Below are 144,179 nucleotides of genomic sequence, written 5' to 3'. Positions count from 1 at the left end.
TCAGTGGTAAATAACTCCAGTGGTAAATGACTCTAGTGGTAAATGACTCCAGCAGTAAATGACGCCAGTGTAAATAACTCCAGTGTAAATAACTCCAGTGAAAAAGAACTCCAGTGGCAGTTGACTGACTCCAGTGTAAAATGACTCTAGTGGTAAATGACTCCAGTGTAAATAACTCCAGAGATAAATGACTCAAGTGGTAAATGACAGTGGTGGTAAATGACTCCATGGGTGAATTACACTAGTGGTAAATGACTCCAGTGGTAAATGACATCGGTGGTAAATGACTCCAGTGGTAAATTACACCAGTGGTAAATGACTCCAGTGTAGATAGCTCCAGTGGTAAATGACTCCAGTGGTAAATGGCACCCAGTGTAAATAAATCCAGTGGTAACTGACTCCAGTGGTAAATAACTCCTGTGGTAACTGACTCCAGTGGTAAATAACCCCAGTGGTAAATGACTGACTCCAGTAGTAAATAACTCCAGTGGTAAATGACACCAGTAGTTAATGACACAAGTGGTAAATAATGACAGCGGTAAATGACACCAGTGGTAAATGATGCTAGAGATAAATGACACCAGTGGTAAATGACACCAGTGGGAAATGACTCCAGTGGTAAAGGACACCAGTTGTAAATGACACTAGTGGTAAATGACTCCAGTGGTAAATGACTCTAGTGTAGATAGCTCTAGTGGTAACTGACTCCGGTAGTAGATGACTCCAGTGGTAAATGACACTAATGGTAAATAACTCCAGTGGTAAATTACTCCAGTGGTAAATGACAGCAGTGTAAATAACTCCAGTGGTAACTGACTCCAGTGGTAAATGACACCAGTGGTAAATGACACCAGTGTGAATAACTCCAGTGGTAAATGACTCCAGTGGTAAATGACTCCAGAGGTAAATGATGTTAGAAGTAAATGACTCCAGTGGTAAATGGTGCCAGTGGTAAATGACTCTAGTGGTAAATGACTCCAGAGGTAAATGACACCGGTGGTAAATGACACCAATGGTAAATGTCTGCAGTGTAGACAGCTCCAGTGGTAACTGACTCCAGTGGTAAATGAATCCAGTGGTAAATGACGACAGCAGTAAATAACTCCAGTGGTAAATTACTCCAGTGGTAAATGACAGCAGAGGTAACTGACACCAGTGTAAATAACTCCAGTAGTAACTGACTCCAGTTGCAACTGACTCCAGTGGTAAATGAAGGCAGAGGTAAATAACTCCAGTGGTAAATGACACCATTGGTAACTGACTCCAGTGGTAAATGCATCCAGTGGTAAATTATGCCAGTGTTAAATGACACCAGTGATGAATGACTCCAGTTGTAAATGACTCCAGTGGCAAATAACTTCAGTGGTAAACGAGTCTAGTCATAAATGACTCCAGTGGTAGATGACACTAGTGGTAAAGGACTCCAGTTGTAAATCACTCCATTGGTAAATTACCCCAGTGGTAAATGACTCTAATGGTAAATGACCCCAGTGGTAAATGACCCCAGTGGTAAATAACTTTAGAGGTAAATGACACCAGTGATAAATGACTCCACTGGTAAATAACTTCAGTGGTAAATGACACTAGTGGTAAATTACTCCAGTGGTAGATGACTCTAGTGGTAAATGACACCAGTGGTAAATTACTTCAGTGGTAAATTACCCCAGTGGTAATTGAATCCAGTGGCAAATAACTCCAGTGGTAAATGACAGCAGAGGTAACTGACACCAGTGTAAATAACTCCAGTAGTAACTGACTCCAGTTGCAACTGACTCCAGTGGTAAATGAAGGCAGAGGTAAATAACTCCAGTGGTAAATGACACCATTGGTAACTGACTCCAGTGGTAAATGCATCCAGTGGTAAATTATGCCAGTGTTAAATGACACCAGTGATGAATGACTCCAGTTGTAAATGACTCCAGTGGCAAATAACTTCAGTGGTAAACGAGTCTAGTCATAAATGACTCCAGTGGTAAAATATTCCAGTGATAAATTACCACAGTGGTAAATAACTTCAGTGGTAAATGACACTAGTGGTAAATGACTCCAGTGGTAGATGACACTAGTGGTAAAGGACTCCAGTTGTAAATCACTCCAGTGGTAAATTACCCCAGTGGTAAATGACTCTAATGGTAAATGACCCCAGTGGTAAATGACCCCAGTGGTAAATAACTTTAGAGGTAAATGACACCAGTGATAAATGACTCCACTGGTAAATAACTTCAGTGGTAAATGACACTAGTGGTAAATTACTCCAGTGGTAGATGACTCTAGTGGTAAATGACACCAGTGGTAAATTACTTCAGTGGTAAATTACCCCAGTGGTAATTGAATCCAGTGGCAAATAACTTCAGTGGTAAATGACACTAGTGGTAAATGACTCTAGTGGTAAATTACTTCAGTGGTAAATTACCCCAGTGGTAATTGAATCCAGTGGCAAATAACTTCAGTGGTAAATGACACTAGTTGTAAATGACTTCAGTGGTAAATTACTTCAGTGGTAAATGACCCCAGTGGTAAATGAATCCAGTGGCAAATATCTTCAGTGGTAAATTACACTAGTGGTAAATGACCCCAGTGGTATATGACACCTGTGATAAATGACTCTAGTGGTAAAGGGCACCAGTGCTAAATGACTCCAGTAGTAAATGACTCCAGTAGGAGGTAACTCCAGTGGTAAATGACTCCAGTGTAAATAACTCCAGTGGTAAATCACTCCAGAGATAAAAGACTCCAGTGTAAATAACTCTAGTGGTAAATAACACAAGCAGTAAATGACTCCAGTGGTCAATAACAACTGTGGTAAATTACTTTAGTGGTAAATGACTGCAGTGGCAAATGACTCCAGTGGTAAATGACTGCAGTGGTAAATGACTCCAGTGGTAAATGACAACAGTGGTAAATGACTCCAGTGGTAAATGACAGCAGTGGTAAATGACTGCAGTGGTAAATGACACAAGTTGTAAATGACAAAAGTGGTAAATGACACCAGTGGTAAATGACACCAGAGTTAAATGACAACAGTGGTAAATGACTCCAGTGGTAAATGACACCAGTGGTAAATGACTGCAGGGGTAAATGACACCAATGGTAAATGATTCTACTCGTAAATGACAGCAGTTGTAAATGACACACATGGTAAATGACACACATGGTAAATGACTCCACTTCTCACAGTTGGGACCCCTGGAACTCGGTTTGACAAAAACTAGGGGGGATATGTAGAATTGAGCAATAGAGGTATTTATTGAAAATCTACATGCAGTCGGACAATGCTTTTGTAAACAATATTTAGGATACAAAATGTATGTCAGGCCTCATTATAGAGTATTCTGACAGGGGGTCCTACCTAGTAAGTGGCAGATATTTATTTGCAATGACTCCCCAATGGGTGGGTGCAATTGCAGACTACAATTGAACGACACCCTTCTGTGGATGTAGAAGAAAAATATTTATACTAATTTCTCTGGAGCTAAAAAACCTTTTTTTTCCTCAACGTTCCCACAGAGAGACTCCTCAATTCGGGTAGACACTTTTCTATGTCAAAGTATACGTAAAATTTAAAAAGTGTACTAAAATTTATAATAGGTTAGTAAAAATATTCTTATGTTAAATATTAAATGTGAATTAATGTTATATATTTATTTTCAATATAGAACAAAATAAAAAAAATACTTCAGTGCTATTACTTAATTTTGAATTACATCTTTCATCAATTTTAATAAATTAAAATAAATAAAAAGTTGACCTTAAAAAATACAATTCCACCTTAAGCAAAAAATATTTCTATTATGCATTAATAATAATTAGAAGTGATGTGAAGAATTAATTAAAAGTAATTTAATTATAGGAATAAATAAGGTTAGAATAATCTTTTAAAACAAAAATGTTATTAAAACATTTTATAACCAAATAATAAATATGTACTATTTTTAAATATTTGTTTAACATTAAATGATATTGATTTATATTTTTCACAAGTGTACACACTGTAATGTATTACCTATGGGGTCTTGTTTCAAGCCTCTGCTTTCATGAGTTTCTGTGGGAGATTGTTGCAGTATCAGTGATTGACCATGTGTGGGTCATGTCATGTATTACCTACGGGGTCTTGTTTCAAGCCTCTGCTTTCATGAGTTTCTGTGGGAGATTGTTGCAGTATCAGTGATTGACCATGTGTGGGTCATGTCATGTATTACCTACGGGGTCGTGTTTCAAGCCTCTGCTTTCATGAGTTTCTGTGGGAGATTGTTGCAGTATCAGTGATTGACCATGTGTGGGTCATGTCATGTATTACCTACGGGGTCTTGTTTCAAGCCTCTGCTTTCATGAGTTTCTGTGGGAGATTGTTGCAGTATCAGTGATTGACCATGTGTGGGTCATGTCATGTATTACCTACGGGGTCTTGTTTCAAGCCTCTGCTTTCTAGAGTTTCTGTGGGAGATTGTTGCAGTATCAGTGATTGACCATGTGTGGGTCATCTAATGTATTACCTACGGGGTCTTGTTTCAAGCCTCTGCTTTCATGAGTTTCTGTGGGAGATTGTTGCAGTATCAGTGATTGACCATGTGTGGGTCATGTCATGTATTACCTACGGGGTCTTGTTTCAAGCCTCTGCTTTCATGAGTTTCTGTGGGAGATTGTTGCAGTATCAGTGATTGACCATGTGTTGGGTCATGTCATGTATTACCTACGGGGTCTTGTTTCAAGCCTCTGCTTTCATGAGTTTCTGTGGGAGATTGTTGCAGTATCAGTGATTGACCATGTGTGGGTCATGTCATGTATTACCTACGGGGTCTTGTTTCAAGCCTCTGCTTTCATGAGTTTCTGTGGGAGATTGTTGCAGTATCAGTGATTGACCATGTGTGGGTCATCTAATGTATTACCTACGGGGTCTTGTTTCAAGCCTCTGCTTTCATGAGTTTCTGTGGGAGATTGTTGCAGTATCAGTGATTGACCATGTGTGGGTCATCTAATGTATTACCTACGGGGTCTTGTTTCAAGCCTCTGCTTTCATGAGTTTCTGTGGGAGATTGTTGCAGTATCAGTGATTGACCATGTGTGGGTCATGTCATGTATTACCTACGGGGTCTTGTTTCAAGCCTCTGCTTTCATGAGTTTCTGTGGGAGATTGTTGCAGTATCAGTGATTGACCATGTGTGGGTCATGTCATGTATTACCTACGGGGTCTTGTTTCAAGCCTCTGCTTTCATGAGTTTCTGTGGGAGATTGTTGCAGTATCAGTGATTGACCATGTGTGGTTCATGTCATGTATTACCTACGGGGTTTTGTTTCAAGCCTCTGCTTTCATGAGTTTCTGTGGGAGATTGTTGCAGTATCAGTGATTGACCATGTGTGGTTCATGTCATGTATTACCTACGGGGTCTTGTTTCAAGCCTCTGCTTTCATGAGTTTCTGTGGGAGATTGTTGCAGTATCAGTGATTGACCATGTGTGGGTCATCTAATGTATTACCTACGGGGTCTTGTTTCAAGCCTCTGCTTTCATGAGTTTCTGTGGGAGATTGTTGCAGTATCAGTGATTGACCATGTGTGGGTCATCTAATGTATTACCTACGGGGTCTTGTTTCAAGCCTCTGCTTTCATGAGTTTCTGTGGGAGATTGTTGCAGTATCAGTGATTGACCATGTGTGGGTCATGTCATGTATTACCTACGGGGTCTTGTTTCAAGCCTCTGCTTTCATGAGTTTCTGTGGGAGATTGTTGCAGTATCAGTGATTGACCATGTGTGGGTCATCTAATGTATTACCTACGGGGTCTTGTTTCAAGCCTCTGCTTTCATGAGTTTCTGTGGGAGATTGTTGCAGTATCAGTGATTGACCATGTGTGGGTCATCTAATGTATTACCTACGGGGTCTTGTTTCAAGCCTCTGCTTTCATGAGTTTCTGTGGGAGATTGTTGCAGTATCAGTGATTGACCATGTGTGGGTCATCTAATGTATTACCTACGGGGTCTTGTTTCAAGCCTCTGCTTTCATGAGTTTCTGTGGGAGATTGTTGCAGTATCAGTGATTGACCATGTGTGGGTCATCTAATGTATTACCTACGGGGTCTTGTTTCAAGCCTCTGCTTTCATGAGTTTCTGTGGGAGATTGTTGCAGTATCAGTGATTGACCATGTGTGGGTCATGTCATGTATTACCTACGGGGTCTTGTTTCAAGCCTCTGCTTTCATGAGTTTCTGTGGGAGATTGTTGCAGTATCAGTGATTGACCATGTGTGGGTCATCTAATGAATTTTATAGATCATTTTTAAAAACTCTCTCCATTGTTTACAGTAGGTGGAAATTTATTTTTCAATTTTAATTTAGTTTATTATATTTACATTGATTAAAGATGTAATTGAAAATTAAGTTCAACTTTTAACATTTTATTATTTTTTTCTGCTTCTTAAATATACGCCATACTTTCCCCATGCTTTACCATGCATGACTGTGGAGTCTCCCTATGGTAAAGTATAGGGAAAGTACTTAAGGGTTATTTGAATTCAAAAACATATTTAAAATAATTTATCATGCATATTAATGTAAGTTAATTTTGTTTATTTATGTTAAATGTAGAACTAAATATAAAATGCCAACTTAAGGCAATTCAACATTTAATTATTGCAAATATAATAAGCTAAATTAAAATGATTCTTCTGAAGTTTAAATACAAATTTAATTCCCACCTACTGTAAAAAGAAATGCATTTTGTATAATGCATTAGTAATTGTTAAAAACATTTGTTACAATAATCTTTAAATGGAAAGCATATTAAAATACTCTACAATTAAACTAAAATATTCACTATGTTAATCAATTATGTTTTAATATTTGTTTTCTATAGTTTAAGGAATTTCATATGGGGTTTTATTTTAAGTCCATTATTTTCAAGAGGGCGGGGTTTCAGTACCAGTAGTTCTGCCATATATGGTGCTACACTGCTTCAGCTTTGAGCTGGAGTGATCTACTACGGTTGTTGGCCCCGTTTGGTTTTAGTAACTTTAGAAGTGCAGTTTGTGAATAGCTTTGAACTTGGGGGCTTATTTGCAAGCCCTGTGGCGCAGGGCAGTGCTCCAGGTGGCCTTTCTGTGCTGCCGTGCACTACAGGAAAAGGCCAGGAATACCTACAAGGTATGGTGCATTTCTGTCCTCTCTCCTTGCGCTGGTGCCCAATGGGCAGCCGAGCACCGACGCAGGCTCCCTTGCACTGAGCTGCAAGGGTGCCTGCATCGCAGACAGGATTGTCTCTGTGCTGGAAGGTGTCCCTTCATCCATGGAGGCCTTTTCCTCTTTTCTGTGTGCTGCAGAATGAGGAAAAATGAGGAGGAAGAAGGATATTTCTCTTTGTTGTGCCTCCCCTGGGGAAGCGTAAGATTTTGTTTACAGATTCTTGCAAATCTGGGAATGCTTGAAAACCCATGGGTGTTGAGTGGGAAACCCCACCACAACGCCCATGGAACGTCTCCCTGATGCAGTCTAAGGCAACGTAAGAAAGCGCTTTACTCTTTTGTGAGTGGGTGTATGTTGGTACCTAAACTCCTCCCTAACTCCTCCTAAACCCCTCCTTATTTCTTCCTAAACCCTCTCATTTAATAGTAAGTTTGTCCCTTTTTCAAGCTACTCCCCCAATACCACCCACATTTACGACATAGTAATAAACGTTTGAGAATCACCCCATAGAAAAGACAGGGGAGGTGGAGGTGGAGATTTACACTTGTACATTTGTGAATCGAACTTTAGAAGTACAATTGTAGTACCACAGGTCCCAGCCCAGCTCTCCAAGTGCTGCTGCTACATCACTCTTGCTCCTGTCTTCTCCTTGCTTTTTCCCCATTTTTTGGGTGACTTCTCTTTGCTTTTCCCTCATTTTCACTGCTTTCTCCTTGCTTTTCCCCCTGTTTTTGTAGGCCTTTTCCTTGCTTTTTCCTTGTTTCACTGCTTTCTCCTTGCTTTTTTCCCCATTTTTTGTGTGCCTTCTCTATGCTTTGCGCTTACTTTCACTGCTTTCTCCTTGCTTTTCCCTCGTTTTTGTATGCCTTCTATTTCATTTTCCCTCATTTTCACTGCTTTCTCCTTGCTTTTTTCCATTTTTGTGTGCCTCTTCCTTGCATTTGCTTTATTTTCACTGCTTCCTCCTTGCTTTTTCCCCCGTTTTTTGCATGCCTTCTCCTTGCTTTTCCCTCGTTTTCACTGCTTTGTCCTTACTTTTTCCAATTTTTTTGTGTGCCGTCTCTTTGCATTTCCCTCGTTTTCACTGCTTTCTCCTTGCTTTCCCCTGTTCTTTTGTGTGCATTCTTTGTACTTTTCCCATTTTTCCATTTTCTCCTTGCTTTTCCCTTGTTTGCACTGTTTTCTCCTTGCTTTTTACCCGTTATTTGTGTGCCTCCTCCTTGCTTTTTTTTGTCATTTTCACTGCTTTCTCCTTGCTTTTTCACCAGTTTTTTATGTCTTCTCCTTGCTTTTCCCATGTTTTCACTGATTTCTCCTCGCTTTTCCCCCGTTATTTGTGTGCCTCTCCTTGCTTTTCCATCATTTTCACTGCTTTCTCCTTGCTCTTTCCCCAGTTTGTTTGTGTCTTCTCCTTACTTTTCCCTTGTTTTCACTGTTTTCTCCTCGCTTCCCCCACATTTTCTGAGTGCCTTCTATTTGCTTTTCCATGCTTTTCACTGCTTTCTCCTTGCTTTTTCTCTCATTGCTGCTCCCACCTTCTGCCTGTTGCATCCTGCCTCTTGCCTAGCTCCACCCACTGCCTCCCAGCGCCCCTCCCTCCTCGCAGCAGTGCAATGCGCCATTAGTGCACCCAAAACAAGCCCATTTGCATCTGTCCACTGCTGGAACACGCCCAGCACCAGAACCTCTGGTCCCTGGCCAACCCACAGTTATGATGACGCCAGCCTCCATGCCCTAAACTCCTGATGACCCGGCGAATGCTGCTGCCATACCGCACTGCACTCAACGGTATGTCCATTCTTTTGTGCCAGATACACCTTCTCCTGCACGACTACCGTCCCATCACACAGCACCATGCTGAACTCTTCTCAACACATGCTCGATAAGCAAGCACTCTATTGAACTATGGAACCTCATCAGTACCCTCACACCTGACATCCTCTTCCTTATTGCAACCTGGCTCAAACCCAAGAGTGTTCCAGATGTTGCCGCAGCAGTCCCTGATGGTTATAAAATCATTCACGTAGATTGCACCAGCAAGCCGGGAGAAGGAACAGCCATAGTTCACAAAGAAACCATACAGTGCAGCACCTCCACCGCCAACACCACCACCCACACGGAGCACCTCAACTTCAGCCTCTGCATGGACAACAAAATTACCATCAGAGTACCCTAGCATACCGATCCCCAGGCCTGAGCGCCAGCTTCCACAACACCATCGCAGATTTTATCATGCCATAGAATCCAAGGACTACATCTTCCTCTGTGACCTTAACTTCCACATCGACGACTCTAACAACAACAACGTTGCACACCTTCTTGATAGCATGAGTTGTCAGATCATCCACAACCCTACGCACACCGCAGGACACATGCTGGACCCTATCTTTACCTCCAGCAGCCGCATCACATACAGCCACGTCACCGAACTCACATGGACTGATCTGTCCGTCGTCCACTTAAATATCTCCAGCCCTGCACCGACACCCCCAAGACATTCAGCGCTCCCAGTGGCCATGGAGCAACGTTTTAGAGGCCAACTGGCAGAAAGGAAGGCAGCCCTAGCCACACATATTGAAACCAGCAGTAACAACACCAAGGACCTCTTTAACATCGTTAAGGAAAATCCCCAACCTGGCAGCTAGTGGAAACAACATCACACTCTCATAGGAGCTTTGCGACACCATTGTATATTTTTTTCACAACAAGATTACAACCATATATAGCAACTTCGAACCCCAACCTACACCTATGCCTGTGGACTTATCAACAGAGTTGCCACCACCACAACCAACACTAACCACATACTAACCACCTGGAACGTTCTCTCTTATGTGGACACCATCTCCATCATGAAATCTATCCACACGGGAGCCCCCCAGTCCCATACCTGCACCACATCTTCAATATCGGAAACCAAAAGGATGATCCAGTAACTCACCACTCTTCTCAATAGCTCCATCACCACCGCAACCTTCCCCAATGCTTGGAAACCACTACTCAAAAAACCACAGCAGAACCCAGCGTACTTAAAAACTACCGGCCAGTCTCCCTACCGGCTTTCCCAGCTAAGGTACTGGAAAAAAATCATCAACAAGCAACTCATGACCTATCTTGAGTAAAACCAGCTACTCAATGCCTCCCAATCTAGCTTCCACAGCAATCACAGCGCAGAGAGCGCCCTGATTGCAGCCACTGATGACATCCATACCCTCTTTGACAGGAGAAATCGCGGTCATGATCCTCCTTGACCTCTTGGCAGCCTTCGATACCATATCCCACCACACACTGATCAAAAGACCCTGCCACATCGGCATCTATGGGGATGCACTCAGATGGATCACCTCCTTCCTCACCGGAAGAACCCAGAGGATTAATCTACCTCCTTTCACCTCGGAACCTAAAGACTTCATCTGTGGAGTCCCCCAAGGATCATTCCTCAGCCCCAGGCTTTTTAGCACATATATGACTGTGTTAGCCCCCATCCTCAGATTTTAGGGCCGCAACATAATTTCCTATGCAGATGACCCCCAACTCATCCTCTCGCTCCCCGATGACCACCACCAAATCCAGCTTCCACAGATGCATGACAAGTGTCGCTGACTGGATGAAAGGGAAATGCTTGAAGCGTAACACAGACAAAACTGAAGTTCTGATCTTTGGCAGGAGCAGCAACACATGGAACGACTCCTGGTGGCCTTCAGAACTAAGACCCACACTCACTGCCTCCAAATATTTCAGAAACCTCGGAATCATCATTGACAACAGACTCATCATGGAATCACAGATGAACATCATCTCCTCTGACTGCTTCTTCTCTCTGCGCATGCTACATAAGATCTTCAAGTGGCTACCCCTGCACATGAGACGCACTCTGACACAGGCCCTCATCACCAGTTGATTAAACTAAAGCAATGCCCTCTATGTAGGATTTGCATTGCAACTCCTACAATGACTCGAGACTATACAGAACGCTGTAGCCAGAATCATCTTCGGCCTTTCCCCATGATCACACCACACCGCAGGCACCTGTGCTGGATCCATATACAGAAGAGGTAGGTGCGTATTCAAGCTGCTGACCCACGCGCACACGGATCTACACAACAAAGAACCCACCTACATTACACCGTCTGAATTTCCAGCAACTTTCAAGAAGACTACGCTGTACCTCCTTATCGCTTGTCCACACTCCGCACATCCACCGAAGCAGAAATGGAGGACATGCCTTCCACATAGCAGCAAAAGCCTGGTACAGCCTCTCCACACATCTCCGAACCATCACCTCTCATCCTGCATTCCATAGAGCCCTCAAGACTTCGTGCTTTACAAATCCTGTTTGATTGATTGATTGATTGATTGACTACTAGCCACCCTACAAAATGCAGTTTGTGAATAGATTCTTCAACGTTTGTGAACACTTTGCACCGGGACATATATTTAAATAATTAAACTGGTGCGAAGCCACAGTGTGCATGCGTCGTACATACTGGTTGAAAGGTCGGACTGTCCTACAGGGCAGCCAGACAGTGCCTGATGGGCTTGTCTGACAGGTCAGTGTGTTGGCTGTTATTTTGCCTGTTTGTGGGCATGTTTTATGGTCTGCTGGGTGAGTTTTACTGTTGATTTCCCTGATATTGAAACAAACATTGCCTGCAGCAAGCTCAAATCCACTCAGTCTTCCATAGCTTGCAAAACATGAGTACAGCATGTTCTTACAAGTTCAAAACTGCTCCCATTTACAAATGGGACACTTTTTTAGCTCTAATTGACCAGCGGGGTCACTTTTATTTTGATGCATGGACCTATTTTTCCTCTCAGTCTGTCCCTGAGTGGTTGTGCACATTGGACTCTTGCAGCACTTCTGCTAATGTGACACAGAAAGTGCAGATTTGAAACAAGTATATGGCCACATTCTGTCACGCCATATTAACCAGGCTAACTCGCATCGAGTGCATCATGTTAATTAACTTTGTGACTTCTCTCACACACAGGATCACTGCCTTGGAGGAACAGATGAGAGCCATCCGTTCAAAGATAGGAGCAGACACCTCCATCCAGAGACCGAGGAGCCCCCCCTCAGACAAAGGCTCACCAGGTGTGCAGAATGGGTGGAATGGACTCCCAGGAGAGGTGTGTACCAGGGGATATCAGACGCATCACATCTGGGGCTGTCGGGGGGTCCGTCTGGGCAGAGCCTGGGTGCATGTTGTCTCATCAAACCCCACAGAGATTGTGAAACAGAAGGAAGCTATACAGAGCAGAGCCAAAGCTGGGCCAAGGGCTATGTGCTGACTTAAAAGGCTATGGGGCATATTTATGAGAGCTTTGCTTCATGCTTGCACCACGCAATGTAGTACATGCATGATGCAAACTTCTAAGTTAGATTTTTAAGCCACTCAAAGCCACTTTGCTTGGCATTGAATGGCCTCAAAAACTCTACAGTAATGCAAAGCACTGCAAATCACTGCATTGCATTTACTCTGCACAAGGGAGGCATTCCATTGAGGTTGCATGGGAGTTCCGATGGTTTTTGATGCCATCCCAGATTTACCAATCCTGGTAAACCTGAGAATGTGCCAAAAAGATATGCCTACCCATTAGGGGCATAACGAGGAGAAATACCTTTAATTCTTCTCCTTACTCCCTCTTTCTAAGTGGGCTGCGTTCTACAGCACACATAGAGGACTACGCCGCTCAGGAATGCATGCAATGCAATCACCGCAGCACCAGGGTGCAAGGGAGCCCGCATTGGCACCAGGCAGTCCATTGTGCGCCAGCACAGGGGAAAGGACAGGAATGCAATGTGTGCCTCAAGTACTGAGCATTCCCCTCAGTGATGCAAGGCAGCCCAGCAAGGCGACTGGCACCGTGCCACTTTACCATAAATATGGGCCTCTGTTCTTTACAAAGGTTCCTGATTATAAATTTTATTTAGGATACATGTTCCAGTTAATCTATTTCAACTCCGTAGCTCAAGACACTGAACAAAAAGATATCACAACATTAAAAAATGTCAAGAAATTGATAGGTTTTGACCTCAATCAGTACAACAAACCTTGTATCATGGGGCACTGTACATAAAGAGCCCCTCACCCCATGGTAAGCCCCATCGCTCACTTTGATGTTACACTCTATGGAGACCTCACCCCATGGTAAGCCCCATCGCTCACTTTGATGTGACACTCAATGGCGAGCCCCCCCCCAAGGTAAGCCCCATCGCTCACTTTGATGTGACACTCCATGGCGAGCCCCCCCCAAGGTAAGTCCCATCGCTCACTTTGATGTGACACTCCATGGCGAGCCCCCCCGCCCCATAGTAAACCCCATCACTCACTTTGATGTCACACTCCACGGAGATCCCCCACACCATGGTAAACCCCATCATTCACTTTGATGTGACACTTCATGGAGAGCCCCACCACCACATGGTAAGCCCCATCACTCACTTTGATGTTACACTCTATGGAGATCCCACCCCATGGTAAGCCCCATCGCTCACTTTGATGTAACACTCAATGGCGAGCCCCCCCGCCCCATAGTAAACCCCATCACTCACTTTGATGTAACACTTCATGGAGAGCCCCCGACCACCCCATGGTAAGCCCCATCGCTCACTTTGATGTAACACTTCATGGAGACCCCACCCCATGGTAAGCCCCATCACTCACTTTGATGTAACACTCCATGGCGAGCCCCTGACCACCACATGGTAAACCCCATAGCTCATTTTGATGTCACACTCCATGGAGAGCCCCCCAGAACCAAGGTAAGCCCCATCATTTACCTAGATGTTAATCCATGGAGAACCCCCCCACCATATGGTAAGCCCCATCACTCACTTTGTATTGTATTGTAATAGTATTTATATAGCTCTTACTACCCCTGAGGAGGCGTTGAAGCACTTTTCATCGAGTAGCACGCTACTCCAGAACCTAAAAGGAATTAGTGATGGATTAGTATAGGGAAATATCAGTACAGTATTAGTATTGGTATAGGGAGATATGAGTACAGTATTAGTATAGGGAGGTATGAGTACAGTATTAGTATTGGTATAGGGAGATGTAAGTAAGTATTAGTATAGGGAGGTATGAGTACAGTATTTGTGTAGGGAGGTATGAGTACAGTATTAGTATAGGGAGGTATGAGTACAGTATTAGTATTAGTATAGGAAGTTATGAGTACAGTATTAGTATTAGTATAGGGATGTATGAGTACAGTATTAGTGTAGGGAGGTATGAGTACAGTATTAGTATAGGGAGGTATGGCTACAGTATTAGTATTAGTATGGGGAGGTATGAGTACAGTATTAGTATAGGGAGGTATGAGTACAGTATTAGTATAGGGAGATATGAGTACAGTATTAGTGTAGGGAGGTATGAGTACAGTATTAGTATAGGGAGATATGAGTACAGTATTAGTGTAGGGAGGTATGAGTACAGTATTAGTATAGGGAGATATGAGTACAGTATTAGTGTAGGGAGGTATGAGTACAGTATTAGTGTAGGGAGGTATGAGTACAGTATTAGTATAGGGAGGTATGGCTATAGTGTTAGTATTAGTATAGGGAGGTATGAGTACAGTATTAGTATAGGGAGGTATGAGTACAGTATTAGTTTAGGGAGGTATGAGTACAGTATTAGTGTAGGGAGGTATGAGTACAGTATTAGTATTAGTATTGGGAGGTATGAGTACAGTATTAGTATAGAGAAGTAAGAGTACAGTATTAGTATAGAGAGGTATGAGTACAGTATTATTATTAGTATAGGGAGGTATGAGTACAGTATTAGTACCATGGAGAGACCCCCGCCCCACCCCCCGGGAACCCCATCACTCACTTTGAGTTCACACTCCATGGAGAACCCCCCACCACATGGTAAGCCCCATCACATGGCTAGCCCCATCATTCACTTTGATGTCACACCCCATGTAGAGCTCCCCCACCACATCATAAGCAACTTTTGCTAACTGTGATGTCACACTCCATGGAGAGCCCCCCTCATGGTAAGTCCCATCATTCACTTTGATGTCACATTCCATGAAGAGCCCCCCACTCCATGGTTAGCCCCATCCCTCACTTTCAATCAAATCAATCAGTGATTTCAAAAGCGCAGCTAATCACCCCTAGGGTCTCAAGGTGTTTGACGGATGAAGGTTTTACTAACCGTGGGTGACCTGGAAACGGAGGGCTTCTGTCGTGTGATGCAGGCGTGAGTGCAGAGGTGGTCCTTCACTGTGGAAGCACATAACTCCACGTCAGATACAAAGAGAGGCTGTGGAGTTGTTTTAATGTCTTATCTGATGATGCTTGTGTTTGTTTGAATTGTGAGGTGTTGATATTCTGGTCTGAAATTATTCAGTGGTCGCGAGTTGGGGGTTGACATTGAGGAATAGATGTACAGCTCCTCAAGGACATCTGTGGAGTTGTCATATCCTGGTAGAGAAGCATCCAGAGGTCATCGAGGCCTGATTGTGATGGGCTAACCTGGATGTTTATTCAGGATGTGCATGTCTTGAATACACTGGTCTTGAGACATTTTGGCTCACATTTAAGAAGCATTAGCACCATATTAGTGGCGTTTCTTTCCACTAATGTGGCGTTAGACTTCACAAATCGCTGCTCCATATTTACAAAGTGGTACAATGCATGCATATGGCCACTTTATAACCCCTTGCGTCACGTTATCCCTGCGTCAGGCATAATGTATGCAAGGGGGGGAGTTCCCCCATTAGGGGGAATGCACAAATGGTGCAAAGAAATCGAAAAGACATTGTTTCGGCATTTTTGATGCCTCCTCAGAGCAGGCGTTAAGAGGGGGCACACTATTGGTTACAATGGGCCCACAAGTACTGTTCGGGTTTAGCGCCAAAACAGTACATCAATAGCATCAAAAATGTTGACGCCATTGCCCTCTACCCTGTGCCATGGTGCGCTGTATTTTAAATACGGCGCACTTATGGTGGGGGCAGGGGGGCACTAAGGGGCGCAGGGAAAGCAGCGTTGCACAGGGTGCTCCGGGCGCCGCACCACTTTTCTTAAATCTGCCCCTTTGTTTTGCACTAAATTCTGACGACTTCAGAACATCTTTGAATCATAGGAATGAAATATCACGAAAACGCTGACTTTGGCAATTCAACATTTTATTGGCATGTTGACATAAAGAGGTAGTTAAGCAGGTCTTGGGCAGCGCAGACGGGTAAGAGTATCTTGGCAGCATATACCTGGTTGATAGGATTCTGCATCACCCTTTGGGTCCAGACCAACTTCAAGAGGCTACTGGGTCGCTTTGGAGATCTCGATGGAGAGCTGTGCCTAAGAGAGCCGTCTGCAGGTTCATCCTGGATGTTTGCTTGTGTTTTCAGTGGTTATTGACTGTGACTCCAGGAGCCCGCTGGTGATCCAAGTGGATTGATTGGTCTTCGGAATCTGCATAAGATCCAGGAGGGAGAGGGTCTCTGAAGGACACTGGAGCATTCTCTCAGGCAGCTTCATGCAAGGTGAAGAACATCCTCACAATTCATTTCAGATGAGACCCAAGGTAGGAGTTGTCACATGATGACGTTTGTCATAAGTATGGCGTTGAAGCTCTGGTTTGAGTCCTGGGCATGTTTGTGATTTCTGGTACACATTGAAAGCAGTTCTTGAGTGTTGGAGGCCCTTTCCACCTCAGCGCTGGCATCCGACTGGAGTAGAGCGATGGTCGTCGCAGGGATGGCGACCAAGTGTCATTGCCCTCAGGAGAGCACTGATGTGTAAGGTACAAGGTAGAGCGCTCGTTTAGTGAGTTCAGGGCTGCCTCAGAGCTTCTGAAGTCAAGTGAGTGTAGCTGTCGCTCATATCATGTCGCTGGTCCACAACAACTTCTTCTAGTTATGGAGCTTTAAAGAGTCTCTAAGGGTTCCTTTGTCCAGAAAATGTGTCAGGGGACCATAAATATTGACTGACCCTCCGTCAGGGGTGCGCCGAGAGTCAACCATTGATATTTGAAGCTGAAGAAGGTGCTGGTGTCTAAACTGAGCCCTGAGTGGCTGGAATGTGAACAGCATCAGAGGGAAGAGGAATCCTTGATGTGGTCCACAGGTGTTAATTTTAGCTAGACATGTGTTAATTTTAGCTAGACGTGTGTTAATTTTAGCTAGATATGTGTTGATTTTAGCTAGACGTGTGTTAGTTTTAGCTAGACATGAGTTAATTTAAGCTAGACGTGTGTTAGTTTTAGCTAGACATGTGTTAATTTTAGCTAGACGTATGTTACTTTTAATGGCAGATGTTGTATTTATTGCTGTGCTTGTGGTTCTTAGAAGTCTCTCTGCATACAAGGTCTGAGCCCTGGATTTCCATCAGTGGTGGTTGGTGACTGAAAGCCGTGGTGGGGCACAAATACAAGACGGAATTGCACATTGTGAGAGAGCCTCACTACCCACGTATTTCCATTCACCTACTCACCCACTGCCTTTGGTCACCTAGCCATTTACTCATCCACATTGTCATCCACTGCCATTCACACAACTCTTATACACAGACACCCACATTTTCTCAGCCACTCAGTCAAGCCCTGCAAACACATTCAAACAAACACACATTGCCTCACCCATCCAGTATCCAGCAGTTTCAGTGATAAAAGGTACACGTTTATTTGAGCTGCAGATTACATGTTTAATATGACATATCACGTCATTAGTCTGCAGAACAAATAAAAAAATAACTAGCCATGATACATTACTGGAACCATTACTGCCCTTGAGAGAGGAAATCACCTACAGAGGCAGTGAAGGGAGAGGAGAGGAGAGAGAACAGATTCTTTCTTATTGTCTGTAAAAAAGATAGAGCTCCAACTTACTTGTGTGCAGGGTTGTCTTTGGCATATTTATGACTTGAGGTCTTCAGGTCACACTCCTGTCTCCCAGAGAGCCCTGGATGGAGTTATTTATTGTATTTATTCCATTTCTCTGCCACAGACTGGGGATTTTCTTTGCGCAATGCCACATTATTTTAATAAAATGTGACCTCTGGTAGTAGACCCTTCTGATCACACCCCACCATTTGAGTAAATAGGAAAGGGTGGAGAATAATATCAGAGTGACATGAAGATTCAGAAAACCGGGCTGAAAAAAAAACGCTCCAGGCTGTTTACAATCAGGGCTTCTGGTGGAGGAGGAGATAAGCCAGGGACGTCACTGCGTTGTGAGAAAACGTAAGGGCTTTGAGCCCTGTCAGCCCTACTGTGCAGCTTTCAGCCACATATTGACGCAGGCGCAGTGGGGCTTTTCAAAGTGCACAACTTTCACTCCGAAAATGTTGTGCAGAAAATGTTTTACTTTCATCATGTAATTACATTTATGCTTCCCTAGATAGGACAGAAAAGGCTAGGGGTGCATCCCTTGAACACCAGCCGCCACTGATTTCCATCCATGTCACTCTGGCAGCAGTCTATGGTGATCCACTGAGGGCTGGGCTGCGGGTTGGATCCAGCAGGAACAGGAGGTGCTGGGGCTGAGAGAAGACCTCTCTATCTTCCCTAATCATGATTGTGTCCCCCAGAAGGTCTGAAGCACGACTGTCGCTCAGGAATATTGACTTCAGGCACACACTGATTTGCATTAGATATGGTGACAGGTGTTGTAAGTTTGTGTGATGGTCCAAAGGACAGAACAGAGAATGGAGGATGCTGGGGGCCAGGTTTACAAAATGAAGAGGTAAAGAAGGTCATAGTTCACAGCAGTAGATGACAATACTAGAGGGTGAGCGCTCCGTGTGCATGTTCCTGTTACTCCTGTTAGTCCCATTAAGTGTTCCTATTAAGCAGAGCTCACCCAGTGATGTGCAGGGCCTGGGCTTGGATCAGCGGCCGGTGTACATCGGATATGCCAGCCTGCATGCTCAGTGTGAGAGTCGGATTGTCACCTTTAAAATGCATCTTTTACTGTGCAGCACCCTTACCACGCATCTTTTACCATTCATCACCCTTATCACGCATCTTTTACTACGCAGCACTCTTACCATGCATCTTTTACCATGTGCCACCCTTACCATGCATCTTTTACCACGCAGCACTCTTACCACGCATCTTTTACTATGCAGCATCCTTATCACACATTTTTTACCATGCATCACACTTACCACGCATCTTTTACCATGCCGCACCCTTACCATGCATCACCCTTACCACGCATCTTTTACCTTGCAGCACCCTTACCATGCATCTTTTACCATGCATCACCCTTATCACGCATCTTTTACCATGCGCCACCCTTACCATGCATCTTTTACCACACAGCACTCTTACCACGCATCTATTACCATGGCGCACCCTTACCACGCATCTTTTACCGTGGCGCACCCTTACCATGCATCTATTACTATGCATCACCCTTACTACGCATCTTTTACCATGCAGCACCCTTACTACGCATCTTTTACCATGCATCACCCTTATCACGCATCTTTTACCATGCGTCACCCTTACCACGCATCTTTTACCATGCAGCCCCCTTACCACGCATCTTTTACCATGCATCATCCTCACCACACATCTATTAGAATACGGCAGCCTCACCATGCATCTTTTTCTATGCATCATCCTTACTACACATCATTTACCATGCAGCACCCTGACTAGGCATCTTTTACAATGCACCACACTTACCATGCATCTTTTACCATGCAGCACCCTTATCACGCATCTTTTACCATGCATCACCCTTATCACGCATCTTTTACCATGCGCCACCCTTACCATGCATCTTTTACCACGCAGCACTCTTACCACACATCTTTTACCATGGCGCACCCTTACCATGTATCTTTTACCATGCATCACCCTTACCATGCATCTTTTACAACGCAGCACTCTTACCACACATCTTTTACCATGGCGCACCCTTACCATGCATCTTTTACCATGCAGCACCCTTACCACACATCTTTTACTATGCAGCATCCTTATCACACATCTTTTACCATGCATCACACTTACCACACATCTTTAACCATGCCGCACCCTTACCATGCATCTTTTACATTCAGCACCCTTACTGCGCATCTTTGACCATGCACCACCCTTACTACACTTCTTTTACCATGCACCACCCTTACCACACATCTTTTACCATGTATCACCCTTACAATGCATCTTTGACATTCAGCACCATTACCACGCATCTTTTACCATGCCGCACCATTACCACGCATCTTTTACCATGCATCACCATTACCATGCATCTTTTAGCATGCAAAACTCTTACCATGCTTCTTTTACCATGCAGCACCCTTACCACATATATTTTACAATGCAGCACGCTTACCACGCATCTTTTACCATGCAGCACCCTTATCACGCATCTTTTACCATGCATCACCCTTATCACGCATCTTTTACCATGCGCCACCCTTACCATGCATCTTTTACCACGCAGCACTCTTACCACACATCTTTTACCATGGCGCACCCTTACCATGTATCTTTTACCATGCATCACCCTTACCATGCATCTTTTACAACGCAGCACTCTTACCACACATCTGTTACCATGGCGCACCCTTACCATGCATCTTTTACCATGCAGCACTCTTACCACACATCTTTTACTATGCAGCATCCTTATCACACATCTTTTACCATGCATCACACTTACCACACATCTTTTACCATGCTGCACCCTTACCATGCATCTTTTACATTCAGCACCCTTACTGCGCATCTTTGACCATGCACCACCCTTACTACACTTCTTTTACCATGCACCACCCTTACCACACATCTTTTACCATGTATCACCCTTACAATGCATCTTTGACATTCAGCACCATTACCACGCATCTTTTACCATGCCGCACCATTACCACGCATCTTTTACCATGCATCACCATTACCATGCATCTTTTAGCATGCAAAACTCTTACCACGCTTCTTTTACCATGCAGCACCCTTACCACATATCTTTTACCATGCAGCACGCTTACCACGCATCTTTTACCATGCAGCACCCTTACCACGCATTTTTTACCATGCATCATCCTTACCACACATCTATTAGAATACGGCACCCTCACCATGCGTCTTTTTCTATGCATCATCTTTACTACGCATCTTTTACCATGCAGCACCCTGACCACGCATCTTTTACCATGCACCACCCGTACTATGCATCTTTTACCATGCAGCACCCTTATCACGCATCTTTTACCATGCACCACCCTTACCATGTATCTTTTACCATGCATCATCCTTACTACACTTCTTTTACCATGCAGCACCCTTACTACACATCTTTTACTATGCAGCACCCTTATCACACATCTTTTACCATGCATCACACTTACCTCGCATCTTTTACCATGCCCACCCTTACCATGCATCTTTTAGATTCAGCACCCTTACCATGCATCTTTTACCATGCAGCACCATTATCATCCATCTTTTACCATGCACCACCCTTACCATGTATCTTTTACCATGCATATTCCTTCCTACACTTCTTTTTCCATGCAGTACCCTTACTACACATCTTTTACTATGCAGCATCCTTATCACACATCTTTTACCATGCATCACACTTACCACTCATCTTTTACCATGCCACACCCATACCGTGCATCTTTTACATTCAGCACCCTTACTGCGCATCTTTTACCATGCACCCCCCTTACCATGCATCTTTTACCATGTTGCACCCTTACCATGCATCTTCCACATTCAGCACCGTTACTGCGCATCTTTTACCATGCACCACCCTTACCATGTATCTTTTACCATGCATCATCCTTACTACACTTCTTTTACCATGCAGCACCCTTACTACACATCTTTTACTATGCAGCACCCTTATCACACATCTTTTACCATGCATCACACTTACCTCGCATCTTTTACCATGCCCACCCTTACCATGCATCTTTTAGATTCAGCACCCTTAACATGCATATTTTACTATGCAGCACCCTTACCACGCATCTTTTACCATGCATCACCCTTACCATGCATTTTTTACATAAAGCACCATTACCACACATCTTTTACCATGCAGCACCCTTACCATGCATCTTTTACCATGCAGCACCCTTACCACACATCTTTTACCATGCAGTGCCCTTACTACACTTGTTTTACCATGCAGCACCCTTACCACGCATCTTTTACAATGCAACACCCTTATCACGCATCTTTTACCATTCAGCACCCTTACCACACATCTTTTACCATACATCACCCTTACCATGCATCTTTTACATTAAGCACCATTACCACACATCTTTTACCATGCAGCACTCTTACCATGCATCTTTTACCATGCAGCACCCTTACCACGCATGATTTACCATGCAGCACCCTTACCATGCATCTTTTACCATGCACCACCCTTACCACGCATCTTTTACAATGCACCACACTTACCATGCATCTTTTACCATGCAGCACCCTTATCACGCATCTTTTACCATGCGCCACCCTTACCATGCATCTTTTACCACGCAGCACTCTTACCACACATCTTTTACCATGGCGCACCCTTACCATGTATCTTTTACCATGCATCACCCTTACTATGCATCTTTTACAACGCAGCACTCTTACCACACATCTTTTACCATGGCGCACCCTTACCACGCATCTTTTACCGTGGCGCACCCTTACCATGCATCTTTTACATTCAGCACCCTTACTGCGCATCTTTGACCATGCACCACCCTTACTACACTTCTTTTACCATGCACCACCCTTACCACACATCTTTTACCATGTATCACCCTTACAATGCATCTTTGACATTCAGCACCATTACCACGCATCTTTTACCATGCATCACCATTACCATGCATCTTTTAGCATGCAAAACTCTTACCACGCTTCTTTTACCATGCAGCACCCTTACCACATATCTTTTACCATGCAGCACGCTTACCACGCATCTTTTACCATGCAGCACCCTTACCACGCATTTTTTACCATGCATCATCCTTACCACACATCTATTAGAATACGGCACCCTCACCATGCGTCTTTTTCTATGCATCATCTTTACTACGCATCTTTTACCATGCAGCACCCTGACCACGCATCTTTTACCATGCACCACCCTTAGCACGCATCTTTTACCATGCATCACCCTTACCATGCATTTTTTACATAAAGCACCATTACCACACATCTTTTACCATGCAGCACCCTTACCATGCATCTTTTACCATGCAGCACCCTTATCACACATCTTTTACCATGCAGCGCCCTTACTACACTTGTTTTACCATGCAGCACCCTTACCACGCATCTTTTACAATGCAACACCCTTATCACGCATCTTTTACCATTCAGCACCCTTACCACACATCTTTTACCATACATCACCCTTACCATGCATCTTTTACATTAAGCACCATTACCACACATCGTTTACCATGCAGCACTCTTACCATGCATCTTTTACCATGCAGCACCCTTACCACGCATCTTTTACCATGCAGCAACCTTACCACGCATCTTTTACCATGCACCACCCTTACCATGCTTCTTTTACCATGCAGCATCCTTATCATGTATCTTTTACCATGCAGCACTCTTACCACGCATCTTTAATCATGCCGCAGCCTTACCATGCATCATCCTTACCACGCATCTTTTACCATGCAGTACACTTACCATGCATCTTTTACATTCAGCACCCTTACCACGCACCTTTCACCATGCCACTCCCTTACCATGCATCTTTTACCATGCATCACCTTTACCATGCATCTTTTACCATGCCGCACCCTTACCACGCATCTTTTACCATGCAGCACTCTTACCATGCATCTTTGACCATGCAGCACCGTTACCACACATGTTTACGATGCAGCACCCTTACCACGCATCTTTTACTATGCATCACCCTTACCATGCATCTTTTACCATGCAGCACCCTTACCACACATCTTTTACCATGCAGCACCCTTACCATGCATCTTTTACCATGCAGCACCCTTATCATGTATCTTTTAACATGCAGCACTCTTACCACGCATCTTTTACCATGCCGCACCCTTACCATGCATCATCCTTTCCACGCATCTTTTACCATGCAGTACCCTTACCATGCATCTTTTACATTCAGCACCCTTACCATGCATCTTTTACCATGCAGCACCCTTATCACGTATCTTGTACCATGCAGCACTCTTACCACGCATCTTTTACCATGCCGCACCCTTACCTTGCATCATCCTTTCCACGCATATTTTACCATGCAGTACCCTTACCATGCATCTTTTACATTCAGCACCCTTACCACGCATCTTTTACCATGCCGCACCCTTACCATGCATCTTTTACCATGCATCACCCTTACCACGAATTTTTTACCATGCCGCAGCCTTCCCATGCATCTTTTACTATGCATCACCCTTACCATGCATCTTTTACCATGCAGCACCCTTACCACGCATCTTTTACCATGAAGCACCCTTACCAGACATCTTTTACCATGAAGCACCCTTACCACGCATTTTCTACCATGCAGCACTCTTACCATGCATCTTTGACCATGCAGCACCCTTACAACGCATCTTTACCATGAAGCATCCTTACCACTCATTTTTTACCATGCAGCACTCTTACCATGCATCTTTGACCATGCAGCACCCTTACCACGCATCTTTTACCATGCAGCACCCTTACCACGCATCTTTTACTATGTACCACCCTTTTCATGCATCTTTTACCATGCAGCACACTTACCACGCATCTTTTACCATGCAGCACACTTACCACACATCTTTTACCATGCAGCACCCTTATCACGCATCTTTTACTATACAGCACCCTTACTACACTTCTTTTACCATGCAGCATCCTTACCACTCATCTTTACCATGAAGCATCCTTACCACGCATCTTTTACCATGCAGTACACTTACCATGCATCTTTTACATTCAGCACCCTTACCACGCACCTTTCACCATGCCACACCCTTACCATGCATCTTTTACCATGCATCACCTTTACCATGCATCTTTTACCATGCCGCACCCTTACCACGCATCTTTTACCATGCAGCACTCTTACCATGCATCTTTGACCATGCAGCACCGTTACCACACATCTTTTACGATGCAGCACCCTTACCACGCATCTTTTACTATGCATCACCCTTACCATGCATCTTTTACCATGCAGCACCCTTACCACACATCTTTTACCATGCAGCACCCTTACCATGCATCTTTTACCATGCAGCACCCTTATCATGTATCTTTTACCATGCAGCACTCTTACCACGCATCTTTTACCATGCCGCACCCTTACCATGCATCATCCTTTCCACGCATCTTTTACCATGCAGTACCCTTACCATGCATCTTTTACATTCAGCACCCTTACCACGCATCTTTTACCATGCAGCAGCCTTATCACGTATCTTTTACCATGCAGCACTCTTACCACGCATCTTTTACCATGCCGCACCCTTACCTTGCATCATCCTTTCCACGCATATTTTACCATGCAGTACCCTTACCATGCATCTTTTACATTCAGCACCCTTACCACGCATCTTTTACCATGCCGCACCCTTACCATGCATCTTTTACCATGCATCACCCTTACCACGCATTTTTTACCATGCCGCAGCCTTCCCATGCATCTTTTACTATGCATCACCCTTACCATGCATCTTTTACCATGCAGCACCCTTACCACGCATCTTTTACCATGAAGCACCCTTACCAGACATCTTTTACCATGAAGAACCCTTACCACGCATTTTCTACCATGCAGCACTCTTACCATGCATCTTTGACCATGCAGCACCCTTACAACGCATCTTTACCATGAAGCATCCTTACCACTCATTTTTTACCATGCAGCACTCTTACCATGCATCTTTGACCATGCAGCACCCTTACCACGCATCTTTTACCATGCAGCACCCTTACCACGCATCTTTTACTATGTACCACCCTTTTCATGCATCTTTTACCATGCAGCACACTTACCACGCATCTTTTACCATGCAGCACACTTACCACACATCTTTTACCATGCAGCACCCTTATCACGCATCTTTTACTATACAGCACCCTTACTACACTTCTTTTACCATGCAGCATCCTTACCACTCATCTTTACCATGAAGCATCCTTACCACTCATTTTTTACCATGCAGCACTCTTACCATGCATCTTTGACCATGCAGCACCCTTACCACGCATCTTTTACCATGCAGCACCCTTACCACGCATCTTTTAACATGCAGCATCCTTACCAGGCATCTTTTAGCATGCTGTTCCCTTATCACACATCTTTTACCTTTCAGCACCCTTCCCATGCATCTATTACCATGCAGCACCCTTACTACACTTCTTTTACCATGCAGCATCCTTATCATGGATCTTTTAACATACACCACCCTTACCACGCATCTTTTACAATGCAGCACCCTTACCACGCTTTTTTTACCATGCCGCAACCTTATCACGCATCTTTTACCATGCAGCATCCTTACCACGCATCTTTTACCATGCCACACCCTTTTCACGTATCTTTTACCATGCAGCACTCTTACCACGCATCTTTTACCATGCCGCACTCTTACCATGCATCATCCTTTCCACGCATCTTTTACCATGCAGTACCCTTACCATGCATCTTTTACATTCAGCACCCTTACCACGCATCTTTTACCATGCCGCACCCTTACCATGCATCTTTTACCATGCATCACCCTTACCACACATTTTTTACCATGCCGCAGCCTTCCCATGCATCTTTTACTATACATCACCCTTACCATGCATCTTTTACCATGCAGCACCCTTACCACGCATCTTTTACCATGAAGCACCCTTACCACGCATCTTTTACCATGAAACACCCTTACCACGCATTTTTTACCATGCAGCACTCTTACCATGCATCTGTGACCATGCAGCACCCTTACAACGCATCTTTACCATGAAGCACCCTTACCACGCATTTTTTACCATGCAGCACTCTTACCATGCATCTTTGACCATGCAGCACCCTTACCACGCATCTTTTACCAAGCAGCACCCTTACCACGCATCTTTTACTATGTACCACCCTTTTCATGCATATTTTACCATGCAGCACCCTTACCACGCATCTTTTACCATGCAGCACACTTACCACACATCTTTTACCATACAGCACCCTTACCACTCATCTTTTACTATACAGCACCCTTACTTCACTTCTTTTACCATGCAACATCCTTACCACTCATCTTTTACCATGCTGCATCCTTATCACGCATCTTTTACCATGCCGCACCCATATCACGCATCTTTTACCGTGCAGCACCCTTACCATGCATCTTTTACCAAGCAGCACCCTTACCCCGCATCTTTTACCAAGCAGCACCCTTACCCCGCATCTTTTACTATGCAGCACCATTACCACACATCTTTTACTATGCAGCACCCTTACCACACTTCTTTTAACATGCAGCATCCTTACCAGGCATCTTTTACCATGCCGCACCCTTACCACGCATCTTTTACCTTTCAGCACCCTTCCCATGCATCTTTTACCATGCAGCACCCTTACTACACTTCTTTTACCATGCAGCATCCTTATCATGGATCTTTTACCATACACCACCCTTACCATGCATCTTTTACAATGCAGCACCCTTATCACGCATCTTTTACCATGCCGCAACCTGATCACGCATCTTTTACCATGCAGGATCCTTACCACGCATCTTTTACCATGCCACACAGTTATCACGCATCTTTTACCATGCAGCACCCTTACCACGCATCTTTTACCGTGCAGCACCTTTACCATGCATCTTTTACCATGCAGCAGCCATACCACGCATCTTTTACTATGGAGCACCCTTACTACACTTCTTTTACCATGCAGCATCCTTATCATGGATCTTTTACCATACACCACCCTTACCACACATCTTTTACTATGTCGCACCCTTACCATGCATCTTTTACCATGCAGCACCTTTAACACACATCTTTTACCATGCAGCACCCTTACCACGCATCTTTTACCATGCCACACCCTTATCACGCATCTTTTACCATGCAGCACCCTTACCACGCATCTTTTACCATGCAGCACCCTTACCACATATTTTTTACCATGTAGCACCCCTACCATGCATCTTTTACCATGCAGCACACTTACCACACATCTTTTACCATGCAGCACCCTTACCACGCATCTTTTACTATACAGCACCCTTACTACACTTCTTTTACCATGCAGCATCCTTACCACTCATCTTTTAACATGCCGCATCCTTATCACGCATCTTTTACCATGCCGCACCCATATCACGCATCTTTTACCGTGCAGCACCCTTACCATGCATCTTTTACCAAGCAGCACCCTTACGCCGCATCTTTTACCAAGCAGCACCCTTACCCTGCATCTTTTACTATGCAGCACCATTACCACACATCTTTTACTATGCAGCACCCTTACCACACTTCTTTTAACATGCAGCATCCTTACCAGGCATCTTTTACCATGCCGCACCCTTATCACGCATCTTTTACCTTTCAGCACCCTTCCAATGCATCTTTTACCATGCAGCACCCTTACTACACTTCTTTTACCATGCAGCATCCTTATCATGGATCTTTTACCATACACCACCCTTACCACGCATCTTTTACAATGCAGCAGCCTTACCACGCATCTTTTACCATGCCGCAACCTTATCACGCATCTTTTACCATGCCACACCGTTATCACGCATCTTTTACCATGCAGCACCCTTACCACGCATCTTTTACCGTGCAGCACCTTTACCATGCATCTTTTACCGTGCAGCAGCCATACCACACATCTTTTATTATGGAGCACCCTTACTACACTTCTTTTACCATGCAGCATCCTTATCATGGATCTTTTACCATACACCACCCTTACCACACATCTTTTACTATGTCGCACCCTTACCATGCATCTTTTACCATGCAGCACCTTTACAACACATCTTTTACCATGCAGCACCTTTACCACACATCTTTTACCATGCAGCACCCTTACCACGCATCTTTTACCATGTAGCACCCCTACCATGCATCTTTTACCATGCAGCACCCTTACCACACATCTTTTAACATGCAGCACCCTTACCACACATCTTTTACTATGCAGCACCCATACTACACTTCTTTTACCATGCAGCACCCTTACCATGCATCTTGTACCATGCAACACCTTTACCACACACCTTTTACCATGCAGCATCCTTACCACACATCTTTTACCATGCATCACGCTTACTAAATGTCTTTTATTATGCAGCACCCTTACCAAGCATCTTTTACTATGCAACACCCTTCCCACGCATCTTTTGCTATGCAGCACCCTTTACCACGCATCTTTTACCATGCAGCACCCTTATCACGCATATTTTACCATGCAACACCCTTAACACCCATCTTTTACCATGCAGCACCCCTTACCACGCATCTTTTACCATGCAGCACCCTTATCACACATATTTTATCATGCAGCACCCTTACCATGCATCTTTTACTAAGTATCACCCTTACCATGCATCTTTTACCATGCAGCACCCTTACCATGCATTCCGTACCATACCGCACCCTTTACCATGTATCTTTTACCATGCATCATCCTTCCTACACTTCTTTTACCATGCAGCACCCATACCACAAATCTTTTACCATGCAGCACCCGTACCACGCATCTTTTACCATGCAACACCCCTTACCACGCATCTTTTACCACGCAGCACCCTTACCATGCATCTTTTACTATGCATCACACTTACTATGCATCTTTTACCATGCAGTACCCTTACCATGCATCGTTTACCATGCAGCACCCTGTACCACGTATCTTTTACCATGCATCATCCTTACTACGCTTATTTTACCATGAAACACCCTAACTACACTTCTTTTACCATGCAGCACCCTTACCATGCATCGTTTTCCATGCGCCACCCTTATCACGCATCTTTTAACATTTATCACCCTTACCGCACTTATTGTACCATGCATCACCCTTACCACACATCTTTTACCATACATCACCCTTACCATGCATCTTGTACCATGCAGCACGCTTACCATGCATCTTTAACTATGCATCACCCTTACCACACATCTTTTACCATGCAGCACCCTTATCACGCATATTTTACAATGCAGCACCCTTACCATGCATCTTTTACTATGCAGCATCCTTACCATGCACCCCTTACCATGCATCACCCTTACTACACTTTTTTAGCATGCAGTACCCTTACCATGCATCTTTTACCATGCAGCACCCTTACCACACATATTTTACCATGAAGCACCCTTACCACACATCTATTACCATGCAGAACTCTAACCATGCATCTTTTACCATGCACTACACTTATCACACATCTTTTACCATGCAGCACCCTTACCACGCATCTTTTACTATACAGCACCCTTGCTACACTTCTTTTACCATGCAGCATCCTTTCCACGCATCTTTTACCATGCCGCACCCTTATCACGCATCTTTTACCATGCCACACCCTTACCACACATCTTTTACCATGCAGCACCCTTACCATCCATCTTTTACCATGCAGCACCCTTACTACACTTCTTTAACCATGCAGCATCCTTATCATGGAACTTTTACCATGCTGCACCCTTATCACGCATCTTTTACCATGCAGCATCCTTACCACGCATCTTTTACCATGCCACACCCTTATCACGCACCTTTTACCATGCAGCATCCTTACCACGCACCATTTACCGTGCAGCAGCCTTACCACGCATCTTTTACCATGCAGCAGCCTTACCACGCATCTTTTACTATGCAGCACCCTTACTACACTTCTTTTACCATGCAGCATCCTTATCATGGATCTTTTACCATACACCACCCTTACCACACATCTTTTACTATGCCGCACCCTTACCATGCATCTTTTTCCATGCAGCACCCTTACCACGCATCTTTTACAATGCCGCACCTTATCACGCATCTTTTACCGTGCAGCACCCTTACCACGCATCTTTTACCATGCAGCACCCTTACCACGCATCTTTTACCATGTAGCACCCTTACCATGCATCTTTTACCATGCAGCACCCTTACCACACATCTTTTACCATGCAGCACCCTTACCACACATCTTTTACTATACAGAACCCTTACAACACTTCTTTTACCATGCAGCATCCTTATCATGGATCTTTTACCATACACCACCCTTACCACACATTTTTTACTTTGCATCAACCATACCACACTTCTTTTACCATGCAACACCCTTACCATGCATCTTTTACCATGCAACACCTTTACCACGCATCTTTTACCATGCAGCATCCTTACCACACATCTTTTACCTTGCATCACACTTACTAAACTTCTTTTATTATGCAGTACCCTTACCAAGCATCTTTTACCATGTAGCACCCGTACCATGCACCTTTTACTATGCAGCACCCTTTACCACGCATCTTTTATCATGCAGCACCCTTACTATGCATCTTTTACTATGCATCACACTTACCATGCATCTTTTACCATGCAGCACCTTTACCATGCATCCTTTACCATGCAGACGCCCTTTATCACGTATCTTTTACCATGCAGCACCTTTACCATGCATCGTTTACCATGCAGACACCCTTATTCACGTATATTTTACCATGCATCATCCTTACTACGCTTCTTTTACCATGAAACACCCTAATTACACTTCTTTCACCATGCAGTGCCCTTATCACACATCTTTTACCATGCACCACACTTATCACGCATCTTTTACCATTCAGCACCCTTACCACACTTATTGTACCATGCATCACCCTTACCACACATCTTTTACCATGAATCACCCTTACCACACATCTTTTACCATGCAGCACCCTTACTACACTTCTTTTACCATGCAGCATCCTTATCATGGAACTTTTACCATACACCACCCTTACCACACATCTTTTACCATGCAGCACCCTTACCACGCATCTTTTACCATGCCACACCCTTATCACGCATCTTTTACCATGCAGCATCCTTACCACACACCTTTTACCATGCCACTCCCTTATCATGCATCTTTTACCATGCAGCACCCTTACCACGCATCTTTTACCGTGCAGCACCCTTACCACGCATCTTTTACCATGCAGCAGCCTTACCACGCATCTTTTACTATGCAGCACCCTTACTACACTTCTTTTACCATGCAACATCCTTATCATGGATCTTTTACCATACACCACCCTTACCACACATCTTTTACTATGCTGCACCCTTACCATGCATCTTTTACCATGCAGCACCCTTACCACGCATCTTTTACCCTGCCATACCCTTATCACACATCTTTTACCATGCAGCACCCTTACCGTGCATTTTTTACCATGCAGCAGCCTTACCACACATATTTTACCATGTAGCACCCTTACCATGCATCTTTTTCCATGCAGCACCCTTTACCACACATCTTTCACCATGCACAACCCTTTTCACGCATCTTTTACCAAGCATCACCCTTATCACGCATCTTTTACCATGCACCACCCTTACCGCGCATCTTTTACCATGCAGCACCCTTACCATGCATCTTTTACTATGCATCACTCTTATCATGCATCTTTTACCATGCAGCACCCTTACCAAGCATCCTTTACCATGCATCATGGTTACTAAACATATTTTATTATGCAGCACCCTGACCAAGCATCTTTTACCATGCAGCACCCTTACCACGCATCTTTTACAATGCCACCCCCTTACCATGCATCTTTTATAATGCGCCACCTTTCCCATGCATCTTCTACTATGCAGCACCTTTTACCACTCATCTTTTACCATGCATCACCCTTATCACGCATCTGTTAAGATTGCACCACCCTTATCATGCATCTTTTACCATGCAGCACCCTTACTACGCATCTTTTACCACACTACACCCTTACCATGCATCTTTTACTATGCATCACCCTTGCCATGCATCTTTTACCATGCAGTACCCTTACCATGCATCTTTTACCATGCAGCAGCCTTACCACGCATCTTTTACTATGCAGCACCCTTACTACACTTCTTTTACCATGCAGCATCCTTATCATGGATCTTTCACCATACACCACCCTTACCACACATCTTTTACTATGCCGCACCCTTACCATGCATCTTTTACCATGCAGCACCCTTACCACGCATCTTTTACCATGCCGTACCCTTATCACACATCTTTTACCATGCAGCACCCTTATCACACATATTTTACCATGTAGCACCCTTACCACACATCTTTTACCACGCAGCACCCTTTACCAAGCATCTTTTACCATGCACCACCCTTATCACGCATCTTTTACCAAGCATCACCCTTATCACGCATCTTTTACCATGCACCACCCTTACCACGCATCATTTACCATGCAGCACCCTTACCACGCATCTTTTACTATGCAGAACCCTTACAACACTTCTTTTACCATGCAGCATCCTTATCATGGATCTTTTACCATACACCACCCTTACCACACATTTTTTACTTTGCATCACCCATACTACACTTCTTTTACCATGCAACACCCTTACCATGCATCTTTTACCATGCAACACCTTTACCATGCATCTTTTACTATGCAGCATCCTTACCACACATCTTTTACCTTGCATCACACTTACTAAACTTCTTTTATTACGCAGCACCCTTACCAAGCATCTTTCACCATGTAGCACCAGTACCATGCACCTTTTACTATGCAGCACCCTTTACCACGCATCTTTTATCATGCAGCACCCTTACTATGCATCTTTTACTATGCATCACACTTACCATGCATCTTTTACCATGCAGCACCTTTACCATGCATCCTTTACCATGCAGACGCCCTTTATCACGTATCTTTTACCATGCAGCACCCTTACTATGCATCATTTACTATGCATCGCACTTACCATGCATCTTTTACCATGCAGCACCTTTACCATGCATCGTTTACCATGCAGACACCCTTATTCACGTATATTTTACCATGCAGCACCCTTACCACACATATTTTACCATGTAGCACCCTTACCATGCATCTTTTACCATGCAGCACCCTTTACCACGCATCTTTTACCATGCACCACCCTTATCACGCATCTTTTACCAAGCATCACCCTTATCACGCATCTTTTACCATGCACCACCCTTACCACGCATCTTTTACCATGCCGCACCCTTACCATGCATCTTTTACTATGCATCACTCTTACCATGCATCTTTTACCATGCAGCACCCTTACCATGCATCCTTTACCATGCATCATGGTTACTAAACATATTTTATTATGCAGCACCCTGACCAAGCATCTTTTACCATGCAGCACCCTTACCACGCATCTTTTACAATGCCACACCCTTACCATGCATCTTTTATCATGCGCCACCTTTACCATGCATCTTCTACTATGCAGCACCTTTTACCACTCATCTTTTACCATGCACCACCATTATCACGCATCTGTTAAGATTGCACCAACCTTATCATGCATCTTTTACCATGCAGCACCCTTACTACGCATCTTTTACCACGCTACACCCTTACCATGCATCTTTTACTATGCAGCACCCTTACCATGCATCTTTTACCACGCTGCACCCTTACCATGCATCTTTTACTATGCATCACCCTTACCATGCATCTTTTACCATGCAGCACCCTTACCATGCATCCTTTACCATGCATCACGCTTACTAAACGTCTTTTATTATGCAGCACTGTAGGAGGCTGGCCTGGCTTGTAGTGGGTACCAGAGGTACTTACACCTTGTGCCAGGTCCAGTTATCCCTTATTAGTTTAGAAGAGGTGTTTCTAGCAGCTAAGGCTGATAGAAGGTAGCTATGGCAAAGCAGCTCAGGCTGAACTAGGAGACATGTGAAGCTCCTACTATACCACTGGTGTCATATGTACAATATCATAAGAAAACACAATATACAGATATACTAAAAATAAAGGTACTTTACTTTTATGACAATATGCCAAAAGTATCTCAGTGCGTACCCTCAGTATGAGGATGAGAAATCTACACAAGATATATGTACACAAACTAAAATTATGCAAGTAATAGCAAAAGGAAGTAATGCAAGCAATGTAAGGTTACAGTAGATTGCAATAGGAGCACATAGGTATAGGGACAACACAAACCATATACTCCAAAAGTGGAAAGCGAATCACGAATGGGCCCCAAACCTATGTGAGCTTGTACAGGGTCGCTGGGACTGTAAGAAAACAGTGAGGGTTAGAAAAATAGCCCACCCCAAGACCCTGTAAGGTAGGTGTAAAGTGCACCTACAACCCCCAGAGAGCACAGAAGTCGTGATAGGGGGATTCTGCAAGGAAAACCAACGCCAGCAATGCAACAACAGTGGATTTCCAGACCTGAGTACCTGTAAGACAAGGGGACCAAGTCCAAGAGTCACGACAGTGTTGAGAGTGGGCAGGAGCCCAGGAAATGCCAGCTGAGGGTGCAAGGAAGCTGCCACTGGATGGAAGAAGCTTGGTGTTTTTCAAGAACAAAGAGGACTAGGAACTTCCCCTTTGGAGGACGGATGTCCCACGTCGTGAAGAAGCTTGTAGAGGTGTTTCCACGCAGAAAGACCACAAACAAGCCTTGCTAGCTGCAAGGGTCGCAGTTAGAGTTTTTGGATGCTGCTGTGGCCCAGGAGGGACCAGGATGTCACCACTTGGATGAGGAGACAGAGGGGGCGCCCAGCAAGTCAGGGAGCCCTCACAGAAGCATGCAGCATCTGCAGAAGTACCAGAACAGGCACTTGGAAGAAGAGTGAACAGGAGTCCACATGAAGTCACAAAAGGGAGTCCCACGACGCCGGAGGACAACTCAGAAGGTTGTGCACTGCAGGTTAGAGTGTGGGGGGCCCAGGCTTGGCTGTGCATGAAGGAAATCCTGGAAGAGTGCACAGGAGCCGGAGCAGCTGCAAATCACGCGGTACCCAGCAATGCAGTCTAGCGTGGGGAGGCAAGGACTTACCTCCACCAAACTTGGACTGAAGAGTCACTGAACTGTGGGAGTCACTTGGACAGAGTTGCTGAGTTCCAGGGACCACGCTCGTCGTTCTGAGAGGGGACCCAGAGGACCGGTGATGCAGTCTTTTGTTGCCTGCGGTTGCAAGGGGAAGATTCCGTCGACCCACAGGAGATTTCTTCAGAGCTCCTGGTGCAAGAAGGTGGCAGGCTACCCCAGAGCATGCACCACCTGGAAACAGTCGAGAAAGCCGGCAGGATGAAGCGATACAAGGTTGCTAGTAGTCGTCTGGCTTCTTTGTTGCGGTTTTGCAGGCATCCTGAGGAGTCAGCGGTCGATCCTTTGGCAGAAGGTGAAGAGGGAGATGGAGAGGAACTCTGGTGAGCTCTTGCATTCGTTATCTGAAGAATTCCCCAAAGCAGAGACCCTAAATAGACAGAAAAGGAGGTTTGGCTACCTAGGAAGGAGGATTGGCTACTAAGAGAGGTAAGAGCCTATCAGAAGGAGTCTCTGACGTCACCTGCTGGCACTGGCCGCTCAGAGCAGTCCAGTGTGCCAGCAACACCTCTGTTTCCAAGATGGCAGAGGTCTGGAGCAGACTGGAGGAGGTCTGGGCACCTCCCCTGGGAGTTGCAGGTCAGGGGAGTGGTCACTCCCCTTTCCTTTCTCCAGTTTCGCGCCAGAGCAGGGCTGAGGGATCCCTGAACCGGTGTAGACTGGCTTATGCAGAGAGGGCACCATCTGTGCCCATCAAACATTTCCAGAGGCTGGGGAGGCTACTCCTCCCCAGCCTTCACACCTATTTCCAAAGGTGAGAGGGTGTTACACCCTCTCTCAGAGGAAATCCTTTGTTCTGCCTTCCTGGTCCAGGGCTGCCTGGACCCCAGGGGGCAGAAACCTGTCTGAGGGGTTGGCAGCAGCAGCAGCTGCAGTGGAAACCCCGGAAAGGCAGTTTGGCAGTACCCGGGTTCTGTGCTAGATACCTGGGGGATCATGGAATTGTCTCCCCAATGCCAGAATGGCATTGGGGTGATAATTCCATGATCTTAGACATGGTACATGGCCATGTTCGGAGTTACCATTGTGACGCTATACATAGGTAGTGACCTATGTATAGTGCACACGTGAAATGGTGTCCCCGCACTCACAAAGTCCGGAGAATTTGCCCTGAACAATGTGGGGGCACCTTGGCTAGTGCCAGGGTGCCCACACACTAAGTAACTTTGCACCCAACCTTCACCAGGTGAAGGTTAGACATCTAGGTGACCTATAAGTTACTTAAGTGCAGTGGTAAATGGCTGTGAAATAACGTGGACGTTATTTCACTCAGGCTGCACTGGCAGGCCTGTGTAAGAATAGTCAGATCTCCCTATGGGTGGCAAAAGAAATGCTGCAGCCCATAGGGATCTCCTGGAACCCCAATACCCTGGGAACCTCAGTACCATATACTAGGGAATTATATGGGTGTACCAGTATGCCAATGTGAATTGGTGAAATTTGGTCACTAGCCTGTTAGTGACAATTTGGAAAGCAGAGAGAGCATAACCACTGAGGTTCTGGTTAGCAGAGCCTCAGTGAGACAGTTAGTCATCACACAGGGAACACATACAGGACACATACTTATGAGCACTGGGGCCCTGCCTGGCAGGGTCCCAGTGACACATAGACTAAAACAACATATATACAGTGAAATATGGGGGTAACATGACAGGCAAGATGGTACTTTCCTACACAACCCCCCCACCCCCCCAAACGAAGGACAATAAGAATAGCCATGACCTGATGAGTCTTCATTATCTAAGTGGAAACATCTGGAGAGTCCATCTGCATTGGAGTGGTTACTCCCAGGTCTATGTTCCACTGTATATTCCATCCCCTGTAGAGATATGGACCACCTCAACAATTTAGGATTTTCACCTTTCATTTGTTTTAGCCAAAGTTGAGGTTTGTGGTCTGTCTGAACGATGAAGTGAGTGCCAAACAGGTATGGCCTCAACTTCTTCAGTGCCCAGACCACAGCAAAGGCCTCCCTCTCAATGGCAGACCAACGCTTTTCTCTAGGGGTCAACCTTCTGCTGATAAACGCAACTGGTTGATCCTGGCCCTCAGAATTAAGTTGTGATAAGACTGCCCCTACCCCTAATTCAGATGGATCAGTTTGAACAATGGATTTCTTGGAGTAACATGGGCTTTTTAGGACAGGTGCAGATGAGAAATCTACACAAGATATATGTACACAAACTAAAATTATGCAAGTAATAGCAAAAGGAAGTAATGCAAGCAATGTAAGGTTACAGTAGATTGCAATAGGAGCACATAGGTATAGGGGCAACACAAACCATATACTCCAAAAGTGGAAAGCGAATCACGAATGGGCCCCAAACCTATGTGAGCTTGTACAGGGTCGCTGGGACTGTAAGAAAACAGTGAGGGTTAGAAAAATAGCCCACCCCAAGACCCTGTAAGGTAGGTGTAAAGTGCACCTACAACCCCCAGAGAGCACAGAAGTCGTGATAGGGGGATTCTGCAAGGAAAACCAACGCCAGCAATGCAACAACAGTGGATTTCCAGACCTGAGTACCTGTAAGACAAGGGGACCAAGTCCAAGAGTCACGACAGTGTTGAGAGTGGGCAGGAGCCCAGGAAATGCCAGCTGAGGGTGCAAGGAAGCTGCCACTGGATGGAAGAAGCTTGGTGTTTTTCAAGAACAAAGAGGACTAGGAACTTCCCCTTTGGAGGACGGATGTCCCACGTCGTGAAGAAGCTTGTAGAGGTGTTTCCACGCAGAAAGACTACAAACAAGCCTTGCTAGCTGCAAGGGTCGCAGTTAGAGTTTTTGGTTGCTGCTGTGGCCCAGGAGGGACCAGGATGTCGCCACTTGGATGAGGAGACAGAGGGGGTGCCCAACACATCAGGGAGCACTCACAGAGGCAGGCAGCACCCGCAGAAGTACCAGAACAGGCACTTGGAAGAAGAGTAAACCGGGGTCCATGCAAAGTCACAAAAGGGAGTCCCACGAAGCCGGAGGACAACTCAGAAGGTTGTGCACTGCAGGTTAGAGTGTCAGGGACCCAGGCTTGGCTGTGCATGAAGGAAATCCTGGAAGAGTGCACAGGAGCCGGAGCAGCAGCAAATCATGCGGTACCCAGCAATGCAGTCTAGCGTGGGAAGGCAAGGACTTACCTCGACCCACAGGAGATTTCTTCAGAGCTCCTGGTGCAAGAAGGAGGCAGGCTACCCCCAGAGAATGCACCACCTGGAAACAGTTGAGAAAGCCAGCAGGATGAAGCGATACAAGGTTGCTAGTAGTCGTCTGGCTACTTTGTTGCGGTTTTGCAGGCGTCCTGAGCAGTCAGCGGTCGATCCTTTGGCAGAAGGTGAAGAGGGAGATGCAGAGGAACTCTGGTGAGCTCTTGCATTCGTTATCTGAAGAATTCCCCAAAGCAGAGACCCTAAATAGCCAGAAAAGGAGGTTTGGCTACCTAGGAAGGAGGATTGGCTACTAAGAGAGGTAAGAGCCTATCAGAAGGAGTCTCTGACGTCACCTGCTGGCACTGGCCGCTCAGAGCAGTCCAGTGTGCCAGCAACACCTCTGTTTCCAAGATGGCAGAGGTCTGGGGCACACTGGAGGAGCTCTGGGCACCTCCCCTGGGAGGTGCAGGTCAGGGGAGTGGTCACTCCCCTTTCCTTTGTCCAGTTTCACGCCAGAGCAGGGCTGGGGGATCCCTGAACTGGTGTAGACTGGCTTATGCAGAGATGGGCACCATCTGTGCCCATCAAAGCATTTCCAGAGGCTGGGGAGGCTACTCCTCCCCAGCCTTCACACCTATTTCCAAAGGGAGAGAGTGTTACACCCTCTCTCAGAGGAAATCCTTTGTTCTGCCTTCTTGGGCCAGGGCTGCCTGGACCCCAGGGGGGCAGAAACCTGTCTGAGGGGTTGGCAGCAGCAGCAGCTGCAGTGGAAACCCCGGAAAGGCAGTTTGGCAGTACCCGGGTTCTGTGCTAGAGACCCGGGGATCATGGAATTGTCTCCCCAATGCCAGAATGGCATTGGGGTGATAATTCCATGATCCTAGACATGTTACATGGCCATGTTCGGAGTTACCATTGTGACGCTAGACATAGGTAGTGACCTATGTATAGTGCACGTGTGAAATGGTGTCCCCGCACTCACAAAGTCCGGGGAATTTGCCCTGAACAATGTGGGGGCACCTTTGCTAGTGCCAGGGTGCCCACACACTAAGTAACTTTGCACCCAACCTTCACCAGGTGAAAGTTGTCAATGAGATGCAAGGTAGGAGTTCCTGTCCAAAAAATTACTCAAAGCCCCTAGCGCCTTATTTATCATTGTGTGCAAAAATAGTGCACGGGAGGAAGGTGCGTCTAAATAATGGCGCTAAGCCTGCTTAGCGCCATTATTTAACTCCTGCGTCAGGATCAAACACCATGTAAAGAGACCACAGGTGCCCTCCCCAAGCCCCGGGAACACCCTCACCCACACCAGAGGGACACCACAGGATGGGGGACCCCATCCCAGGTAAGTAGAGGTAAGTATTTTAGAAAACATTTTAAAGTGCCACTGTGGGCCCTGAAATGGGACCCCCTACTTGGCACAGACCCTTGTCCCCTGTGCTGGCCATTAAGGTGGTGGGCATGATTCCTGTCTTTGATAAGACAGGCGTCATGTGGTATGGATGGTTTTACATCAAGAAATGATGCTCGACTGGTAAGAGTCATTTTTTTTTACTCTAACCAGCTTAACATCATTTTTTGGTGCAAAACCCCCTTCTCCCATATCGCCACCGCCACACGGCTAGCGTAATTTTGTTTTACGCTAGCCCACCCTTTGCACCGGATTGCGCTATTCCATGAACTTGGTGCCCAGCTGGCACCCTGGAATGGGGCAAGCCGGTGCTATACTTTTTGATGCAAAACTGAATATGCGCTTTTTAAAGTTTCTTGCAGGGCACAAGCTGGAGTTTAATCGTGCCTTGAAGAGACTATAGCGCCAAGAAAGGCTCTAAGTACATCTCATGCCGCGTTTCCATGGAAGCGCCACGACCCCACCTCCAGTCTCCACTATCCAAAGCGAGCTGACAAGAGGTGACACAAGTCAGGGTCCTTCGAATGCCCATCTGTGATGTCAGGGCGGCCTGGGGGAATCTGATGGCTCAGGGAATGTGCCCGGCACATACCTGCCTGTGTCCTGTTCTTGGTGAACAGGAACTGGGTTTTACCTGGGCACCGGGCACATTCAGCTGCTGGTTTTCTTCCAGGTGACAAATATTTTAAGAACTGCCTCAAGAAGAGTGATAACAATATCTGATGTTCTTTGCTCATAAACCTGTTGGGATCCTATCAGATGGTGGAGGATTTTTTTTATTTACTTTTTTAATTCGTGATCAGACTGAAAACAAAGGTGTCATTAAAATTCACCCTTTATAATTTTTGTCTGTTCTTCTTTTGTAATGATTTTAATTAATCAAGATGTGTAAACCTAAAATCGTCTTTTCTTACAATGTACATGTTTGATTCCACCAAGCTGGCGTGGGAAGAGCTGCAGCGCCGCCACCAGGCGGAGCAGGAGAAGGACTCTCTGCAGCTGCAGATGACGTCAGTGAGCTCACAGCTGCTCCAGGCCCAGCTCTGTGCCAAGCAGCTGGCCAAGGACAAGCTGACCCTGAGGGCAGAGCTCTCAGCAAGCAGAAGCGTAAGTGTCTGCAGGGCAGGTAAGACCTTATTTAGTTGTTTATTTTGGAATTGTTGTTATAGTGCTGCGAGACCTAATGCCTGAAAGGGCTCTTTACAACATAGGTTAATAGAGAACAACATCTACAAGTGGAAACAATGAGATAATATATGCAGTACTAAGGGTTGAATATATTTGTGGTTGGCTTCAGTTTACCCAGATGGCATTTAAAAGAGATATGTATGTGTAGTCCGCAGTGAATTAACACACATAAGGGAATATTTCTTAAGGTATCGCACAGTGAGTTGCCTTGCTATGCTGCGTGATGGGGAAAGGGCCAGAATGCGACGCACTTCCCGTTGCACTGCTCTTTCCAGTCTTTCCCCTGCACTGGTGCACAATTTGCTGCCTGGCACCATCGCAGGCACCCTCGCACCTTCCTGCACAAAGACAATCCCGAGAGGCAGTTTCCTCTTTCTATGTGTGCTGCACAATGCAGCACTGTTAGAAATGAGGTCTTTGGTTGGCAGTCAGGTTACCCCTTGTCCAAGGAAGGACCCTCTCTCTAGTCGGGGTAAAGGAGAATCACCCTCAGTTAACCCCACTCACCGCCTTGGTAGCTTGGCACGAGCAGGCAGGCTTTACCTCAGAAGCAATGTATAAAGTATTTGCACCAACACACACAGTAACTCAATGAAGACACTACAAAATGACACAACACAGGTTTAGAAAAATTGGCAATATTTATCTAAACAAAACAAGACCAAAATGGCCAAAATCAAACACACACAAGTCAAGTTATGAATTTAAAAAGCAAAAGAGTCTTAAATCCTTTAGAAAACAGTGAGAACATTGTCAGTGTACAAAAGTACCTGGGTAGCGTCAAAATAAAGCCGCACGGGCAAGTGTGCGTAAAAAAAACCCAGCTATGCATCAATTTCTCACTCGTAAGTGAGACCACGCATCATTCCTCCTCCGGTCGGGTTGGCGCGCGTCATTTCTTCTCTCCCGCAAGAGAGCGATGGGTCGATCCAGATGGGCACTTTGGGTCCGGGCAAGCTTTGCGTTTATTTTCTGTGCCCAGATATGTTGCGTCGAAATATGGTTGCACGGTGTCAAGAAACCGCGCTGTGTGGGGTCTTGCATCATTAACAGCAGCCGCAGCAGGTGTTGTGCACCGTTTCTCCAGCCATGTTGCATCGATCTCCCAGCTGCAATTCAGGTGGAGCGTCGATTTTAGCCGTGAGGCTAGCAGTGCGTTGTTGATTAGCTGCGAGACGGTCTTTTCGTGGATTTCTGTCCTTTTCCACCAGCTTCACCTTTCTAGGGCCCAGAGACAGGTTAGGGCACCACTTGGCAGGCAGGACTCTCAGCAGAAAACCCAGGTGCTGGCAGAGAGAAGTCTTTTATGTGCCTGAGACTTCAACAACAAGAGGCAAGCTCGGTTCAAGATCTTGGAGATTCTTTACCAGTGGGAAGGCACACAAAAGTCAGTCTTTGTCCTCTCCCAGGCAGAAGCAGCTACTGTAGGCCAACCCAGCAAAGCACAGTCACAGGCAGAGGGGCAGTACTCCTCCTCCAGCTTCTCCAGCTCTTCTCCTTGGCAGAGGTTCCTCTTGGTTCCAAAGTAATCTGATTCTCAGGGCTTTGGTTGCTCTTCTTATACCTCTTTCTGCCTTTGAAGGAGGCCTACTGCAAAGAGAATTGTCTGTTGTTTTCAAGATCCTGCCTTGCCCAGGCCAGGCCCCAGACACACACCAGGGGGTTGGAGACTGCATTGTGTGAGGGCAGGAACAGCCCTTTCAGGTGTAAGCGACCACTCCTCCCCTCCTCTCAGCCCAGGTGGCCCATCAGGATATTACACCTCAATTCCCTTTGTGTCACTGTCTAGAGGAGAGGTGCAAACAGCCCAGCTGTCAAACTGACCCAAACAGGGAATCCACAAACAAGGAGAGTCAGAGAATGGTTTAAGCAAGCAAATGCTTACCTTCTAAAAGTGGTATTTTCAAATGCATAATCTAAAAACAAGTTTTACTAAAAGACGTATTTTTAAATTGTGAGTTCAGAGACCCTAAACTCGATATTTCTATCTGCTCCCAAAGGGAATCTGCACTTTAATAATATTTCAAGGCCGCCCCCATGTAAACCTATGAGAGAGGTAGGCCTTGCAACAGTGAAAACAGAATTTTGCAGTATTTCACTGTCAGGACATGTAATACACATTAGTACATGTCCGACCTTTAGCACACACTGCAGCCTGCCCATGGGGATACCTAGGGCCTACCTTAGGGGTGCCTTATATGTATAAAAAAGGAAGGTTTAGGCCTGGCAAGTGGGTACACTTGCCAAGTCGAATTGGCAGTTTAAAACTGCAAGCACAGACACTGCAATGGCAGTCTGAACCATGTTTACAGGGCTACTAATGTGGGTGGCACAACCAGTGCTGCAGGCCCACCAGTAGCATTTGATTTACAGGCCCAGGGCACCTCTGGTGCACTTTACTAGGGGCTTACTTGTAAATCAAATATGCCAATCATGGAATAACCAATCAATAGTACACTTTACACAGAGAGCATATGCACTTTAGCACTGGTTGGCAGTGGTAACGTGCCCATAGTCCTAAAGCCAAAAAAAACAGGTTAGAAGAAATAGGAGGAAGGAGGTAAAAAGATTGGGGAGGACCCTGCAAAAGGGCCAAGTCCAACGAGCGCACATAGAAGAAGTAATGAGGAGAAATTAGATGTTTCTCCTCGCTACACCTCACCTGGGGAGGCGTACCCCACTTCGGGAGGCATGGCATTTTGTTGCATTCCTAGGTCTACCAGTAATAGTAAATCTCTGAACGTGCTAAAACCCAGGTGTGGATGCGTGGGAACGCCTACGCTCCACCCATGGAATGCCTTCCCAGGGCAGGATAACACTACCCGGTGATTTGCACTGCGTTGTGTTACTCTAGGTTTATCAAGCCTGGCAAGGCCACGCAAAAGTCAAAAGTGGCCTTGCCTGGCTTGATAAATCTAACTTAAGACATGTGTCACTCTTGCGCCCCATTTTGTGGTGCAAGATTGACGTAACTCTCTGACAATTGTGACGCATAGAGAGCAGCACTGCAATAACAAGCCATGTGAGGTGTACACATCTGTAATAAGCGTGGAACGGCCCCCGAGTCCACCTCAGACCCTTCTCCGCTCTTCTTGAATTCCCGAAGAAGATGAACATCTGGCTTTTCAATTAATCCAGTTTTATATGGATTTTTCAGCTTCTAGATGCATTCATTGAGAAGGAATGCGTGCTGCATGGTGGACACTTGCTTGAAACAAGGCTTCCGAGAGGTAGTTTAGATTTGCTTCGTAGGGTCTTGTTTTTACCAGACAGTTCCAGTTTTTGTTGTGAAGTACCGGAAGCTTTGTATGTGAGATGAGCTGTTTTATAAAGTGTGCTCCATTCCACACTACAATGTACATGAGTGCACCATGTTCCCCAAAGCAGCGAGCGGAGTAGAAAACCTCCAACTAGATGGAGAGCCCTCCGCACAAGAGAACATTCAGGAAAGCATTTGCAATAATGTGAGAAGGTAGCCTCTTTCTAGCCTTGTTACCCCCACTTTTGGCCTGTTTGTGAGTGTATGTCAGGGTGTTTGTCACTGTTTTCACTGTCTCACTGGGATCCTGATAGCCAGGCCTCAGTGCTCATAGTGAAAACACTATGTTTTCAGTATGGTTGTTATGTGTCACTGGGATCCTGCTGGTCAGGACCCCAGTGCTCATAGGTTTGTGGCCTATATGTATGTGTCACTGGGACCCTGTCACACAGGGCCCCAGTGCTCATAGGTGTGCATGTATATGTTCCCTGTGTGGTGCCTAACTGTCTCACTGAGGCTCTGCTAACCAGAACCTCAGTGGTTATGCTCTCTCATTACTTTCAAATTGTCACTAACAGGCTAGTGACCATTTTTACCAATTTACATTGGCTTACTGGAACACCCTTATAATTCCCTAGTATATGGTACTGAGGTACCCAGGGTATTGGGGTTCCAGGAGATCCCTATGGGCTGCAGCATTTCTTTTGCCACCCATAGGGAGCTCTGACAATTCTTACACAGGCCTGCCACTGCAGCCTGAGTGAAATAACGTCCACGTTATTTCACAGCCATTTTACACTGCACTTAAGTAACTTATAAGTCACCTATATGTCTAACCTTTACCTGGTAAAGGTTAGGTGCAAAGTTACTTAGTGTGAGGGCACCCTGGCACTAGCCAAGGTGCCCCCACATTGTTCAGAGCCAATTCACTGAACTTTGTGAGTGCGGGGACACCATTACACGCGTGCACTACATATAGGTCACTACCTATATGTAGCTTCACCATGGTAACTCCGAATATGGCCATGTAACATGTCTATGATCATGGAATTGCCCCCTCTATGCCATCCTGGCATTGTTGGTACAATTCCATGATCCCAGTGGTCTGTAGCACAGACCCTGGTACTGCCAGACTGCCCTTCCTGGGGTTTCTCTGCAGCTGCTGCTGCTGCCAACCCCTCAGACAGGCAGCTGCCCTCCTGGGGTCCAGCCAGGCCTGGCCCAGGATGGCAGAACAAAGAACTTCCTCTGAGAGAGGGTGTGACACCTTCTCCCTTTGGAAAATGGTGTGAAGGCAGGGGAGGAGTAGCCTCCCCCAGCCTCTGGAAATGCTTTGTTGGGCACAGATGTGCCCAATTCTGCATAAGCCAGTCTACACCGGTTCAGGGACCCCTTAGCCCCTGCTCTGGCGCGAAACTGGACAAAGGAAAGGGGAGTGACCACTCCCCTGACCTGCACCTCCCCTGGGAGGTGTCCAGAGCTCCTCCAGTGTGCTCCAGACCTCTGCCATCTTGGAAACGGAGGTGCTGCTGGCACACTGGACTGCTCTGAGTGGCCAGTGCCACCAGGTGACGTCAGAGACTCCTTGTGATAGGCTCCTTCAGGTGTTAGTAGCCTTTCCTCTCTCCTAGGTAGCCAAACCCTCTTTTCTGGCTATTTAGGGTCTCTGTCTCTGGGGAAACTTTAGATAACGAATGCATGAGCTCAGCCGAGTTCCTCTGCATCTCCCTCTTCACCTTCTGATAAGGAATCGACCGCTGACCGCGCTGGAAGCCTGCAAACCTGCAACATAGTAGCAAAGACGACTACTGCAACTCTGTAACGCTGATCCTGCCGCCTTCTCGACTGTTTTCCTGCTTGTGCATGCTGTGGGGGTAGTCTGCCTCCTCTCTGCACCAGAAGCTCCGAAGAAATCTCCTGTGGGTCGACGGAATCTTCCCCCTGCAACCGCAGGCACCAAAAAGCTGCATTACCGGTCCCTTGGGTCTCCTCTCAGCCCGACGAGCGAGGTTCCTCGAATCCAGCTACACCGTCCAAGTGACCCCCACAGTCCAGTGACTCTTCAGCCCAAGTTTGGTGGAGGTAAGTCCTTGCCTCACCTCGCTGGGCTGCATTGCTGGGAACCGCGACTTTGCAAGCTACTCCGGCCCCCGTGCCCTTCCGGCGGAAATCCTTCATGCACAGCCAAGCCTGGGTCCACGGCACTCTAACCTGCAATGCACGACTTTCTAAGTTGGTCTCCGGCGACGTGGGACTCCTTTGTGCAACTTCGGCGAGCACCGTTTCACACATCCTCGTAGTGCCTGTTTCTGGCACTTCTTTGGGTGCTACCTGCTTCAGTGAGGGCTCTTTGTCTTGCGCGACGTCCCCTCTCTCTGCAGGTCCAATTTGCGACCTTCTGGTCCCTCCTGGGCCCCAGCAGCGTCCAAAAACGCCAAACGCACGATTTGCGTGTAGCAAGGCTTGTTGGCGTCCATCCGGCGGGAAAACACTTCTGCACGACTCTCCAAGGCGTGGGGGATCCATCCTCCAAAGGGGAAGTCTCTAGCCCTTGTCGTTCCTGCAGTATTCACAGTTCTTCAGCCTAGTAAGAGCTTCTTTGCACCAACCGCTGGCATTTCTTGGGCATCTGCCCATCTCCGAGCTGCTTCTGACTTTTGGACTTGGTCCCCTTGTTCCACAGGTACCCTCAGTCAGGAATCCATCGTTGTTGCATTGCTGATTTGTGTTTTCCTTGCATTTTCCCTCTAACACGACTATTTTGTCCTTAGGGGAACTTTAGTGCACTTTGCACTCACTTTTCAGGGTCTTGGGGAGGGTTATTTTTCTAACTCTCACTATTTTCTAATAGTCCCAGCGACCCTCTACAAGGTCACATAGGTTTGGGGTCCATTCGTGGTTCGCATTCCACTTTTGGAGTATATGGTTTGTGTTGCCCCTATCCCTATGTTTCCCCATTGCATCCTATTGTAACTATACATTGTTTGCACTGTTTTCTAAGACTATACTGCATATTTTTGCTATTGTGTATATATATCTTGTGTATATTTCCTATCCTCTCACTGAGGGTACACTCTAAGATACTTTGGCATATTGTCATAAAAATAAAGTACCTTTATTTTTAGTATAACTGTGTATTGTGTTTTCTTATGATATTGTGCATATGACACTAAGTGGTACTGTAGTAGCTTCACACGTCTCCTAGTTCAGCCTAAGCTGCTCTGCTAAGCTACCATTATCTATCAGCCTAAGCTGCTAGACACCCTATACACTAATAAGGGATAACTGGGCCTGGTGCAAGGTGCAAGTACCCCTTGGTACTCACTACAAGCCAGTCCAGCCTCCTACATTGGTTGTGCAGCGGTGGGATAAGTGCTTTGAGACTACTTACCACTCTTGTCATTGTACTTTTCATAAGAGAAAAATATACAAAACAAGGTCAGTGTATATACACATAGCCAAAAAGTTTTGCATTTCCTCTTTTCACTCTTTTCTAAGTGCTGAAAAGTACTTCTAAACTTTCAAAAAGTTCTTAAAAGTTTAAAAAGTTTTTTTCTGTCTTTCCAAAAAGTTCTGAAAACTTTTTTTCTCTTTGTCTATCACTTTAACTCTCTCTAAAAATGTCTGGCACAGGCCAAAAAGTTGAACTGTCCAAACTTGCATATGATCACCTTAGCTGGAAAGGAGCAAGGAGTCTCTGCATAGAGAGAGGTTTGAGTGTAGGGAAGAATCCTTCTTTAGAACTGTTAATTAATATGCTTAGAGTACAGGATAAGGCCATAAGTGCCCAATCTGTAGAAAAAGTAGCTAATGGTTCTCAATCTGATCCAGGGACTCCCCCAGGAAAAGGTTCAGGAAAGAAACTTCTCAGCCTGCCCATTACTAGACAGTCTAGCATAGTTGGTACAGAGGTTGAATCACACCATACTGATGGTGTGCTCTCACATTATACTGGTAGCCAAGCTGTTAGGGTGCCCTCTGTAAGGGACAGGTCTCCTTCTGTTCATTCCCATCATACCTCTGTATCTAGAAATGTCCCTCCCACCCACCCTGATGACAGATTGTTAGAAAGGGAGCTCAATAGATTGAGAGTGGAACAAACCAGACTGAAGCTCAAGAAGCAACAGCTGGATTTGGATAGACAGTCTTTAGAAATAGAGAGGGAAAGACAGAAGATGGGTTTAGATACCCATGGTGGCAGCAGCAGTATTCCCCATAGTCATCCTGCAAAAGAGCATGATTCCAGGAATCTGCATAAGATAGTTCCCCCTTACAAGGAGGGGGATGACATTAACAAGTGGTTTGCTGCACTTGAGAGGGCCTGTGCTGTACAGGATGTCCCTCAAAAGCAGTGGGCTGCTATCTTATGGCTATCATTTACTGGAAAAGGTAGGGATAGGCTCCTTACTGTAAAAGAAAATGATGCTAACAATTTCCAAGTTCTTAAGAATGCACTCCTGGATGGTTATGGCTTAACCACTGAACAGTACAGGATAAAGTTCAGAGAGACCAAAAAGGAGTCTTCACAAGACTGGGTTGATTTCATTGACCATTCAGTGAAGGCCTTGGAGGGGTGGTTACATGGCAGTAAAGTTACTGATTATGAAAGCCTGTATAACACAATCCTGAGAGAGCATATACTTAATAATTGTGTGTCTGATTTGTTGCACCAGTACCTGGTAGACTCTGATCTGACCTCTCCCCAAGAATTGGGAAAGAAGGCAGACAAATGGGTCAGAACAAGGGTGAACAGAAAAGTTCATACAGGGGTTGACAAAGATGGCAATAAGAAGAAAGATGGTGAAAAATCTCAAGATAAGCATGGGGATAAGGGTAAAACCAAAGATCCCACTTCAAATCTTAAACACTCTCCACAGGGTGGGGATAAAACTAATTCTTCCTCTTCTTCTCAACCTGCACACATTAAAAAGCCTTGGTGCTTTGTGTGTAAAAACAGAGGCCATAGGCCAGGGGATAAGTCCTGTCCAGGTAAACCCCCTGAGCCTACCACCACTAATACATCAAGCTCTAGTGCCCCTAGCAGTAGTGGTACTAGTGGTGGGACTGCTGGCAACAGTCAAGCAAAGGGTGTAGTTGGGTTCACTTATGGGTCCATAGTGGAAACTGATGTAATCAGTCCCAAGACAGTTTCTGTCACACCTAGTGGCACTGGCCTTGCCACACTGGCTGCTTGTCCCCTTACAATGGATAAGTACAGGCAGACAGTTTCGATAAATGGTGTTGAGGCCTTGGCCTACAGGGACACAGGTGCCAGTTTCACTTTGGTGACTGAAAACCTAGTGCCTCCTGAACAACACATCATTGGACAACAGTATAAGATTATTGATGTCCATAACTCCACTAAGTTTCTTCCCTTAGCTATTATTCAGTTTAGTTGGGGTGGAGTTACTGGCCCTAAGCAGGTGGTGGTATCACCTAGCTTACCTGTAGACTGTCTCTTAGGTAATGACCTAGAGGCCTCAGGTTGGGCTGATGTAGAGTTTTATGCCCATGCAGCCATGCTGGGCATCCCTGAGGAATTGTTCCCTCTCATTTCAAGTGAAATGAAAAAGCAAAGGAGAGAAGGCCTGAAAACTCAGGATCCCTCTCCATCAACAGGTAAAAAGGGTATCACAGTATCCCCTAACCACCCTACCATTCAGGATACTATTCCTGTGGTGGGAGAAACCTCTCCTGGGGTGGCACCTGTTCCAAGGGAATCATCAGCTGGCAAAGCTGGACTCCCTGAGGTGGAAGTACCTCTCTGTGGGATAACTAACATTGGTGAGAAAAACAGCACCATTTTAGTTAACATGGAGCATCCCTCCAACCCTCCCAGAGAAACTTTAGTGCAGAAACCCTGCACTACCTCACAACACTTAGGACAGCATCCCTGCCCTAGTGTGGAGCTCATAGGACAGCATCCCTGCCCTGCTCCAACTCAAGAGAAACAGCATCCCTGTTCTCTCTTCCAGCCATATGGACAAAGTTTTTGCCCAGCAATGGCTTTTCTGAGACAGCATACCTGTCTGGCATTTCCATCACTACAAATAGGTTCAGTGGACAATTCCCACTGCTCTAAACTAAAACTTACTGATAGAAACTCTGAAAATACATCTTCACATTGTTGCTCAGCTAAAAAACTTCAAACAGGGTGGTTTACATCCCCACAGGGAAGTAACCATATAGTGGATGATAAAGGGAGTAACCAGTCTATTGCAGAGCTACTCTCTACTTATCACCACTTAGACAATAAAGTCTCAACTGGCCAAGGTTAGCCTTATTGTCCTTCGTTTGGGGGGGGGGTTGTGTGAGAAGGTAGCCTCTTTCTAGCCTTGTTACCCCCACTTTTGGCCTGTTTGTGAGTGTATGTCAGGGTGTTTGTCACTGTTTTCACTGTCTCACTGGGATCCTGATAGCCAGGCCTCAGTGCTCATAGTGAAAACACTATGTTTTCAGTATGGTTGTTATGTGTCACTGGGATCCTGCTGGTCAGGACCCCAGTGCTCATAGGTTTGTGGCCTATATGTATGTGTCACTGGGACCCTGTCACACAGGGCCCCAGTGCTCATAGGTGTGCATGTATATGTTCCCTGTCTGGTGCCTAACTGTCTCACTGAGGCTCTGCTAACCAGAACCTCAGTGGTTATGCTCTCTCATTACTTTCAAATTGTCACTAACAGGCTAGTGACCATTTTTACCAATTTACATTGGCTTACTGGAACACCCTTATAATTCCCTAGTATATGGTACTGAGGTACCCAGGGTATTGGGGTTCCAGGAGATCCCTATGGGCTGCAGCATTTCTTTTGCCACCCATAGGGAGCTCTGACAATTCTTACACAGGCCTGCCACTGCAGCCTGAGTGAAATAACGTCCACGTTATTTCACAGCCATTTTACACTGCACTTAAGTAACTTATAAGTCACCTATATGTCTAACCTTTACCTGGTAAAGGTTAGGTGCAAAGTTACTTAGTGTGAGGGCACCCTGGCACTAGCCAAGGTGCCCCCACATTGTTCAGAGCCAATTCACTGAACTTTGTGAGTGCGGGGACACCATTACACGCGTGCACTACATATAGGTCACTACCTATATGTAGCTTCACCATGGTAACTCCGAATATGGCCATGTAACATGTCTATGATCATGGAATTGCCCCCTCTATGCCATCCTGGCATTGTTGGTACAATTCCATGATCCCAGTGGTCTGTAGCACAGACCCTGGTACTGCCAGACTGCCCTTCCTGGGGTTTCTCTGCAGCTGCTGCTGCTGCCAACCCCTCAGACAGGCAGCTGCCCTCCTGGGGTCCAGCCAGGCCTGGCCCAGGATGGCAGAACAAAGAACTTCCTCTGAGAGAGGGTGTGACACCTTCTCCCTTTGGAAAATGGTGTGAAGGCAGGGGAGGAGTAGCCTCCCCCAGCCTCTGGAAATGCTTTGTTGGGCACAGATGTGCCCAATTCTGCATAAGCCAGTCTACACCGGTTCAGGGACCCCTTAGCCCCTGCTCTGGCGCGAAACTGGACAAAGGAAAGGGGAGTGACCACTCCCCTGACCTGCACCTCCCCTGGGAGGTGTCCAGAGCTCCTCCAGTGTGCTCCAGACCTCTGCCATCTTGGAAACGGAGGTGCTGCTGGCACACTGGACTGCTCTGAGTGGCCAGTGCCACCAGGTGACGTCAGAGACTCCTTGTGATAGGCTCCTTCAGGTGTTAGTAGCCTTTCCTCTCTCCTAGGTAGCCAAACCCTCTTTTCTGGCTATTTAGGGTCTCTGTCTCTGGGGAAACTTTAGATAACGAATGCATGAGCTCAGCCGAGTTCCTCTGCATCTCCCTCTTCACCTTCTGATAAGGAATCGACCGCTGACCGCGCTGGAAGCCTGCAAACCTGCAACATAGTAGCAAAGACGACTACTGCAACTCTGTAACGCTGATCCTGCCGCCTTCTCGACTGTTTTCCTGCTTGTGCATGCTGTGGGGGTAGTCTGCCTCCTCTCTGCACCAGAAGCTCCGAAGAAATCTCCCGTGGGTCGACGGAATCTTCCCCCTGCAACCGCAGGCACCAAAAAGCTGCATTACCGGTCCCTTGGGTCTCCTCTCAGCACGACGAGCGAGGTCCCTCGAATCCAGCGACACCGTCCAAGTGACCCCCACAGTCCAGTGACTCTTCAGCCCAAGTTTGGTGGAGGTAAGTCCTTGCCTCACCTCGCTGGGCTGCATTGCTGGGAACCGCGACTTTGCAAGCTACTCCGGCCCCCGTGCCCTTCCGGCGGAAATCCTTCGTGCACAGCCAAGCCTGGGTCCACGGCACTCTAACCTGCATTGCACGACTTTCTAAGTTGGTCTCCGGCGACGTGGGACTCCTTTGTGCAACTTCGGTGAGCACCGTTTCACGCATCCTCGTAGTGCCTGTTTCTGGCACTTCTTTGGGTGCTACCTGCTTCAGTGAGGGCTCTTTCCCTTGCGCGACGTCCCCTCTCTCTGCAGGTCCAATTTGCGACCTTCTGGTCCCTCCTGGGCCCCAGCAGCGTCCAAAAACGCCAAACGCACGATTTGCGTGTAGCAAGGCTTGTTGGCGTCCATCCGGCGGGAAAACACTTCTGCACGACTCTCCAAGGCGTGGGGGATCCATCCTCCAAAGGGGAAGTCTCTAGCCCTTGTCGTTCCTGCAGTATTCACAGTTCTTCAGCCTAGTAAGAGCTTCTTTGCACCAACCGCTGGCATTTCTTGGGCATCTGCCCATCTCCGAGCTGCTTCTGACTTTTGGACTTGGTCCCCTTGTTCCACAGGTACCCTCAGTCAGGAATCCATCGTTGTTGCATTGCTGATTTGTGTTTTCCTTGCATTTTCCCTCTAACACGACTATTTTGTCCTTAGGGGAACTTTAGTGCACTTTGCACTCACTTTTCAGGGTCTTGGGGAGGGTTATTTTTCTAACTCTCACTATTTTCTAATAGTCCCAGCGACCCTCTACAAGGTCACATAGGTTTGGGGTCCATTCGTGGTTCGCATTCCACTTTTGGAGTATATGGTTTGTGTTGCCCCTATCCCTATGTTTCCCCATTGCATCCTATTGTAACTATACATTGTTTGCACTGTTTTCTAAGACTATACTGCATATTTTTGCTATTGTGTATATATATCTTGTGTATATTTCCTATCCTCTCACTGAGGGTACACTCTAAGATACTTTGGCATATTGTCATAAAAATAAAGTACCTTTATTTTTAGTATAACTGTGTATTGTGTTTTCTTATGATATTGTGCATATGACACTAAGTGGTACTGTAGTAGCTTCACACGTCTCCTAGTTCAGCCTAAGCTGCTCTGCTAAGCTACCATTATCTATCAGCCTAAGCTGCTAGACACCCTATACACTAATAAGGGATAACTGGGCCTGGTGCAAGGTGCAAGTACCCCTTGGTACTCACTACAAGCCAGTCCAGCCTCCTACAAATAAGTACCACATAGAGATGTTCAAAAAGAGACACTTTCCTCCTCGTCTTTCATAAAATGACGAAGAATCAAGGAGTGTAAATAAAGCTGGATGCTTAGACATCAAGAACTTACTGACATATTTCAGAAAAATGACACTGCACCCAGTGCAGCTCCACTTTCCCTGCGTCCCTTAGCGCCCCCTACCGCCACCGTGTGTGCTGTATTTAAAATACAGTGCACCATGGCGCAGGATAGGGGGCAACAGCTGGCAACATTTCCGACAATATTGATGTACTGTTCATGGTTAGCGCCAAAAGTTTGTCACTAATCCTGCAAAGTACACAGGGGCCCATTGTAAACAATGGTGTGCTCCCTTTTAACACCTGCTCTGAGCAGGCATTAAAAGAGCCGAAACGAATGATACAGAAGAATCTCTTAGATTACGATCTCCCTAACTGGGGAACGCCCCCTTTGCATACATTATGTATGGCGCATGCATAATGTGGCGCAAAGGGTTACAAAGTGGAACAATGCATGAATTGTGCCAGTGTAGAAATATGGCGTGGCATTTTTGCCCATCTAACGCCACATTAGTCTCTTTATTCTGGGCCTTCCTGTCTGTTTTTTATTCTCTAAGGTTTTGGTGTTGATGCCATTCAGCAGTACAAGCTTAGCAAATAAAAATAGAGCACAGATATAAAATGCATAGAAAGAGGAAAGAGGCACAGACGCAAAGCACAAATAGTCTGAACTCATTTGTGTATGCATGTGTTTGCATATATTAGCAAATTAAAGCCATATTTATTGGCTTTGTCAGTGCTTGTAATTCATTGTATGTTCATTTCTGAACTTTTACAAGGCTTTGACATATGGTCTGGTGTTAAAGCATTGACGATGCTGAGGTGGAGCTTTGCACTAACCAATGATTGACTTATTGCTCTAGATCAATGAGAATCTCCTACTGGAGGTAGCATCACTGCGACAGAACATGCAGTCCCTTGAGGCGTCCCTTGCAGGGCGCAAGTGCAACGAGGTGGAGAGTGGCGTCCAGATCAGAAACTTGATGGAGGAAAACAAGCAGCTTCTGTTGCAGAAAGAGCTCCTGGCGGAGGCTCTAAGACGACGGGAAGGAGGACCGAAACATGAGGGTCGTGTGCCAAAATCAGCCGGGTAGGTGCTGCCTTCCAACAGCTGAAATATATAACATATATATGGCAATGTTTTATTGTGTATTTCAGAGGTCTTCAAACTGGGGGGCGGGCCCCCCTTGGGGAGGCTCAAGTGATCCCAGGGGGGCACCAGACACTTGCAAAAAGACACATTGTACAGATAACATGACTTTGTTTTAAGCAGAATCATGTCTTTGCATTTTAAAAAAGGTAACACTACTTAACTGCAATGTTTAAATAGGTCTAGACATATTTAAACATTGCCATCTTTATAAAAGAATTGTGAAAAACTCTGTGGGAGGCCCAATGATTTTTATTTTTCAATGGGGGGACGCAGCATTAAAAAGTTTGGAGACCACTGGTGTATTTTTAGTTGATTTTAAGTTCACCCCTGCCAGCAAGTCTCATCCATTCTCGTATTTCTATGGCTGGCTTCAATTATTTATAAAGATTCTTCTGCAGAGACCATGTTAAATGATTTTAACCTAAAAACAGTACAACCATTTTTATTCCGTATATTAAACTAATATAAAACTAATCTTTGGATACATCATAATGCTGGTGACTAGAAATAACTACACACTAAGACAGACATACTCTAATAGCAGCAACTGGAATTGATGAAACTAAAAACATCAAATGTTATTCTTCTTATAAACATTCCTAGAGCACACCGTTGCATGAAAGGTGTCCTGGTGCTGGTCCTGGGCTCCATTCCCCATCCATATACTCAGTTACAGGAAGAACAGCCAGGTCCTGAGCAACTTCCTGAATTGACTAAGGTCCAAGATCAGCCAAAGATGTGTAGACATGCTATTCCAGAGGCAAGAGGCCTTCACAGTGACTGTCCTTGACAGTTTGAATGTCAGCTGCATCAAGAGGTTGGCCTCCGCTGAACGCAAATAACGGCTAGGGCAGTAATGATTAAACTTATCATGTAGATAGACAGGGCCGACCTGATAGCAACTTGCAAAGAATCCTTTTCAGTAGAGGAAGTTAGTTTAATTTGTAATGAGCAGCAGAACCAGAGGAGAACCTGGTAAGGGAGAGAGCCAGATGTGCGGCAGCTGCCTGAGTGCAGGGAAGGTGTTTGATTAAATAGTCAGGAGAACCTAAGAATGGACATTCCCAAAGTCCAGTCCATCTAAGATAGTGGCCTGAACGAAGCGGTCGGTGAACAGCAGGAAGAGGAGACAGCATCTTTGAGAGCATTGGGAGGAGTGAGAAACAGGAGGAAGCCAACCTCCGTACCTGGGGTGTTAGTGATGGGTTTGGAACCTCCATACCTGGGGTGTTAGTGATGGGTTGGAACCTCCATACCTGGGGTGTTAGTGATGGGTTGGAACCTCCATACCTGGGGTGTTAGTGATGGGCTGGAAGATTCATACCTGGGGTGTTAGTGATAGGTTGGAACCCCCATACCTATAGGTTGGAACCTCTATACCTGGCATGATAGTGATGGTTTGGAACCCCCATACCTGGGGTGTTAGTTATAGGTTGGAACCTCCATACCTGGGATGTTAGTGATGGGTTGGAACCTCCATACCTGGGGTGTTAGTGATGGGTTGGAACCTTCATACCCGGGGTGTTAGTGATGGGTTGGAACCTCCATACCTGGATTGTTAGTTATAGGTTGGAACCTCCATACCTGGGGTGTTAGCGATGGGCTGGAACCTCCATGCCTGGGGTGTTAGTGATGGGTTGGAACCTCCATACCTGGATTGTTAGTTATAGGTTGGAACCTCCATACCTGGGGTGTTAGCGATGGGCTGGAACCTCCATACCTGGGGTGTTAGTGATGGGTTGGAACCTCCATACCTGGATTGTTAGTTATAGGTTTGAACCTCATACCTGGGGTGTTAGTGATGAGTTGGAACCTCCATACCTGGATTGTTAGTTATAGGTTTGAACCTCATACCTGGGGTGTTAGTGATGGGTTGGAACCTCCATACCTGGGGTGTTAGCGATGGGTTGGAACCTCCATACCCGGGGTGTTAGCGATGGGTTGGAACCTCCATACCTGGGGTGTTAGCGATGGGCTGGAACCTCCATGCCTAGGGTGTTAGTTATAGGTTGGAACCTCCATACCTGGGGTGTTAGTGATAGATTGTTATCAAAATGGAACCCACATACCTGACAGCAGACAATACTGGAGTAGAAAAATCAGCCTGAGAGGGTCAAAAGTCTTTGGGAAGAGTGTGAGGGATCTTAGTCATAGAGCAGAAGAGAACCTTGGTTTTATGCTCATTGAACATTAGGGGTCAGCCAGTTTGTGGTTTTGTGCCCACAATGATGGAAATTCTCATACAGAGCAGGTGCCATCGACTCCACTGAAATGACAAGCTGGGTGTCATCCGCATAGCTCATGAAGATTAAATCCTGATTGTGGATTAACTGAGCTAGTGATCGCAGATAAGTATTGGAGAGAGCGGGTCTGAGTGCCGAGCACTGTGTAACGCACTGGTTGACATTGCGGAACGTGGAGTGGAATGGTGGAATTTGAACTGCATGTATGCATGTGTGCGAGAGCTATTTCTATGATGCAAACCTTGCCAACGGGCAGTCGAGTGCTGTACAGGGTGAAAGTCAACAAATGAATGGAGCGGGAGCTGGTCTGTGGCTGTTAATGTATTGTGATGTAGCGTTCTTCAGAGAGGTGAGTGTTCAACTCTTTCATGAATTGGAGTAGTGCTGGGATATTATTTTTTGCAGCAGATGTTCCATGCCGAGAAGCACCAGAGATAAGGATCTTGTCTGGACTGAGCTGAGATGTGATGAGCTGGTTGTGATAGTTTTGTAAAAGATACAGCTGGTTTTGAAGGTGATGTAGGCTGTCAAGGGGAACCAATTGAGTTCTGTCAGGATAGGTGTGATGTGATCATTTTTCTTTAGGCCCTTGATGAGACATCCCGTGGCATGTAGGACACCCTTAAGAGTTGCCAGTGGAGGCCATTTTCACCTTGCAGATGTGAGAGTACGGGGCTTGAACAGCAGTTTGGAACTTGCTTTGTGGAAGAATTTTATTTACTTTCTTTAGAAATGGAGCAGGTACCGAGCTGTCTTTGGTTTTTCCAAAGCGTCTTTGGGCACAGATTACTTCTGAATGAGTAACAGAACCATTAAATATTGAGTAGGTACCTTTTTATACAAGCTTCTGTTACAAAGCTTGAATGCCACTGGTTAGCAGAATAGGAGCACCTAGCACCCTAAACAGCTCACTGGTTTATATTACAAATGTTGATTATTCGTTAACAGGCAATAAACAAAACAGAATGCTTATGTTATTGGTCTTCAGACTGACAGGCAAAAGGCAGCTCAGATTATAAACAGACAACCTATTTAAATTACACATCTTGGCTGCTATTGGTCATAAGAGGCTACTGGTGCTACAATCAAAAGTCTTATTTAACTTCTAAATTGAATGGTTGATCAAGCAAGGGTCTGCCAACTGGTGACTATCTGTATTGAATGGCAAACTAAAAAGTTGGATGACCTAGTGACTGCAGCAAATAATTATGCAGCATCTCAGAATCTGAATTGATGTCCCTGAAATGACAAAATATGCAATACAATGTGAAGGGGCGGGGCTGAGGAGCCCTCTGCAAAGAGAATGAGGGAACAGGGAGGAAGGAGCGCTGGAAGGGCTGCTGGGAGAGGCAGTGGAGTAACTCAGGAGTGGGAAGGTCATGTTTTAGTTGTGGGCTGCTTGGACATTGGGAAAGGGATTTGCCTAATGGTGTGTGAAATGTTCCTCGTTCGTGCGACTCACCTGACTTTACCAAAGTTCACGATGAATCAGCACCCTGAATAGTGGGACACCCCGAGAGGTGCGGACTAACCATAAGCACCCTGATTTCTGTAGATCAGAAAGGTCCTTATGTTGAATGTATGATAAACAGGAAACACTTAAGCCATGCTCCTCTGCAAATCTGCCGGGTTACGACGGTCAAAGCAAATTCAATTGCATTACCTCAAAATATAATATCAATTGGGGGCTCTCCCTCTAATTGTATTTTCATTTTATACACCCTTTTGGGAGGGGAGATGTGCATATCCGCAGTAAAAATTCATCAGTTGCTTTTGCCTCCAGATGCTCTAGAAGAATCTGGCGAACTACTGTGACCTCTGCTGCGCTGTCTAGCAGAGCCAGCGCCCAGTTCCTGTTCTTCAGTAAAACTTTTATCTTGCGTGGCATATCTTGTAGAAATAGCTGCCCCCTTCTTCTTTTTAAATTGTGGTTTATGTTGTGGAAGTTTCTCTCGTTTTTTAATTGAAACTTCTGCCGAGCATTGTGAATCTTTTTTTGGTTTCATGTAATTTGTTCGTTGTTCTGATCGTCCACCCCTCTCACTGCGTTTATCCAGTGAGTCCTGAAAGGAGCGAGATTGGAGTGTATCAGTATATAGATATCTATCAGGAGTTTTTATATTATCCCTATTTCACAGATTATAGCATTTCTCAGGGGTCTCCAAATTTGCAGATTTTCCCCTTTCGTTTTTAGGTGTTTGTTTTTGTTTATCACAGTGTTTTTAGAACCCTCAGCTGCTTGCTTGGCAGAATCCTTATTGGATTTACCTTGTAATTGTGATTTACTAGGTCTGGCTCCCAGACTATCCCGACCTATACTTGAGTAGGTTTCTGCAATAATCTTAGGCAGCTCGCATTCTTGATCCTGTGCAGGAGCGTCCCTGGGCCGCATGCGCACTGCTAGTGCTCCTGCTTCCCCTTTAAGGTTACTTAGTGTTGTTGAGGACACAGTAGCAAAGTTGACCATTAATTGCATTACCAATCCAGGGCTAGGGTAGCCCCGTATTCATCTTGAATTTGTTTAAACACTTCTGGAAGATTGGCAAGTGTTGGTGTACCATGTGTGGTAGTATAGAGCGTGGCAAATACCGTGCCCCAAGTGTTGCAGTTATCCACCACGGGAACTATCCCAAATGTCAAGCACATAGTGAGAATTCTGTGTTTATCTTGGGGTCCCATAAGGAGAAACACTGCTTCCAGCATGTTCATTTTTTGAGCTAACCAAAATGGAATTTCTTTACGTATGGCGGGTACATTACCCATGATCGAATGCACCGTTGCAGTGTTAATGCCGGGTGTGACTGCATGCGATTGTGCTGGAGCAGCCAATGCTGGGTTAGTATTTAATGTTTTCATTACAAATTGTACCAAGAGTGCTAGATTGCTGCCAGCTCATTGTGTAAATGGCGAACCTCAGCTACCGCCAAGGTGCCTGTATCAGGATGTGGTGTGTATGTGGCCACTTGAAACCAGGTAGGACCATCATTACTCAAAGGACCTAGCCAAACATGAAGTGTTGTATGGGGTAGGGCGCCATCAAGCCAGTTCTGGTAATCTTGAAATGCCAAAGGTGTTTCTAAATGTGCATATGCTCTGTAGTGTGCAGGTGCATTAGCCTGTGTCTAGGCATTAAATGTGTTGGTGTTCCCATCAACTGCTGGAAAATTAACCCAAGAGTAAAACAGTTCTGTTCTATAAGCTGGATGAGCCTTGACCACAAATATAACAACACCCCTGGGCTGTGACGCCATAATTTAATAAATGATTAGTGAGGGGTGGCCTCATGTTTCTTGTAATTACCACCTGTTGTTGATTCGCCATAGTGAGTGCACTGGTTCAGAGATAGGGACACTAACTGGGGATTAATCCTTTGAAGGTTCAAGCTTGAACAACCTACGGTTTAAAATAGGTTATACATATCTAGCTGAGGAGGAAATCCTCAATACCATGGACATCTCTGTAGATAGTATTGGGGTGCCTTTAGCACGTAGTGAGATCGAGATACTCACGAAGATCCGTAATTCAGTGCCTAATCAAATGTTTGTGATGCCGTTTCATGTTGGCTCTCATTGTACTAATGAGACTGCTGGATTCAGGCGGCAGCCCCACTGGATTGTGGGGAACTGAGTCCAATCCCACACCATGTCAGGTCTCAGCAGACAACTGCAAAGATGCAACAGCATGTAATGGCAATTTCTGGCAGAATTTTCCCTCTAACGTATAGGGGACAGAGAGATGTTTTATAATAAAACAGCTGATGTTCTAAGAAAACTGCCCTAATCTAAGAGCACATATGTTTCCGTGAAGTGGCAGATATCGTGTTCTACTTTGAACCAACAACAATATCGTGTACAGCCTTGAGAAAAGTACAGAATGAACATGTCCTGCTAAAAGAATGAAAACAGTTTCTAAGCTAAAAGTGTATTAGATAAAAGAAATAAATCATCACTGCAGCATGAAACTTCTGCTCAGAAATAAAATGAATAAAAATGAGTTATTATTAGGCTAAAGGGCACAAGCTGCAGGCCTATGGCTAAAATAACGTGCCCATAAAAAGCTGCTAAAATAACCTCATGACAAGAGCAAGGTAGAAGAGGTCTTTGCAGTGTTAAGTGAGACTGATTGTCAAGCTCCTGCTGACAATTTTAAAATTTCTAAAGATCTGTCTGAATTACTTGCAAAGGACCTTCCACCTTATGGTCCATAGGTACTAATGATGTAGAATGTATTCCTTCTATGGATCATGTTAAAATATTACCCCATGCTCCAAAATATCCTCTAAAGCCTGAAGCTGAAGAAGGAATTCAATCCCTCATCGCAGACCTTATCAAACCAGGTTCTGGGACCCATCGTTAGCAGATGTACTACTCCTATTCGGCCTAATAAAAAGATGGGAAAGACTAGTGGTGGGTGGAATTCTTAATTCTGCCGGTGGAACTGGAGGAATTTAATAATTCTGTGTTACTCCTGTAACATGGATTTACTAATAGATTACGCTGCTCTGCCTGTGAAATTATAATTCAGCACTAGTTTTTGTCATTCAGATCTGGCCACCGATGGAGGCATGCATGCCCGTGCATGCTTACTACCTGCCAGTCCTGCAGTGAACAGGTTACAGAAACACCAAGGATTACCGATGGCAGCAGAGGTAGCAGCACCCGTTCCTGGTGTGCAAAGCAGCATCTAGACCAGCCAAGCATCTTGAGCGTGTGCGACTCGTACCTCAGTCCCGGGACCATAGGTGACCCCCCAGACTCTGCATCTTTCCATTCTCTCAGTGAAAGTGCTTCCGCCCAAGGATACCCTTGTTTCTGCGGATGTTGGCGGACTCACTCTCCCAGTCCATATGGGGTCAAGATAGGAGGTATCCACTGTCCAGCCAAAGTTGCACCACCTCTTCTTGGCCTTGAGCTTGGGGTCAGCCTTGGCCTGGTTTGCCACTCTTCAGCATGCTGGACGTGTACCGCAAGAGGACCATTGACTTCCTGGGCTTCTCGGCCTGCTTCTAGGAGGTGTCTGAGACGCTGACCTCCTTTGTCTCCTAGAAGAAAGTACAACATTTGTTATTGTTGAATATATGTTTATTTTTCATAATATGTTATGGTACTCAACTGTCGCTATTGTATTGTGGGACCTTCAATTACTGTATTGTTCTTGGGAAATGAAGATCCTTGCATCACTAGAGCATGTTATGTTAAATTTCTTATATATCACACTATATCACTCCTGAGGGAGTATCCTGGTGCCGGGTCGCAGACTCACCAGCATGACTCTTTAGAGGCACACTCTGAACTGGCTACAACATAGCCACTCAAAAACTGCAGCATACACTAAAGGCCTGATTCACAAAGGGCCTCCACACTCGTGGCGGAGGATCAGCAGTCATGACGGGGTCCGCACTCGTGGCGAGACCTACGCAATGGGAAAAAGCAGTATGGAGGTTCTACTATGGGTGTGCACCTCCATCATGCCTGCAAGGCCTCTGCTACGAGTGTGGGATGCCCTGCACCACTGTGGGACCTCCACCATGAGTGTGGTGGCCCTTTGAGAATCAGGCCATAAATGTTCATTTAAATCAACATTTTAGAGGAGCCGCATAAAAACCAGGAACCAATTGTTGGTTTTCTCAGCATTTCCACCCACAGCTAAGTTGCTGTAAACCATTAAACTATTTGATGCTTACTTCTTTGCAGTGGGAATTAGGAACTGTGTACTCTGTAGACTTGACAAAAGCTGCTGACTCTTCTTTCTTTAGATCCTGCCCCACCTCATCGGGACCCTCTGCTTTCCTGAGTCCAGTTGGGTTTCATCCTCATCCCCACATGGAGACTTTGGGCACCGGAGTTATTGGGCAAACCCTGAAAGAAAGGCATCAAGAAACACTGCAACATGGATATCCACCACCGCGCAACCAACCACCACAGCAGGATCAACCACAACAGCATGAGAAACCACCAGAATATGAACAAGTGCCACAGCACAAACAACCGCCACAGCATGAACAAACACCACAGCATAAACAAACACCACAGCATAAACAAACACCACAATATAAACAACCAGCACATCATGAGCAACCACCACAGAATGAGCTACTAGCACAGCATGAACAACCACTACGGCATGAACAAACACCACAGCATAAACAAATACCACAGCATAAACAACCACCACACTATGAGCAACCATCACAGCATGAACAACCACCACAGCATGAACAACCACCCCAGCATGTGCAGAGGACTAGAGGCTTGCAAAGAAGGTAAGTGAGTTTGAATTGATTGTTTTGTATTGGATACCCCGCATGTTTTCTCCCCAAAGCACCTAGATAACTTCACTAATGGGATGGCAGTGTATTGAAGTACAGAGTCTATTTAAAAAAGAAAGTTTTTAAATTTACAGTGGCACTTGGTATGGAATACAGAGACAGGTTGAAGTAATCCGAAAGCTTAAAGCTTTGGCACTAACTTCCATGGGTCCAGGGTGGGGTGTGGAGCAGATAACACCTGTTAGCTTACCTGCACTGGGTTAAAGAAGGGGCTGAAGGCCCAAGGCTAGTAGTCGTCCAGTCCACCTGTGATCAGACAACAGATACTACCTATTTGCTCTTCTCCTCATTAAGCACTCTTGTTCTCAGCTCAGGCAGGCAATTAACAATGATTAATTCTATCAGAGAAGACATCAAACACTGTTAATTCCCTCAGAATGAGGCAATGGCTCTTACTTGGATGGGATGTTACATAGGCCTGAAAATATTTTCTTAATGAAGAATGATCTCTTTTCTCTTATGTTTAATGTTTTATGATTATGCTTTGTTGAATGTGGTTACTCCTGGAAATAGTTGAGGTCTTTTATATGTTTTCTTTGAACAGCCCTAAGTATGTGAGAGTCCTACATAGATGTCCTTAGCCCCAAGGGCTGTCTGCCTTAGGCCCACCCAGGGAGGTCTCTCTCTCTCTTCTCTACGAGAAAGGCTCATCTAGCTTTAGAGTTTTAGAGTCAGACATCCCTGTCAGAGATACTCCCATCTACAGGGGTTATTTGTAACTGCCTGAAACCCTTACACTGATGTGGGAAAGTAGCCTAGCATGGTTACCCCAATTTTTGGCCTGTTTGTCAGTGTGTTTGACTGTGTCTACTGGGATCCTGCTAACCAGGACCCCAGTGCTTATGCTCTCTCAGCTCTAAATGTGGTTGTTAGTTACTGCTAACACAGTATTCCACTCATAATTGGCATACTGGTGCCCCCTTATAAGTCCCTAGTATATGGAACCTAGGTACCCAGGACATTGGGGTTCCAGGGGATCCCTATGGGCTCCAGCATTTCTTTTGCCACCCATAGGAAGCCCATGCAAAGGCTTCTACAGAACTGCCATTGCAGCCTGTGTGAAGTGGTCCATGCACCCTTTCACAGCCATATACACTGCACCAGGTCACATATAAGTCACCCATGTACCGGGCCTTCCAATCCTGAAGGCTGGGAGCAGAGTACCTGTGTGTGAGGGAACCCCTGCACCAACAGAGGGGCCTCCATGTCATCTAGGGCCATTTTCCCAGACTACATGAGTGCGGGATGCCATTTTACGCATACACTATACATAGGTCACTACTTATTGTACAGCTTCACAATGGTAACTCGAATATGGCCATATTGTGTATCAAACATGTTGTAATAATACACCAGTGCTTTTGCAAGTATTGGCAGTATGATTCCATGCTCTCTGGGGGCGCACAGCCTTCTGAGGTTTTCCAGGCAGCCCCAGCTGCTGCCACCTCACAGACAGGTTTCTGCCCTCCTGTTGCTTGGGCAGCTCAAGTCCAAGAAGGCAGACCAATGGATTTCCTTTGGGAGGGGGGTGTTACACCCTCTCCCCTTGGAAATAGGTGTTACAGGCATGGAAGGGGTAGCCTCCCAAGCCTCTGGAAATGCTTTGAAGGGCCCAGATGATGTTCTCCTTGCATAAGCCAGTCTACACCGGTTCAGGGATCCCCAGTCCCTGCTTTGGCGCAAAACTGGACAAAGGTAGGGGGAGTGACCACTGCACTGTCCATCACCACCCCAGGGATGGTGCTTAGAGCTCCTCCAGAGTGTTACTGGGCTTTGCCATCTTGGATTCCAGGTTGGCAGGGCACTCTGGGAACATCTGAGTGTCAGAGCCCTCCCCTGATAGGTGCTTACCTGTTAGCTGACCAATCCCCCTTTCAGGGTTATTTAGGGTCTCTCTCTTGGGTGGTTCTTCAGATTTGGATTGCAAGACTCCAGCAAGAGTCCACTGCATCCCAGTGGTGGCCGGTGACTGAAAGCAGTGGCGGGGCACAAATACAAGACGGAATTGCACCTTGTGAGTGAGCCTCACTACCTGCGTATTTCCATTCACCTACTCACCCACTGCCTTTGGTCACCTAGCCATTTACTCATCCACATTGTCATCCACTGCCATTCACACAACTCTTATACACAGACACCCACATTTTCTCAGCCACTCAGTCAAGCTCTGCAAACACATTCAAACAAACACACATTGCCTCACCCGTCCAGTATCCAGCAGTTTCAGTGATAAAAGGTAGACGTTTATTTGACCTGCAGATTACATGTTTAATATGACATATCACGTCATTAGTCTGCAGAACAAATAAAACAATAACTAGCCATGATAAATTACTGGAACCATTACTGCCTTTGAGAGACGAAATCACCTACAGAGGCAGTGAAGGGAGAGGAGAACTGAGAGAACAGATTGTTTTCTTATTGTCTGTAAAAAAGTTAGAGCTCCAACTTACTTGTGTGCAGGGTTGTCTTTGGCATATTTATGACTTGAGGTCTTCAGGTCACACTCCTGTCTCCCAGAGAGCCCTGGATGGAGTTATTTATTGTATTTATTCCATTTCTCTACCACAGACTGCTTGTAATGCAGGAAAAGGGGATTTTCTTTGCGCAATGCCACATTCTTTTAATAAAATGTGACCTCTGGTAGTAGACCCTTCTGATCACACCCCACCACTTGAGTAAATAGGAAAGGGCGGATAATAATATCGGAGTGACATGAAGTTTTCAGAAACCCGGGCTGAACAAAAAACGCTCCAGGCTGTTTACTATCAGGGCTTCTGGTGGAGGAGGAGATAAGCCAGGCACGTCACTGCGTTCTGAGAAAACCTAAGGGCTTTGCGTGGGCAAGCCCTGTCAGCCCTACTGTGCAGCTTTCAGCCACATACTGACGCAGGCGCAGTGGGGCTTTTCAAAGTGCACAACTTTCACTCAGAAAATGTTGTGCAGAAACTGTTTTACTTTCATCATGTAATTAAATATATGCTTCACTAGAGAGGCCAGAAAAGGCTAGGGGTGCATCCCCTTAGCCCTTGAACACCAGCCGCCCCTGCTGCATCCTTTACTTCACCTTCTTACTTAAGAAACTGCATCTGGACCCTCCAGGAACACTACAACTGCAACAAAGAAGCAAAGATGACTTCTGCAACATTGTATCTTCAGCTCCTGCAGCAACTGCAACTGTTTCCCGGTTGTGCATCGTGAGAGGACAGACAGTCTTCAGCCTGCACCAGAAGAACGAAGGAACTCCCTTGAAGTGAAGGAGTCACTTCCCTGCTTTAGCAGGCACCCCTCTGCAGCGATGACTGTTGGCTTGGGTCCCCTACCCTGAAGACGTGCGTGGATCCAGCAACACGGGTGGTGGACTGAAGTGGTCCCGATGGTCCTGAAGTCCAGCTGTCCAACTTTGGAGGAGGTAAGAGCTTGCCTCCCCACGCAAGACAGTACCACCGTGCACCATGTGTTTTGCAGTTGCCAAGGCTTGTTGGCATCCTTCCATCAAGTTCTTTATTCACTGTGCATCTCCGGCCCCCAGCACTCCTTCTTGTGATGCACTGGTGGCATGGGATCCCTTTGTGTAGTGCTGTGTGGGCCTCCTTTTGCACTCTCTTTGTCCCCACGCTGTGGGCCTCCTGTGCAAGATGCCTGGTCTTCTGAGGCTCTCTGAGTTGCTGAGAGCCCCCTCTGCCTCCTCCTCCTGGGTAGAGGCCACCAGAACCTTCCTGGTCCCAGGCAGTGTCATTTCCCACTAACCGCCAGCTTTGTGTGTGCCAGACTGCAATCATCCATCCGGCGTGGAACATCGTCTGCACCAACCAGGAACCTCAATCCGTCTTCTTGGCTGCAGTAGACTGTTCTTCCTCACCATTTGTTCTTCTTTTCCACCTTCATCCATGTTAGCAAGGGCTCCTGTTCTCTCTGTACTCTTCAGTGCTTCTTGGACTTGGTCCCCTTCTTCCACAGGACTTCAGGTCCAGTAATCCATTGCTGGTGTCTTGCAGTCTCTTCTGGTTCTTGCTAAATCTTCTATCACATGTTCATGTGTGCTGTAGGAAAGTTACTGTGATTTACTCCTGCTTTCCTGGGCTCCGGGGTGGGTTCTATCACTTACCTTTGGTGTTTTCTAACACTTTCAGCGTCCCTCTACACACTGCACTTGTCTAGGTGGGAAACCTACTTTTGCATTCCACTATTAAAGTATTTGGTTTGTATTTCCCCGGGCCCATTTCTAACTATTGTGATTTTCATTATTTGTACTGTTTTCTAACTGCTTTACAGCTATTTCTGCATTGTAGTGTATGTACTGTGTATATTACTTACCTCCTAAGGTAGTATTGCCTCTAAGATATATTTGGCCTTGTGTCACTAAAATAAAGTGTGTGAGCTCTGTGTGACTCCAGTGGTATTGCATGAGCTCTGCATGTCTCCTAGATAAGCCTTGGCTGCTCTGCTACAGCTACCCCTAGAGAGCCTGGCTTCTAGGCACTGACTACATTTCACTAATAAGGGATAACTGGCCCTGGTATAAGGTGTAAGTACCTTAGGTTCCCACTACAAACCAGGACAGCCTCCTACAACTGAAAGTTGCAGACAAACACTGCGTTTGAATTTTGATTGACTGGTCATTCGTTATGTATGGTCAGCATGAAAACTTGTGTATCAGAATGATGAGACGTATTAAAATATGAATATTATTTTAGCAGCCATAATATAAATCATGAATACAATGGGAAGATAAACTCAGCCCCGGACCCTTGTCCACCCATTGGCCCGTATTTGCGAGCCCCCTGCGCCGCGGGTGCTTCACTTTCTTGATGCTCTGGCAGCGCAGGCTGCTGACCCATATCTACAGCGCCACGCAGCGCCACTCTGCGCGGCTTTTCATGGCGTTGTAGATATGGAGTCAGGCAACGCAGCACAAGTCGCGGGGTCGCCTTACTTTGCATCAGGGAGGCGTTTCCATGGGCATTGAGTGGGTGTTCCCACGCCCATTCATGGATGTTGACACATTCCCAGATTTACAAGGTTTTGTAAACCTGTGAATGCATCAAAAGCCTTCGCCCCCCAGGGGTGGTTTAAGAGTGATGTGATGGGGAAAATATCTTTATTTCTGCCCGTTTTCTTCTCTTTCATTGTGTGATGAATTCTGCAGCACATATAGAAGGAGGAAAACACCTCTTGTGATTGTTTTTGTGCAGGAAGGTGTCCCTTCCTGCACAAAAACAATCATCCCTGCAACCCCGCAGCTACTCATTGGAGCCCCTTCCACCTACATTTAGGGAGCCGCCCAAGCTCCTTGCATTCTGCGTGAGGATGAAAAGTAGCCTACATTTACCTCGATATAAAGCTTCCCTCGCTAACTACTGCATTTAGTATTTCAGCCCTAGTGCCGGGGAGGAGCTGTGTGCTATATAAATGAAATTAAATAAGTAAAACATGATTATATTAAAAAAATCCAAAGCATCTTATATCACAAAGCCCCCCTATCTGAAATAATTGGTGTTGGACCTGGCCCTTTTTGCAGGGTCATCCCCAACCTTATTGCCTCCTTCCTCCTATATTTTCTGACCAGTTTTTGTTGGCTTCGGGACTCTGGGCACTTTACCACTTCTGACCAGTATTAAAATGCATATACTGTATGATAAATTGTATTGGTAATTGGCTTACCACGATTGGCATATTTGATTTACTAGTAAGTCCCTAGTAAAGAGCACTAGAGGTGCCCAGGGCCTGTAAATCAAATGCTACTAGTGGGCCTGCAGCACTGGTTGTGCCACTCACATGAGTAGCCCTGTAATCATGGCTCAGACCTCCCACTGCAGTGCTTGTGTGTGCAGTTTTAAACTGACAATTAGACCTGGCAAGTGTACCCACTTAGCAGGCCCAAACCTTCCCTTTTTATACATGTAAGGCACCTCTAAGGCAGGCCCTAGGTAACCCCATGGGCAGGGTGCAGTGTATGTTAAAGGTGGGACATGTACTGATGTGTTTTACATGTTCTAACATTGAAATACTGCCAAATTTGGGAACATTTTGACACACCACCTGCAACGCTGCTGTAAAAACGACACAGCTGGGAAATAAACGCATCACCTGCATCGCGGCTGGAGAAATGACACAGTTTGCGACTGCTAAAAACGATGTAAGCTACATGCTTCGCGGTTTTCCATCAGCGTGTTGCTGGATCTCAAAAGCATCATCGCTGGAGGTCAAAATCATCGTGAACCTGCGTGGATCCGAGGTGCCCCATCCCGAAAACGATGCATGGCCTCACTTGGAAGTGCAAAAACAACGCAGCCCTGACTTTTTCGACACATACTTACCCCGCGGCTTTATTTTTAATGCAAACCAGGGTACTTTGTGCAACAACAACATTTCCATTGTTTTCTATGGAGTAAGACTCTTTTTACTTTAAAACTTAATAACTTGTGTATGTTGGATTTTTGTCACTTTAGTCTTGTTTGATTTAGATACATTTTGGCTATTTTTCTAAACTGGTGTGGTGTCCATTTTGTAGTGTTTTCATTGTATTACTGTGTCTGTTGGTACAAATACTTTACACATTGCCTCTGAGATAAGCCTGATGCCTGTGCCAAGCTACCAAGGGGGTGAACTGGGGTTATCCTAGGTGTGTATCTCCCTTACCCTACCTAGAGTGAGGGTCCCTGGTTGGACAGAGTGCATACTGACTGCCAACCAGAAACCCCATTTCTAACAGTTGATCTAACCTTTACCTGACTATGTATCTTTGTTATTGTCAGCCTGCCAGTTGTGGTATTGGCTGAATATTTAGCACTTTGGCTCACTATTTTATGCCAAGTCATGCATTGCCCCCACTTTCCTTGAAGAAGTGTCCAGGTCTGCAGTCAGATATCAGCTTATCAGCAGACTCCCCTAGCATCCAGTCTTCATGTCTGCACCTCCCTCACTCCTAGATCCTTTAATACCTTTTCTTCCCAGTGATTCTCTATGGAGAAGGCACAGGGAGGTGCAGTGCAGCTTTTTATATCTACATCTCTGTGTGAGTGCCCCAGGTAGAGACATGCCCACCAAGGAAGAGGTTGCCTCAAAAATATGCTTCCTTCCACATTAGATCATACTCTGCCAGACAGCCTTGCAATGTTGCCTACTACAAGGTAACTTCAGAACATCAGAACTCGCTGCCGCATTTCTGTTATTTTTGTTAGTGCGACTAAAGTCAGCTTGCATGTGGATTAAGGAGACGATCTGGCACACTTTTGTAGCTGTTATCATAATTCAGAACATTTGTTTCCCAGGCACTAAGTCTTTCCATATATACTTTAAAGTTTTAGAGCAGTTTGGTTAATCTTACAGTTGGACCTGATTTGTATGTGATATGCTTGTGCCATCATAAACAGCCTACCACATATGTCGCATGTGTATTGTTGTGTGCATGACTGGTCATTAGAAGAAGGCCTGGCATTTGTTTGATGTAAAAAGTAAACAGACAATAATAAATCAATTAAGCTCAATGTAAGAGAGTGACGTTTGTATGGACAATCTTCATGTAACATTGATCCTTCATCTGGACTGCCATCCAAAGCGTTGGCCACCAGGATCCAGGGCATGGGGAGCCTTTACTGTCAGGTACCATGCAGGCTAGGAGCCTGCATTCAGGGTTGATGGGTTGAGCTTCAACACCCTAGAACCAGTGCTCCATCTCAGTGCCACATTTGGTAGAGGTGGCGTCCAGCCCACTAGCTTAGTGGCCAGCTTAGCATTTGCTGAGCCTGCAAATCCACTTTACATGAATAAACACATGATGGATACAGCAGAGAGTGCACCATTCAACCGTGGAAGTATTTTCTGTGCTGTAGGCATGCGAGCTGAAGATCCTTGAACTCTGTAATGGGTGTGAAGTAAAGCAGGCTGGAGGTGACCTTGGCCAGGACTAGGGTAATTTTTGATAGAAGTAGAGATGTGTGTTGGCTGAGGGTCCATTTCAGCATACATAAATGGTGGAATGTTGTGCAGAAGATCACATTTATCTGGTGGTACATGAAAGATTGCTCCTGAAGATCTCACCTAAAGTATGTGCTTTATCCACTGGGACTGGAGAAAATCGAGGGGCTTATACTAGATTAACAGGGCCTAGAAGCAAGATTTCAGTTTTGCTTTAGGAAGAGCATATCATTCTCCAATCACCAATGATCTGAGGCAGTGAGATATTGGGAAGGTTGCCAGAATCATCTTCATTTTTAAGATGAGAATATTGGCCATCCATGTAAGTGTGATTTTTCTTCCTTGTAGGAGAATCTGATGTCAGCCCTTGCGGGGAGAGAATAGGGTGTATGTGTGGGTGTAGGGGGGTCATGTAAGGTCATTGGTGATAAGGATACACTACTTTTCAACCCGGCTGTTCTGTAGAAGAACCAGCGTCATTTGACCGGATGTGTATGATTTTGGAGAAAGGAGGCAAATCATGGCAGCTCTGTGCCGCTGATGCTGCCTGGCGTAGACCATCTTTTGATAAGCACCTGGTGGCCAGTGCTATTTAAGGAAGTCTAAAGCTCTTCATTGCATGGTGTGGCCGAGGTTGCAGCAATTGGAATGATCTCCCCTAACTTTTATTAAAGTGTTTTTGTTTACCCTATAGTTATGAAGCCTGTAGGAAAGTACCATCTTTCTAGCATGGTTACCCCCACTTTTTGCCTAATGTAATTTTGTTTAGATTGTAGTTCACTGGGATCCTGCTAACCAGGACCCCAGTGACTATGCTCTCTCCTCTAAATTTGGTTGTTCGTACATTCTTTTCACCCATAATTGGCATACTGGTGACCCCATGTAAGTCCCTATTATATGGTACATTGGTACCCAGGGCATTGGTGCACCAGGGGTCCCCCATGGGTCCCCCATTGGCTGCACCATGTATTGTGCCACCCATGGGAACCCTTGCAAACTCTGTCTGCAGGTCTGCCTTTGCAGCCTGCATCAAAAGATGCATGCACCATTTCACTGCCAAACCTACCCACTGCACTTAGACATTATAAGTCACCTCTCTGGTAGACCCTTCAGCCCAAGGGCAGGGTGCATGTCTCTAAGTGTGAGGGTACCCCTGCATGAGCAGGGTACCCATACAGACTCAAGCTATATAATGGCTTCTCCAAACCTAGGCATGTTTGGTATCAAACATGTTGGAATCATGCAACTACACCGATTCCAGTGTTAGTTGCATGGTACCATGTACTTTGGGGGTTCCTTAGAGGATCCCACAGTTCTGCTTGTGCAGCCTTTCCAGGGTCCAGATGGCAGCCCGCGCGGCTGCTGACCCCAGACACTGTTCTGCCCTCTTGCTGATGAGCCAGTCTCAGGCTGGAGGAGAAGAACAAAGGATTTCCTGCAAGGGAGAGATGTGACCACCTCTCCCTTTGTATTAGGTGTCTAACGACTGGGGTAGGGTGGCCTCTGAGCACCACCACACTGCTGTGAATGGCACATTTGGTCCCCTCCTTGCGTAATCCGGTTTGCACCAGTTCAGGAACCCCCGGTTGCTGCTATGGAAACTGCACAATGGACAGGGGGGTGTCCACGCCCCTGTCTAGCTGCTCCCCTACGGAGGTGCCCAGAGCTCTGCCAGATGGTCATTGATTCTGCTATCTTGGAAACAAGATGGGCAGAGGCCACTGGGAGCATATGGTTGGTTAGGCCAGGTAGATGATGTCCCTGACCCCCTCTGAAAGGTGGGTCACTGCAGAGAGCCCTTTTAGGGCTACTAAAGGGCTCCCCCTGGGGTGGGTTTTCAGATTCATCGAGCAAGACTCTGCAAGGAACTCTCTGCAAGGTATCTTCTGCTCATGGCCTCTGAAACCGCTGCTGGTCTGTACTGGAACCAAACAAGTCTGCTTCTGGTGGGAAGGCTCCCACTGCAACACTGTTTCTCCAGATCCTGCAAGAATTCTGCAACATCTGTGGCTGTGCATCCTTCTGGGTCACAAGGACTCTGTTTGCACCTGGAAGAACGAAAGAATCTCCCTTGGAGTGAAGGAGTCACTCCCATGCATTCATAGGCACCTCAAGACAATTTTGACTGGCAGGCGGAGTCTGCTGTCCTTGGACATCTGAAGATCCTGCAACACAGGTGGTGAGTCTGTGGCCTCCTCTGGGTCCTGCTTGTCTCCAAGACCAGCTCCTGTTCTGCAACACCTGCAATGTTGGACTTCTGTTTTGCTGTGCTGGTAAGGCCTCCTTGTGACTCCCTGTGTCCAGCGCCTGCAGGTCACTCGTGGGGGCTCCATCAACTTCTGTTGGCCTTCCTGTGTGCTGAGGGCCAGCCTTGACTCCCCCTCAAGAGTCTCCTGGACCTTTCTGGTTCCCATAACTTTGCAAGATCTTCTGCTGTTCCTGTTTGCATGTGCTTGTGCTTGTTGGTGACCTGGCTGATCACTGACCCTCCTACAATCCGGCGACCGTCAAGGGACAGCTTATAGGCAACTCGTAGGATCTTCTGCAGCTTCTGGACCCCGCAGCTGGACTTCTTCCACTGACTTGCAGGAACTTCATCCTCAGGAAGGTGGACATTGCCATCTGCACCACTTGGGGCACCCCCAAGGATCCTGGTCCATGGGTCATGTCAACAGCTGGACAATCCGAGGCATCCACAGTCTTCAGTGAGAGTCCTCTTCAATCCTTGCATCTGGGTCTCCTGGTGTGGGTGTTCATGTCTTCTGAATGTCTCTGAGTGGGGATGCTCTCCAACCTTCCACTTGTCTTCTAGCTTCCTTGGGGTCCACTGGGAAGGGTACTGAATTCCACAAACACCAACCAATACTCCCTGTGTTAGCCTATGGATGATTGGGTGGGTACCTACTGTGCACCTGGTCGCTGGGGTCACTACCCATACTTACCTCTGGTGTTTTCATCTTCCCCCAGCTCCTAGCTAACAACATTACTTACCATGGTCGGGGTCACTGTTTCATATTCCACTTTTTTAGTATACGGTTTGCCCCTCCCACAGGGCCCTGTATATTTTTATGCTATTTGTGTTGGATATTTTGTGTGTATATTGTGTGTAATATCTCCAATGGGAGTATCCTTTATTTTTCCAACAGTGTGTGGTCCTTTCTTGTGTGAGAGTTACTGTGTGACTACTATGGTATTGCAAGTGCTTTACACTCCTCCTGGATAAGCTCTAGCTGCTTGCCCTAGCCACCACTAGAGAGCTCTTGCAATCTGGACACTGATTCACTATCACTAAGGGTTGCCTGGACTCAGTGTAGGGTGCTACACCATAGGTGTAAACCACAAACTGAGCCAGCCCCCTACAAAGCCTGATTAGAAGTCACTAAGGACCTCATTTGCAAACACTGCTACAGATTTACAAACTGACACACTGGGCGCGATCTGCAGTGAGGAAGAAGGAACAATAGTTAATGTTGACGTGGTCTCTACCAGCACATATTTTTCCTTCAGCAGGCAAACATCCATGGGACCAATCAAAGACTTTCCTGGGTATCCAGGCTTGCTGCCTGTCCCTTCAGGCCTGCCTAGGCTCAGGCATTCACAGCACTGGTGACTGGTTTCCATTAGGGCATAACCTACACTGGTCCTTTGACCCTTCTCCACACTGCAGCAGGGACATCTTTTGGATTTAGGGGGCCCTGGGACAATTGTATTTTGGGGACACCTGTTCAGAACAGCTGTGAGTTTATGATCCAGTTTCAGCTTTTTTATAGATGTTGCAGAAGTGTCTGTAATGGACTCTCACATGTCACTCACATAAAAATAATTATAGGAAATCTGTTTTGAAAACAATGTGTTTAGGAATTATTCAAGGTCATCAAACAAGACTAGGCTTTGGAGACCACAGCCTGTTGCAGATGTGTATTCCAGCAATACCTGTAGCTGCTGTATCTCTTCTCTGACCTTGTCTGTACCTGATTCTTCTTATTGTAAGGATTCTTCTCTGCCTATTTCTGTTTCAGCTGTAGTTTTTTCAACCTTGATCCTGTTGCCTTGATGCACATGGTACAAACCCTGTGTTATTTATGTAACTAAACACTGCTTCTTCTGGCACCCCAAAGTTTGGCCTAATCATGGTAACCACAACCCCCTAACTTTGGAAAGCAACACACTCAAGTGCCTAGAAGTAACTGAGTTCTGTAGTGTGAGTTATAAAAAGAAATAAACATGAACAGCATGTTATATACTTAACAGGTATGTGTATATGTGGCATTTGCATAGCACAAACCTAGCCGAAAGGCTACCAGGCGCTGTGCAGCATCAAAGACACAGATATAGTAAATGAGTGAATGGATGGGTAAAAGATTTCAAAGGGCCAAAGTGCATGAATGTATTACGTGGAACACTAACATCATGGACAAAATATTGAGAGACTGAAAAACTGGGTTGTTGGTTGAGGGGGTGAAACCCTACTTAAACAACAGCCACAATCCTTGCCAACGTGAAACACAAAAAGTCCCTAAATTAACCTGTGCTTAACCCACTGGTAGGTTGACACAAAAGCAATCAAACACAATGTAGAGACAATGTGTACTTATTTATGCAGCACTCAAAGAGTAATAAAGTGGAAACACAAAATAAAATCCCACAAAATTTTTGAAAAATAGAGTAAAATGTATTAAATTATTTTACACCAAAGAAACAAAAATTCAATCAATAGAACCAGAGCTATGCAATTTTATAGATTTCAGGTAACTGTAGCACCTAAAAGCACAAAGCGCCACTCACAGCTATCTGTTGTGCAAGACCATTTGAAAGCCGCAAGTTCAGGCTGACCATGATCGAGTTCAGGCTAGATCCAGGGACCAGGTTAGTCATGTTGAAAAAGTTACTATCTAAAGTCCACCGCGGTGGAGGAGAACAGCAGGAATAGGGAAAGCTTTGTGGATGGTTGTCTCTGCATCGCAAAGCGCATGCGGGACATCACAGACGCTCATGCGTGAAGCGCAAAGGTCCTGTCGGCCATCATGGACGGTCATAGCTGGAGATTCATGTTGGCGCTCACTGCAAACTATTGATGCTGTGGCGTGAAGTACAGATCAATCATTGCCGGTCATCACTGATGGTTGCTGAAGCGCAAAGAGTCAGGTTCACCAGAGCTTTATGTTGGCTGTTGGCTTGGCCAGCCAGATCTTGGCATGAACTGCCCGTTCGTGGTCCAAAACTTCAGGAATTATCCTCATCTTCAAGAAGAAGCTGAACTGATGCCACACCAAGGGTCCAGGACCTGGAAGGCATCTCTTGGGGGTCATGAACTCAATCCAGCAGATCCCATCATACCTCAAGCAGATGTAGGCAAGTCAAGTTGCAGCAGGTTAGCTGGGCAGTTACAGAAAGGCCTCTATTGCTTGTTGTGGCCTTGTCGCTCAGAACAAGAGGTCGGTCAGCTGACTCTTGGAGTCACTTCCGCCTGGAATGATAGGTGCAGGGCCAGTGTTCTTTCTCAGATAGCAGGGCAGGCCTAAGGCAGGGTAGTCCTTTTTCTGTAGTTCCACAGGTCCAGGAATGAACTGAAGAGTGGGTCTGAGGGTGCCATTTTAATTACTGCTGCCTCGTTTGAAGTGGGAAATGCTTCTCTCACTCACTTGTATGAGTGTCTGGAATTTCCTGCCTCCCTGCCATGGTCCCAGTCTGTTTGGGGAACAGTGGTCTAAAGTGAAGTCCTTTGTGTGTGAGATAGGCCAGTGTCTTTGAGGTGCAAGTGTGGTAGGTGACAGCTCCGCCCCACCCTGCTCATCAATCCCATCCTGCTAACACCAGACCCCCTTTTGTGATTCTCTCTGGGAGAGATACACAAAGGCCAACTGCCAACTATACCTAATTATTTGACCCAGGACACTGGCTGCAAGCATCAAATAGCTGGGACAGGAAAATGCCAACTTTCTAATAGTGGCATTTTCACTATTGTGACTGAAAATTGGACTTCACCATTAAAGACTATTTTCAATTAAAATTCATCAGAAACCAAACATGATATTTCTACCTGCTCTCAAACATAAGTCATCACTTGCACATGATTACATGTAATAAGGTATCCCAATGTTATCCTATGAGAGAGATAGGCTCTGCAATAGTGAAAAACAAAATTGAGAGTTTTTCATTACCTGGACATGTAAAACTTAAAAACACAAGTCCAACTTTTTAAATACAGCACATCCTCCCTTATGGGCTGTTTAGCTCTTACCCTAAGGTTGACATATATGCATTAATAAGGAGGGTTTAGGTTTTGTAAAAGGTTTATTTTGCCAGCTCGAAGTGGCAGTATAAAACTGTACTCACAAGCTGCAGTGGCAGACCTAAGACATTTAAAAAGACTGATTAAGAGGGTGGCACAATAAGTGCTGTAGGCCCACTGGTTTACAGGCCCTGGGTACCTGTAGTAGCAATTTACTAGGGACTTATAAGTAAATTAAATGTACCAACTGGGTGTAAGCCAATTTTACCATGTAAAAAGGAGAGAGCACAATCACTTTAGCACTGGTTAGCAGTGGTAAAGTGCACAGAGTCCTAAATGCAAATATAATCAGGTTTAGAAACCAGGTGACGTGAAGGCAAAAAGTTTGGGGATGACCCTGCAGACAGGGCCAGGTCCCAAGGGACAATATGTTGAAATGTATGTTTGTATAGGTTTCTATATCTAACTCACCTTTGTTTTGACTTGTACTGGGTGCTCCCTTGTGTCTGGACAGAGCTCTCTCTGAAGAGCTATAATGATGGCTAAGCAAGAACCAGGGGTTGCTTTTGCTCATTCCAGGTTGGCTTGGATGGTATTTTACCAATTTAAAGCTGTAATACTGTGCCTGGAGTGGTGAAAGGCTTTTGTCATTTACAGCTCAGCAAGGATGGCACTGTGCTAATCCTATGCTTAAAAACTTTGCTGTAAAAATGGCAAAAGACTTTGACATTTTCTAGCTCAGCAAGGAAGGGTTTTGCTAGTCATTTGAGGTGAGCAAATCTAGAGTGTCGCTAGTGTTGCAGGGTGCTCTTTACTGAAGCTGCTCTCCACCTAAACTTGGGAACTACCCAGAGTTCTGTTTTCTCTTTTGCATAATTTATGCATCTCTCTAACCCTGAAAGGGTTTTGTTCTAACTCAATTTCTATATACCTTGATGATATATACATCTTCAAGCTGTATAGATGTGAAGTTAAGAACAGTAAATCTGTACTTCCCCCTGTGCACGTAACTTTTGATATTTTGTTCCTGGGTATTTTGTCTATGATATTAGGAGTCCACAGTATTCTTGTACTCGATATTCAGGAGTACAATGCCAGACCTTGCTACAAAGACTGCCTAACAGCCCTTGAGTCACATAAGCTATTGAGAAGTGGTCTCGTAGATCAGTTATCGAGGCGCTTTCATGGAGGGTGTTGTAGAAATTAGGAAGGGTGTGAAAGGAGGTGTAGTGATGTGACATGAGTGTGCGCAAGGAAAGATGATGATGTGGTGTGAGGTGTCTGTGATGCGTGGGTTGAGTGGGCATGCTGTAGAATGACGTGGGGTTGCTGTGAGAATGTAAGGATCAAGGAATGTTGACTTCTCTGTGCTTGAGGAATTGTATGAGTTAATTCTAGGAGGTGGGAGGATGAAGTGATGACAACAACTACGAGGCTGTGGCTGCTACCTAACGGCCTGTCATGAAATAAATAACTTACCTTATTCCTGAGTGGCTACAGATTGTACTGTGAAGACCCTTCCCTTCATTGACTGAGTTCTGGTGGCGAGATCTTGAAAAGGACCAGGATATCGTGTGAAGAGCTGTTGCTGAGAGAGGTGATGGCCTGTGATGATCCGGAGCGATGCCCTGGAGGTGGAAGGGCAGACCACCCTAGGATAAGCTGACAATGGGTGCATCATGCGCTGCTTAGCAGGAGGAGCTCAGTTAGCAGAATGGGTTGAAAACAGAGGCCTGCTAGACATTGGAAGAAGACATGTCCATGCTCATGTGAGTCCAGGGATGAGGAACCAAAGTAGGGCTGCTGAAGGAGCATCAAAGAATTGGCAGAATAGCCGGGTGATGCCCAAGATGGGACAGAGGGTTGTTTAGTTTCTACCATCACTTTGAAGGAAGGTGCAGCAGCTTTCAGTGTGTAAATCTGTAGTTTATATGAGGACCTGTGTCTGTTGCCTATGGCTGCCAATGGGCGGTGGCTGCTCAACGGTGCAAGTCACTTACTCCAAGTGTAGAGTTAAATGCATGGAAGTCTGGTGGTGCTCTCAGTAAAGGCGCATAGGTCAGAGCACAGAGGAACATTTGCACGGTTTAGCATGACACAATTGGGTGTTAAGTGTGAGAGCAACTTAAAGACACCTGGAGAAGAACACACAGCGCAACAGTGAATGGAGCATTGTTGGAGCAGATGCACAGCAGCTTTGAGGTTTCTAGGTGCTGATTTGATTGTTGTCAAGGGGTGCATGCAGTGACGACGGCCACTGAACAGGGATGGCGGGGGACGGGGGAATGAAACAAATGTGATAAAATAAACAAAAAACACTTATCTGCTCTGAATGGAGATGTGTTAGTCTCCTACATCCTTGTCCAGAAGCACACAGGCTTCCAGACTCCCCTCAGCCAATCAGAACACTACTGACAGCAACGTCATGGCTAGTGTGAGCGGCCTCCTTCGGGGCTCACACAGAGTGGGACCCTGTGCCCTTTCTCCTCCTGGCTGTGCAATAAAGCCAGGAGCAGAAATGCAAAGGGTGCATGTCTGTTTGAATGGCCCAACACGGCCGGCCAAACAGTCATGTGCACTTATGGTGCACTCACTGTTCCTCCTCCAGCCCCCTCCATTCCCACCCTGCCCTAACCCGACTCAGCTAAAAATAAAATGATAATAACGCTACGTTAGTGTTGAGAATATGGGAGAGATGAATTACATGATTTCTGGTGTTGTTAGCTTGGGCAAGAGCAGAACCCTATGGCAAGAGTAAATTTGGAGAAGTGTACCACTGGTTGGCGTGGTGGCGGACAGTCATCTGTTCCATTTGCGTACGGCTCGTGTGACAGCACGGGGTACTGAAGGCAAAGCATGTAAGTGTTTGTGTGCTGGTATGTCAATATATTTCTGCATGATTGTAGCGGGGTCAGTTTTCATTCTGTGTGGATGAAGGGCGTATATTCATGACTTCAGATTACTAAGGCCCTCATTATAAACATGGCGGTTTACACCGCTGTGTTCATGCTGGTGGTCTTTCCATAGACCACCAGCTCCCCCAGAACCCCGCCGGCCGTATAATGGACATTCCTATGGGCCAGCGGGCGGAAACATTGTTTCCGCCCGCTGGCCCAGCGGAATGCCTGGCCGGGACATTGCCGGCGGCTCCACATGGAGCCGCCGTCAATACCTCTGTGCGGAGGGTGCAGTTGCACCCGTCGCGCAGATCGGCAGTGACCTGCACGATGGGGCACTGCACAGGGGCCCCTGCACTGCCCATGCCAAGTGCAGTGCAGGGGCCCCCAGGGGTGTCCTGGTGCACCCTTTCTGCCAGCCTTTCCCTGGCTGGAGGCAAAGGGATCATTATCCGAGGGGCAGCTGCGCTACCCTGTCAGATAATTATGCCGTCCACCGCCAGGCTGCCTGACGGAGGCAGCCTGGCGGTGGGTGAGGGCCGCCTATGGCGGCCCTCCACGGCTTCATAATGTGGCTGTGTGGGCCGCCATGACGGCTGGCGGGATTTTCCGCCACCACTGGCATGGCGGCCCACACCGCCATGTTCATAATGAGGGCCTAAGTCTAATGTTTATCAACTGCCTGCCTCTTCAATCTGGAACCTTAGACTACTGTGGCCAGACATACTAAAAAAATTGTGAATAATAGTGATTGACAAATAGTGATTCACAAAGTGGCATGTACTGTCTGTGCCAAAGCCTTCATTAATGTTGAAACACCAGTGCTAACAGTGCCGCAAAGTTACTGTCAGCGATGGTGAATACAACAGAATCTGATGGGAGTTAGATCAGGATTGAACAAGGGATATAACATGATTGCTAGAGGTAAACATAACCTGGCTGACACCATCAATAGCCAGTTTCTATCTATGTATAATCAGAGACGCTTTAAGGCATGGGCACAGTGCCTTCGGCCTAGGGCTCCAGCCACCTGTGGATACTACAGGAGTGCTCTGCTGCCAGGGGCCAGTCCTGCTGTCAGAGAAGGAAGATTGGACCTGGTTACTTCATTCAAGTCTCCCTGAAGTGACTCAAGGGTCTTCTGGCCTCCTGTTTTCAGCTACAGACAAATAAGAAGCTCCAGAGGCGTCCCTGCAACTTCCCAGCTGACCTGCTGTGCTGGACCTGCCTTGACCTGTAACTGGCCCTGTCTGAGCCTGCTGTCCTCTGCAAGAGTGAGTCCCTGATCTCCAGGAGGTGCCTCCCCAGGCCCTGGGCCCTTGGTTGGCACCAGAATACACTCCTCTAATTCCAAAGGAGAAATTCCAAAGTTTTGGGTTCTTGATGAACACAAAGGGACCTATTCACGGCACGATCTCGTTGCGCACACGACTGCTCAACGTGAAGCTCCGGTGAACCAGACTCTTCGCGATACAGCAACCGCTAGCAACGACCAGCAATGTCAGATCTACACTTCACACTACAACATTGACAGCCTGTGATGAACATCAATGCGAAGTTCCAGCATCGACCATCCATGACGCCCGACCTGCTCTTCGCTCTACAGCAATGACCACCTTGTTCCTCACAGCCCCCTCCACCTCAAGCTGGAATCTTTGTGCCGGACTTTGAGAAGGTACTTTTTTCCATGGACTGAGCCCGTGCTCCATTGTGGTTGGCCTGAACATGTGACTTTCACTTGGTCTTGCACAACCAGATAACCGCGGGTGACATTTGAGCTGTTAGGTGCTTTACTTACATTTTTTAATTTGCATATCTCCCAGTTCCACTGATTGGATTTTTGTCATTTTGGTCTCAAGATATTTTTTAAATCATAATCTATTTTTCGAAATGGTGTAGGATTTAGTTGTGCCCTTGTGTCTTCACTTTTGTACTGTTTATGTGCTAAATAAAAACTTTACACATTGTCTCTAAGTTAAGCCTGACTGCTCTGTGACATGAATTGTGGTTGTTGCTTGAGAAGTGCTCACCCCCTCAACCAATAACCTGATTTCTCATAAATGTCTAATATCTTATTAAACATGGCACTCCCCTGCTCTCTCCTCTTGGTGCAGCTTTGGTTCCACAATAAATTGGCAATTCTCCTCTGATTACTTAATATCAAAGAGAACAGCTGCATAAATGTTACCCATTACCAGAGTTCTGTTATTGACCTGCAGTGAGCACTTGGAGAACTGTTTAATTAACTTGAAGACATTGTGGTAGGGATATAATGTTTACCAGATGTCATGTTTCATTCCAGTAAAAGATCTGAAAAGAGTGAATCCAATCGGCAACATCCCACACCGCGCGCCAAGTTGTCCCGACTGCTGAGAAAGTTAGAAGGTAAAACTAACAATGATCCAACAGTGTAAGATGGTATTTTTTAATCTATTGCTTTTGATTGACACAACTTCAGTAAACAAACAAAATGTGTTGAAATAAATCTAAACATAAAAAAAATGAGAATAAAATCATATCCCTGCACAAATACCAATAACAACTCTAGACCTGACTTCCACATATATACCTAAACGTGCAGTAAATATGCTAATGTCTTCTACAAAGACTGCAAGGCACCCTCTATGCACTCCAAAGAGACGTTTGCTATAGCAATATGTTGCAACTCATGCCAATCAAACCTTGGCAGACACAAGACAGAAAGAAAACACTCATGGGGCTTACAAGAGAATTCTATCCCTCCGGGTAAATTTGCAGTTCACCATTGGATTGAGGCTGTGCGAAAGTTACAGCCCTGGGAGGCTTGTTCTGTTTTTATTTTTCACACGTGTGATATTGTGTTTCTCTGTTTTTATGCCCAATTTGACTTGACTGGGGACTTTGTGGTTTTTTTAGACCTCCGGGTTTAAGGGCCTGTTAGAGCCCGAGTTTTTGGACCATTGGTGGCCATCTGAGTGGCCACCACATTATTACCAGGAAGGAAGCAGACTAGTTGTTGATTCTTCAGGTCAAATTGTCAGCTACAGGCATTTAGATCTGTCGGGCGCGGATGTGCAGTGGACACAAAATGAGCCGAAGGTGTGCCTAAGGTAAGCCCCTCTGTGCCCGTGCCCAACTGGACTGAGGACCAGGGAGAATGCCGGTTCCGATGTAGGAGAGCACCGCCTATGCTACTCCAGGCAAGATCTTATGGATCTTGCACCTAAGGTGAGATGCAAGGGAGCAAGGGTATTAGATCTGAGGTGGGAGGAAAGGTGGCACTGTGCCACTCCTGGACATTGGCTAGTCCCAAATGCCCAAAGGTGGGTTAATGCGGTCCTACATTCAGGTCCTCCAAAGATTAATTGGGAAGGGCATGCTGGCAAGGCCTCATGCCCTAAGGAAACTCTTCGTTGTGGATTTGCGACTGCCCGGTCTAATTAAACACAGTATAGAATTCAATATTAAAACCAAGAACATAATTAAAATGTAAGGGATTCTGATTTATTGTCCACCAGGGCCCAAAAAAATGTATTTCAAACTGGCACCAAGTGTTAGAACTCTTCATTTCTTGTAATAACTTTATCATTCTGGGGGATTTTAATCTACATTAAGATGATGAGGTGGACCGGGTACCAGAGCTTTCTTGGATTTTATGACTTGCTTTGGCTTGACCCAAGATATTAAATTGCTGACTCCTAAAGCTGGGAACATATTAGATGGGAACTTCTCCAGTCAAGAGGGCTTGGTCGCCACTCGATGCCTGCAGTTAGGACCGATCATAGGGCCAGATTTACTCAAAAGTGGTGCAGCGCAGTGCTGAGCCAAAATTTGCAGAACTGCGCGACACCACTTTAGAAACGCAGGGATGCGCCATTTTTACTTAAATACAGCGCAACCCTGTGTTTTCCCCTGTGCCAGCGCAAAATTTAGCTGCCAACGCAGGCACCCTTGCACCATGCGTAGGGGAGTGATTGCGTATGTGCAGGAAGGGACACCTTCCTGCACATAAACAATTTACAATAGCGATTTGGTACTTCTATGTGTGCTGCATCCTGCAAATCGTCATTGTAGAATGAATGTTCATGTGCCGGAAGGGACACCTTCCTGCACATACATACTTTTCAACACAGTAAGCATCCTTGTGTCACCCCCCCATGATTCAGGAAGTTGAGAAGTCACAAACTTTTTGTGATAAGGTAGCTGAATTCTTTAAAGACAAAATCGTGAAGACTCATGGAGATTTCCTGGTTCTTACTGATGGGTCCATCCACTCTGGAACTCAGTAAGGCGAAGGGGAAGACAGGATAGCTTCAGAACCACTTGCCCCCAGTGCCCTTGCTAGATGCTCCCTAGATATGATCAAGACCCTTCTAGCTGGGATCACCTGTTTCCCCAGATGATCCGTGTCCGCTGAGGGTGCTGCAATTGGTTCCGGACCTTATGGCTGGGGCTCTGGACAAGATCTTTTTTAGAGGTCCTGGAGACCAGGGTGTATCCACAAGGATGGAAGAAGGCAGTTGTCATCCCTCTCAAAATAAAAACTGATGGGGACTTCAGCAACTTGAAAAATGTACATCTGATCACTTTGCTGCCTTCTCCTTGAGATGCAAATAAACTGGTAACTAGCCAATTTTCTCCTGAATCAAGATATCCTGGACCCTTCACAGAACAGGTTCAGGAAGAATCATAGCACCGAATCAGCGCTCACGGCTATCCTGGTTTTGCTTGATGTATTAGAGGCTTTGGCACCATATCTCCATCACTTGATGGTGAAAAGGCTGCGGCAGGCAGGGCTGGGCTTCAAATTGCTGGGGTCCTTCCTGTGCGATAGATCGATCACAGTGAGTTGTGGTGACTTAAGAGTTAAGAGCGCCCCTTTCAGCTTCCTTGTGGAGTTCCCCAAAGGTCTTCCCTGAGCCGGACCCTAATTAAGCTGTTCGTCAGCCCCTTGGCAAAACTGGTTCGCTTTCTTAAGTTTCAGGTTTCCTCCTATGTGGACAACCCCCAGATCATACGCTCTATCTCTGATGACTGGCAATAGGTGGTGGATAGGACTTGGGTCTGTATGAGGGAAGTTAGTAGGTGGATGAGCAAGAACTGGCTGAAAATGAATGGAAAGAAAACAGACGGTGTTGGATAGCTCTATCTGGATGGAATCTGGTTGGCAGGTATTTGTGGCACTCTACCTATCCCAACAGCCGTGGCCAAAAACCTATGTGTGATGTTTGATAACACTCTGACCTTTGACACCCAGGTTAATAGAACAGTTAGTTCTTGTTTTTGGATGATTGGTATCTTGAAGAAAGTTCTGCCTTTCATGGCGAAAAAGCTCAGAGCATTAGTGGTCTTGGCCTTTATTAGTCTGTGATTGGAGTACAGTAATGCACTGTATTTAAACATCACTCAACTCTTGTTAAACAAGCTCCAACTCATTCAGAATGTGGCCGCATGTCTGGTTTTGGGAGTACTCAAACATTCCTCCATTAGGGAGGGTCTGGGACATCTCCACTGGCTGCAGATAAGTGTCCATTAAAATGCTCTGCCTGACTGTAGGAGGCTGGCCTGGCTTGTAGTGGGTACCAAGGGGTACTTACACTCTGTACCAGGTCCAGTTATCCCTTATTAGTGTAGAAGAGGTGGTTCTAGCAGCTTAGGCTAATAGAAGGTAGCTATAGCAGAGCAGCTTAGGCTGAACTAGGAGACATGCAAAGCTCCTACTATACCACTGGTGCCATATGCACAATATCATAAGAAAACACAATACACAGATATACTAAAAATAAAGGTACTTTATTTTTATGACAATATGCCAAAAGTATCTCAGTGAGTACCCTCAGTATGAGGATGCCAAATATACACAAGATATATGTACACAATACCAAAAATATGCAGTAATAGCAAAAGGAAGTAATGCAAGCAACGTAAAGTTACAGTAGATTGCAATTGGAGCACATAGGTATAGGGGCAACACAAACCATATACTCCAAAAGTGGAATGCGAACCACGAATGGACCCCAAACCTATGTGAGCTTGTAGAGGGTCGCTGGGACTGTAAGAAAACAGTGAGGGTTAGAAAAATAGCCCACCCCAAGACCCTGTAAGGTAGGTGTAAAGTGCACCTACAACCCCCAGAGAGCACAGAAGTCGTGATAGGGGGATTCTGCAAGGAAGACCAACACCAGCAATGCAACAACAGTGGATTTCCGGACCTGAGTACCTGTAAGACAAGGGCACCAAGTCCAAGAGTCGTGACAGTGTTGAGAGTGGGCAGATGCCCAGGAAATGCCAGCTGAGGGTGCAAGGAAGCTGCCACTGGATGGAAGAAGCTTTGTGTTCTGCAAGAACGAAGAGGACTGGGAACTTCCCCTTTGGAGGATGGATGTCCCACGTCGTGAAGAAGCTTGCAGAGGTATTCCCACGCAGAAATACTGCAAACAAGCCTTGCTAGCTGCAAGTATTGCAGTTAGGGTTTTTGGATGCTGCTGTGGCCCAGGAGGGACCAGGATGTTGCCACTTGGATGAGGACACAGAGGGGGCGCCCAGCAAGTCAAGGAGCCCTCACAGAAGCAGGCAGCACCCGCAGAAGTACCGGATCAGGCACTTAGAAGAGGAGTGAACCGGAGTCCACCCGAAGTCAGAAAAGGGAGTCCCACGACACCGGAGGACAACTCAGAAGGTTGTGCACTGCAGGTTGGAGTGTCGGGACCCAGGTTTGGCTGTGCACGAAGGAAATCCTGGAAGAGTGCACAGGAGCCGGAGCAGCTGCAAATCACGCAGTACCCAGCAATGCAGTCTAGCGTAGGGAGTCAATGACTTACCTCCACCAAACTTGAACTGAAGAGTCACTGGACTGTGGGAGTCACTTGGACAGAGTTGCTGAGTTCCAGGGACCACGCTTGTCGTGCTGAGAGGGGACCCAGAGGACCGGTGATGTAGTCTTTTGTTGCCTGCGGTTGCAGGGGGAAGATTCCGTCGACCGACGGGAGATTTCTTCAGAGCTCCTGGTGCAAGAAGGAGGCAGGCTACCCCCAGAGCATGCACCACCAGGAAACAGGCGAGAAAGCCGGCAGGATGAAGCGATACAAGGTTGCAGTAGTCGTCTTTGCTACTTTGTTGCGGTTTTGGAGGCGTCCTGAGCAATCAGCGGTCGATCCTTTGGCAGAAGGTGAAGAGGGAGATGCAGAGGAACTCTGGTGAGCTCTTGCATTCGGTATCTGAAGAATTCCCCAAAGCAGAGACCCTAAATAGCCAGAAAAGGAGGTTTGGCTAACTAGGAAGGAGGATAGGCTAGTAAGAAAGGTAAGTCTCTGACGTCACCTGATGGCACTGGCCACTCAGAGCAGTCCAGTGTGCCAGCAACACCTCTGTTTCCAAGATGGCAGAGGTCTGGGGCACACTGGAGGAGCTCTGGGCACCTCCCCTGGGAGGTGCAGGTCAGGGGAGTGGTCACTCCCCTTTCCTTTGTCCAGTTTCACGCCAGAGCAGGGCTGGGGGATCCCTGAACCGGTGTAGACTGGCTTATGCAGAGATGGGCACCATCTGTGCCCATCAAAGCATTTCCAGAGGCTGGGGGAGGCTACTCCTCCCCAGCCCTGACACCTATTTCCAACGGGAGAGGGTGTAACACCCTCTCTCTGAGGAAGTCCTTTGTTCTGCCTTCCTGGGCCAGGCCTGGCTGGACCCCAGGAGGGCAGAAACCTGTCTGAGGGGTTGGCAGCAGCAGCTGCAGTGAAACCCCGGGAAAGGCAGTTTGGCAGTACCCGGGTTCTGTGCTAGAGACCCGGGGGATCATGGAATTGTCAGAATGGCATTGGGGTGACAATTCCATGATCTTAGACATGTTACATGGCCATGTTCGGAGTTACCATTGTGATGCTATACATAGGTAGTGACCTATGTATAGTGCACCTATGTAATGGTGTCCCCGCACTCACAAAGTCCGGGGATTTTGCCCTGAACGATGTGGGTAACTTTGCACCCAACCTTCACCAGGTGAAGGTTAGACATATAGGTGACTTATAAGTTACTTAAGTGCAGTGGTAAATGGCTGTGAAATAACGTGGACGTTATTTTACTCAGGCTGCATTGGCAGGCCTGTGTAAGATTTGTCAGATCTCCCTATGGGTGGCAAAAGAAATGCTGCAGCCCATAGGGATCTCCTGGAGCCCCAATACCCTGGGAACCTCAGTACCATATACTAGGGAATTATAAGGGTGTTCTAGTATGGCAATGTGAATTGGTGAAATTGGTCACTAGCCTGTAGTGACAATTTTTAAAGCAGAGAGAGCATATCCACTGAGGTTCTGGTTAGCAGAGCCTCAGCCTGCAGTAGTCGTCTTTGCTACTTTGTTGCGGTTTTGCAGGCGTCCTGAGCAATCAGCGGTCGATCCTTTGGCAGAAGGTGAAGAGGGAGATGCAGAGGAACTCTGGTGAGCTCTTGCATTCGGTATCTGAAGAATTCCCCAAAGCAGAGACCCTAAATAGCCAGAAAAGGAGGTTTGGCTACCTAGGAAGGAGGATAGGCTAGTAAGAAAGGTAAGTCTCTGACGTCACCTGATGGCACTGGCCACTTAGAGCAGTCCAGTGTGCCAGCAACACCTCTGTTTCCAAGATGGCAGAGGTCTGGGGCACACTGGAGGAGCTCTGGGCACCTCCCCTGGGAGGTGCAGGTCAGGGGAGTGGTCACTCCCCTTTCCTTTGTCCAGTTTCACGCCAGAGCAGGGCTGGGGGATCCCTGAACCGGTGTAGACTGGCTTATGCAGAGATGGGCACCATCTGTGCCCATCAAAGCATTTCCAGAGGCTGGGGGAGGCTACTCCTCCCCAGCCCTGACACCTATTTCCAACGGGAGAGGGTGTAACACCCTCTCTCTGAGGAAGTCCTTTGTTCTGCCTTCCTGGGCCAGGCCTGGCTGGACCCCAGGAGGGCAGAAACCTGTCTGAGGGGTTGGCAGCAGCAGCTGAAGTGAAACCCCGGGAAAGGCAGTTTGGCAGTACCCGGGTTCTGTGCTAGAGACCCGGGGGATCATGGAATTGTCAGAATGGCATTGGGGTGACAATTACATGATCTTAGACATGTTACATGGCCATGTTCGGAGTTATCATTGTGATGCTATACATAGGTAGTGACCTATGTATAGTGCACCCATGTAATGGTGTCCCCGCACTCACAAAGTCCGGGGATTTTGCCCTGAACGATGTGGGGGCACCCTGGCTAGTGACAGGGTGCCCACACACTAAGTAACTTTTCACCCAACCTTCACCAGGTGAAGGTTAGACATATAGGTGACTTATAAGTTACTTAAGTGCAGTGGTAAATGGCTGTGAAATAACGTGGACGTTATTTCACTCAGGCTGCATTGGCAGGCCTGTGTAAGATTTGTCAGATCTCCCCATGGGTGGCAAAAGAAATGCTGCAGCCCATAGGGATCTCCTGGAACCCCAATACCCTGGGTACCTCAGTACCATATACTAGGGAATTATAAGTGTGTTCCAGTATGGCAATGTGAATTGGTGAAATTGGTCACTAGCCTGTTAGTGACAATTTTTAAAGCAGAGAGAGCATATCCACTGAGGTTCTGGTTAGCAGAGCCTCAGTGAGACAGTTAGGCATCACACAGGGAACACATACATATATGCCACAAACTTATGAGCACTGGGGTCCTGGCTAGTAGGGTCCCAGTGACACATAACAAACATACTGACAACATAGGGTTTTCACTATGAGCACTGGGCCCTGGCTAGCAGGATCCCAGTGAGACAGTGAAAACACCCTGACATATACTCACAAACAGGCCAAAAGTGGGGGTAACAAGGCTAGAAAGTGGCTACTTTCTCACACTGACGTATAAAGATTTTCACTCTCAGGAATCAAGCTATCTGCAGTCCACCCTGAACTGGTACATTTGGAGAAGACCCTTGAGATCTGCGGGTCACTTCAAGGTAGTAGTGCCATGCTTCAAGAAAGCCAGGTGGGATGATCAGCCTTTTACAGTTGCAGTGGCCAGGTTGTGGAATTCCCTTCCCAATCAGATCAGGAGCTTGAACTCGTAACTATTGTTTCACAAGCAACTAAAGACTTAGCTTTTTGTACATTAGATTCTTTTGGGGCCTGTTTTTGTAGTGGGTTTGTTTCTTTGGGTTGCCACTGTTTGTTCTGTCTCCTGTTTTCCAGGCTATAATACCTTCTGGTTTAATGTGCTTTAGAAATACCAGAAATATACAGTGAGAATAAAAAGATATGACTTGAAACCTGCCTATAACCCCTTTTTTAGGTACTTTTTTAATCAAGACTATCTGATAGCGCCTTCTACCTACAGATTCCTCACTATGAATATTCCCCAGGTGTCAGACTGGCTCCAGACAACCGTGAGCAGTACCTCTGTGCGCTGTTATGTGACATTTATGGGCTCCATGCCTACACCGTCTGCACTGGAAGTGATGTCATGGTGAATTCATGAGCGCCACCCCGGTGCGCTGATATCTGTTCCTCTGTTTCCATGCAAATAGTGTTGATCTGGAGAGCTACCTTGACTACTTTTTGGTCAAGATTTTTTGACTTTTTGTTGAACATCTCTTTTCTGAGCTTACTCTCAATGCACTAGGGACAAGCCGAAACCCTCTGGATTCAAGCCCTGTGGGGACTGTCACCATTGGATGTCGGTGTTGGCCCCCTGCATGGTTTGTCTCTGGTGCCTGGAGTTGGGGCATAACCCCAAAGCCTGTGCTGAGTGCAAGTCCATGCACCCGAAGACGATCCGGGATTGGGCGATGAAGCTCCTGGCAGCTCGGCAGAGGAAGGCTCCACGTCATTCCCGGTCCTGATCTCATTTCTGGGGATGCTCTTGCGGCCAGTCCAGGAGTCCTTCCCGCGGATGCTGGTCTTCAAGGTCCAAGACCTCTTTGTCGAAATCAAGTAAGTCTAAGAAGTACAAACAGAAGAAGTTGAAGCGTTCTTCTGCTTGATCTGTTCAACCTTGTGCTTTCATGTCCTACTCCTGCACTCTACCCGAAGAGCTGGTGTCAGGGCCCGCCGTATGCTACCTGGAGTTGCCCTGCACCAGATGGATGCCTACCTAGTTACGGGAACTTTATGACACCATTAATGCCATCTTTGGGGATCTGACGTTCTCTGGTGCACCTTCTGGCCCCACAGAGCAGAGAAGAGCCCTGGCTTGGTTACCTCTACAGGGTTCACCTTTGATACCATCCTGGCCCGAGGGTCCATCCCTGAATCCAGGACACCAGGTAGGGTACCGCCACCTACCCCGGTACCATCCAGCCCATTGTTCTTCCTGATGTCCAACCGGCACCACCCCAGGGACACTCGATGCTGAGTCCAGTACCATCCAGTCTCTGTCAATCCCTGGATTTTTCTCCACTAAAGTCACCGTGTGACCTCCACGGGGTGATGAGAAGGAGGTGCTGTAGGAGGCTCGCCTTCTATACAGTATGCAAAGCTAGGCGCATTGTGCAGAGAGTCCAGGTAACCACACGGTTTACAGGGGTAAAAACTAGACCACCTATTGCTCTAATTTTTATGGTAGCTTCGTCGAGCAGTCAGGCTAATCTTGGAAATTGCAAAGCATTTGTTGTACTCACAGTATCAATAAAGCAAGACACACACTCAAAAGAATAACTCAAGATCAATTTACAAAAATACTTTAGATTTGTATACAAATTGTAAGACCAAACGTGGCACACTGGCAGCGATTGTCCTTGCAGTCTGTGATGTGGAGTTTGGTCCAGCTGCAGCATCCATTTCAGCAGTCAGAAGCCGGGCAGAGAAGTGGACCTTACTGGCTTAATGGTTCTATGTGGTTGTAGAGTGATGCCTTCAATCTGAAAGGAGACCTTTGGCAATTTTTGAAGAGCAGATGTCCTCTGGGGGGTTTGCAGAGTCTGTACGATGTCCAAGCAACCCCTCAGCAGCAATTGTCTAGTCTTGGGTGCAGCAGGCAGGGTTTGGTGCCTTTTCTTTGTGCAGCAGGTCTTCCGTTCTCGTGCCTAAGGTCTTCTTTGTTGCTGGTCTTCCTGTCTCCTTAGAATCTGATTTCTTGGTCTAGGGATCCCACTATATACTGTGTTTAGTGGGCATTTTAGGGGGTTCCTAGTAGTGACAAATGGGTCATCTACCTCGGGTGGCGTTGCTCCTGCAGAAAGTGGGGGTTTGCAATGGGGAGGCCATCTGCTACTAGCAGAAGGCTTGGAGGTCGAATTTCAAGGGCGGTAAGACCTTTGAAGCTCTTAGGCAGGGCTGTTCAAATTCATGGAGGAGGTGGGGAAGCACCTCTGCCCAGGAGGGGCTTTGTTCTCTGACACCAGAGACCAATGGCTCTCTCCCCAGGGGTCCAGAATCCTGTTTGGTGGTGGCAGGCTGGTTGGGACCTGCCAGCAACCATGCCAGAGTAGTTAGCTTTTTGCAGGGGGCACCTCTAAGGTGACCCCTGGGTACATTGTGTAATAAATCTAATACTGGTACCAGTTTGGATTTATCATTCTGAGTTGTTTGATACCAAACAACCCAGGGTTCAGAGTAGCCATTATGTAGCAGGGAAACTCGTACTCACCAATGTCCACCATACGCATTGAAAATGGCTAATCTACTACCTATTATGTCCCAGGTTTGGCCAGGGCACAATAGGGGCATATTGCTTGTGCAGGCCCCCTGTCTTACGGCTAGAAGGCCTGCCAGAGGGATGGCTTACCTGTATTACATCCAGTGTATAGTGGACAGGGCACACAGGCTGTGTGCCATGTCTAATTTGCATTTTGGGATTGCAGCAGGACACTCAGCCTGTAATGGGAGTGCTAGGTGCATCTGGATGCATGGCCCTTCAGGGTGGCACAATATGTGCTGTTGCCTCCAGGAGCCTACCCGTAGTACTCCAGGCCCTGGGTACCTAAGTACCATTTACTAGGGACTTACAGTGGCAACTAAAGGTGTTAACAATTGTATCAATACCTTTGCAATTTTAGGGATAGAACACTGGCACTAGCGACCTGGTTATCAGGATCCCAGTGCACTCCAGTCCAAGTTGCCTCCATAAACCAGGCAAAAAGAATGGTGGTGTATTGCAACAGGGTGCCAACTTCCCACAGGTACATGGTCCTTTGAATCGGGACCCTGCTGATGACGGAAACTGGTATGAGGAGCTGGGAGATGCTGGTGGACACCTCACCTGATACTAGCCTGTTGAACCCTCTGAGCCAGTCCTTGGAGGAAGGCATGTCATTCGCCATGGTGATGTGCAGGGCTGCAGAGGACCTAGACCTTCAGCTCACCAATCTCCCTTTTAACCCTGCCACAACAACAGTCCTTTCAAACCTACCCAAGCCACAGCAGGGGCAGTTTTGGGCACCCACAATACAGCCCTATGCTGTACAACAGTCAGCCCAGTCCTTTCGGGGAAGAGGTTGCAGAGCCTAAAGAGGAATCATACTATGCAAGCTGCCCAGTCCCCTGCTCTCTTGGCCACCACAGTCTCCAAGCCTGTTTAGTGCGCCTACAAACCCACACAGGCATTCTGTGGGGGGCAGGATCAAACATCAGCTGTCCCAATGGTCCAGCACCACATCGGACCAGTGGGTGCTCTAGAAGGGGTATGCTCTACCATTTGTGTACACACCCCAAACCCTTGTCACCATCCCAAGAACAGCTGAAAGAGAGCCGTCTTGCTGTATTCCCAGGAAATGCAGGCCCTCTTGGACAATCAGGCCATCGAGAGGAAGCCCGTGCAAGAAAGAAGTCATGGTTGTTATTCCTGCTCCTTTCTGGTACTGAAGAAGGACATAGGCCTCTGTCCCATTTTGGACCTTCACCCTCTAAATTACAAAAGTCAAAATGGGCACATTGGCTCAGGTTTTGTCTGCCTTGAATCCCGGAGGATGGCTGATGGCATTTTAATTGCAGGATGTTTATTTCCATATTCCCATCCTGCCTGCTTACAGGTGGTACCCCTAGTTCATGGTGGGCCATGAGCACTTTCAGTTTGCTGTGCTTCCATTTGGCCTCACTACCGCCCCATGTGTGTGTTCACCAAGGTGACAGTGGTGGTTGCAGCACATCTGCGGAGGGCAGGGGTTCCAGTCTTCTCTTACCTCTATGAGTCACTAATGAAGGCAGGCTTGCCACAGGCAGTCATCTCCCACCTTCAGAGTAGCCATTATGTAGCTAGGAAACTCGTACTGACCAGTGTCCACCATACGCATTGAAAATGGCTAATCTACTACCTATTATGTCCCAGGTTTGGCAAGGGCACAATAGAGGCATATTGCTTGTGCAGGCCCCCTGTCTTACGGCTAGAAGGCCTGCCAGAGGGATGGCTTACCTGTATTACATCCAGTGTATAGTGGACAGGGCACACAGGCTGTGTGCCATGTCTAATTTGCATTTTGGGATTGCACCAGGACACTCAGCCTGTAATGGGAGTGCTGGGTGCATCTGGATACATGGCCCTTGAGGGTGGCACAATATGTGCTGTTGCCTCCAGGAGCCTACCCGTAGTACTCCAGGCCCTGGGTACCTAAGTACCATTTACTAGGGACTTCCAGTGGCAACTAAAGGTGTTACCAATTGTATCAATACCTTTGCAATTTTAGGGATAGAACACTGGCACTAGAGACCTGGTTATCAGGATCCCAGTGCACTCCAGTCCAAGTTGCCTCCATAAACCAGGCAAAAAGCATGGTGGTGTATTGCAACAGGGTGCCAACTTCCCACAGGTGCATGGTCCTTTGAATCGGGACCCTGCTGATGGAGGAAACTGGTATGAGGAGCTGGGAGATGCTGGTGGACACCTCACCTGACACTAGCCTGTTGAACCCTCTGAGCCAGTCCTTGTAGGACGGCATGTCATTCGCCATGGTGATGTGCAGGGCTGCAGAGGACCTAGACCTTCAGCTCACCAATCTCTCTTTTAACCCTGCCACAACAACAGTCCTTTCAAACCTACCGAAGCCACAGCAGGGGCCGTTTTGGGCACCCACAATACAGCCCTATGCTGTACAACAGTCAGCCCAGTCCTTTTGGGGAAGAGGTTGCAGAGCCTAAAGAGGAATCATACTATGCAAGCTGCCCAGTCCCCTGCTCTCTTGGCCACCACAGTGTCCAAGCCTGTTTAGTGCACCTACAAACCCACACAGACATTCTGTGGGGGGCAGGATCAAACATCAGCTGTCCCAATGGTCCAGCACCACATCGGACCAGTGGGTGCTCTAGAAGGGGTATGCTCTACCATTTGTGTACACACCCCAAACCCTTGTCACCATCCCAAGAACAGCTGAAAGAGAGCCATCTTGCTGTATTCCCAGGAAATGCAGGCCTTCTTGGACAATCAGGCCATCGAGAGGAAGCCCGTGCCAGAATGAAGTCATGGTTGTTATTCCTGCTACTTTCTGGTACTGAAGAAGGACATAGGCCTCTGTCCCATTTTGGACCTTCACCCTCTAAATTACAAAAGTCAAAACGGGCACGTTGGCTCAGGTTTTGTCTGCCTTGAATCCCGGAGGATGGCTGATGGCATTTTAATTGCAGGATGTTTATTTACATATTTCCATCCTGCCTGCTTACAGGTGGTACCCGCAGTTCATGGTGGGCCATGAGCACTTTCAGTTTGCTGTGCTTCCATTTGGCCTCACTACCGCCCCATGGGTGTGTTCACCAAGGTCACAGTGGTGGTTGCAGCACATCTGCGGAGGGCAGGGGTTCCAGTCTTCTCTTACCTCTATGAGTCACTAATGAAGGCAGGCTTGCCACAGGCAGTCATCTCCCACCTCCAGACTACGGCAGACCTCTTGCATTCACTGGGGTGTTCCATCAGTGTGCCAAAGTCACACCTGACTTCTTCCCAGATGCTCCCTTTCATCCGGGCCATTTTAGACACAGCGCAATTTTGGGCCTATCCTCTGGCGTGGCACATTTGTGAGATTCAGGCTATGACACTGATGTTTTAGCCTCAAGCCTCGATTTCAGTGAGACATCCTGCTGGTAAAACATACCCGTTGGCATATGTGGGCTCTCTTAGTGGACGCAGCATCAAGGAAATCTACCAGACCTGGTCCATATATCGGAGTGCACTGCAAAAGGCCGGCAGTAGTGGCTAACAAATCGCAACTGGGTCAGTGGCAGGCCCGTCTCCCTTCCCCACCTGGGTCTCACTGTGGTGACAGATGTGTCACTCCTGGGTTTGAGTGTTCATCTGAGAGTGGTGGAGTTCAGAGGATTCTGGTCTCTTGTGAAATCTCTACTCCACATTCTGAAGCACACATAGAAAGAGGAAAGCAGTATTAATCCCTGCAATGCAGACAGCCTTGCACCATGGCGCAAGGGTACCTGTGTTGTCGCTAGGCATTGGTGCTAGGCAACAGTTTGAGTGCCAGCACAGAGGAAAGTACAGGAATGCATCGTATTTCTGTGAATACGACGCATCCCTGCACTTTCAAAAAACGCAGCACAGCAGGCTGGCTTGAAGCATCATTTCTTTGTAAATGCACCTCTCCTTTTCTAGAGTGCGGAGAGCCTTGACTTGATCTTTTCGCCACTGCTGAGAACATGCACCGTTGCAGCTTCTGCGCTTTGGACTTTGCTCAAAGATGGATCTTGTCTTGAGTGGAGTTCTGGACTCCTGTACTCCTTGCTGCTGATACCACTACTGACTGACTCCTTAGGAACATTTGACCAACCGGGACCAAGCCATCCTAGTGACCGCAGATTGGGCTCGGAGGGTGTGGTATCCAGCTCTCTTCAGCTCTAGCATTGCTACTTTGGCTGCCCCTTTGGGAAAACCACCTGTTGAAGCAACAGGGCACGGTGCTGAACCAAAAACTGCGCACTCTTCAACTTCATACGTGGAGATTGAGTCGCAACTGTTGAGTATTTGACGTTCCTCCAGAGGTCTTTAATGATATTCTGGCAATCAGGCGTCCTTCTACTAAGTCGAGTTATGTCTGCTGTTCAGAGAGGTTTGTGGTGTTCCACTCGTTAGGTGAATCCCCTTCCTGCACCTCTGACAGAGGTTTTGTTATTTGTTCTTTCCCTTGCCTGGCAAGACCTTTCCTTGGGCACTGTCAGAGGTTATTTATCTGCCATTTCAGCCTTCCTGCAGGTGCTGGATTGATCTTCCTTCGTCAAGCCAATGTTTGTGATTTGTTTCCTAAAAGGTTTACAGCAACTTTTTCCTCCTGTCCCAATCTTCATGCCGCAGTGCGAGCTAGACCTTGTTTTGACATTTCTAATGTGAACTCTTTGTGAGCCAGTCCATTCTTGTCCTTTACAGCTCTTTACCATCAAGACTGTTTTTTGGTGGCCATTACATTGGCCAGGAGGGTCTGTGAGCTTCAAGCTCTGTCCATTAACCTTCCATACACCACATTGTTCCCGACAAGCTGGTCCTCAGAACACATTCCTCTTTTGTCCTGAAAGTGGTCACCCACTTTCATGTTGGCCAGAGTATCACTCTGCCTGCTTCTTATGCCCCACCTCACACTTCCAAGGAAGAGGAGAAACTCCATCACATAGACCATAAGCAAGCTCTTTCCCTTTACATTGATCACGTCAAGCCCCACCGGTTAGAGTATCAGCTCTTTGTTGGTTTGCTGGATCAAAGAAGGGCAAGGATCTTCAAAAGTGCACTATCTCCCAGTGTATTGTGCTTTGTATCCAAATATCCTACCCACTGGTAAAGAAACAGCCTCCTGAAGGGCTCCTTGCGCACTCCACTAGGGCAAAGTCCGACACTACGGAATTAGACAGACAAGGTCCCTGTCCTGGATATCTTTCAGGCAGCCATGTGGGTGTCAATGGAAACGTTTACCAAACAATACTGCCTTGAAAGCCAGGTCCGGCATGATGGGCCTTTTGCCCATTTGGTCCTCCAGAACTTTTGGTCTAGTGAGTTCGCAGTCCCACCTCTAGGGAGGTATTGCTGGGGTATCTATTGTTAGGTGAGGAATCTGCCATTAAAAGTCCCTATAAGATGGACAAGTTGTTTACCATCAGCAATAACTTATCTGATAGAGACTCTACCTAACTGCAGATTCCTCACCGACCCTCCCATCATCCCTGCTCTGCGAACTGGGCTTGTCCCCAAAAGATCCTGCTAGGTTCTGCACACTGGTCACCACTGGTACATACACTTTACTGTAGCTCCGCATTTATAGAGCAGAAACTTGAAAGAAACGAATTCAAGTGAAGTCACTTAGTTATTAAGGACCTCATTACAAGTGTGGTGGTCCAAGGACTGTCACATTCGCTGTGACAGTCGGATCGCTGCACACTCCACATTACAACCCAAGAGGGCGGACCCGTCAGGGGACCACCGTCCTCACCAGGAACATGGTTCCCGACATGCTGATGGAGTTCTGAGTTATATTTAGCCAAGGTGCCTCCTGGCTGATTACAACATCTTTCCACCAGCCTTTCCATGGCGAGGACCCCACCATGGAAAGGCTGGCAGAAAGCCAGTGCCGGGGGCCACAAGGGGGCCCCAGCCCAGCACCATCGGTATGCACACTGTCTGCTTTACAAAGCAGACAGTAGGCATTCCGATGGTGCTGGTGTGCTACGATATTGGCCTCGGCTGCCTTAAAAGAGCCTAGACCAATTTTGTAACACTCTTCCCACTGGTCTGCACGGTGGGAACTAGTAATACAATGTTCCTGCCGGTCAGCATGGCAGGAACATTAAAATCTGCTTGGGAGGACGCCACTGTTATGACAGTGGCATCCTCCCCAGAAGTTTGGCCGTCGGGTTGTCTGACGGCCAAACTCATAACGAGGCCCTAGGTAGGGTGGGATCAAGGGGTTCCACACACCAATATTTTACCAGGTGATTATCAGCACTTTATAAATCCTGTTTGTTTGATTGATTGATTCATCTGTGGAGGATGGTTTAAGGGAATGTGAAGTTAAGAAGAGGGGTGAGAGAAAACTTATTTCCATAAGAAAAATGCTGTTAAGGATTGTAGTGTTCGAGTGAGGGCCAGGGTCAGAATTTGAGCTCCTGTGGGAAGTGATCAAACTCCTAAGGAATGCAAGTAAAACTACCCATAGTAGGGTTCAGAACAACAACAGCGTGGTTGTGGTAAAAAGCATATCTGGCAAAGGGCAACCAGAATTCCGCTAGAGCACAAATTTCTGGTGCGGAAAAAGACTGTTCTTCCAAAAGTGACTTTTATGTTACTTCCAGCATGCTAAGAAACTGGAGGAGACCTGGCTTTCTTAAGAGTCTTTTGTATCATTAATTCATCCCCTGCTTGAACTTCAGTGCAATTAATTTACCTCCTCCTTGAGTTACAACTTATTGTTGTTTTATATTTGTTTATTTACTTTCTTGGTCATAGTTGTCTTTTCTTTTAATTGTTAAGAATATGTGAATATTATTTTTCTTCACAAAAATATGGAAGATGTATGGTATTCTAGTCCTTCATGATTGCAAACTTTCAAGTGAGAGATTCTTCAAGTGACTTCGTCGAGTGTCACAGTATTCTAAAACACCATGGAAGTTATGTTGCAGAAGTGACTATTGCTTTTGGGAAGTGATGGCGAAGGCAATTATAGCACATCTCTCGTACCTTGAGCTTGGGAGGTGATGGCGAAGGCGTTTAGAGCACGTTTCTCCTACCCTCAGCTTGGGAGGTGATGGCGAAGGCGATTAAAGCACATCTCTCCTACCTTGAACTTGGGAAGTGATGGCGAAGGAGATGGAAGCACATCTCTCCTACCTTGAGCTTGGGTGGTGATGGAAAAGGTGATTAAAGCACATCTCTCCTACCTCAAGCTTGGGAGGTGATGGAGAAGTTGATTATAGCACATCTCTCCTACCTTCAGCTTGGGAGATGATGGCGAAGGCGATTAACGCACATCTCTCCTACCTTGCGCTTGGGAGGTGATGGTGAAGGCGATTAAAGCACATCTTTCCTACCTTCAGCTTGGGAGATGATGACGGAGGCGACTAACGCATATCTCTCCTCCCTTGATCGATGGCCCGGTGCTTCAGTTCACAGGTGCTTTGCTCACTGCTCACAGTGCTGCTAGCAATGGTCCACATTCAAAGACCTCAGGTATATAAGTCCCAGGCTGCCATTGGATTAAACATTATGATCTCATCACTGAGAAGACCACGTTTAAAAAAAAATTATAAATATGTGATATATACCTTAAGGATGGTAGGAGCTGTTTCTCTTAAGTCAGAACTTAACAATCTCATATTTAGGACATTGTTACAACTGACTTCTACAGCAGACTCTGGCGCAGAAAAATAAATATCACACTGGTTCCCACATATAAATGCCATTTGCACAATGAGCCTAGTGATTCCTGAGCCCTGAAGCAGCCCTTGGATTGATGCTGGTGCAGTCTATAAAAACCAGATATTAGGACCTGGTAGAACAGCACAATCCGGGACAGGACCAGGGTCACTCTGAGGTGGTACCTCCTCCCATACCATCCACAGCAGTTATCTCCTGAGCGTATGTAGTATGCTGACGTCATAGTTCACCGCTGAGGTTTACACCTTGACAGAAAAGTCCAATGGGTTAGTTGCAGCTTGAACAACATGTGCCAGAAGCTCCTAGGCATGGATACTATAACCCCTTCTGTGTGCACCGAGAGGCCTCACTCGTCAATGGAGCCAAGAGCTCAAGCTCTTTCAGACCCGGAAATCACAACCTCATCCTACCATATGTGGAGAGCAGAAGGTTATAGGCTGAGTATTTCCTCTCCATACCTATTTGTGATTACTGATTTTTATCCCTGAGATTCATATCACCAAGAATTCAAAATTTTCTCTGTGACTCTACTTACCATAAAGGCCCATAAAAAAATGTTTCTTAGGTTTTTTGCTCTCTCCTTGTGGTTTAGCTCGCCTAATGCCTGTCATGTCCCTTCCCCTGGATTTGCTACTTTAGAAAGGCTTGTTAACCTCTGTATTCAATTGTTAAATGAAGGTCCCTAAGTACACATCTTTGTACATGCTATGTGCTGTAGGTTTGTAGGAACAGTACTGTTCTCATTTTAATGGGTTGCTCTTGTGTGTGCCCAGGTCTCCTGACGTGCAATGAGAAAGTGAAGTATGAGAAGGAACAGATTCTGTGCGACCTCCTGGCAGTGCTCAAGGATGTCATGGTAAGGAAAGCAGGACACCTGCCTTTGTTTTAGGTCTTGAAGACACCCTGCAACTTTTTAAAAGGGGTTTGCTGCACTCATTTGTACTGAATGTCTTGGTAAAGGTGTGGTTAATGTCATTGCACTTGTGACTTTCATGAAACTCTGGGGGTCTGGTGTTCAACTAATGCAGGGTTTGATTACTCAGAGAGATCTTTGCTTCTCTAATAGTTTATGTGTAGGAGCCTCTGATGATGAGTTTACAAGCCCAGTGCGCCACAGGAACATCACTCTTAGTGACAGTCTGGATGCACGCACTGCGGGGCCATATCTACAAGTCCGCGTAAAGCCACCCTGCATGGCTTTTCATGGCCTGATAGTGATCGAGGCAAATCACTGTGCTGGCTCACCCTGCGACAGGGAGGCGTGTATGGGTGTTACGGTGGATGTTCGCATGTAACACCCATGGCATTTGACACATTCACAGATTTAGGAGATTTTGCAAACCTGGGAATTCATCAACAGCCTTCGCCCCCCAGGGGAGGCATCTCGGAGGCACAATGAGGAGAAATGACATTATTGATCTTCTTTCCTCCTTTTTCTGTGTGTGCTGCAGGGACAGCGGGAAACGCCTCTTATGAAGGTGTCTCGTTCCTGCACAAAACAATTATCCCTACAATGCAGAGACCCCTGCACCATGGTGCATTGGCAAATGAAGCCCATTCTACGCCAGTGCAGGGGGAAAGGACAGAAATCTCATAGATGTGGCGCATTCCTATCCTTTTTTACTGAGGGCAGAGCAGGGCCTTGTGCCAAAACCTTGTAAATGAGTTTCTTAGTGGTTATAGTCTGATGGGGTTGGGGTGGGCATCTATGTGCCCAATCAATGGTGCCTACCAGCACCTTAATGCCTGGTCTCAACAGGAGTTAAATTATGACGCTAATCCATTCTTTAGGTCCTCCTCCTAGGTCTGCGTCTTTACAGAGTCAGGAGGTAAATATGGTGCTGAGGGACTAGCCTACCTTACATCTTATTGTCGCAATGAGACACAAGGTGGGTTCGCGCTTCCTAAAAATGGCGCTAACTCCGATATTTTGATGCTAGACTGGTCTAGTGTCAAAAATTAAATATGGAGTTAAGTTAGCGCCACTTTAGCATTAACATGTGATGCTAACTTTCCATAAATATGGGCCTAATTGTCCATCTTCCTCCCTGTCCTAAGGATGAAATGTACACCTTGAAGGGAAACAAATCCTCAGTGTATGAATATAATGCCCCACTAAAAGGAAGTGCTGAGATGTCTCTAGCACAATATAAAAATTAAGCTTTCCTCTTATAAAAGACAGGAAAGTTGCATCTGTAGGGGGTCCTTTCCTAAGGTGACAAGCTGATAACGCCTTAGATGTGGCGGCTTCAGAAACTGACTTGGGGCCTGAGCTAGAACACGGCGGATGGGTTACGCCATCACAACGGTGACGGATATCATATCCGCTCAAGCTGAAATCTAAATACCATACAACATAATGGGATTTAGATTTCAGCGAATGGGATGGGGACAAGAAAAACAGAAGCAAACTTCAGGCTGAAAGTCTTAGACCTTTTCTTCTAATCGTCCACTCCAGATGTCGACCACGCGATGGTTGATTTTCTTTCCAAAAAGGATAAAGGCCCAAACAAAGGAGTTGACAAAGCTCTCCGTCGTCGTCAGAATAAACATTTGGACATTGTGTGTCATTTCTCTGACATTTTTAAAGAGAGGAAAAGGGACAGTGGAGTAGAAGGATGTGAGATGATGTATAGATGGAATTTTGGATGAGGTTCTGGGTAAAGGTCCCTGGATCGGACTGGGTGCCAGTAGATGTATTTCAATCGGCCACTGAACTTTGGGGGCCTATTCTTACAAGGTTCTGCAAGCTGGTGCCCCCTGTGTTGCATGATGCCCATGTTGTTATATGCTGACGATGCCGTCCTGCTATCCAGGCCTCCGGTTGGCTTACAGAAATTGATGAGTGCCTTTGGGGATTTTATGCCCTCTAAAGGTATGGTGATTAATAACTCAAAAACCTTTACAGTGATTTGTGGGCATAAATTTAAATAACTTTTTTTTTTTTTTACAATACCCCAATCGTTAATGTACATTTTTTCTGTTATTTGGGGCTTTTATTTACGTATAATGGTTCCTATGCAAAACAGATTTTAACCGATAAAGCCAAAATGAGTAGAAATTCTCAGGGAATTTTAAGGTTTTCAAATAAACTTGGTAGTCGACACATCAGGGAAATGGTGGAAATTTATAAGGCAAGAGGGGTGGCTACTGCCACCCATGGGGCTGGTCTCGGGGGCATACCTCTAGCACAGCCCTGCAAGTTGAGGAAAACAGCGCTTTAAATCGGTTACTCTGCCACCTGCTGGGCCTCGGCTGTAATTGCTCATCGGGAGGTGGGTGCACTGCACCTCGGGGATGTGCTCCTGGCCAGACCACTACTATGGTCTCCCATGTGGGCAGAAGAGGAAACTAGTTTTACGAAATCAATTATTATAGATTTTCTGACTTTGGATAACGTTTCGCGCATTCCTTGGCTAGCTTATATCAGTTCCTCTTTCAGCGCACTGTTTGCGTTGTCAGTATGGTCGGATCCCCTCCAGGTGTTGTCACTTACTAAGAAGTTTATTGAAAGATGTTGCAGCACAGACTGGAAGGCGATGGGCACTGAAATGCTGAAGCCGACGGTTGCCTTCCACATGCCTCTTTTTCCAGCAGAGGGCTGTGAAAGGTATTGGTCTTGTGTTACCAATATGCAGCATCATTTCAGGTCTGGTTCCCTGCGTTATCTGCTGACGTTTCCTAACACGAGGCCTTGTCCGCCAGATGCGACCCCCGCCCATGTGATAGCTTCAGCAAACAAAGCACACTGCACTTTATGTTGTTTTGGAATTATTATTTTCCTTACAGATGCTTTTATCTTAGACCCATTCTTGCTGCTCAGAACATTAGGTCGGATAAACTTGTTTTGAAGTTTTTGCTCACATTAAATGATCCCCCTGTGTGTGTTACGCTCTATATCTTGAAGGCCATCAACATGAGGAAAAGTGTTATGTATTAGCCGGTATTTTGATTTTAGATCCCTGTATCGATTATATGGTAATGATAGTAATTCTATTTTAATCTGTATTGTATGGATTTGTTTATTAATGTTTCTTATGTCTGCTATTTAGATTTGTATTGCATTGTTTTATTACATGTTTTATGTACTTTTATGGCTGTTTGGAACTAACCGAATAAAGTTTATGAATCAAATTGACTCAAATAGCGGAGATTACTGAAGATGCAGATCTCACGGGTGCACAGGTCCATCTGCCTGTTTTCAGAGGATGGAGTCAAAGGGCTATTTGCCTCTTGGCCGTCTCCAACGCACGAAGACTTATCGTAAACCACAGAAGTAACTCACAAGGAGTGGGCTAGTAACCCGACAGTCACATCTCTGGAAATCACATTGTTGAACATATATCCTCATTTGTCCCGCCTCTTACAGCACTAGGTAAGGCCCAACAACATTTGGAATACGTGTTCATGCCTCAAGCCAACAAGAGCCAGCAAGAGCTCGCTTTACAGGCATCCCTCACCAGAGCTCGTTCAAGCCATCCTTTTGTGCCCCCAAAGGGGGTCATACAACAGCCTTCCTGACAGAGCAGAGTGCATACCCTCCTTTCCTCCAAGATGAGCATGTTTCTGAGAAGGTTTTAATGTGCAGAGCACATACCCAGGACAATTCAGGTAGGTCACATCGGTTCAAAGATTTGTCTGCCAAGAAGGTTTGGTGGCATATTCACCCTTTCTTCGCAACTTGAAAATATTTACTTTGGACCAATGAGTGTTGCAAACTCTCTAGGGTTACAAGATAGAATTGTATTCTCACCCGATGCAGCTCGCACGTCCCTGTCCGATGGTGCTCAGTGGTGCAGAGATAAACGTGACATTCAACAGTTGCACTCTAAGCACGACGTCTGGAGGGTCCGTTTTCATTCACAGGCGTTTCTCAGCATCCTATTTCATTCCTATCATAAACCTAAAACTGTAAATATTTTCTTACAAAGATGTATCTGAAGAATCCAAGTGTGGCTCAATGGTTAGAGCGGCAGACCCTGAAGCAGAGATCTGGCTCAAGACTAGGGTTCAAGTCCTGCTTCGGCAGGTCTTGGGCTCAATTCCCCTTGACCAGATAATTCTCGCCTCGGTGCCTAATCTAATTCATGGGTCCCACTCTGCAACTCTGGGCAATAGCTTGCTTAATCTCCACAACGGCCCCAACAGCGCTTGGATGCCTGGCTTCACCCTGGGGGTGCTCAGGAGTGGGCGCCTCACAGGGCAAAGCCAGGAGGGGTTCCATAGCGGTATGAGTACAGCGCCTTGAGACCCTAATGGGTGAGTAGTGCGCTATACAAGTGCTAATTTACATTTACCTCTCAGTCCCAATTAATCAATCTCACAGACACTTTCTACAGTTTTTCTGAAACAACTAAATATTTTAATTGAAATTGCTTCCTTTTAGCCTCTCCTCAGCCCAAGGGTGCTTTACCAAGCCTCTAAAACCATTGGTGGCGCACTATGGTTACCTTTATTTACTTACACAGCACGCTCAAAATGTCCCAGTCCAATGGCTTCTGCTTAACAACAATCAGCGGGCAGTCTCTCTCCTCCAAGGGTTGGGTTTTGAAATAAACTGAAAGAAATCATCCTGCTTCCATCCCAATCATTCCAGATTCTAGGTTTCATGAGAAACTCCTTAGACTCGGCCCTCTTTCTCCCTAAAAAAAAGATCAAGTTAATAAGCCAAGAGATTCAGTCCACTCTCACCTTAATTGTAAGCAAACGTTCCCTTTGCAGATTACCAAGGATAGTGGATCTTCTGTCTGCATCCATTGAAGCATCTTTGCAGCGCCTCGTGGCTCTCCGTCTCCGCAGGGACCTCCATTCCTCAGCATTCATTTCCTCTTCCTTCTCCAGAGGCAAGAGAGGAGTGGGACCGGTGGCTTTCCTAGGTGGAAGCCTGGAAAATCATTTTTTGGCCTGGCCCCAGATATTGTGTTAGAATCATATGGCACTAGAATAAGTTGGGGGCAACATGGGGGACAAATGGTCCTTAGAAGAAACTCAGTGCCATATAAACTGTTCAGTGCTGCTTGCAGTCTCCTTCACAGTAAAGGGTTTGACTCCAACTTGGGTAAATTATTGTATTCTCCTCCACGTGAACAATATATCTGCTGTGTGTGATATAAGCAAACTAGGAGGAGTCAGACCCAAAGGCCTAGCAGACCTGTTAAAAGAATTCTGCATTACTGTCCGGACAGAAGGATCATTCTTCAGGCAATATACCTCTCAGGGCTCTCCGATTTCTTCGAGAAAACAGTGACTGGTCGCTCCATCCCAAAGTGTTCAGAAAGATTCTACATCTTTTAGGCCTAATTCACGTGAATCTACTTGCTTCTTGCTTGGATTCTAAGTCCACAGTTTTTTCAGCTGGAGACCGGACCTAGAGGCGGAGGCAATAGATCCATTTGCAACCCTGGGACTTGATTCTTCATCATGTCTTTCCCTCATTTGCCATGCTCCTCAGGACCCAAATCCTTGTCAGAAAAGACTTAGCATCATTAATTCAGGTGATACCATTTTGGCCGTACCAGGTATGGTTCTGCCAACACCTGGAGGGCTCTGTAAATTGTCCAAGGATCCTTCCTACCTTTCCTCTATTGCTCACGGATCCCCAGTGTCACCCTCCGGTTCTAGTTTTCCACGGCCATCTCTCTCTAGTTGTGTGGAAGATTTCAGGTTCGTCTGGCTTGTCCTGAGACTTTTGATTGACGCATTGGTAGTTATCAACAATTCCTTTGCTCTTTCTGCTCTATCCAATTATAAGTACGCCCGGGCAGCCTGGGTTGGCTGAAGTGTGCAACAGAAGACTGGTCTCAATCTGCACCTCCTGTAGAGGTAGTTAATTTTCAGGTGTCTCTTTTTATTTCATGCAAATAATATGGAACTGTTAATTCCTGTACATTAGCTATTTCAGAGGGTCATATCCTGGTCAAAGATAAACATATGGGTAAACATTTCTTTGTGTGGAGATCACTGAAGTCAATTTGTCTTCAGTTTCCACCAAAACTGAGATATTTGTCACTCTGAGATGTGACAGTGGCTTTAGATTTCCTTTTGGAATGGTCACGTGATACATTATTCTCATCAAAGCAACTATCAGCTTTTATGTTTATTATCATTTGAAAGAGTTTCTGGAGTTTAGGCTCTTTCTCTTGATGTGGATAACAGATCTCTTTCCCCCATGGAGTCCCCTTTTATATTACTAGATGTAATAAAACAACACTTCAAATACTGTTCTCTTACAAGACACCAAACTTCTGTTTTATATCCTCCTCTCACTTCAATTACAAGACACTGGGTAAGCCTGTATCCCGTTGACCCTGGCCAGATGGCTCAGATGGATCATACCTGAAGGGGACGTAGATGTTTCACATTTTGGGACTCAGTTAGTCAGAGGGGCCATTGCTTCCAAATCATATGGTTCAGATGGCCGGCTGAAGGACATTCTGAAAACAGCAAATTGATCAAGGAAATCTACTTTTAAAACCTTTTTTTTCCAAGCCACTCAATTACGAGCCTCCAGTCTTGTAATAGAATAGAAATCTCCCCCACTAATGTGACAGAGGTTTGGATTCTATTAAAGACACAGTAGCGAAGATCATCCCTCTCATCTCTCCCTTAGGTATTTTCATCTATATATTTTTTTTTAGTTTAATTTGAATACAATTCTCAGTAAGAAGACTTTGAGGCTCTGCTTATCGGATTTCTTCAGAAGTTTTATCTCCAGTATTCTGTTGTTCGGCATAGCAGCTAGAAACTGTTTTCTGATTCTAACTCTGAGACACTTCAACCAGATTTAATGTTCATGGATTGCAAAGAAGAGGAGGATTTCCTGTCTTCAGAGATTAATATACTATGTGCTGTCTACTGATTGGTTACTCTGTCATGAGGTCATTCGTACACTGGAACGCTGTCCTCATATTCCACACTTATGTCATTTTCTCTTCATTCATGTTTATGTATTCTTTTTTCTTCTTGATGCTTGAGTGTACAGTAAAGAAGATAAAGTCATAATCTTTGAATCTGTGTCTTTAATAGAATTGACATCTCCTGTCACGTTAGTGGGGGACATTTCTATTGTTTGTGTTAGTAGGGTCTGAAGTACCTTGGACCACATGCTTTGCTCGGCCTTGTGTGTACACGTCATCACTTTAGAATCTGTCACCATCAGAGAAGCAACTCTTAATATTTGTGAATTTTTGTAATGAGTAGCCTGATTGAACAGAGATAACATCTCAATATGTCACATGTAGAACAAATCTTTGTGGTTAACTTGTGACACATTCACATTCAGTGGACACTACATACAGTTAGACTTTCGAGATCACTGGTGAGACATGGGGGTTTCGCTTTAGTTGATCCTAGTCTGTATCTCAGCATTTAATTGCTGATATATGATTTCCTTTACTCACACTGATATGTCCCAATCTAGGATTGCCAGTCATTGCACAGATATTCATCCTGTTTGGAGTATGGCAGATTCTTGTGGTAATGGGATGATGTCACCCACACTCGCTGGTGAGGGAATGAGTGTCCATAGTCCTGTCCTTCTGCTGGCTGAGGTCTTTTAAACACCCTAAAACTGATGGGCGTGGTTAGAACAATCATGTCTATGTGTGAGAGAACAGGTCAGTCAAGTGCTCCAGAAACCACAACACCCTCTCAGGGGGCATATTGCCCATCATGCACTCTCCTCTGCTGACTCTGGTTTCACATTTAAGTGGTATTCACAATGTTGAATGTAACCCGTCTCCTATGTTTTCCCAAATGCAGGACGTCGAAGTATCGAGTGGGGTCAGGAGGACAGAGGTGGAGTCCCTTCTAGGAGAGCACTTGAACCTGCAGCAGAACTTCCATGACAGAGAAAATCAGGTAGGGGTCCCGGCAACATGTTTGCAGTACTGCCCTTCACAGGCAGGGTTTTTTCCAGCATATCTGAAAACTGCCATGTTCAGGTAGGAGTCCCATCAGCATGCCAGAAATATTGACTTGCTCAAGGAGGGGTGGGGGCTCTCTAGCATGTCGGGAATACTGCCCGGCCCAGGTAGGGGTCCCATCACCATGGCTGAAATTCTGCCCAGCTCAGGGAAGAATTTCACCAGTGTGTCTGAAATACTGCCCTTCTCTGGAGGGGAGGTGGGGTTCAACAGCATATCTGAAATACTCCCCTCTCATGTAGGGGGATTCACCTGCATGTCTATTGGATCTAGACCACGGGGTGAACCTCAATAGCCCCCCAGTCTTATTGCTCCCACACGCAGGAAGCTTCAAGAAATGATGCACTCTTCATGGGGGAGCAATTGTTTCTTCTGTTTTCCTGCCAGCGTTTCCTGCCTGCTTAACAGCTGGCAGAAAAACTGATGAAAAGTCTGCTCCCAGCCAGTGGGAGCAGTTTTTCTGCTACTGCCCGCTGGGAGAGGACTTACAGTTTGTTCTTGCTTGGCGGAAGCTGTCATAGCTCCCATCAGGTGACAGAAAACTATGTCCCAAGGGTGGAGCTCTTGGGACATAGGGAACTGGCCCTGGGGTGGTGGGGGTCCCCAGGGCAAATAATGGCTCCAGGAGGGGGCCGCGCAGCCGGGTTTTAGGGGACATTGGAGGAGGGCTGCACGACCTCCTTCCAATTTTTTGCAAACATCCTCGTGGAGGTGGTGGTCCCCGGGCCCAAGGGGAGGCGGGCCATGTATGCTCCCTCCTCACAATATTTATTATCATATCCCCCTGGGCTAAACGTTAAACAAGTGGGGGAGACCGCGCTTGTTTTTTTAAACATTTTGCCTAGATTCATGGATCCTCCATGATTTTGCAGCAAACATTTTTTTTTTTTAATGCTTTTTGGCCCAGGCAGGGTTCCTGGGGAAACCCAGCACCAGGCTTAGGGGTTTAGGGTGTCCCTACCCTGCCCCATTTCCTTTATTTTTAAGTTTGTTGTGGGACACAGCTGAGTCTGAATCCCAAAATGGCATCAACACTTCCTTGTTGAAGCATTGGGAGCCAATCAGTATCAGCATGGGGCTGTCAGATTCACAGAGAATCCGCCTCCCTAGATATCTACATTTAATTTTCCTTTAATAACTACAAAACTACTGAATGGATTTACACCAAATCACAAAAAGGGGTCTTTCTGGACCAAGAGCTACCTTTCTGGTGTAAATCCATTCAGCTTTTTAGGCTGTAGTTATGTCTAACATCGTGATGGGAAATTGCATGAGGAAAAACATTTTGGGACCCCCTCTTTTTCTTGGCCCCACTTCATGAATCAGACCGAAACCTTCAAGACAGCAGCTGAAGTGAATGGCAAACTAGTTTTGAAAATTTTGTGAAAATTTATCACCCGACGCCAACGTTTTGGCAAGGCAAAAAATGCCTTTCCTATGTAAACTAAGTCCTAACTATAACTACCTACTGGTGACCGTATGATAGATATCATACATACACATTAAAAGTATAAAAATATAGACAGTTGAATAAGAAAAAATATATTAATTAATGTAGACAATAAATAAAATATTAGAAATTGAACAATCCAAAAAACGCATTCATTAAATAGATTATAAAAATTTAAATAAATGCAATAATAATACAAAAATAATACAATTAATGCTATCTACTTGATCAATGTCATGAAAACTATTGGTGTCTAAGAATATTAACTACACTATTCCCACTCTAGTTATGCAACAGCAGGGAAAGCGTTGGACTTCGGAGGAGATAGATTTACTATTCCTACTCCAGTCATCCCACTAATATGGAAAGTGTTGAACTTCGGAGGAAAAATGCTTACTATTTCCACTCCAGTCTAAGCAACAGCAGGGAAAGTGTCGTACTTTGGATGGGTGAAATTTACTACGACCAATCCAAACAGCGCAACAGTAGGAAAAGGCTGCTTTTTTAAACTTGTGCATGCTGAAACAAGTGTTTCTTTTTCTCACTTTTTTCAGAGTTTTGTCGTGGCTAATGCCTTAATTCAAGAATGGTTAGATCTCTTCAATTCGGTCTACCTAAACCTCTGAGGAAAGAATATCCGTAAACTGACACATTTAAAATGTCACCGGGATGCTTGTTTTGTCATCTACATAATTATGAGAGTGTATCCTCTCATATGGATCTCCCCACTGGCTGCGAGTCAAAATAAATGATTCTGGTTAAAGTAGTGTATATGGCACATGAGATCCATAATAATTTGGCTCCTCCATTTATTAAAAAATAAAACACAGAATACCCCTTCACAATCTTCAAAATCCCAACATTTGAGATTTTTTACCTTACAGAAAATCAGACTTCAAGGAAGCAACGGTGAAGTCTTTAAGATTGAATCTGCTGTGCAATGAACAGTAGCCCACTGAGCATTTACCCAGAAACTAACTAACCCTTTAATTAAAACTTGGCTGTACTCTCAAAATGTATGATTAAAATCTGACTAATGTCTTTCTGAGTTTTTACTTGGGAATGCCCTAGGTAACACAAATAGGCCCCCTCTGAGTGAATGTGTGCTGTAACAAATAAATAAACATAAATTATCGTATGCATGGATACTTAGCGCTTGGTCTCAAGATATCAGTCCTTGCCTTCATTTCTGTTTTCTTATTGTATTTAGGCATTTGTAAAACACTACATTTCTCCTTTCAGTGGCCTGCGAATGCTTTGGGGCATAAGCACATATTTAAGGAAATAGATTGTTGTAGTATATTACGCGTGAAGAAACCTTGTGGTGGAAGAACCAGTCAAATCTAAATGTAACTAAAGCCGTGAAAAAGAAGTGCAGCCCTGGAAAGCCTGGGGTGAGGATGGTAATGCTAGTCTCAGGCTTCATATTCATATGGATGGAGCATAGCAGCCCCATAACTAGAGTGCAGAGCTGGAGTGTAGAGCTCAGAACCATGCCACAAATCTCTTTGGATACACATTAAATAGCATCTATCGATTTCTGTCTTCCAAAGGGACAGCAAAAGAGCACTCACTCAGTCCTACACATCCCTCAGTCAGAGCCCTGTCATCCTCAGACACAGTACTCATCACTTGAGAACTGACTATGCGGGATGATTCTCTCACATAGACAGTTAGCTCACTGACACTTTGCCGGCCCCCTCTCAGAGTCTTGGGCACTTTAAAGCAAGACCTTAAATAAATAAATTATGTCACCATTGTCTGAACAAGGACAAAGGGGGTCATTCTAACCCTGGCGGTAAAAACCGCCAGGGCGAATGACCGCGGTAGCACCGCCAACAGGCTGGCGGTGCACCGCTGGGCATTCTGACCGCGGCGGTTCAGCCGCGGCCAGAAACGGAAAGTCGGCGGTGTACCGCCGACTTTCCGCTGCCCTTGAGAATCCTCCATGGCGGCGGAGCGCGCTCCGCCGCCATGGGGATTCTGACACCCCCTACCGCCATCCTGTTCCTGGCGGTTCTCCCGCCAGGAACAGGATGGCGGTAGGGGGTGCCGCGGGGCCCCTGAGGGCCCCTGCAGTGCCCATGCCAATGGCATGGGCACTGCAGGGGCCCCCGTAAGAGGGCCCCAAAAAGAATTTCAGTGTCTGCCTAGCAGACACTGAAATTCGCGACGGGTGCTACTGCACCCGTCGCACCTTCCCACTCCGCCGGCTCCATTCTGAGCCGGCGTCCTCGTGGGAAGGGTGTTTCCCGCTGGGCTGGCGGGCGGACTTTCGGCGGTCGCCCGCCAGCCCAGTGGGAAACCCAGAATGACCGCCGCGCGGTCTTCTGGCGGTTCCCGCTTGGCGGGCGGCTACCGCCGCCCGCCAAGCTTAGAATCACCCCCTAAATGTCCTGTCACCCATTTCATGACTTGCTACCAGAATATCAGCTGAAATTACTTAAAAAAGATTATCTCTTCTCACCTATTACTGGGAAGTTGGTCTCTTCTCGCTTCTCTTTCTGAAGATTACGTCACTGTGTCACTGCAATGATCTCTTCCCTCTCTGAACCATGTCACTGCGATGATCTCTTCTCACTTTTCATTCTGAAGACTACTTAACTGTGTTACTGAGATGATCGCTTCTAACTTCTGACTTCTTACTGTGAAGACTACTTAAACATGTTACTGAGATCATTTCTTACTTCCCAGTCGGAGGATTACTTGGCTGTGTCACTCAGGCGGTCTCTTCTTACTTCTCACCACGAAGATTACTTAACTTGTCACTGAGATGATTTTTTATCACTGTGAAGATTACTTGACCGAGCCCCTTGGATGATGTTGTCGCACTTATCATTCCAAAAAATACTTGGTGTCACTAAGATGATGTCTACTTGCTCTGAAGATTACTTGGTGTTACTGAGAGGATGTCATCTACCCTGAAGATTACTTGGTGTCACTGAGATGAAGTCTTCTTGCACTGAAGATTACTTGGTGACACTGAGATGGTGTCTTCTCACTCTGAAGTTTACTTGATGTCACTGAGGTGATGTCTTCTCTCTCTGAAGATTACTTGATGTCACTGATATGATGTCTTCTGACTCTGAAGATGACTTGGTGTCACCAAGATGATGTCTTCTGACCTTGAAGATGTCTTAGTGTCACTGAGATGATGTCTTCTCACTCTGAAAATTACTTGGTGTCACTGAAATTATGTCTTCGCACTATGAAGATTAGTTGTTGTCACTGAGATGAAGTCTTCTCACGGTGATGATTACTTGGTGTCACTGAGATGATGTCTTCTGACTATGAAGATTACTTGGTGTCACTGAAATGATGTCTTCTCACTATGAAGATTACTTGATTGTGGCACTGAGATGATGTCTCCCACACTAAAGATTACTTGGGTCACTGAGATGATGTCTTCTCACTATGAAGATTACTTGGTGTCACTGAGATGGTGTCTTCTCACTATGAAGATAAGTTGGTGTCATTGAGATGAAGTCTTCTCGCTCTGAAGAATACATGACTGTGGCACTGAGGTGGAGTATTTTAATTCCTGACAGATTCTTTAGTGACTGAATGTTCTCTACATATACAATGTGTGAATTGCCCAAGTCACTGATATGATAATTTCTCACTTGTACAGATCCTGGCTGTGATAATTGAGCTCCAGCACCTTCGAAAAGCTCATGAAGCAGCCCTGATAAACTCATCTCACCCTGAGGACATACGAGCCCAAGACTGGGTTTCGCGAGTTACATTGATAAAGGTACGTGCTTAAGGGACAGAAGACTAAAGCTGGTGGTTGTCAATAAGGGGGTAGAATATTGTTGTAAATCAAGAGTGAGTAATTTATTAGATACAGCATTTTGTTTGCGCTCTGGAGCTTATAGATTAGTTTTTTCCTTGTAAATCCAGGAGTGCAGAAACTAAAAGGAAAAACAAAAGACTTGATGAGACACTCTCATCGGGAATGAGATCTTGAGATCTCTGTGCCCAGTTCTCAGAAGTCTACAGAAATCCAGAAATGTACCTTGACTCAAGTTCTTTCACTCTTTTGAAGGATTCAGATTCTTTTGGGATTCTGAACAGTCGCTTAGAGTTTTTATGAGAATCTAATTAGGTCTAAGTTTTGCATGAGTACTATAGAAGCATCACATTTACTCATGCAGATTGTCTTATAGTTTAAGAATCATATTGGATGGATGATTATATGAAGATAAATGGAATTTCAGAGGGATGAAGAGGCGAACGATTGGGCAGACTAATAGATGGACGAATACATGGATGAACAGCCAACTGAATGGATGAACAAATGAATTGGTGGATAGATGAATAGATATATGGGTGTGGGTAAGTGGCTTTTACTCTTCTTGGGGAATCACCTTTGAGAGTGATGGGATATGTCAGTCTGCATTGGATGTTGAATGATTTGCCTTTCTGTGATGATTACATCTATGTAAAACTAAATATTTTCACTAACAGATTTGCATGAGTATTGCAAAATCAAGCGGTAGCCCCAGATTATGAGATTCCCCTGGTTGATTGCTTAGATAAAAAATGAGGAAGCATTGTTGTTCATCCTCAAGTACCCCCATTTCAACACCTTAGGTTATTTTAATATTTATTTTGATAATGCGGCCTGCAGAATTGCTTCCTCTATGATAGAGGACTTTATGGCCTTGGACATCCAGCTCATTCATAACTCCTGCACCCATGAAGCCAGACACATGCTGGGTCCTATATTTACTAATCTGAGGAGCATGCGATGGATCCACCTATAACTTTGCTGTGGTCTGATCATTTCTCAGTTCCTTTTTCCATCTACACCGACTCAGGGCTTCGGACTTGTAAGAGTCAGTCAGTCGCCTCTTGAGTTGGTCAAAACTCAATGCCCTTGTCCTTAATTATGTTTTAAGATCTACCTGCCCTATGCAGGTGGAATCAGATACACATATCATTCTCATGGCTCAGATCCTCGCCCGATACCTCGCTCGAGTAGGAGGCACCACAGAACCCTTATCCCAGCCCCGTGGTATACCGACTCTGCGTGAAAATAGAAAGGCATGCAAGCCCTTCAAAAGAGCATGGTGCAGAACATATAGTAATGAAGATAAACAAAAGTATAAGCCAGCTTTGAAGGACTATCAAAAAAACTGTTGCACCATCAGACACTCTTTTCACTCTGAAAAAATAACATTGCCCCAAAACTGACCTAAAGTTCTTTTTCAGATAGTTAAAACACTCTCTGACCCTACCAGTATCAACCCAGTCACCCCCTTCTACAATATCCGTGTGATGAGTTAGCTTTCTCCTAAAGAAAGTGCCCATCACCCAGGCCTCTTTCTCTGATACATTTGATACACGCACCCATTTAGCTCATTCCAGTGTGTTCTGTGCCTTGTGTGCATTTCACATGCCTTCCTTCACTTCTGCTCTTGTGCCTCTCAAATCAGGGTCTCTGCTGGACCCTTGTCCCCCTTCAGTACTTGGCAAGCTTGCCCATCTGAGGGCATTGTTCCTAAATCTTGGAAACCTGTTTTGGTCACCTCATTGCTGAAAGTGTCTAATCTTGACCCCTTTACATGATCAAAATATAGACCCATAGCTCTCTTGCCTACTCTGGCCAATGTGTTAGAAAAACGCATAAATCAGCAACTGACACCATATACGGAACTTAATGTCCTACTTTACGTTTGACAGTCAGGGTTTAGAGCTGGCTAGAGCACCAAATCAGCCCTTCTCGGTGTTATGGAATACCTGAACCATCACTTAGATAGTGGTGGTGCTGACGCCCTGATCCTCTTCTACCTCAGTGCTGCATTTGACACTGTAAATCACATCAGGCTTCTACTAAGAATAAAATGGGAGCACAAGGCACAGCCCTGTCTTGGCTAAGATTCTGCCCGCAAGACCACACCTTCCAGGTTCATACACATCAACAGAGGTCAAAGCCTCACTTTCTAGCTCCGGACGTGCCTCAAGGGTCCACCCTCAACCCACTTCTCTTTGATCTATCTGTAAGACGATTAGCAGAGATAGTTGAAAAATGTGCTCTTACACTTTTTTCATACACAGATGACACCCAAATTGTGGTATTGCTGTCATCGAAGGATCTTCACAATGCAGCAGCTTCAAACTTTTGTCTCTCTCAAGTTTCGTCCTGCTGAATGTCAACTCCCTAAAACTAAATGGAGACGAGAGAGCGGTTCTGAGGGTGGGCAATATCCCCAACATTTGGGGTCCTCACTTGTGGCCCACACCAGTCAGTTTGTGGACACGTTAACTGTGAGCCACCAGATTAACAAGGTGGTGGCCACCTGCTGTGGCATCCCGGAATGGCCCAGGAAGATCTTCGTCTGTCTTCTGAGCTTAGTCCAGAGAACTGTAGTCCAGGCCCTGGTCATTTCCAGACTGGACTATAGTGGTATCCTCTACCTGAGTACTTCGAAAGCTTTTTTTAAACGCCTCCAGATAGTACAAAACGCTGCTACACAACACCTGCTCCACCCCCCAACTCAGCTCTACAGCCAACATGTTTATTGATCCTAACTGGTTGCCAATTGAATGGCGCGTTCAATTCAAAGGTCTTTGCTACATGCATAAATGCCTATCCAACACTGGGCATTTATACTCAAGATCTCTGGTGTCCTTGTATTCACCCACACATGTTGCATTCAAGCTATCTTGAGTTGTCCGTTGTACCCAGAATCAAAAAATCCCTCTGAGGAGGCTGTGCTTTCTCCTGTCTGGGCCCTCCGGTCTGGAATGCTTTGCCACATGACACTTAGAGAGTCATGTCGCAAACTACTCAAATCCTGGCTGTTCCAGCTTCTTTAATTCTCATAGCCTTCGGAGAGCACTCCGGTCTGACACATGTTTTTGTAAGCAGCGTAGCGCTGGGAAACCTTTTTGAGGCAGCGATAAGCTTGAAAAATCACACATAATATTATTAATAATAATAATATATGTGTTACCAAAATATTGCAACCATTATTCTCTCTGGTAATAGAGATTTATGCATCAACCCCAAACACCCCACAAAAGCAGAAGTCAGGGCATGAACTGGCCATTTTCCACTGGTAGATATCAACAGGTTTATCCTGCTGATGTGTACCTGTAAAATGTGTGGGGTGCAGACCTTATCCTGCTGAAGTGTACCTGGAAAACTGTGCGGTGCAGACCTTAACCTGCTGATGTGTACCTGGTGAAACTGTGGGGTGCAGACTTTATCCTGCTGATGTGTACCTGGGAAACTGTGGGGTGCAGACTTTATCCTGCTGACGTGTACCTGGGGAAAGTGTTGCGTGCAGACCTTATCCTGCTGATGTGTACCTGGGGAAAGTGTGGGGGTGCAGATCTTATCCTGCTGTTGTGTACCTGTGAAACTGTGGGGTGCAGACTTTATCCTGCTGATGTGTACCTAGGAAACTGTGGGGTGCAGAGTTTATCGTGCTGACGTGTACCTGGGGAAAGTGCGGGGTGCAAACTTTATCTTGCTGATGTGTACCCAGGGAAAGTGTGGGGTGCAGACTTAATCCTGCTAATGTGTACCTGGGAAACTGTGGGGTGCAGACTTTATCCTGGTGATATGTACCTGAGGAAAGTGCGGGGTGCAGAATTTATCCTGCTGATGTGTATGTGGGAAACTGTGGGGTTCAGACTTTATCCTGCTGATCTGTACTTAGGGAAACTGTGGGGTGCAGACTTTATTATCCTGATGTGTACCTGGGAAACTGTGGGGTGCAGACTTTATCCTGCTGATGTGTACCTGGGGAAGGTGTGGGGTGCAGACTTTATCCTGCTGATGTGTACGTGGGAAACTGTGGGGTGCAGACTTTATCCTGCTGATGTGTACCTGGGGAAACTGTGGGGTGCAGACTTTATCCTCCTGATATGTACCTGGGAAACTATGGGGTGCAGAATTTATCCTGCTGATGTGTACCTGGGAAACTGTGGGGTGCAGGCTTTATCCTGCTGAGGTGCACGTGGTAAACTGTGTGGTGCAGACTTTATCCTGCTGATGTGTACCCGGGGAAAGTGTGGGGTGCAGACTTTATCCTGCTGATGTGTACCTGGGAAAGTCTGGGGTGCAGACTGTATCCTTCTAATGTGTACCTGGTGAAACTGTGGGGTGCAAACTTTATCCTGCTGATGTATACCTGGGAAAGTGTGGGGTGCAGACTTTATCCTGCTGATGTGTACCTGGGGAAAGTGTGGGGTGCAGACCATATCCGGCTGATGTGTACCTGGTGAAACTGTGGGGTGCAGACTTTATCCTGCTGATGTGTACCTGGGAAACTGTGGGGTGAAGACTTTATCCTGCTGATGTGTACCTGGGGAAACTGAGGGGTGCAGACTTTATCCTGCTGATGTGTACCTGGGAAACTGTGAGGTGCAGACTTTATCCGGCTGATGTGTACCTGGGAAACTGTGGGGTGCAGGCTTTATCCTGCTGATGTGCACGTGGTAAACTGTTGGTTGCAGACTTTATCCTGCAGATGTGTTCCTGGGGAAAGTGTGGGGTTCAGACTTTATACTGCTGATGTGTACCTGGTGAAAGTGTGCGGTGCAGACTTTATACGGCTGATGTGAACCTGTGGAAAGTGTAGGTGCAGACCTTATCCTGCTGATGTGCACCTGGGAAACTGTGGGGAGCAGACTTGATCCTGCTGATGTACCTGGGAAAGTGTGGGGTGCAGACTTTATCCTGCTAATGTGTACCTGGGGAAAGTGTGGGGTGCAGATCTTATCCTGCTGATGTGTACCTGGTGAAACTGTGGGGTGCAGACTTTATCCTACTGATGTGTACCTTGGAAAGTGTAGGGTGCAGACTTTATCTTGCTGATGTGTACCTGGGGAAAGTGTGGGGTGCAGACCTTATCCTGCTGATGTGTACCTGGTGAAACTTTGGGGTGCAGACTTTATCCTGCAGATGTGTACCTGGGGAAAGTGAGGGGTGCAGACTTTATCCTGCTGATGTGTACCTGGGGAAAGTGTAGGTGCAGACCTTATCCTGCTGATGTGCACCTGGGAAACTGCGGGGTGCAGACTATATCCTGCTGATGTGTACCTGGGAAACTGTGGGGTGCAGACTATATCTTGCTGATCTGTACCTGGGAAAGTGTGGGATGCAGACTTTATCCTGCTGACATGTACCTGGGAAAGTGTGGGGTGCAGACTTTATCCTGCTGACGTGTACCTGGGAAACTGAGGGGTGCAGACTTTATCCTGCTGATGTGTACCTGGGGAAACTGTGGGTGCAGGCTTTATCCTGCTGATGTTTACCTGGGAAACTGTACTGTGGGGTGCAGATCTTATCCTGCTGATGTGTACCTGTGAAACTTAGGGGTGCAGACTTTATCCTGGGGAAAGTGTGGGATGCAGACTTTATCCTGCTGATGTGTACGTGGGAAAGTGTGGGGTGCACACGTTATCCTGCTGATGTGTACCTGGGGAAAGTGTGGGGTGCAGACTTTATCCTGCTGGTGTGTACCTGGGGAAACTGTGGGGTGCAGACTTTATCCTCCTGATGTCTACCTGGGAAACTGTGGGGTGCAGACTTTATCCGGCTGATGTGTACCTGGGAAACTGAGGGGTGAAGACTTTATCCTGCTGATGTGTTCCTGGGGAAAGTGTGGGGTGCAGACTTTATACTGCTGATGTGTACCTGGTGAAAGTGTGCGGTGCAGACTTTATACGGCTGATGTGTACCTGGGGAAAGTGTAGGTGCAGACCTTATCCTGCTGATGTGCACCTGGGAAACTGCGGGGTGCAGACTATATCCTGCTGATGTGTACCTGGGAAACTGTGGGGTGCAGACTATATCTTGCTGATCTGTACCTGGGAAAGTGTGGGATGAAGACTTTATCCTGCTGACATGTACCTGGGAAAGTGTGGGGTGCAGACTTTATCCTGCTGACGTGTACCTGGGAAACTGTGGGGTGCAGACTTTATCCTGCTGATGTGTACCTGGGGAAACTGTGGGTGCAGGCTTTATCCTGCTGATGTTTACCTGGGAAATTGTACTGTGGGTTGCAGATCTTATCCTGCTGATGTGTACCTGTGAAACTTAGGGGTGCAGACTTTATCCTGGGGAAAGTGTGGGATGCAGACTTTATCCTGCTGATGTGTACGTGGGAAAGTGTGGGGTGCACACGTTATCCTGCTGATGTGTACCTGGGGAAAGTGTGGGGTGCAGACTTTATCCTGCTGGTGTGTACCTGGGGAAACTGTGGGGTGCAGACTTTATCCTCCTGATGTCTACCTGGGAAACTGTGGGGTGCAGACTTTATCCGGCTGATGTGTACCTGGGAAACTGGGGGGTGAAGACTTTATCCTGCTGATGTGTACCTGTGGAAACTGTGGGGTGCAGACTTTATCGTGTTGATGTGTACTTGGGGAAACTGTGGGGTGCAGACCTTATCCTGCTGATGTGTACCTGTGAAACTTTGGGGTGCAGGCTTTATCCTGCTGATGTGTACCTGGGAAACTGTGGGGTGCAGGCTTTATCCTGATGATGTGTACCTGGGAAACTGTGGGGTGCAGACCTTATCCTGCTGATGTGTACCTGGGAAACTGTGGGGTGCATTCCTTATCCTGCTGATGTGTACCTGGGAAACTGTGGGGCGCAGACCTTATCCTGCTGATGTGTACCTGGGGAAAGAGTAGGGTGCAGACTTTATCCTGTTGATGTGTACCTCGGAAACTGTGGGGTGCAGACTTTATACTGCTGATGTGTACCTGGTGAAAGTGTGCGGTGCAGACTTTATACGGCTGATGTGTACCTGTGGAAAGTGTAGGTGCAGACCTTATCCTGCTGATGTGCACCTGGGAAACTGTGGGGAGCAGACTTGATCCTGCAGATGTACCTGGGAAAGTGTGGGGTGCAGACTTTATCCTGCTAATGTGTACCTGGGGAAAGTGTGGGGTGCAGATCTTATCCTGCTGATGTGTACCTGGTGAAACTGTGGGGTGCAGACTTTATCCTACTGATGTGTACCTTGGAAAGTGTAGGGTGCAGACTTTATCTTGCTGATGTGTACCTGGGGAAAGTGTGGGGTGCAGACCTTATCCTGCTGATGTGTACCTGGTGAAACTTTGGGGTGCAGACTTTATCCTGCAGATGTGTACCTGGGGAAAGTGAGGGGTGCAGACTTTATCCTGCTGATGTGTACCTGGGGAAAATGTAGGTGCAGACCTTATCCTGCTGATGTGCACCTGGGAAACTGTGGGGTGCACACTTTATCCTGCTGATGTGTACCTGGGCAAGTGTGGGGTGCAGACTTTATTCTTCTAATGTGTACCTGGTGAAACTGTGGGGTGCAGACTTTATCCTGCTGATGTGTACCTGGGAAACTGGGGGGTGAAGACTTTATACTGCTGATGTGTACCTGTGGAAACTGTGGGGTGCAGACTTTATCGTGTTGATGTGTAATTGGGGAAACTGTGGGGTGCAGACCTTATCCTGCTGATGTGTACCTGTGAAACTGTGGGGTGCAGGCTTTATCCTGCTGATGTGTACCTGGGAAACTGTGGGGTGCAGACTTTATCCTGCTGATGTGTACTTGGGGAAACTGTGGGGTGCAGGCTTTATCCTGCTGATGTGTACCTGGGAAACTGTGGGGTGCAGACCTTATCCTGCTGATGTGTACCTGGGAAACTGTGGGGTGCAGACCTTATCCTGCTGATGTGTACCTGGGGAAAGAGTAGGGTGCAGACTTTATCCTGTTGATGTGTACCTGGGAAACTGCAGGGTGCAGACTATATCCTGCTGATGTGTACCTGCGAAACTGTGGGGTGCAGACTTTATCCTGCTGACATGTACCTGGGAAAGTGTGGGGTGCAGACTTTATCCTGCTGACGTGTACCTGGGAAACTGTGGGGTGCAGACTTTATCCTGCTGATGTGTACCTGGGGAAACTGTGGGTGCAGGCTTTATCCTGCTGATGTTTACCTGGGAAACTGTACTGTGGGGTGCAGATCTTATCCTGCTGATGTGTACCTGTGAAACTTAGGGGTGCAGACTTTATCCTGGGGAAAGTGTGGGATGCAGACTTTATCCTGCTGATGTGTACGTGGGAAAGTGTGGGGTGCACACGTTATCCTGCTGATGTGTACCTGGGGAAAGTGTGGGGTGCAGACTTTATCCTGCTGGTGTGTACCTGGGGAAACTGTGGGGTGCAGACTTTATCCTCCTGATGTCTACCTGGGAAACTGTGGGGTGCAGACTTTATCCGGCTGATGTGTACCTGGGAAACTGTGGGGTGCAGGCTTTATCCTGCTGATGTGCACGTGGTAAACTGTGGGTTTCAGACTTTATCCTGCAGATGTGTACCTGGGGAAAGTGTGGGGTCCAGACTTTATACTGCTGATGTGTACCTGGTGAAAGTGTGGGGTGCAGACTTTATACGGCTGATGTGTACCTGTGGAAAGTGTAGGTGCAGACCTTATCCACCTGGGAAACTGTGGGGACCAGACTTGATCCTGCTGATGTACCTGGCAAAGTGTGGGGTGCAGACTTTATCCTGCTAATGTGTACCTGGGGAAAGTGTGGGGTGCAGACTTTATCTTACTGATGTGTACCTTGGAAAGTGTGGGGTGCAGACTTTATCTTGCTGATGTGTACCTGGGGAAAGTGTGGGGTGCAGACCTTATCCTGCTGATGTGTACCTGGTGAAACTGTGGGGTGCGGACTTTATCCTGCAGATGTGTACCTGGGGAAAGTGTGGGGTGCAGACTTTATCCTGCTGATGTGTACCTGGGGAAAGTGTAGGTGCAGACCTTATCCTGCTGATGTGCACCTGGGAAACGGTGGGGTGCAGACTTTATCCTGCTGATGTGTACCTGGGAAAGTGCGGGGTGCAGACTTTATTCTTCTAATGTGTACCTGGTGAAACTGTGGGGTGAAGACATTATCCTGCTGATGTGTACCTGGGAAACTGTGGGTTGAAGACTTTATCCTGCTGATGTGTACCTGTGGAAACTGTGGGGTGCAGACTTTATTGTGTTGATGTGTACGTGGGGAAACTGTGGGGTGCAGACCTCATCCTGCTGATGTGTACCTGTGAAACTGTGGGGTGCAGGCTTTATCCTGCTGATGTGTACCTGGGAAACTGTGGGGTGCAGACCTTATCCTGCTGATGTGTACCTGCGAAACTGTGGGGTGCAGACCTTATCCTGCTGATGTGTACCTGGGGAAAGAGTAGGGTGCAGACTTTATCCTGTTGATGTGTTGATGTTGATGTGTACCTGGGAAACTGCGGGGTGCAGACTATATCCTGCTGATGTGTACCTGGGAAACTGTGGGGTGCAGACTATGGGGGTCATTCTGACCCTGGCGGTCAGTGTTAAAGCGGCGGCCAACCCGCCAACAGGCTGGCGGCCTAAAAATATGAATTCTGACCCTGGCGGGAACCGCCAACACAGGCCGTCGCTTTAACACTCCGACTGCCACGGCGGTACAAACAAACAGCGCGGCGGTCACCGCCAACAGGCAGGCGGCAGACAATGTACGCCCACCCTATCACGACTCAACAATCCGCCACCTTTTCCGGGGCGGGAGCCCCGCCGATAAAAACACGGCGGAAACAGACATTTCAAAAGGAAAACGCTTACCTCGACACACTCCACAAGGAATCGGAACAGCATGGAACCCGAACTCCACATCCTCCCAGCCATTGCCTTCCTGCTCTTCTTCCAGGTTCACGAACCTCGCCGCAGACGACAACGGTGAGTACTGCACCTACGACACAGGGGAGGGGGGAGGAGGAAAGGTTACGGGCACACACAGACGCGACACACCCACCCCCACCCTCACCCCGACCGAAATACCTACACACCTATGCATATAAAAAGTCAGAGTGACACCCCCAAACCCCCCCCCAAAAAGCTAAGACAAAAGGCAATGAATGTAAAAGTAGAACTATATTCTTGCAACAATAAAGTATAGCGATCTTAGCAATATATGAATAATAAATACACATCTAGAACTATATACATACAAGTAGCAAAAGTCCGGCCCAGTCTTTCAAAGTCCAAATGTCCGTGGGCCAATGTGCAGCAACACATGGGCAAAGCCCACACACGAGAACGAGTCCATTGGAGAGAACACTGCTGGGGCATCACAAAAAGATAAAACAGGCACCTCAGGGGGAAGGGAAGGGGGGGCACCTCAGCCACATGAGTCCACGACGCCAGATCCACGAAGGGCCTCCATGCCCACTGTGCCATCCTGGGGAGTGCAAAGCCACAGTCTCACAAGTCTCCACAGTGGGTGGGTTGCCCACTGTGCCATCCTGGGGAGTGCAAAGCCACAGTCTCACAAGTCTCTACAGTGGGTGGATTGCCCACTGTGGCATCCTGGGGAGTGCAAAGCCACAGTCTCACAAGTCTCTACAGAGGGTGGATTGCCCACTGTGGCATCCTGGGGAGTGCAAAGCCACAGTCTCACAAGTCTCTACAGTGGGTGGATTGCCCACTGTTACATCCTGGGGAGTGCAAAGCCACAGTCCATCAGGTGGATAACAGAGACCACTGGTCATGGAGGAGGCATGGTGGGCAGAGTGCGTCGTGAAGGCCTGCCCGACACAGAACCGGGACTGCCAATGGGCCAGCGGTGCTTGAGATGAAGGGCCCAGCGGAGCGGTGCTTGACAGGAAGGGCCCAGCGGAGCGGTGCTTGAGATGAAGGGCCCAGCGGAGCGGTGCTTGACAGGAAGGGCCCAGCGGAGCAGTTCAGAGACGGCGGTGCCCAGCGGAGCGGTGCTTGACAGGAAGGGCCCAGCGGAGCGGTGCTTGACAGGAAGGGCCCAGGGGAGCGGTGCTTGACAGGAAGGGCCCAGCGGAGCAGTTCAGAGACGGCGGTGCCCAGCGGAGCGGTGCTTGACAGGAAGGGCCCAGCGGAGCGGTGCTTGACAGGAAGGGCCCAGCGGAGCGGTGCTTGAGATGAAGGGCCCAGCGGAGCGGTGCTTGAGATGAAGGGCCCAGCGGAGCGGTGCCTGACAGGAAGGGCCCAGCGGAGCAGTTCAGAGACGGCGGTGCCCAGCGGAGCGGTGCTTGACAGGAAGGGCCCAGCGGAGCGGTGCTTGACAGGAAGGGCCCAGCGGAGCGGTGCTTGACAGGAAGGGCCCAGCGGAGCGGTGCTTGAGATGAAGGGCCCAGCGGAGCGGTGCTTGAGATGAAGGGCCCAGCGGAGCGGTGCTTGACAGTAAGGGCCCAGCGGAGCAGTTCAGAGACGGCGGTGCCCAGCGGAGCGGTGCTTGAGATGAAGGGCCCAGCGGAGTGGTGCTTGAGATGAAGGGCCCAGCGGAGCGGTGCTTGACAGGAAGGTCCCAGCGGAGCAGTTCAGAGACGGCGGTGCCCAGCGGAGCGGTGCTTGAGATGAAGGGCCCAGTGGAGCGGTGCTTGACAGGAAGGGCCCAGCGGAGCGGTGCTTGACAGGAAGGGCCCTGTTCAGCGGTGCTTCTCACGGCGGGGCCCTGTTCAGCGGTGCTCCTCACGGCGGGGCCCTGTTCAGTGGTGCTCCTCACGGCGGGCCCTGTTCAGCGGTGCTTCTCACGGCGGGGCCCTGTTCAGCGGTTCTGGTCACGGCGGGGCCCTGTTCAGCGGTTCTGGTCACGGCGGGGCCCTGCTCAGCGGTGCTCCTCACGGCGGGGCCCTATTCAGCGGTGCTCCTCACGGTGGGGCCCTGTTCAGCGGTGCTTCTCACGGCGGGGCCCTGTTCAGCGGTTCTGGTCACGGCGGGGCCCTGTTCAGCGGTTCTGGTCACGGCGGGGCCCTGTTCAGCGGTGCTCCTCACGACGGGGCCTTGTTCAGCGGTGCCTGTCTTGTGTTTCCAGTGAACCACACCTGGCCAATACTTGCCGCTCAGTCTGCATCGGACCTTTCCGTTGCGGGGCCCTCCTGTGATGGAGTCCTGGGGCCCTGGCTCTCCTTCGATACCCCCGGAATGGGGCTGGTGGGGCCCTCATGGCCAGGTCGGCTGCTCCCTGCCTTTTGCTCCTTGCTGCCCTTGCCCTCCTTGGCAGACTGTCCGTGGCCCTTGGCTCCCTTACCCGATGTGGCAGGTGACGGTGCAAGGCTACCCTCCTTGGGGGCAGGCGTATCAGGCCTGTCGCGCCTGCCCTTCAGTTTTTTGGTCCTCTTCCCAGGGGGTGGGGGGGCTGGCTGTGCCTTTGCTGCTGGACGATGTCCCAGCCCAAGGAAAGGGCGGACTCCAAAAACCAGGCACGACGTTCTTTGGAGTTGCTGGGCTGGTGGCTGAGGTGTTTGTGGAACTCTTACGGGATGGAGGGGGTGGGTCAGGTGAGGAAAAGAGGTCCACTTTAGAGAGGAAAATTTTCTTTGGAGCCATGGGAAGGGTGGCTGGAGTGGGTATGGGAGTGGAGGATGAGGATGTGGTTGTAGGAGAGTCAAGTGTGCTGTCTTTGGGTGCAGGTGCTTCGGCAGGAGGCTGACGTGTGGTGGATGGCTGTTGTTTGGGTGCCTGCCTGCGTTTGTGTGGTTGGGAAGCGGGGGTGACAGACACACTGGGAGAGGACACAGGGGACGTGTACATGGCAGTGGGGGTGGTGACTGCACGTGTGCGGACTGGTGTGGAGGGTGTGCTGGTGATGGGTGCAATGGCTGATGGTGGTGTACTTGCAGGTTTGTGTGGAGACGTCACAGGGAGGGAGGAGGGAGACGAGGAGGTGGGGGACACAGAGGAGGTAGTGGCTGTTGGCATGTCTGCATCTGGATGTTGCTTGGGTGAATGCTTGTGTGTCCTGTGGTGCTTATGTCTGGATGAGCTGCTCTTGGGTGTTGAGGTGTGTGCAGGCTGGTCTGTAGGTGTGGATGGGATAGGCAGAGGAACAGGGGAGTGGGACTGGGTGGAGGGAGTCAGAACAGGGAGGCTGGAGACAGGGACAATGGCTGCCGTCAGTGCTGAGGCCAGAGTGTTGAACGATCGTTGATGGGCAGCCTGACCCGAATGAAGGCCCTCCAGGTATGCATTGCTTTGATGCACCTCCCTCTCCACACCCTGGATGGCATTCAAAAGGGTAGACTGCCCAACAATGATGGTCCTCAGGAGGTCAATGACCTCCTCACTGAGGGCAGCAGGGGTGACTGGGGCAGGGCCTGAGGTGCCTGGGGCGAAGGAGATGGCCGGCTTCCTGGCCTTGCGGGCACGGGCCGAAGGCCGAGGGGCTGCTGGGAGGGCAGAGCTGGTGCGCTGGGTGGCGGCTGTACCTGTAGGATCGGTGGGCACGGATGTTGCCGCCACCGCAAGGGAGCTCCCTTCCGAGGACGTGTCGGTGTCGCTGCCGTCTCCACGGGTCCCCGTGGTGGAGCCCCCCTCGCCCTCCGTCTCACTGGTCATGTCGGAGTCCGTTGCATGGCCCTCTTGCGCCGATGCCACTTCTCCTCCGCCTGATGATGCTAATGAACACATTCACAGTAAAACAAAGAAAATGGGGGGGGGGTGGAAAACATAAAGACAAGTTGAGTGCATGCATTGGGGACACCGTTGGTGGAGAGGACAGACACAGAAGCCCCCTGCACTACACTGCGCACTTGGGGTACACTACTCATTCACTGGGACATGCCCTACAAGCCTATGGGCGACAACTGCCCACACAGTATACACTGGTCCATGAATCGCGTTACTAGGCACCCTACAGAGGTGGGGGGCGGGGGCACAGGACCAAACTTCACGGACGGGCCTATCCTACAGAAATCGCCTTGGCCTAGGGATACCCACAGCCCTCCTCCCCCACCCAGGCACCTCCACTGCGCGCATAATGGCTGAATGTGCTGGTACTCACCCCCTTGTGTCTGCTGTGATGTCCACAAGCGCCCATCTAAATCGGGGTAGGCCACTGCCAGGATCCGGGACATCAGGGGGGTCAAGGTACGACTGGCACCCCTCCTAGGTTGGGAGGCCATCCCCAGCAGAGCCTCCGCGGTCTTCCTGCTCCCGCGGCGGATGTCCTCCCACCTCTTGCGGCAGTGGGTGCCCCTTCTGGTGTGGACCACCAGGGCCCGGACGTCCTTGGCGATGGCACGCCAAATGTCAATCTTCTGATGGGCGCTGACCTATGTGACATGTACAGGGGGGGAAGAGAAACATCATCACTTTTCTGCATGCTCGATGTGAGTGGCCCCCCCTCCCCCACCTTGCCATGTGGCACATGCTCTCATACATTCGTCATTCGCTGCCCTCCCCTCCATCGTACATCCTCCCCACTCAGCCCAGGCATTGGGCACTATGCATTGCCCCCCGTGTACTCACCTGTTGGTCTGGAGGCCCGTAGAGTAGCGCATACTGGGGGAGGACCCCGTCCACGAGCTTCTCCAACTCCTCGGAACTGAAGGCGGGGGCCCTTTCCCCAGTCGCAGCAGCCATTGTCACTTCCAGACCGAGGTCACAGCAGCACTTGCAGTATAGGTCCTCTCCTGTGGATGCTCAGGTCTCGTGTGATCAAGCCGAGAGAAAATGGCGGTTACGGCCACGGCGGAGCGTGCCGCGGCGGTACGTGCCGCGGCGGTACGTGCCGCGGCGGTGCATACCGCGGCGGTGCGTACCGCGACCGCCGGCGCTCACCGCCATTGGCTCCTGAAACCCATAGGGTTCAATGTTGTCCAATGCGGCTTTGCGCCGCGGACTGCGACCGCCTACCGCCACGGTGTGCCACGCTTGCGCAATGACCTCACTTCACATTGTCACACTTCACAGGTCAGGCAGCCGCCATTTCAAGGGCCCACATGGCTTCATTCCTACTGCGTCACACATGGCTAGGCCTTGCACCGACAATCATACTAGCCATTCAATCCCGAGAGATTCGTGTACTGTGCATGCTGTGGGCACTTACCTGTGGGTTGCTTGACTCTGTGCTCCATGTTGTCCTTCCTAGGCATCGTCCGCTGGGACTTGCGAGGAGACGGAGGAATCTTCCCGTGTACAGACCGCTGGTGGACCTGTCGACAATGGAAGAAAGACACGTCATACTCACCTACAGACTCAACAGTGCCACTATACAGGAACTGTGTGCCCAGCTGGAGCCACACCTGATGTCACCCATCCGCCAACCCACAGGGATTCCGCCTCTAGTGCAGGTGCTGTCAGTACTGCATTTTTTGGCAAGTGGATCATTTCAAACTACCGTGGCCATTTCATCTGGGATGTCTCAGCCTATGTTTTCAAAGGTGTTGTCCAGAGTGTTGTCTGCCCTGATGAAATACATGCGGAGCTACATCATTTTCCCTGAGGTGGGTGACTTGCCTACAGTGAAGGGTGATTTCTATGCCCTTGGACACATTGCCAATATCATTGGTGCCATTGATGGTACCCATGTGGCTTTGGTTCCTCCAAAAGACGATGAGCAGGTGTACAGGAACCGTAAAAATTATCATTCGATGAATGTCCAGGTGGTATGTTTGGCTGACCAGTACATCTCCCATTTAAATGCCAAGTTCCCAGGGTCAGTGCATGACGCGTACATCATGCGAAATAGCAGCATCCCTTATGTGATGGAACTGCTACAGAGACACCGTGTGTGGTTAATTGGTGACTCTGGTTACCCAAACCTGCCTTGGCTATTGACCCCAGTGAGGAATCCTAGGACCAGGGCAGAGGAACGGTACAATGAGGCCCATGGGCGGACTAGGAGGGTGATTGAGCGGACCTTCGGCTTCCTGAAGGCCAGGTTTAGGTGCCTGCATATGACTGGTGGATCCCTAATGTACTCACCAAGGAAGGTGTGTCATATCATCGTGGCCTGCTGCATGCTTCACAACCTGGCTTTGCGACGCCAGGTGCCTTTCCTGCAGGAGGATGGTCCAGATGGTGGTGTTGTGGCCGCTGTGGAGCCTGCGGAGAGTGAAGAGGAGGAAGACGAAGAGGACGACACAGACAACAGGGACAGAGTGATACTGCAGTATTTCCAGTGACACACAGGTACAAATCTACTCCTGCATTGAATTATATCTGTAACTGTAGTGGCTCTCTACTGTCTGACCTTTCACCCCAATGTATGGTAACTTAGTTGTGTATATCACTTCCTATTTCAGTGATCTGATCCCCACGGAGTGCCCTCTGGTTTTTTTCCCCATGGACTACCGCTGTGTGACACTGGTATGTTGTCATCACAATGTAACTAGAAATGTTTTGTTGGTTATATCGAATACATTTGGTTTAAATAAATAGATAGCAGAATCCAGTTGGTCAATGTGCAATAATTGTGTTTATTGAAGTTTTAAAATAGGTGTATAGTTCAAACAGGGTGATGGTGGAGGCATGTCCATGGCAGTGTCCAGACTGTCGTTCCTACAGGTCCATTGTCCATATGCCTGTGGAAGGTGGAGCAGGGGCAGTTCAAGGTTGGACAGGGTAAACAAGTGGGACAGTGGGATGACATCCGGGGGTTTCCGTGCATGGCGGGGGTCTTGACATCCTACTCTGTCTTCTTCCTCGATCTCAGGCCTTTCTTGCGGGGTGGTTCTTGTTCTGCAGGGGGTGGGGTCCGGGAGGGCCGTTGCTGTTGTGTCGGGGCCTCCTGACCACTAGTGCCGGCGGAGGTGGTGGGCTGTTCTTCCTCCATGCTAGTGGCAGGGGCCCTTTGGGGGGCCACATGGTCCCGCAATGTGGTGACAATCTGGTTGAGTGCCACCACGATTGTACCCATTGTGGAACTGATGCTGCGCAGTTCTTCCCGGAACCCCATGTACTGGCCCTCCTGCATGGCCTGGATCTCCTGGAACCTGGCCAGGACCGTCGCCATCGTCTCTTGGGAGTGGTGGTACGCTCCCATGATGGTGGTGAGGGCCTCTTGGACAGTGGGTTCCCTAGGCCTGTCCTCTCTCTGTCGCACAGCAGCCCTCCCAGTTCCTCTTTGTTCCTGGGCCTCTGTCCCCTGGACGGTGTGCCCACTACCAGTGCCCCCAGGTCCCTGTTGTTGTTGGGGTTGTGGGTTACCCTGGGTGCCCTGTACTGGTAGACACACCGCTGCTTGACCTGTCCTGGAGACAGAAGCATGGGCCCGCTGGGTGGGTGCTGTGCTGGTGTTTCCTGAGGGGGGAAGGTCTGCTGTGGCCTGGGGCTGACTGAGGGTAACCGACTGTCCAGAGGTCCCCGATGGTCCGGGCTGGTCATCAGGTTCTAGGTTGACAGAGCTGCTGTCATCACTGGGGGCCTGTTCTGGGGGTGGGATGGACAAATCTGGACCCTCCTGGCCGGTGTGTTGCCGTTCGGGCCCTGCAGGGGTATAAGAATATGGTTATTGATTTTGTGTGTGCCGTGGCGTGCGATTTGTGGGTGCCCTTGTCCCCCAGTGCTGGCAGTCCCATGTGGGAGGAGTTGTGAGGGTGGTTTGGGGGGGGGATGGGTATGTGCAGTGGTCATGCTTAGGTGATGGGTGTCCATGGTTTGTGTTGGCATTCAGGGGTTTGGGTTGGGTTGGGTGGGTTGTGCTGGTGAGACATTAACAGGCAGTATGTGTGCTGGGGGGTTAGGGGTGAGGGTGGGGGTGTGGGTTGGCATGCTGGTGGTTGGGGGGGTGAAGTAGTTGAGATTAGACTTACCAGAGTCCATTCCTCCGCCTACTCCAGCGAGGCCCTCAGGATGCAGGATGTTCAAGACCTCTTGCTCCCATGCTGTGAATTCGGGTGGAGTGGGTGGGGGTCCGCCGCCAGTCTTCTGCACAGCGATGTTGTATCTTGACACCATCGACCGCACCTTCCCCTGTAGGTCGTTCCAGCGCTTTCGGATGTCTTCCCGATTTCTGGGATGCTGTCCCACAGCGTTGACCCTGTCGACGATCCTTTGCCATAGCTCCGCCTTCCTGGCTATTGTGGTGTGCTGCACCTGTGTGCCGAAGAGCTGGGGCTCTACCCTGATTATTTCCTCCACCATGACCCTGAGTTCTTGGTCCGTGAACCTGGGGTGTCTTTGGGGTGCCATGGGGTGGTGTGGATGAGGTGTGGGGTGGTGTTTGTGGTGATGAGTGTGGTGGTGTGTGGTGTTTTGTGCGTAGATGTGGTGTGGGTGATGATGCTGGGTTCCTGTGTGTGTTGTGGTTTGCGTTCCCTGTGCTCTCTCTCTGTGTATTGCGCCTTGTCTCTGAATTTCGATTTGTGGGGGTTTGTGGGTGATGTGGGTGTGTGTTTTATATGGTGATAGGTGTGTGGGTGTGGTGTGTGTATGTGTATCAGGTGTGTGTATTTCGAATTGTCCAATGTGGCTGTGTTTTGTAAAGGTGTGTGTATTTTGAGCGCGGCGGTGTGTACCGCCAATGGAATACCGCGGTTGAAAGACCGCCGCGTGGATTCGTGGGTCATAATGGCATGGGCGTGTTTGTGTTGGCGTGACGGTGGAGGTTTGGTAATCTCCAGTTTATCGCTGACCGCTGATGAGGCAGACTTCAGTGGATGTCGGGTTTTTGGCGGTTTGGCAGTTGTGGGTCAGAATGACCGTGGCGGTTTACCGCGGCTGCGGCGGGATGATGGCGGTCTTCTGACCGGCGGTAAGAGCCTTTTACCGCCAGGGTCAGAATGACCCCCTATATCTTGCTGATGTGTACCTGGGAAAGTGTGGGATGCAGACTTTACCTGCTGACATGTACCTGGGAAAGTGTGGGGTGCAGACTTTATCCTGCTGACGTGTACCTGGGAAACTGTGGGGTGCAGACTTTATCCTGCTGATGGGTACCTGTGAAGCTGTGGGGGCAGACTTTATCCTGCTGACGTGTACCTGGGAAACTGTGGGTTGCAGACCTTATCCTGCTCATGTGTACCTGGGAAAACTGTGGGGTGCAGGCTTTATCCTGCTGATGTGTGTAGGAAAGTACCATCTTGCCTGGCATGTTACCCCCATTTTTTCACTGTATATATGTTGTTTTAGTTGTATGTGTCACTGGGACCCTGCCAGCCAGGGCCCCAGTGCTCATAAGTGTGCCTGAATGTGTTACCTGTGTTATGACTAACTGTCTCACTGAGGCTCTGCTGTCCAGAACCTCAGTGGTTATGCTCTCTCATATCTTTCCAAATTGTCACTAACAGGCTAGTGACCAATTTCACCAATTTACATTGGCATACTGGAACACCCTTATAATTCCCTAGTATATGGTACTGAGGTACCCAGGGTATTGGGGTTCCAGGAGATCCCTATGGGCTGCAGCATTTCTTTTGCCTCCCATAGGGAGCTCTGACAATTCTTACACAGGCCTGCCACTGCAGCCTGAGTGAAATAATGCACACATTATTTCACAGCCATTTTCACTGCACTTAAGTAACTTATAAGTCACCTATATGTCAAACCTTTACCTGGTAAAGGTTAGGTGCAAAGTTACTTAGTGTGTGGGCACCCTGGCACTAGCCAAGGTGCTCCCACATAGTTCAGGGCAAATTCCCCGGACTTTGTGAGTGCAGGGACACCATTACACGCGTGCACTACACATAGGTCACAATGGTAACTCCGAATATGGCCATGTAACATGTCTAAGATCATGGAATTGCCCCCTCTATGCCATCCTGGCATTGTTGGCACAATCCCATGATCCCACAGGTCTGTAGCACAGACCCGGGTACTGCCAAACTGCCTTTTCAGGGGTTTCACTGCAGCTGCTGCTGCTGCCAACTCCTCAGACAGGTTTCTGCCCTCCTGGGGTCCAGCCAGGCTTGGCCCAGGAGGGCAGAACAAATGACTTCCTAAGAGAGAGGGTGTTACACCCTCTCCCTTTGGAAAAAGGTGTTAAGGCAGGGGAGGAGTACCCTCCCCCATCCTCTGGAAATGCTTTCATGGGCACAGATGGTGCCCATTTCTGCATAAGCCAGTCTACACTGGTTCAGGGACCCCTCAGCCCTGCTCTGGCGTGAAACTGGACAAAGGAAAGGGGAGTGACCACTCCCCTGACCTGCACCTCCCCTGGGAGGTGCCCAGAGCTCCTCCAGTGTGCTCCAGACCTCTGCCATCTTGGAAACAGAGGTGCTGCTGGCACACTGGACTGCTCTGAGTGGCCAGGGCCAGCAGGTGACGTCAGAGACTCCTTCTGATAGGCTCCTTCAGGTGTTGCTAGCCTATCCTCTCTCCTAAGTAGCCAAACCCTCTTTTCTGGCTATTTAGGGTCTCTGCTTTGGGGAATTCCTTAGATAACGAATGCAAGAGCTCATCAGAGTTCCTCTGCATCTCTCTCTTCACCTTCTGCCACGGAATCGACTGCTGACTGCGCTGGAAGCCTGCAAAACTGCAACAAAGTAGCAAAGACGACTACTGTGACCTTGTAACGCTGATCCTGCCACCTTCTCGACTGTTTTCCTGGTGGTGCATGCTGTGGGGGTAGTCTGCCTCCTCTCTGCACTAGAAGCTCCAAAGAAATCTCCCGTGGGTCGACGGAATCGTCCCCCTGCAACCGCAGGCACCAAAGAACTGCATCACTGGTCCCCTGGGTCTCCTCTCAGCACAACGAGCGAGGTCCCTTGAATCCAGCAGCTCTGTCCAAGTGACTCCCACAGTCCAGTGACTCTTCAGTCCAAGTTTGGTGGAGGTAAGTCCTTGCCTCCCCACGCCAGACTGCATTGCTGGGAACCGCGTCTTTTGCAGCTACTCAAGCCTCTGTGCACTTCCGGTGGAAATCCTTTGTGCACAGCCAAGCCTGGGTCCACGTCACTCTAACCTGCATTGCACGACCTCCTAAGTTGTCCTCCGGCGGCGTGGGACTCCTTTGTGCAACTTCGGGTGAGCACTGTTTCACTCCTCTTTGTAGTGCCTGTTCCGGCACTTCTGCGGGTGCTGCCTGCTTCTGAGAGGGCTCCTTGTCTTGCTGGGTGCCCCCTCTGTCCCCAGACACAATTGGCGACATCCTGGTCCCTCCTGGGCCACAGCAGCATCCAAAAACCCTACCCGCAAAATTTGCAGCTAGCAAGGCTTGTTGGCAGTCTTTCTTCAGGAAAACACTTCTGCACGACTCTCCACGGCGTGGGGGCATCCATCCTTCAAAGGGGAAGTTTCTAGCCCTTGTCTTTCCTGCAGAATCCTCAGCTTCTACTGTCCAGTAGCAGCTTCTTTGCACCCACAGCTGGCATTTCCTGGGCATCTGCCCACTCTCGACTTGGTCGTGACTTTTGGACTTGGTCCCCTTGTTCCACAGGTACTCTCGTCAGGAAATCCATCGTTGTTGCATTGCTGGTTTTGGTCTTTCCTGCAGAATTCCCCTATCACGACTTCTGTGCTCTTTGGGGAACTGTAGTGCACTTTGCACTCACTTTTCAGGGTCTTGGGGTGTGCTATTTTTCTAACCCTCACTGTTTTCTTACAGTCCCAGCGACCCTCTACAAGGTCACATAGGTTTGCGGTCCATTTGTGGTTTGCATTCCACTTTTGGAGTATATGGTTTGTGTTGCCCCTATCCCTATGTGTCCCCATTGCATCCTATTGTAACTATACATTGTTTGCACTGTTTTCTAAGACTATACTGCATATTTTTGGTATTGTGTACATATATCTTGTGTATATTTGCTATCCTCATACTGAGGGTACTCACTGAGATACTTTGGCATATTGTCATAATTTTTTTTTTTTAGTATATCTGTGTATTGTGTTTTCTTATGATATTGTGCAAGTGACACTAGTGGTACTGTAGGAGCTTCACTCGTCTCCTAGTTCATCCTAAGCTGCTCTGCTAAGATACCATTATCTATCAGCCTAAGCTGCTAGACACCCTATACACTAATAAGGGATACCTGGGCCTGGTGCAAGGTGTAAGTACCCCTTGGTACTCACTACAAGCCAGTCCAGCCTCCTACAATGTGTAGCTGGGAAACTGTGGGGTGCAGACGTTATCACACCCAGTAGTGACCAGGTGTGCACAGTTTATAATTATGACTAAGGGTTTGCTCAGGGGGTCAGACATCTGGTAATCGTGGCCTAAGTAGTTTAAGATCACATATGGTTATTCCAATCCCAGACCCAGTGTTGGAAATCTTTGAAAACTGGGGCCTTCCCGCCCATCTCTATCTAGATTCTCCCGAAAGGTATTAATAACTGAGTCTGATTGGTGGGGGTTGGGTAAGGCGGGCCTTGAGCTGTCCACAGTAGCACAATGAATATCACATCCTGCCCTTTGGGAGAAAGTGTGTGTGAGGTGCTTTCCAGGAGCGGAGGACCCAGAGGCCTTCCTATGTCCCGTCCCTCCTCACTGGGTGAGATGAGATGCAAACAGGTGACCTCCCCCCTCTCGGCCAGAGCTGCCTCTCCCTGGTCCTTTGCAAGTGGATCTTCTCAGGACTACCTGGGGGCTGGAAGAGTTGGAAGTGGGGAGCTGGTGGACAGGTTAGTGAGTCCCATAGTGACCCCAGGGAGGAGGCGGGATTGTTGAGTGGTGCAAGGAAGAGAGAGATGGGGCTGTAATGCACTTCCGGGGTTAGAAACCGTGATTGGCACGTGCCTGTGAAGGAAGAATGAGAGAAGCAACACTCTGAGCTATATGAAGATTGTGGCTGAAGCTAGCACTGATACTACTGACGTCACACGGTACTGTAGCATGTGAAAGTACCACAGTAACACGTCATTACCCCACACCCTGCAGAACCCGGTGTGCGTCTCTGGTTGTCTGAGATTCTCACATCACATCGAACTAGCTTCACAAATCAAATCAAATCATTAACATTTATAAAGCGCGCTACTCACCCGTGCGGGTCTCAAGGCGCTAGGGGGGAAAAAGGGGGGGTTATCGCTGCTCGAACAGCCAAGTCTTTAGGAGTCTCCGGAAAGTGGAGTGGTCCTGGGTGGTCCTGAGGCTGGTGGGGAGGGAGTTCCAGGTCTTGGCCGCCAGGAAGGAGAAAGATCTCCCACCCGCCGTGGAGCGGCGGGTGCGAGGGACGGCAGCAAGTGCGAGGCCAGCGGAGCGGAGGGGGCGGGTGGGGACGTAGAAGCTGAGGCGTCTGTTGAGGTATTCCGGTCCCTTGTTGTGGAGAAGTGAAACATAGTGAAACATTAATACATGAAATCTGTGTTTCTCTTTCAGAGCTGCCTGGAGAAGCTTCAGAATCAGGAACAGAAGAACACACGTTTGGAAAAAGAAAACAAACTCATCAACTCCAAAGTTGCGCCCTAACAACGTACTAATAATTAGAAATCAAGGAGAAAAAAGAACAAAACACTGAACATTTAAACCAAACGTTTGAGCTTAGAGAGTTTTCGATTCAGGGTTTATTTGCTGAGTTGCTCTGATCACGCTCTGTGGGCGCCCATGACGTCATGCGTCCTCTGCTGCACCTCCTAGGGCCTCCTTACACGTCGGACGGGCTAGGACAGTCTGTTTACCACACATGGTACATACCACTGCCCCAGGATAACAAGCAGACCGGTATTTAACCCATCACATCCGACATGTTATCACCCTCCCCCTTAAAGCTGGGCAGGTTTACTCTGCTGGAACCTATCAGTGGAAAACTGGGAGAGTGTGGTAATTATCAAACAACTTGTCAAGAAGTTAGCACTTAACTGGTAATGAGGGCACAGAAATGGCATTTTGCCATCACCTTTCCTGGGAGAAGCACAAGATTAAAGTAGAAATGTCTGAAGAGCCACACATGCATGTTAATACTTTATAAGAATTCATTCAAATGGGTGTATGTGGTGTAATTCCATTAGGTGCACAGACATGTCATTATGCATTAGTGCAAAAGGTAAAAGTGTTTTCCAGGAAGGAGGTAAAAGTGTAAGCAGCACCATCATACCCCTTGGTGCCAGGGAGAAGTGCCAGGGAGCAGTGCCTGGAAGAAGTGCTTTGGACTCCCAGTAAAATATTTTCAGGGGGAGTACAAAGCTAGATGTGGGTATGTAGGTACCAGCAGTACCTGTGTCTGAGGATTGCCCCCCCACTCACAGCCTGTAGGACTATTGGTAGGTCAGAGGTATGAAAATGTGGTATATCCATAGATTTCTTGGTCTACCTCCCAGCAGATTTTTGGAATCCCTAAAAGATGGAAATCTGTTCACACCTTAAGAGAAAACACATTTCTAAGTTATAAAAAGAGCTTTCTGAATCTGTCCCTCTGGGACCAGACAGGGGGTCCTCACCTGAGGAAGGTAGCTGGACCTGCAGCCTACAACAAGAGCCACCTGAAGAAAGGGGCGGATTGGCCAATGGCGGCTTACGATTCCTCCACCGACACCAGATGGAGTCTGAACCCTCTTTCCTTCAGTTCCCTTCTGGTGTTCAGCATCCTGTAGTGACTTCGGTAATGAGCCAGTGGCCTGTACGAATTGCTTCAATGGATAACTTAGAAGAAAGAGAATATGGGATATTCCACTAAGTGCTGAACGTGGCTTCTGGAATGACGGAGCGAGGAAGGTAATTCTTGAAAACTTGAGCAGTCACCATGACAAGACCTCAGGGTTTAACTCGTGCACAATGTGCATCTGCAGTTCTTAGAAAGACGGTTATCCCAATTTATTGATGAATGGCTATTGTCAGGTCTATTGCAATTGATGAAAGGTTATTTTTAGATGTTTTGCAATTGATGAAAGGTTATTTTTAGACGTTTTGCCAAAACTTTAATTTTTTGTGATATAGGAAAATGCAGCAATGAAAGTACCTTGAATAAAGTCGATAAGGGCTGTCTTCTGGAGTGTTTTTGTATTTTCAACCTCACAAGTTGCCGACATTGAGCATGCCTTAACATCTTGTGGGCACCCACTTTCGAAGGGGGCATTTTTAGGTTTGTCTTGACCCTGTAAGAGGTTAGAGTGGGTCTGTTGATTTTTATTTATTATTATAGGAGGCTTCCCTGGTTTGTAGTGGGTACCAAAGGTAAATACCTTATACCAGGTCCAGTCATCCCTCATTATTAGTGAAATGTAGTCAGTGTCTAAAAGCCAGGCTGTCTAGGGGTAGCTGTAGCAGAACAGCCAAAGCTGATCTAAGAGACATGCAAAGCTCTTTCAGTACCACTGTAGTCACACAGTACTCACATACATGAAAGAAAATGCTCAGTGTTACAACAATAAAGGTGCTTTATTTTAGTGACACAATACCAAAAATACCTTAGAGTCTATACTCCATTAGGGGGTAAGTATTATACATAATATATACACTAGTAACCAAAAACAGGTAAGTAAATAGTCAGAAAACAGTGCAGACAGTGAAAATCACAATAGGTTGCAATGGGCCTAGGGGGAACACAAACCATGTACTAAAATAGTGGAATGCGAAAGTCGGTTTCCCACCTAGGCAAGTGTAGTGTGTAGAAGGGCCCTGGGAAAGTAAGAAAACACCAAAGGTAAGTAAAATACTCCACCCCAGAGCCCAGGAAAGCAGGAGTAAAGTATAGCAAGTTTCCTAAAACACACAAGAAGTCGTGATAGAAGATTGTGTAAAAACCAGAAGAGACTGCAAGACACCAATGATGGATTTCTGGACTTGAAGACCTGTGGAAGAAGGGGACCAAGTCCAAGAACCAATGAAGATCCAGGGAGAACAGGAGTCCCTACTAACCCAGATTAAGACGCAAAAGTAGAACCTCCGGTGAGAAGACAAAGTCAGTAATGCACCAAAGAAGACAGATGTGGGGACCTAGTTGGTGCAGAAGATGTCCCACGCCAGATGGATGAATGCAGGCTGGTTTGCGTCACTGGATTTGCTCATGCAAAACATGCGGTTGGTGAAAAATGGTGCTGTCCGGGACCAGGAGGAACCCGGTGGCCTCTACCCAGGAGGGACAGACAGAGGGGGCTCTCAGCAACTCATAGAGCCCTCAGAAGACCAGGCAGCATGCACAGGAGCCCCACAGCATGGGGACAAAGGAGGTGCAAATGGAGGCCCATGCAGCATGACACAAAGGATTCCCACGCTGCAGCAGAACCACTCAGGAAGCTGTGTGTCACAGGATAGAGTGCTGGGGGCCTAAGCTGTGCTGTGCACGAAGAACTTCTTGGAAGGTCGCATACAAGCCTTGGCAACTGCAAGCCACGCGGTGCACGGGGGTACTGTCCTGCGTGGGGAGGCAAGCGCTTACCTCCTCCAAAATTGGACAGCTGGACCTTGGGACTGTCGGGGTCACTTTAGTCCACCACCCGTGTTGCTGGATTCACACTTGTTGTCTGGAGAGGGGACCCACAGGACCGGTTGTGCTGCAGAGAAGTGCCTGCTGAAGCAGGGAACTGACTCTGACACTCCACGGGTGATTCCTTCAGTTCTTCTGGTGCAGGCTGAAGACAGGCCGTCCTCGGAGGATGCACAACCTGGATACTGTTGCTGGCAGGAGCTGAAGTTACAAGGCTGCAGAAGTCACCTTTGCTTCTTTGTTGCAAGTTTGTAGAGTTCCTGGAGCAGTCAGCAGCTGATCTGTTGGTAGAAGGTGAAGTAAAAGATGGAGAGGAGTCCTGCTGGAGTCTTGCAATCCAAATCTGAGGAAACAACCAGAGGAGAGACCCTAAATAGCTGTGAGAGGGGGATGGTCACCTAATCAGGTAAGCACCTATCAGGAGGGGCCTCTGACATCACCTGCGGCACTGGCAACTCAGATGCTCCCAGAGTGTCTCACCACCTTGGAATCCAAGATTGCAAAACTCAGGGACACTCTGGAGGAGCTCTGGGCACCACCCATGGGTTGGTGATGGACAGGAGAGTGGTCACTCCCCTTTCCTTTGTCCAGTTTCATGCCAGAGGAGGGACTAGGGGTCCCTGAACCGGTGTAGACTGGATTTTGCTCGGAGGGCATCATCTGTGCCCTTCAAAGCATTTCCAGAGGCTCTGGAATGATACCCCTCCCATGCCTGTAACACCTACTTCCATATTGAGAGGGTGTAACACCCCTCTCCTAAAGGCAATGCATTGTTCTGCCTTCCTGGGCTTGAGCTGCTCAAGCCCCAGGAGGGCAGAAGCCTGTCTGTGAGGTGGCAGCAGCTGGGGCTGCCTTGCAAACCTCAGAAGGCTGGTATGGCAGTACTGGGGGTCCACTGTGGAGCCCCCCAGAGTGCATGGGGTTGTGCAACCAATACTGGCATCAGTATAGGGTTACAATTCCCAGTTGATAGACACCTTACATGGCCTTATTCAGAGTTACCATTGTGAAGCTGTACATAAGTATTGAGCCATGTCCAGTGCACACTTAAAATGGCGTCCCCGCACTCTCGAAGTCTGGGAAAATGGGCCTGGACAATGTGGTTGTACCTCTGGTAGTGCAGGGGTGCCTTCACACACAGGTTACTTTGCACCCAGCCTTCAGGGTCTGAAGGCCTGACATATAGGTGACTTATAAGTGACCTAGTGCAGTGAAAATGGTTGTGAAATAGTGTGTCCACTGTTTCACACAGGCTGCAGTGGCAGTCCTGTAAGAGCCTTTGCAGGGGCTCCCTACTGGTGGCAAACGTAATGCTGCAGCCCATAGGGATCCCCTGGAACCCCAATACCCTGGGTACCTAGGTATCATATACTAAGGACTTTTAATGGGGGACCAGGTTAGCAGGACCCCAGTGACACAGTCAAAACACACTGACAAAGAGTTCAAAAATGGGGGTAACCATGCTAGAAAGAAGCTACTTTCGCACAATTATTACCAATGTCTCTGTGTTGCCTTGTAGGGTCCCATGCATCAACAATAATAAATATAATAGATCAGAGGAGGACGTTGGAGTTCTATTTAAACTTGATGTTGGTAAAGATGGCAAGTTGTGATCATTGCGAGGTGACTGTCCTTTGCTCGGACCAACCTCCATGGAGAATAATTGCTCCTCAGCCAATCAAGGGTTATCGCCATCTGATGTAAGAGTTGCTTCTAAGGTTTTGTAATTATTATGTGTTGTAATTAGGGAGCTATTGATAATCTGGGACCAGTTTCCCCACCAAAGGAACCAGTTGAGGCTAATGCACCCAAACCCCTCTGCTCAGTTCACCCTCAGATCCTTCTGTGACGGTAAATGCTAATCTCAGAGATGTTTGTCTGCTCATCAGATAAAGGTCAACTCTGCTGCATCTTCCTCTCCTTAGAGTACAGCTTGCGAGCGCTGAACTGATATCAGTTTTATTCAAGGGTTGTAGGTTTTGCCAGTTACACTTCCTATATTAACAGATGGAGTTCCTCTTCCTTTTCTTG

The 144,179-nt window shown here is 47.2% G+C and overlaps 1 protein-coding gene across 1 annotated transcript; it reads left to right on the top strand.

The window, feature by feature from the left end:
- Positions 1-41,678: 41,678 nt before the first annotated feature.
- On the top strand, positions 41,679-140,707 carry LOC138291559 (serine/threonine-protein kinase Wnk-like). Its single transcript, XM_069230319.1, has 8 exons — positions 41,679-41,870; positions 55,591-55,817; positions 63,879-64,385; positions 83,803-83,885; positions 102,522-102,604; positions 110,509-110,607; positions 115,754-115,876; positions 139,106-140,707. The coding sequence occupies exons 1-8, from the start codon at positions 41,679-41,681 to the stop codon at positions 139,193-139,195; spliced, it is 1,404 nt and encodes a 467-aa protein (XP_069086420.1). The 3' UTR covers positions 139,196-140,707.
- Positions 140,708-144,179: the final 3,472 nt, after the last annotated feature.

The sequence above is a fragment of the Pleurodeles waltl genome, chromosome 1_1 (genome assembly GCF_031143425.1).
Source record: "Pleurodeles waltl isolate 20211129_DDA chromosome 1_1, aPleWal1.hap1.20221129, whole genome shotgun sequence".
Lineage (NCBI taxonomy): Eukaryota > Metazoa > Chordata > Amphibia > Caudata > Salamandridae > Pleurodeles > Pleurodeles waltl.
This window is presented reverse-complemented; position numbering and strand designations above follow the sequence as displayed.

What these genes read in the sequence shown, in the direction of transcription:
- LOC138291559 (XM_069230319.1), top strand. Translation starts at nt 41,679, where the DNA reads ATGTACATGTTTGATTCCACCAAGCTGGCGTGGGAAGAGCTGCAGCGC. An exon ending in ACTAGAGGCTTGCAAAGAAG is followed by an intron (nt 64,386 to 83,802) that starts GTAAGTGAGTTT and finishes GTTTCATTCCAG; the next exon opens with TAAAAGATCTGAAAAGAGTG. An exon ending in ACTGCTGAGAAAGTTAGAAG is followed by an intron (nt 83,886 to 102,521) that starts GTAAAACTAACA and finishes GTGTGTGCCCAG; the next exon opens with GTCTCCTGACGTGCAATGAG.